This window comes from Mytilus galloprovincialis, chromosome 10 (genome assembly GCF_965363235.1).
Source record: "Mytilus galloprovincialis chromosome 10, xbMytGall1.hap1.1, whole genome shotgun sequence".
NCBI classification, from domain to species: Eukaryota; Metazoa; Mollusca; class Bivalvia; order Mytilida; family Mytilidae; genus Mytilus; species Mytilus galloprovincialis.
In genome coordinates, this window is record NC_134847.1 from 34,205,805 (window position 1) to 34,349,983 (window position 144,179).

General features: G+C 32.6%; 5 protein-coding genes across 8 annotated transcripts; 3 read left to right on the forward strand and 2 right to left on the reverse strand.

Annotated features, from left to right (window-relative positions):
* Positions 1 to 3,646: 3,646 nt before the first annotated feature.
* On the forward strand, positions 3,647 to 80,311 carry LOC143047443 (transient receptor potential cation channel subfamily M member-like 2). Of its 4 annotated transcripts, none has more exons than XM_076220508.1 (35): positions 3,647 to 3,777; positions 9,328 to 9,528; positions 11,077 to 11,388; positions 16,866 to 17,048; positions 17,840 to 18,061; positions 19,280 to 19,487; positions 20,861 to 20,875; positions 23,157 to 23,355; positions 24,024 to 24,171; positions 27,031 to 27,124; positions 27,409 to 27,536; positions 29,304 to 29,498; positions 30,348 to 30,503; positions 32,792 to 32,970; positions 39,645 to 39,897; positions 40,763 to 40,856; positions 42,149 to 42,246; positions 44,522 to 44,650; positions 52,294 to 52,437; positions 53,477 to 53,710; positions 54,547 to 54,721; positions 55,614 to 55,670; positions 56,884 to 56,922; positions 58,129 to 58,249; positions 59,092 to 59,302; positions 61,357 to 61,493; positions 62,330 to 62,469; positions 67,642 to 67,760; positions 68,927 to 69,021; positions 76,584 to 76,787; positions 77,536 to 77,570; positions 77,781 to 77,962; positions 78,500 to 78,619; positions 79,080 to 79,376; positions 80,102 to 80,311. In XM_076220508.1, exons 1-35 carry the CDS (start codon positions 3,724 to 3,726, stop codon positions 80,207 to 80,209), a joined length of 5,286 nt encoding a protein of 1,761 aa, XP_076076623.1. In that variant the 5' UTR covers positions 3,647 to 3,723; the 3' UTR covers positions 80,210 to 80,311. The 4 variants fall into 4 exon arrangements, with proteins under 4 accessions (XP_076076623.1, XP_076076622.1, XP_076076625.1 ...); XM_076220509.1 differs by lacking the exon at positions 77,536 to 77,570 and adding an exon at positions 6,683 to 6,781 and having other exon boundaries at positions 3,660 to 3,777; positions 77,746 to 77,962; XM_076220507.1 differs by lacking the exon at positions 77,536 to 77,570 and having other exon boundaries at positions 77,746 to 77,962.
* A 10,293-nt stretch (positions 80,312 to 90,604) lies between these two features.
* On the reverse strand, positions 90,605 to 94,254 carry LOC143047444 (toll-like receptor 1). The gene has a single exon (XM_076220511.1). It carries the CDS (start codon positions 94,172 to 94,174, stop codon positions 91,640 to 91,642), a length of 2,535 nt encoding a protein of 844 aa, XP_076076626.1. The 5' UTR covers positions 94,175 to 94,254; the 3' UTR covers positions 90,605 to 91,639.
* Positions 94,255 to 109,813: 15,559 nt separating this feature from the next.
* Positions 109,814 to 110,621, forward strand: LOC143047436 (uncharacterized). Its single transcript, XM_076220495.1, has one exon. The coding sequence runs from the start codon at positions 109,875 to 109,877 to the stop codon at positions 110,619 to 110,621; it is 747 nt and encodes a 248-aa protein (XP_076076610.1). The 5' UTR covers positions 109,814 to 109,874.
* Positions 110,622 to 113,240: 2,619 nt separating this feature from the next.
* LOC143047437 (uncharacterized) lies at positions 113,241 to 114,202 on the forward strand. The gene has a single exon (XM_076220496.1). The coding sequence runs from the start codon at positions 113,380 to 113,382 to the stop codon at positions 113,917 to 113,919; it is 540 nt and encodes a 179-aa protein (XP_076076611.1). The 5' UTR covers positions 113,241 to 113,379; the 3' UTR covers positions 113,920 to 114,202.
* Positions 114,203 to 133,514: 19,312 nt separating this feature from the next.
* LOC143049470 (uncharacterized) lies at positions 133,515 to 140,442 on the reverse strand. The gene is made up of 5 exons (XM_076223088.1): positions 140,081 to 140,442; positions 138,684 to 138,910; positions 137,018 to 137,225; positions 134,023 to 135,546; positions 133,515 to 133,549 (listed from the first exon to the last, which is right to left on the reverse strand). The coding sequence occupies exons 1-5, from the start codon at positions 140,349 to 140,351 to the stop codon at positions 133,515 to 133,517; spliced, it is 2,265 nt and encodes a 754-aa protein (XP_076079203.1). The 5' UTR covers positions 140,352 to 140,442.
* Positions 140,443 to 144,179: the final 3,737 nt, after the last annotated feature.

A 144,179-nucleotide genomic window follows, 5' to 3' on the forward strand; every position in this document is an offset into this window, starting at 1 on the left:
AGTTCGATTACTTAGACCACTCGGCCACCGATGCCTAATCATATATAAATAGAAAATCGGTGCAAAGTTTGAATAAAAATATTTTTTGAAACTTTAGAAAACAACACATAAACTGCTATAATATGACAGTTGTGTCTAGCCGGAGTAAAAAAAGCGCGTTATATGTATACTGTTTACAGCATCGGCGGTGACGGCAGCGTCAACAATTTATTAGCTTGTGATCATGTTAGTTTATGGGGAACCTGGCTGACTAGTGGTAGGTCATTGATATTTGGTATGCAGTTGTATTAGCATCTGTACATCTCATTTCCGGCCATGAAGTTTTTCTGGTCCAAACATCTTCGCGTCATATGGTTTATTGACTTTAAATAGTTTACATATTGTGTAAGTCAATAAACTTGCATTTTAAAGAATTGCTATTTTAATTTCAACATTTGCATTTTACTATCAACAGAGACATATAATTTATTGTATTATATGTCTCTGCTATCAAATTCTTGATCAAAATAACAAAAAAGACGATACATATCTTTATGTTCACAGTTTATTTGTAAATATATTGTTTAGATAGACTATTTGAAAAAATCAATAACACTTTTAGATATTTGGATGATATGGTGGCTGTCATTAATGACGACTTCAACTTCAGTGACAGTGTTATAGTAGTCTCAGCTTTGAATGAAACTAATACTTACAACGAGCACTGCCTTTTCCTACTGAGTATTGATATGCATATCTTTAACGGGTAGCTTAATACCATCATTTACGGTAAAAAAAAAAAGAAGACGAGTTTCAGGGGCGGATCCAGGATTTTCCCAAGCTTTGGGGGGGGGGGGAGGGGGGGCGAAAAAAATTTTGGGACTTTTTTTGACTAAAAAACATAAAATATTGCTAAAATGCACTTTTTAAACGGTTCGTGACGTGGGGCATGTATATTTTATAGTTGCTGTTAACATTTTCTGCCCCCGCGGAAATATGACAATGCGTATACATATAGTCACTTTTCCCCCATGCCAATCTTTCCCCCTATATCATATATTTCAATAATTATATATATATAAAAATCTAAAAACTAAACCGAACAGTGTTAGAATTAGATTTGTATAAACAAATGTTTGGTACTTTAACACATGTCTGTCTACAGATTATCAGCCTGTCTAAGTCATTTAATCTGTCTTTGTTTTCACCTGTCTTTCTTTGTGTTCCCTAGACGCAACGTTAGATATTGCTACTACCACGAAAATAGCGTTAAGTAAATATTTGACGGGAAAATTTTTATAGAAATGCTGAAATAAATATTTCAAATTACACATGAAAATAAAGACTGATTCGTAAATTTTCACATTATGATAGAGAAAGAATAAAAATAGAATATTCATAGGCTTAGGAAGACACAGATTATCCGAAAAACGTTTACTTAGCGTTGTCCCATGTAACAAACTCGAAACATAAAACTCGAACAATTCGCGAAATGTTCACGCAACTCTTCGAAATTTTGCATGAACATTGTATGACGTGATATATTTCAGTATGGGTTAACATGGCTGTCTCCATTTAAAATTTGCATACATATTTTCAAAAGAATATGATGTACGGAAATGTCCCATCGGAAATTTAATTTGGAAACTTGAAACATTTTAGTTCAAAAATAAAATTTTGATAGATAATTCATTAAATTGTAAGCACCATCGTTTTGTACTAAGTGTTAGCTCCCGAAATTCGAATTGAAAAATAAATTGAGCTACATATTCAATTCAAAACAATAGATTTACAATGTCTTGCGGAAATGTCCGAGTTAAACTTTCATGCCTTCACAAAACTTTTACGGCCAAAAAAACAGAGATTTGATTTCGAGAAAATTATTTTTCGGTTTTGATAACTATACCAATAAAAAGTACTTTTGAAGTTGAAGTTGGTACACCAAATAGCATTAAGATTACAGGGTTATCTATAAAAAATACGGATTAATGAAAATGTCTTGCAAGTTTGTCCGTTATCATAATTTGACGTCGCCACAAGCGTAATATGCTAGACGGCATGAACTGCATTCGCGTGTTCCTTCCTCCACTAAATATAAATGTCCTGCTTTCAACAAAACCAACTGATGCACACATTACAAAAATACACATCTATAAGACGATCAAAAAGTAAGAAAACTGCAGTATCATAAGTATAAGGATCTATAAGCTATTGTATGTCACTGCTTGAATAAAATCATTCTCGGGTTGAATATATAATGCAGCAATATTCCTCCAAAAACACATAATTACTAGCAGTAAAATTGAATATCCTATGTTAATTATAAAATCATATTGGATTGGATTCTCATGGCATTTATACTTGTGTGTTATAATTTGCATTTACCCAAAAAGGAAAGCAGGAAGAATTAGATAAAGCGTGTTTTCAATTTAACGTCATTTTTCTGTTACACTAAATGGTAGCAATATCTGACGTTGCGTCCTAGTCTTTTTAGGGAGCTACCATTTGATTTTTATGGGGGGGGGGGGGGTTAGGATGAAAAATTTTATCCTGCTTTTTTTTAGTTGTAATCTCTGTCCTGCCTTTTTATTTTTTACTCTATTCGGTCCTGCTTTTTTTTTACTAGCTTATCCTGACTTTTTTTACACAAATTGTCATCCTGCCTTTTTTTTTTTAACAAGTTTCTCATCCTTTTTTTTTAACAAGTTTCTCATCCTGCCTTTTTTTTTTACTCAAAACTCCTGTCCTGCCTATTTTTTTCAAATTTCATCCTAGCCCCCCCCCCCCCCCATAAAAAATCAAATTCACCCGTTTGTTTACATGTTTACCCGTCTGTCTATTTCACTTGTTGGTCTATATTTTCACTGGTTTTTAAGACATGCAGTTGAGAATGTAAGGGAGCTACCATTTGATTTTTATGGGGGGGGGGGGCTAGGATGAAATTTGAAAAAATAGGCAGGACAGGAGTTTTGAGTAAAAAAAAAAGGCAGGATGAGAAACTTGAAATGGATTTTTTCTCATTGTTGGAGGCCGTTCGGTGCTCCGAATGTGCTGCGTGAGTATAGATATAACATGTAAGTATATTATGGTATATATATATATCAAAAGTATATTCAGTATACGATGACGCTTTGGTACCGCTAAACTAATAAAAAAAATGAATATTCTTTTTTAGGATAAAAATTTCTAACTGACGTCGCCGACTTATATGACAAGGGGGAAAAACTAGCTTCTCTTGCCTCAAAGGGGGGAAATTTGGCCTGATCCTCGTTTTCCCCCTATAACGCTGAGGGGGAAAAGTTGGATCATGCCAATTTTTCCGGGGGGAAATATTGGATCGATCCAGTATTGCCGGCGGAAAAATTGGCATGGGGGAAACATGGCTATTGGACACCGGGTCAGCCGGGATTAGCGATAAGGTGTATTCTAGCACATATGCAAAGCAGACCGAATTAAATCAAAAATAGTTTTCCAAGCTACATTGAAAACTAAACAGAAAAATCAAATTATTATGGTACACGTACGACCAAGGAATTGTATATTTAAATATACAATTCCTTGTTACGACTTACGAACTCAGGGGCGCGGTGCGATAACAATTTTTCTTTCTCAACGCTTCTTGTCGCTCAAATCCTTTTTGTCGCTAACTAGTGAGACCGACTGGTTTTCGATGTATAAAAAAAATGTTACCAGTCGAAACTACATCGTCTGCAGGCTGTAGAAATAAAGAAATAACGAGATGAAATGGACGAAAGGAGAAAGAGAAACTTGAAACTGCACGTTTCACATTCGTTTGAGGTAGTTTATTAACCTGAAATTATTACAGAATAGTTGGAATACAGAGTTGTTTTTCTGTTGTATCGGTCCATAGGGAAACTCCGAATGGACTCTGAATAAGTGAATTCTATCATATATGATTTTTTTATGTATAAGTTTTTTGTTTTGTTTTGTGTTGATTTTTAGAGAGTATTCTTTAACATTTTCTTGCTCTTAATCATACAACATTACAATAGTCAAGAAGGCGCCCAAGAAAAAAAATAAAATAGCCTTGCCAGACGTCATTTATTATTTGGACTAACTTAGATATCTAATTACTGCCCTTTGTTTTTATTTGTACATGACTCCAAGAGTTATATGCCTGTCAATGAAGGGGGTCTCATTTGGGGTGGGGGGGTGGGGGTGTTCTGATCCCGAATCCTGCTTACTGTTTTGTCAGATTCCAGTATCCTGCTTGCACTATGTACCTAAGCAATTCTCATTTTTTTTGTAATTTTCTGTGTCCCGCTAGACTTCATTACCTGTTTTCACGGCACAAAAGTTTGACTTTCGTGTGTCACGCTTACAAAAAATTGGCAATCCCCCGTCACGCTTAGACCCCAATGAGACCCACAATGAATAATCAACTGTACTTTAATGTTATTGTGATGTAAAAGAGGGGGCCTGTAATATAATCTGTATTAGTATGATGAACATAAGCATTGTGACATCATCTACATCTACATCGTACAATGATTCATTAGCACATTGATAACTATACGTCAGCTCATCGCAAACAGACACTTATAAAAATTAAAACAGCACAGTTGATGCATTCCCAAGAGATGTTACTTATAATGTCCTAATATTTTGTACATGGAGTGATTTATTTGTTGGCCAATTGATGTGGTACAGTGTACCACTGTCCACAGCTGTCACAGCAAACAGCATCAGTTTTCCATCTGACCATGTGCAGACTACACGAAATACGTCGGACCGTCGGACAAATCCGGTGAATAATGGATCGGTCTGGTAAAATTTTGTTGAATTCCGGTCCGAATGTCCGGTGGTTTTTTTTCATGGATTTTTCTAACATTCTAGCAAAATTGCCAAACAATCTCAAATTCATTTTCAGCTTTATTATTCATCAGAGCGATGTTTATTTTGTTCAACCGCTAGCTTTATGCCGAACATCGCCAACCAGTAATGTGTAAATCCGGGTAAAAACATATCCGACTGTCAAAAACAACAATGGATGCCATCATTGGCACAACCGGAAATGTAAATAAAACCGGATCAGATTCTGGGAACGGATAAGGATAATTCCGGGTTTGCCGATTAAATACAATAAATGAATAAAAATCCAAGCATATCACAAAATTAAGCTATGAAATATAAACACTAGAATTGAAAACCAAAAGATATATGAAAAAGAAAGAAGAAACAGGAAATAATATTTTATACAGAAACTCTAAATTATGTTTAGTTCACAAACATTGTCAAAATCCAATAAAATGGGACATTACTCTTCACTGAAATGCATTGAAGCAATTGTGCACAACTTTCATAACAATATACCCTCTTGTTGCATCATTTTGTTTTAATTTGTGCATTTTGGGGAGGAGTAGGGCACAACAAAGTCATATGTTTGTTGTTTTTTGTCGGATAATATACAATTAGATGTAAAAAAAAATTGGTCTGGTAAAATTTCATTCGATCTGGTAAAGCTAGGATGCTTACCATACTGAATGTCCTGTAAAAATAAAATTCATTCGCGTAGTCTGCATGTGTTTGCATGTTCCACAAAGCCCGGCTTTGACAAAGGTATTTAAACTGTTTTTTTTTACACCAGAAATCAGGAACGTTCCCTGAAAGCAGGGAATACATGTATCCCACATTTCCTGACTTGTGCCAAACCTGTTAGAAGACAAGGTAGATAAATTACAAAGCACGATTCAGACCATTTTTACTCAAAGATTTTATCCTTTAAACAGAAACAGAGGTTAAAGACCAAGCAAATCAAGGTGCACTTAGTGGGTTGAAAGATGCTTTAAATTTTTTATTTTCAAAGATCACCCTTGCACACAACACAAATCGTGTGGCAAGGCATTATGTTTGTTTTCCTTGATTTCGAATCATATACATTTTTGTAGACGCTTCAATGCAAAAATGCCTTGATTTAAAACACTACTTTGACTACAGCATCGGAAAGGTATCAGAAAAAACCAACGCTCGTTGACTACAGCATCGGAAAGATATCTCTAAAACCAACATAGCAAAAAAAAAATTGTTGGACAAAAAAAAAAGAATGGACAATAAAATTTTTCAAGTCGCGCGGATTTTACCGGGTCGTGGGAGGGGAAACAAACAATATTTCATTTTTGGTCTTATAGAATAGAAAATACCATGGATTTGTAAGCCAAACTTTTTGTTTCTTCCTGATTTATTTTTAAGTTTCTTAACAGAAAGCCCAAGATATTATTTGAATTTATGAATTTATTTCAATCGTTCATTATCAATCTCTTCATCTGTTGAACTCTCTTAGATTTCAGATTCTATTTTGTTTTGAAAGGGAAGTATAACTCCTTACTAACCCCATAATATGGTAATTAACCCTATATGGTAACTAACCCTATATAGTAACTTAGCCTATATGGTAACTAACACAATTCTTTTTTAAGCCTATATGGTAACTAACACAATTCTTTTTTAGAACGTACCCTTTATCAAATATATGTAGTCACCACATGTAGTCCCAATCATATCCCCATAAGTCTTTATAGATCACCCTATATCAAACATATGTAAATGTAGTCAATCTGTGTAGTCCTAATTACCCAATCATATCCCGATAAATCTATAGGAAGTGAGATATACATATATACATTTAATATATTAACCTATATTAAATCAAGAGTTATAAAATATCCTTCAAATTCCATTCCAGGACAAACAGTTAGATAATTAAGACCGTTCTCATCACAACTATTTGAAGAACTGGACTATGGACTGGTCAGAACAAGCTGGGACTCATCATTTCAAAAAAGTATAATGGTCACTTCTTTTGTCTTGTGCTGTATATGTACTCTGCTTTGTCGCTGTCACACTTTGTTTTTAACTTCTTGACAGAATTCAACCAAACTTGCACAGAATCTTCAACAGGAAGTGAAATTAGACACCTGCTATTTTAATTTCTGATATACGAGTGACTTTTTAACTTATTAATAGTGTTGTCAAAAAGTTCACTTTTGCCTAACCAGTTACTCAGATAATCGTTGGACCGATTAACCGGTTATCCAATAGTTTTAAGTTGATGATTTAAAGCCTCATCTATAGTACCTACACATAGATATAAGAAGATGTGGTATGAGTGTCAATGTGAAAACCTTCCATCTAAGTCATACATTTACGTTTTTATCATACAATGAATTGAAGTTTGTCCTTTATTATTATAAGGCTTGTCTGTGAAGATTCCTGGCGAAGTTTTACTTTCAATAATCAGATCTATACATTGTACACCATATCAACTACGTCTTTTGTACTAACTTCAGAGTGAAAAATAAAAAAGCCCTTCTTCTTGATCTCGCAGAATTTTATATTTCTGAAATTGATGATTCTTTCTTTTTCTCTTGTTGTCTCCAAAAATAGTGTTAAGTGTTTCAATTTGAAATGATTAAGCCTGTTACTCGTACTATCAAGTATACATTGATTACATTCACATTGTTTTGCATTGCACACAGATTTTGAGTTAGCATTTCATTTAAAGTATGACCAAGCCTTGCACGACGGAGATTCCACATTCAGATGTAGGTCTACACAATATAAGAACAAAAATGAAATAATGAAGTAAATCGTAAAATTTAAATGTATTACTGATTTAAAGTTACTGTTAAAAAAACATTAATTATGTTTCCTTAAGATCTTGCCCTAAGTGGAGAGACAAGTTCAAATTAATTTTACAGTGATATTGTTGGCTTTTTTCAAAATTACCTCTACCCTTTTTTATTGGGAAAATATGCGTAATTTCCATCAAATTGGGAAATTTAGTATAAACCATGAATTTGACTGAAACTTCAAATTACAGACCCCATTATGCCAGTGATGATACATAAATAGACACTCAAATCTGCACATATAGCAATATTAGGTATGAAAAATGTATAAGTGAGTGTTTTTCAGTTTGTGTATTCATGCACAATTACTACTGAGTTTGCACTGTGGGGAAAAAAGTTGTCTTTTTGGGAATAATTTTAAGCCATTTTTTTATTCGAATTGGGATTTTTCTCCAGGGGAAAAGGCCTTTATTCTGCATAAATTTAAGGCAAACAATATCACTGATTTTATTAACAATAGCAATCAGTATACTGGACAATTTTTCTGTCAAATTAATTAACACGACGACAATTTTAAAAGAAAACATAACTATTTAATGATTTCAATACAAATTTATATCAAATCTATCAAAATTGAAAAAAAGTCTGGTTTACCATTTAGCGTTTTTGGTATTTGGTATTCGGTCGTTCAAATAGTAAACCGGTTAACTGGTTAACCATTGACATCACTACTTATTAAACTACAAAATGGACTTACACTTTTTCTGATTTTTTTAATCCAAATTTCTTAAAAACTGCTCAACAGAATTAAATAACACTTGTACAGATTTAAAACAAGACAAGAAGTTATGCATAATATAAAATATAATAGATATAAAATTGTATAATTATTTACATCTAAGTTATAACATGAAGTACATGTATTAAAGACAGTTATAATTTAAATATTGATAGTCATTGATTAGTGAATCAAAAGATGCATAAAGTTAGTAAAATGTTTATCAAATAAGCTCAAATATCATCATTTTATATACAGTCTTCACGATGAACTGCTAAATCTACAGGCCCAAAGCTCAATTTTTATTTTTTTTAAGTTAGATTCTGTTGGCCTGTAGATAGGATCTTTACAGGCCCGAGAGCAATTTTACTAGCCTGGGCTGCCTGGGCTACCACTCAGTGTGAAGACTGTTATAACAAAGTAATTTTAATTTGATATCATTTCCTTGCTGTATTTTGTAATGGAGACTGAAATAATAAATAATATAGCAAGAAATCTTTATTTTCACACGTTTGGACTCACCATGGCAAACAATTACAAGTTCCTGCACTCACTCCAAAAATTCTTAGTGAGAACCCTGATAAGGTTATCAAGAAATTCAATATATTAAAATCCAGTCCCTTTAAGATTATAACACAATACTGACAGTTGTATCCCTATTTTGACATTTTTACTTGATATGTTTGTTTGTTTTGTTAGCACATAATTGTCATTATGATGGAATTTGATGTGACTGTCTGACTGTCATATAAGTAAGAGGTTTAGCTAGGTATAAAACCAGGTTTAATCCACCATTTTCCAAATAAAAAAATGCCTGTACCAAGTCAGGAATATGACAGTTGTTATCCATTCATTTGATGTGTTTGAGATTTTGATTTTGCCATTTGATTAGGGACCTTCTTTTTTGAATTTTCCTCGGAGTTCATTATTTTTGTGATTTTAATTTTCACATATACTGTATATATCATTCTTTTGTTTCAGGATGAGAAAGATGAAGAATTTGAGCTATTACCCAGTACTCCAAACACTCCATTAGTTGGATCACCGTCCAGTAATTCTGGGATCAGCCCTTCACTGCAGACCTTCTCTAAATCAAGTGATAGAAATCCACATTCCATATCTGGAGCATCAAGTCCATCTATAGATAGTAATGTCACAAGTCCACATGTTGCAGCCTTACAGGTATTTTACATTATCAGGCTTTTTGTCAAATTTCGATGAGGAATTTGAGACTTTGAAACATTTCAACAGTCAATTACTGTGGATTCAGTATATTTCGTTGGATACCAATTTTGTTGGGTTTCGTAGATCAAGTGAGCAATAAATGCTAAAGTTCAACGAATAAAGATTTATGTAGGCTCCTATGCAGACTTTTATCGAAACCATGAAATGGCAAGATTCCCTCAGTCCACGGAAATTGGTACCCAAGAAAATAAATGAATCCACAGTATCAATCTATTATAACTGGATTTAGAAATAATAATATTTAAAGAAGTTTTTGCCCTGAAATGACTTTTTTTTATTCCTTTTTATCCTTTTCAGCTATAATCTTTCACTTCATATAATCATTAGATTGAATTGTTATTTGACCTACTTTTATAAACTCACCTGGACTAAATATCCATGTGACTTTTTGCCATCACTTGGTGTTTGTCGTTGTAGATTTTGTCGTCGTCGTCGTCGTTTAGTTTTGGTCTAGGTTAGTTTTTTTGTTACATCATGATCATCTTGATATTTTGAACTTTTGTTCATTTTTATTAGATGAACATTTTTTTATCAAGCTTTTAATCCATATTTCACATTTTTATGAACATGGAAACTGGATATTGGGAGATGGGCATGGTTTCTAAGAAATGAATACTTTTCCTTGTTTTATTTTTATTTTGTAATTTTTAAAATGGGATCAGCAAGACAATACAAGAAAACAAATTTTTGCAATGTGAACAATTCAAATTCCATGGAGCCTGAACTATAAGAAACCAGAAGTTCCTTAATAGACTTCACAAACATGTTTAACCCCGCCACATTTTTTGCGCCTGTCCCAAGTCAGGAGCCTCTGGCCTTTGTTAGTCTTGTATTATTTAAATTTTAGTTTCTTGTGTACAATTTGGAAATTAGTATGGCGTTCATTATCACTGAACTAGTATATATTTGTTTAGGGGCCAGCTGAAGGACGCCTCCGGGTGAGGGAATTTCTCGCTACATTGAAGACCTGTTGGTGACCTTCTGCTGTTGTGTTTTTTTATTTTGGTCGGGTTGTTGTCTCTTTGACACATTCCCCATTTCCATTCTCAATTTTATTGTTTCATATTATCGACTTGACTTCGGAGTTTATATATTTTTTCGGCAGGTAACTTTCTGTCTGGTTGGACAGCCTGGTATTTGTTCAACCAAGAGCAACGTAAAGAAGTAAAATCAAGCTTTTGAAAGTTTTAATCTATACATTTTATGGAGGAAATAATATTTTCATTATACAACAAAATAATCGGAAAACAGTTAACTTTCCCCCCAAAGTGCACAGATTTTATGTTTGATTTTACTTCTTTTTGTTGCTCTTATTTGACCGAGTACCAGGAAGTCTAACCACAGATGAGGTACCGTAACCCGTTGAAAATTTTATAATCTGGAGTCAAAAGTTGGTAATATGTGAAAAAAGTCCATTGAACAAGTAATTCACTGAAAAAACCTTTTGTTTTCAGTTTATTTTTAATACATTTTTCTATTTTTCAGCAATTGTTTAATCAACGTCAAACAAGCGTGGTACATGAAAGACAGTCGTCTCATAACTCTCATTCTTCATCGCAACATACAGGCAATGTCAGCTCAATACATTTTGCTGAGGAAGACAAGCATGATGGGAAATTATCGAACTCATCCTCAAGATCGTCATTTTTCTTGCCTGACCATTACGATGATGTTCAAAGAACTGTTAAATCTATGGGTGAAATTTCTGTTGATACACAAGATAGTGCTACTTACCAGAATACACCATTTCCTTGTGGTAATATCAGATTTGCCGGAAAGCGAGAGGAGGGTGCTGAGGTAAAGAAGATAAATTGAAGAAATTGACAAAAGGTTTTAGAAAAAGTTATAAATTGTTTTCAAATTGAGAAGATAATAGTTCATATATTTCTTAAGTAGCCTAAGGTTTTTTCTTTTCGAAATTGAAAGAATAATTTCAAATCTCAATCATTAACCAGTCTTTTGAGCTGATGTTAAGAATACAATTTTTTAAAGACATCAACATCCCATTAAGATAAAAAAAATAATTTTACTTATACTTTTTTGTCTCCCCTCCCCTTGACGGAGTCAAAAAGCAAGACATAGGTATGCTGTTTCCGTTGGTGGCGACGTTGGCGTCAACAATGTATTAGTTAGTGATTAGGTCTAGTTTATGGTGAACCACAAGCGGTAGGTCAATCATATTTGGTATGCAGTTGTATAAGCATTTGCACATCTCATTTCCATGGAGATTGTTTGGCCCTCCCCCCTCAGTCATGGTCTATTGACTTCAAAACTTTTGCTTGTTTTGCATGTATTAGTTTGTGATTAGGTCAGTTTATGGGGAACCACAAGTGGTAGGTCAATGATATTTGGTATGTAGTTGTGTAAGCATCAGCATATCTCATTTCCATGGAGATAATTTAGCTCCTCCCCCTTAGTCATGGTCTATTGACTTTGAAACTTTTGCTTATTTTAAATGTACAGTCGACTCTCGTTATGTCGAAGTCAGCCGGACCAGAGAAATATTTCGAGATACACGTAGTTCAAATCAAACGAACACCGGAAGTTCTACAATCTAAGGGACACAACTCTTGCTTAGCGTGGGTGAATATGGCAAGGGGATCGATATTCTAGTATTAGATAGATGTATTTGTATGTCACAGTCTTTTATTATTATAATGACATTATTTTTATTATTCAATTGTTTCAATTAAAAAAAAAATCCTATGGCTTTTCCAAGAGAGTAATTTCCAATCGACAGTTTCGTAATTCAGGTCGCTAATAGCTGACAAAACTGTTAATTCTCGGATACAAGAGATTTAAGAAAATTTTGAATTCTATTCATTTCGTTTTATCTCACTCTTTCTTTTCAAAAGAAAATGTAACAAGATTAAAGACGCCGTTTGAGTAGTTTTTAGGTGATCATCAACGGAAGCCATAATCCTCAGATTATACACACCCAAGCTCATTAGTGAAAATCACAAATTAATTGTTTTGTAATAAATTTAAATACTTTTTCATGAACATTAACAATGTATCACTAATTATTTATAAAAATTCTATGAAAGATAATCTCGGGTAAACACTCATGGAAATAGCATGTCATAAATCGATACAGTGGTCAGTGACCGGAAATTTAATTACACGTGTATTGTCAGATTAACTCTTCAATCCATTTAAATCCCGGAGGTCATGTTTTCACATATGGACCATCATTTGGTATTCGGCCTTTGGTTTCTTTTTGTATCCTTTTTTTAAGTTCTAAAACTTTAACTTTTATTCTGTGGGTTGTGTTGGTGTTAGAATAGTATTAATGGAACAATTGAGTTTTTCAAGAAAAAATTAATACATTTTGATTCACCGTTTACGTGACAGGAAACCAAACAGGAAACCAATCTTTATTTTCTTTATTTTGCACATTATATTTCAAAAGACATAAATGAACAACATTACTAGTGTGACTTGCTTCATGTTGATATTTAAAATCTATTTTCAATGTTAAATTAAAGTTTTTTTTAAACGCGACAGGAAACCATAAGAAACCGAAAGCATTTTTTTAGTTTTATTTTATTGCAAAATCTGCTTAAAATAATCTGAACAGTATACTTTTTCTTAAAATCCATCTCAAATGTAACAGTATTATAAAACTCCTAAATATGTGCTTGTTTTGAAAACAATTAGTACAATTTATTCAGAAATTTCCATATTTTCTTCATTGATACAGGATACCATAATCGTTGTATCTTAATGTTTTAGCCAAAAAAATGTATTTATATTTGGTTTTGAAATTCCAGTTATATACAATTTATTCCAAATCATTGGCAATGTAAAATTCTTTAAATCCAGTAAAGAAAAAAACTTTTAACTTGTAATTAAAATCTTTAAAATAGGCACCATGTGATATTTGTGACCTGTACACCATCTACATGGTTTCCACATTTTAACCTACTTTAGTGGGCTAAAATCAATAAAGTACTTCCTTTCAAGTCATGCATGGTAAAAGTTTACTTCTCCTTTGACAAGTTTATTGCGTTTCTGAAAAGTGTTTGCAGAACATGAATAAAAAAAAGTAATTAAAAATTGTGACAAAGATACCAACTTTGTACATTCCAAGTGTTACAGTATGTCAACATGTATTTTTTATCAAATTATCTTTATTCACCTAAAATATCCAGTAATATTTACTGCTGAAGCAAAATCAATCCAACGAGCATCGGCACAATGATAAGAGACGTAATGTCGATTGAATTTTCCAAGGACCCTTTACATCATTATCCGGAAACAAAGTGTGTTATAACGTCTGTCAAATCTGAAATTGATTTTGTCAAGTCATTGGGCATTTATTTTCACACAAGATCGTATGTAACATTATGCACATAGGAAAAATAATAGACCCCCGGCGCAATCTCTTTGAAAATTATATTTTCCTTTTTTAAACAAGACGAAACAAGTCTACAGATTATGTTTGCTAACATCCCGTTGGAAACAAAAACTATGTTTAGACCTAGTATTTCATATATCCGGCCGTAAGGGCGTGATCACATGTTAGTCACATGTTTCACGTATGACCGGAAATGATTAGAACTTAACAACAAAAACAATTTTAATAAAAAAAAAAAGGAAATAACTGGACTTCTGTTTCGTGTGAAATGTAACGCATAACGATAACGTCATTTTCTAACTTAATTATTACGAAGAACAAAACTAGAATGTAAATCATCTCTGATTTACCTGTTTGAACATCTCGCGAGAGTTCATATTTGCATATTGTTATAAAGAATTCTATTACAACAAAGCAGATTACATCATCTAAAATTTGCGTTACGAAATAGGAAACTAAAGTAACGCTAGTGTTCTTACATCTGCTACAGAAATACTTATAGTTCTCGGTATCTTCTTCTGACTATTCTTATTGGTCGATGTTCTTTATTATTTGCAAGCAAAAGTTACGAATTTGCCGGTGACGATTATCTATAAATCAGTCAGCGTTTACTTCGGAAGCGAAAAGTAACGCGAGAAACGACACAAAAATACGGTCGTATAATCTTTGAAATTTGTTAATTTCAATTTTTTTTCTAGGGAAGAGTAGCATACACTTGTATGATGATAAAAATAAAGACATCTTTAGATGTAGTTACAACTTTTCTTACAGTAATACACATTTTTATCACTTTTCTATCGTTATAGGAAACGAGCCCAATAGCAAATTATGGTCCATATGTGTATTAGTTCGAGATAAAAAATGAATTTTGAATGCTTTTGTTGACCTTGGGAACGTAAATTTAGTTCGACTCCACCGAAATTTCGACTCATCTAATTTCGACTTATCAGGAGTCGAATTACATACTTTTGTAATAAAGTTTTGGACCACTTGTAAAGTATGACTCATCCGAAATTTCGAGTCAACCGAGTTCGAGACAACAAGAGTTAACTGTATTAGTTTGTGATTAGGTCAGTTTATGGGGAACTACAAGTGGTAGGTCAATGATATTTGGTATGTAGTTGTGCATCGGCATATCTCATTTCCATGGAGATAATTTGGCTCTGCCCCTTCGTCATGGTCTATTGACTATGAAAATTTTTATGGCCCCGCAAGTTTTACCCTTGTCCGTAATTCCGAAATGAAATTTCGTAATTCTGAAATTCTGTCATTCCGTCATTCCGCAACAAACCATTATACAGAGTTTTTTTCTAAATGCCTTCAGATATTGGGCTGATTTTTTGTATGTGAGTTAACCATGATGAGGTACAGATCAAATTTATGTTTTGTTCCGCTCGGCTAATTTTTGTCGAAATTACGGGCTTTGGACTTTGATAAATTGTTGAAAATCACAGTTATACAGACTTTTTTTCTAAACGCTTTCAGATATTTGGGATGATTTTTGGCATGTGTATTAACCAAGATCAGATACAAATCAAGTTTAAGTTTTTTTCCGCTTGGCTCATTTTTGCCGAAATTATGGGCTTATGGACTTTGATAAATTGTTGAAAATCAGAGTTATACAGTCTTTTTTTCTAAACTCTTTCAGATATTGGGCTGATTTTTGGTATGTGAGTTACTCATGATGAGTTACAGATCATATTTAAGTTTTGTTCTGCTCAGCTGATTTTTGATATGTGAGACTACCATCATTGTTTGTGTCCACATCTGTTATTGAAATTGCAGATTTTTCAATTTTTTGAGACGGGGCCATTTCTGTCGCTTTTACACATCTAGTTCTGTATTAGTTTGTGATTAGGTCAATTCCAGGGGAACCATTAGTGGTAGGCCAATGTTAATTGGTATTCAGTTGTATAATAATTGGCACATCTCATTTCCATGGAGAATATTTGGCCTCACCCCTCAGTCACAGTCTAATGACTTTGAAACTTGTCTTAGTTTACATGTATTAGTTTGTGATTAGATCAGTTTAAAATGAACTGCTAATGTTAAGTCCATGATATTTGGTATGCAAATTTATTGGCATTTGCAAGTATCGTTTCCATTGAGAATATATAGCCCCACCCCCTCTTATTGACTTTGATTAAACTTTTCTATAGTTTACTAGTTAATGTTTGTATTTACATTTGGGAACGACTTATTTTAAGTCAATGGTCATGATGGTATTTGGTATGCAGTTGTATAAGCATTGGCACATCTCATTTACATGGAGATTATTAAGCCATGTAACTCAATCATGGTTCATTACCTTTGAATATTTTCATAAATTGTGTAAGATGTTAAAGTATTGCTATGTTGATTTCAACATTTGCATAATCAAAATTACAAAAAGTCAAGACATATCTCTGTGATAACAGTTTATTTATATATTTTGTGTGTTGTACTTATGATCTCAGTTCTTCATGGGTCTAGATTTAATTTTGACGTAAAAACATTTAACTGTGTAGGGTGGATAAATATTGTGTGGAACCTTGATGCAGTTATTTTATATTATAAATGAGTGAATTAGCATTCTTATGCAATATCGTTTGTCACGTTCATCTTGATTGGATAACGTCACCAATTTTCATGGCATTAATTCACAATTGATGCTTTTAAAACGTAAGCGCAAGCTCAGACAACATATGACAGATTTTAAATGTATGATTTGAAATTGTTTACTGTTAGTGTCATTAGAATATTGATATGAATATTGTATTTTAATCTCTGACTGCATCAGTAGGTGATTTGATGGTTGCAAATACTTGTTTACTAGCTCTACTAACACGTCACTTAAAAATCACTAGTAAACTTAATTTGTGATCATCAAATCACTCTTAAATGTAATGGTAATACTTTCCCTTTTTTATTACAGTTAAAGAAGCATTATGTTTGCGTTCCATGGGACTCTGCTCCATATGACCTGACTTTTTTCATGGATAAGTTTTGGAACATGAGAAGTCCAAAGATTGTTCTATCCATCATCTCAGGTGTACATCATTTCAAAGTTTGGAAGAATCCTCGAATGAAGGACCAATTTAAGAAAGGAATCATAAGGGTAAATAGTAAAATGTAGAATATATAAAAAAGAAGATGTGGTATGATTGCCAATGAGACAACTATCCACAAAAGACAAAAATGACACAGATATTAACAACTATAGGTCACCGTACGGCCTTCAACAATGAGCAATTTTAAATTATAGATCAATCATATGAGATGTTGGGGTTACATCAGTGAAATATCTTCCAAACATGGATACACAAATAGTTACTGTGGATTCATTATTATTCGTTGGATACCAATTTTTGTGGGTATCTTGGGTACAGGTAAACCACGAAATCAAATGTTCAACTGATAACAATTTTTCTATAGGCTTTGTATGCAAAACCATGAAATCAAATATCCACCAAAATGTCAGTTTTCCTCAATCCACCAAATGTGATACCCACGAAAATAAATAAATCCACAATAATACGGGGAATAACATGAATAAAAAACAATTTAAATAGATATTTAACTCATTTTTGGTATTTTAGTTTATATTAACTGTAATGGTGATTCTAAGCTATATTTTAATATAAAAAAAGTAGAAAAGTAATTGTAAATTGATGCAAAGTTTTGAATTGAGTATAACTGGCAAACTAATTAGTATGAAATACTCAAAAGTACAAAATTTGTGCATGAACAACAAGTTCATTATTTTGTTTAGTCAAAATTATGATAATTATACTGAAAAAATTAATTACTTCACAGCCGTGAGTGGATACGGATAATGTATGTTGCTTTAGGTTTATGTACTGATATCATCATGAAAATTTAGTTTCCATTGTCACACAACTTTTTTAGGCAGCCAATAGAACAGAAATGTGGGTAATTACAAATGGAATTGATGATGGAGTTTCAAGTATGATAGGCGAGGCTGTCCAGGAGGAGAATATTCTTAGAGCTAACAGTAGATATAATTTGAGTCAGCTTAGACCTGATGCTGTAAAAAAGTTCCACAAGCTAACAATGATAGGTGTCATGCCAAAACATAAGATTTCTTATCAACATTTACTGGATGGCTCTGTAAGTAACGACACTTTATTATCAGAGGCAGAATGAGGGGAAAGGGGGGGGGGGGGGAAGTTGAAGGGTATCTGGTCCCTCCCCTCCCCCTTTATGGAGATACATTTACAGTTCCTACCATTTACACTCCAAACTTGTCGTTATGGGACCCCCTTTTTCAAAATCATGGATGTGTATCTGATTATGAATTTAAGACTTTTTTTCATTTTCTTTTTGAAGAACTGTATTATTTTTATATACATTATATTTATTCCTCATTTATTTATTTACTCCCTGTTAAAAAATTGCTTGCATTTTAAACACTCCTTAATACCCTAAATCTTTTGTGCTGTTATAGATATTAAAAAAGAAGATGTGGTATGATTGCGAATGAGACAACTCTCCACAAGAGACCAAAATGACACAGAAATTAACAACTACAGGTCACTGTTTACAACTGGTTGGTTGGTCTCCTTGTAGTGCCTCAATTTCGGGATAGATTGTTTGTTGTTTGTTCAGGTTCAACTTGTTCAGAAAGAGATTAAAAAATTGAAAACAACACGTTAAATAATTTCATTCATCCGAAGCACTTTTATGGATTTACCTTTAAAGATTAACAATAAATTTATAAGATAGGTAGCTCCTGCAAAGAGGCTCCCTTGGGAAAGAGGTAGGACTGGATCTTGAAAATGAGGGTATATTGGATTGGGTCAGAAGTTTTACCATGCAACAGGCCACCTATAGACCAATCAAAAAATTGTTGCAACACTAAATCTGCAAAAATTGGTATCTAATATCAGAATAATAAAAAATGTATTTAGAATATATTGTAGAAAACAACACACATCAAAACTATACCTGATAACGCACATGTGAAAAACAACACTGTGTCCAATATTAACGGAAACACTGATCATACTGATTACGGAGTTGATTCCGGAAAAATAAGCACTATGAAAGAAAAAAAAGAAGAAAAAGAAACAATATATGTATGTGTAATCACAATAATTTATCAAATATATTTTGTGAAATGAATTATGTTATGAATAATAATATTATGTTGAAATAATATCTTGCCAAAAAGTGCTTCCCTTAACTATTAGGTAAGCTAACATGAGGGATACTAAGTTAAAGCTGTAAACTTAGTAAGTTGCTACAGCAAATATGCAATAAAGGTATTGTTACGTTGAAAAAAAAAGAAAAAAAAAAGAAAACAGACAGTACTGTTTTATATTTCAGGATTGTATCAATGTTACAAATGAAGGGTGTAAATTTAAGAAAGACATATATGAATTCAATCCTGACCACACCCATTTTGTCATGGTAGAAACTGAGACGCCAGATGACAAAGAAAAGGTGCAATACGTTGAATTCCGCTTTAATTTTGAGAGGCAGTTACAATGTCAGCTGGGAAGACCTAGACGTTATAAACGACTATTAAGTTTTGGTACGTTAGTATGATATACAATTTATTGTTATATAAAGTAATGTCATTCTGACATATGGCACTTAACCTTAACTCTTTTTGGTAAGATTTCACCAATTGTCAAAAAAGCTGTCAGATACTATTTTGAATTTCAGGCAGTTGGAAGAGGGAAGCAGTTGAGGAAAAGCAAATGTTGTAATAAACTCTTCCAACAATTTTCAAAATATAACATTTTTTAGAAAACTGTGCATATTTTGAAGTTGTGCAATTCTTCTCTTATACATTGTACACGGTTGGATAATTTTTTGCAGATTTTCAAAATAGTTACACTTGAATTAACTTTCAGCAAAATTCACAATGAAGGGTAACCATTTCATGTAATCAGTGAAGAGCTGTAAAACTTTCTAGAATGTTTATATATATACCAATTCTTAGAGGATGTAACATAAACTTTATGTTGACATTTAGAAAACAAATCTTGTAAGAATTTAAGGTGAAGTCATGAAATCGAAGGGTTACTCTCATTTGAGGGGTTGTTTCCAACCTTTTGAATAGATTTCTTCATAACAAAAGTTTTCTTTTCTAGGCCATCGTAAATGAAAAAGTTGAGAAGTAAAACTATGCTTGAAACATGTGTGTCACTGAAACGACTTTAAAGCACCCTCTGAAATCAATTATCTATATCAAAGTCAAAGGATAAAGTTTTAAATCAGAGACTTTTCTTGCTTTTGAACATGATTAGTCATAAAAACAGTTTTATTTTCTTACCTAAAGATTAAAAGAAGGAGAGGAGACATCAAAAATTTGCTTCAAACTCGTGCGTCACAAAGTGACAAGTGACGGAAGCCATTTAACCAGACCATTTTGTCAAAAAATACAATCAACACCTTTATAAATTAGTCCTTTGTTGTCGATAGCTATAAAATGCAATCAGCTGATAATTGATTTTCTGTCAAAATCTTAACGAGTTCAAGGTCAATTCCGAGTATTGTCTGACCTGGTAAAGTCCGAGAAACCAGAAAAAAAAGTAAATAAATCTTTATATATATTTCTTTCGCCAAATTCTTTCGCCAATGACAAATTTTAATCACCACAATTATTATTTTTTCACAAATTATGAAAATGGCGACCGCCAGCGGAAACTCTGTCAGAACAAGAAAAATATATGAAGCAACAAAAGAAAATGATTATTATGTGACGTCATTATTTAAAGTGACACAAATTCTAATGTTACTTGTTGTACACAGGCTGAAATATGTACATAAATAATTCCTTCTAGTTACATGTGAACCTGTATTAAGAGACAACTTCTCCCTTGAGTGGTCTTTGAATACAGGTTTGACTGTACAAAGTGAAAGTACCAGTAAAGAATATTATCTGAAAATTCATTCCAGATGCTAGGTCCATGAGTAAGTACATTAAATTGTTATAAAAATGGTGCTACTTTCTTACTAAAAAAACATATATACCACTGGTTGATACTTTAGTTTTTTTAGTATTTTAATTTGATTTTTAGGTGTCGGTATCATGCCACATTTTGTTTTAATGAGTTGCAACTACTAGGCTTAAATTTCATGAAAAGCGACATCCCTGAGGTGAGATGTAGCTGAGATAACAGACTTTATCCATCAAAAATGTTGACAGTACAGAGGCATGTTTTGGGGGAGCCCTGGTGCCCAGGCCCCATCCCCCATCCCCCCTTTTGTGGGAAAAATATGGTTGCTTATTTAGGGAATTACTGAAGTATAAATGGAGCAGGCCCCTAAAAAAAATGTTGCTGTCATTTGATACTTTAAATTAAGCAAAAAAGGTGAAGTTGTTTTATATATATATAATGGAATAGCTAAGGCCATGAAAAATTAATTGGTGGTTTTCCCTAACATGGGAAAATTTTAAAGACCCGGCAGGCAGGCTTTTTTTTTGTAACCATTTTATATCTATATGTTTTGTTTCTATAGCGGAACTATAATCTTGCATATTTTCCACACTTTTTTTTTTTTACGGAAAAATTAAATGACCGTCGGTAAAAAAATGACCTGGTCGGGTTAGGGGAAACCATCAATTATTTTTCCATGGCCTAAGTTTTATTATAAAACATTTGTGCTTAGATTTACTTTAAAAAGAGAACCATAAATCTTAACAATTGTACTGCTACATAATTTTTGTCCCCTGTTCTCTAAATCGCTGACAGCTTTTTTCTATGTATTGTCCTTAACCAAGACACCACTTGTAATAAATTTTGCAATATCATTGCAAGTGCAAAAGAAAAAAACTTAATGAAAGAAAAAGTTGATTTTAGGTTACCGGTATGGGTTTGTTCAAATATTTAATTGATGTTAAATAAACATGCATAGAAAATTAAAAAGTTTTGTACATTTGCATGCATAAGGGTTTCTTAGATTAGTTTATATAGATGCACATATTGGTTCTATAATTTCTGATACACTTAAAATGTCTTTAATCAACAGAAACTATATTCAGTTGACCTCAAATTTACCTACCTTTAATATTGCAGAGTTTTACAACTTTATAGTATTTCCAATTTAGGAAGAAAAAAAACCATAGAGATTAATTATGAATCAAAAAATAACCTGCAATACTAAAGGAACAAATTCACATATTATAGTTTTATAGTGGGTGTTTCAAACTGAATTCCTCCAAGAATGTTCTTTTTACATATAATTGTAAAGAAAATGCAACAACCCATTATTGAGTAACTTAAGTGTCTTCAAATAAATTCTGCAATAGGCTTTATATTAACAAAATTTAATTTTAAGATGTAATATCTAGTTTATACATAGGATTAATACACACAACGTATAAGTGAATTATATATGTAATATATGACTCGTGTATATAACTCTTAAAAAATCATACTAATATTATAAATAATTCATAACAGCAATTATAATTTAAGTAGTTATATATCAATTAAGATAAGTGTTTAATTATACTTGAATAAAAATAAAAACTTACGTGTGTGTCAGGACTTTTTTATTCATTTATTGACTTTGTATTGACCTTTTTCAAATTATGCTTGCCTAGGCTATGGGGAAATGATTTTTCTCCTGAATTAACTGCAACCAATAAGGATTTAAAACAGTTCATTGGTGTTATTTTTTAAGCATTTCATGTATGAATTGTCATTTTCTACCTTTTCAACTACGTTATAAAAAAAAAGTTCTTTAGTTTAATGATTGGTGGTGTCAAACATGTACAACTTACTGGATCTGTCTGCATCATCCTTACAGCCAAATGTAAACAACATAAATGCTTGATCACTGTTTTTTTTACTGCTATGTTAAAACGCACTAATGACTTTGAATACATGTGTAAGAGTTGTCTCCCATATACCAGGTCTACCCCCTTAAATGTTCAAAGCAGTATACACATTTGTTTTTGGGTTGAATGCAGATTTTCACGAAACCACAAAATCAAATATCGATGATGCAAAATTTCAAATTCCACCAAAAATTGGTAGCCACTATTAAAAATAAATGAATCCACTGTATAAAGTACATGTTTGTACATGTGCTATGCAATTTTTTTTAAATAGTTACTCAAGGTAGTGTTTGTTACACGATTTTTGGAGGATGAAAAGTAGGGGGGTGTACTAAAATAACTGCGTACTATATACAGCCGAATACGGTAGTCTTTCTTACATTTAATTCTAGTAATAATTTTGAACAGGTTCTGATGATGAGACCTCAGAAATAATTGAGCCAACAACACAACCAATTCCAGTGATTGGACTCGTCATACAGGGATCACCAAGAGGGATTGATCTAGTTCTCTTTTATCTGAGGAATAAAATGCCAATTGTTGTGGTCAAAGGAAGTGGTGGATGTGCCGACCTCCTGGCGTATGCCATAGAAGAATCACAAGAAAGGTCTGCAGATAGTCCATTCATGTTTTATAAAAGACCTGTTCCAGAATTTAATGCTTATAGGAAGGGCCTGTATTATGTGATTGTCTTTTCTAAGTAGCAATTTTCATAATCAAATCATATGTGCAGATTTGCTCTTAAGCTTTGGAATACAAAGCAAAACATTTTGTAATAATGTGTGTAAAAGTTGGCTTCTATATATGAAAACATTGTTGTCCATCTGGTAATGTAAGTTCTCTCATGTTAACAATTCTTGCCATATTTTTATGTGGGACAATGGTGTAACAGTACAGTATAAGGATGAAATGTAAAAATAAGCACTCTCACACTTACATATTTTTTTATATTTTATAAAGGTTATTTCAAAGGATTTCAAAGGATAATATCAACAAGGTCTTGGAACAATGCAGACCAACTATTTTCTGACCCTTTCTGAAAATTTGTTATTACCCTTGGACAGATTACCGTAAATATATGCAACACGAGGACATTGAAAAGCTGATATTTTTTTGAATTCATTCCTTCTTCCATCTATTCTTGATCTTATTCTTTTTCTAAGTAAGGAACTGAATTCATATATTGAATGAGGATGGTCCAGCGAAAATTTTGTGCAGTGCTGGGCAACACAGCAAGTCTTCTCAAAGTTATTTTGATGTAAATATATTTTCCAGACCAGATGGTGATTACGAAGAACATCATTTAAAACCAGAATTGCTGAAGATGATTGTCCATACATTTCCTAACACCTTCAAAGAAAACGACTTCGCAAAGAATGTACTGAGAGACAAAATACTGGAATGTGTGTCCTTGGCAACTGAAGTAAGTCTGTTAAAGTAACTTTTTGTGTTGCTCTCTAATATGGGTTAATTTATATTTAGTAGGGGTGTGATTTCTTTTAGAGGAAACATACTGACCTCTTAAATAGATTGTTGAACGGCATTCTTTATTAATTCATCCTGTTAAAAGTTTTATATCAAACAGCATCTTTATAGATATAAAAAAATGTGGTATGAGTGCCAATGAGACAACTCTCCATCCAAGTCACAATTTGTAAAAGTAAACCATTAAAGGCAAAAGTATTGTATTCGACATGGAGCCTTGTTAATCTACATGTTAAAAAAAATGCTGGAAATTGTAAAGTTTTTTAAGCAGTTAAGCTGCTTTATGCGAGCACCCTAGATTTATGTTCTACCCAAGAAATGCTGAAATATGTGCCACTTTTATTATCTGGCTGGCTATCATGTTATTTATAACTAATTGGACACTTTTTTCATACTTTTTATTCTGGAATATAAAAAATATTACCATAAAAACGTTAACTGGACGTCGATTTTCCCAAAAGTTTTGAAGTTGCACATAGGAAGTAGTGCTCGATAGAAATCCTTCTATAGTTTATTATCCCCTGTGATGTTGGCTAAGATGTCAAAGATCAATTGTATGAAATATTTGATCGCCGAAAATCTATAAAGATGAGTCGTTTACATTTCCCATATGGCAAAAGTCGTAGGAATATTGTTGGTCATCGATATGTATTACATACGTCAGTAGTCTATTAATCAGCTGATATAAGTTGGCGGCAATTTCAAATTACATAGAAGACGAAATTTACGTACCTTTTAAATTAGGAGAATTCTGATGATACATAGGTACTTTATTATTAATCATTTTATTCGTTTTTTTGTCTGAAATGATTGAAATGATTTAAATCATCTTTATTCAGTAATCTTAAATGTATGCTCATTTGTTTTCTTGTTAATATTATTCCGATTTCTCGCAAATGACCTTCATGCTTGTCAAATTAAGTTGTTGTTATTGTAGTTTTCTGATTGGTCGATGTCAAGGTCATTTTAAGATTGTTTCGCTTTTGTGAACAATGTAACATAATGCTACACGTGCTTTGATTAAGCTCAATGTGCTTCAATAAATATTGTGATTAAAACTTTAACAACTGTTTTCTAAAGGACGGCATTATTTAACTTCAAAGTCGCATATTTTGTAAAATATTAAGTCCGAATCTGTGACGCGTATCACACCGTAATTGTTTTTGATTTACAAGGACTTTTCGATTTCCGGTACAGAAATATACGACTTTTTTAAATGTTTTTTTTTAATAATTTTTCACATTTTAACACTCGTTAAGTGTTATTGAATCAATTCTATGCGGTTCCTTCAGCAACTTTATGCTTGCAAACGATTTCCCCATGAAAATAATATCAAAAGAAATCGCATGATACGATAAAAAGGTAACGACTAACGAGGCTCGAGAAACGTTAATATGTTTTCAACAAGTTGAAGTTACAAACAATTTTTTTTCTTAATTCCTACTATTACAGTTATTAAAAGTTTAAATAAATGTGTTTTTTTTTATTATGATATAAGTAATGGAAGACAGTTAAACCGTAATCAAGATATTTTAATTCAGTTATAATTTGAGACGTAAAAAAAATTGAGAGTGAACATGGTGAAAATGGGGAATGTGTCATAGAGACAATAACCAGATCTTAGAGCAGACAACAGTCGAAGGTTACCAATGGATCTTTACTGCAGGGAGAAACTCCTACACCCAAAGGATTGCTTTTGCTGGCCCCTTAACATAACAAAAATGTAAACTATTTCAACTAGTCACTTGTTCTGTTGGAACTTTTAAACCAGAGGAAGAACAAAGTAACTACAATGTAGTTAATAAGTTCCGGAGAACTTTTCGGCTAGCTAGTTCTTTCCGCCTGGAACTTTCCAACGTCGCAACAAAAGAGCATTTACAATAACTTGGACATCATACTAAAATCAGAAGTATACACAAGAAATTAATAAAATTTAAAAAAATGTACAAAACAATTATGAAAAATAAATATGATATACAGCTACAATCACCACATTAGTGGGTCCCCACTATGGCCAGGTACATACAGAATGTGGCGGCTTAAACATCTTAACTGGCACAAAACTCTCCCCTAACATAGGACAGTGTATGTGTATAATCTCAGACATTGAATCTTTATAAATATAAATTGGAAATAACTTTTGAAAGTGGAAGGATTGCATAACATAAACATTACTGTACAAGCATATTTTGGTACTTTAGAAATAGCTGAGAACAATGCCTGAGATAAATATTTTGACTAATTCTTTACACTATTCATCTGAACGTGGCCAAGTTTGCCTTTGGGTTTTTGATTAACTGCCTATAGCACCCTTTGGTGCTTTGATTATTTCTTGGATACCAATTTATCCTTGATTGATAAGAATTTGTTGTTTCACGGATATTTGATTTTGTAGTTATGCCAAAATCTGAACACAAACCTAAAGTAAAGTTGTACATTTGATATTCAAGGTAAACCTTTACCCAAGAACTCCTTGAAAATTGGTATCCCTCAAATAGTAATGAATCCACAACATGTAAATTACAGTCATTTCCAAGGTCGGTCAGACATGTGGCAATGTCCAGTAATAAGTGGTTTGGTCCAGTAAAATGTCATTTGAAAAAAAGGACAAGTGTCCCTGCCTCCCTGGTAGGTAGATGTAATAATTTTGTAATACTCACAATGTAAAAGACTATTGGACCAGTAATGCTAGAACAATTACTGGACCAAAAGACAATGAGGTCCAAAAAACCTACAGAACCTCTTTGTTAATGTTGTGCAGGATTATATATATAGTAACTACTTATCAATGTTTCAGGATGAGAGAACATTTGTGACAATACTAAATACCCAAGGTTGGGATGCTAACTTAGCAGATCTAGACAAGTATATACTGAAAGCTTTATTCAAAAGTGAGTAGAATATTTGTAATGACTAATGTTTTAATGTTACAACAATGATATCAGTGTTAGCTTTTTCTCTCTAATAAATAGGATACCACTACAGCCGTGTTTCACCATTGCATTTTGAAAAAATAATGCTCAAGTCATTTTTTTGGCAACAATAAAAAAAAATTATCTACAAATCTTACAATTTTTTTAGCAGATTATTTAAGTTACTTAATTTAGTCATTATACTATTTGGAAAATCTTAAAGCATTTCTGTTTGTGAAAGATTATTTGTAATGTACTTATAGGTGAAATAAAGAGTAACTCCAGGTGGAGAGAAAGAGCCTACAAAGACTTGACTCTGTTGCTCGACTGGAACAGACCAGATTTAGCTCAATCAGAGATATTTTCATCCAGAGATTTCTCTAGAATTAAGGTATGAAATTGCTAACAAACATATTAGAATAAGGATTGATATTTAGTATGCAGCCACTGCTTAAGGACCAGTTACCTTTATGAACAAATAACTATCACATGGCATTTTGAGTAGTGGTTCCAATTCTCATAACAGCAGTGTCAGATAAGGGAATCCTTAAAAAACTTTCAAAATCTCTTTGATGTGACTGCACTTCAAGCAGTTTTTGTCTCAGCTGCAGCAAAATGTATTGAAAGTGAGACAAAGGGGTTGCTTTTCATATGACATCATCGTCATCATTGGCATCAGCAATTGTTAACGATATTTTCTATAAAAATTACATCACTGTATGTAGATCTAAATTAATTTTTTAATTTCCAGTCCCTGCCCACTAGTAAAGCAACTTTAGATTAATTAAAAGTTGCTGTCTATCAGGTTGTCTTTTTCTTAATTTTATGCAGACAGACAAGACATATCTCTGTGTCAACTTTTATTGATAACCATACCATTACTTTTTATATCCCTTTCTCTTGGATGGGGATATGCAATGATTTACAATGGTTCTTCTGTCCGTTTGTCACGCTTCAGGTTAAAGTTTTGGTTTAAAGTTTTTGGTCGAAGTAGTTTTTGATGAAGTTGAAGTCCAATCAACTTTTTATGGGCATTATGTTTTCTGGTCTGTGTGTTCGTCTGTCTGTTCGCTCATCTGTTCGTTTGTTTGTCTGTTTGTCGGTTAGGTCAAATTTTGATGCATATTAGCTTCTGTCCATCAGATGTTGTTTAAAAAAAATCCAAAATCTTCTACAAAGCTATGTGTTACTAAACTTTGTCAGAATCCCAGATAGAATTCTTATGCGATTTTTCTCCTAAAACCATTAAATTTTTCTCATGTGAAATGAGATAAAGAAAAAAAACCCAATTAAAAAATGGGAAAAAGTGTGCAAAAGGAAGCGTAAGGTACCAAAGGGATAACCAAACTCTTAAAGCGGAATCTGAATTGACAATATCATGGCAGAACCTAAAGACAAACAACAATATACAAAGTGACAAGTGAGAGGTTTTGCTAGCTGTAAAACCAGGTTCAATCCACCATTTTCTACATTTGAAAATGCCTGTACCAAGTCAGGAATATGACAGTTCTTGTCCATTCGTTTTTGATGCGTTTTGTTATTTGATTTTGCCATGTGATTATGGACTTTCCGAATTGATTTTCCTCTGAGTTCAGTATTTTTGTGATTTTACTTTATACAAAGTACAATATAGAAACTAAGACTTAGCAACATGAACCCAATGAAAACTGGGATTGAATTTATGTACTTTAGAAGGGTAAGCTGATACTGCTCAGCATGTGGCACCTGTTTTAAAATTCACTCTTCAGTATGGTATGTAGAAAATTTTAAATTTCAATCAATAAAGATATTTCAATTAATATAAAAAAAAGATATCGTGGTATATGATTGCCAATGAGGCAATTCTTCACAAGAGACTAAATGACACAGAAATTAACAATTATAGGTCACTGTATGGCCTTCGGCAATGAGCAAAGCCCATACGGCATAGTCAGTTATAAAAGCCCACAAATTGACATATGTAAAACAATTCAAACAAGATAACTAACTGACTAATTAATGTACAAAAAATTAACAAAAAGCAAATATATAACACAGCAACAAACAACCACTGAATTACAGGCTCCTGACTAAGTTCCTTCTTGCACAAGGTTTCCTTATTTTGATAACAATTACTTTTGTGAATGATTTGAAATGACAATGTATTCTTTTGTTTCAGGTCGACAAGACATTATTTGAGAAGTCCCTTATCAGGACTGACAGGGAAGAATTTGTATCTCTATTTTTAGATCAAGGATTCTTAATTCACAAATACTTGAACCACAAGCATCTTAAGTATTTATTTGATAAGGCTGAAGATTCAGAATTCTTTACCACAGTTTGTCTGGAAGGAGTACTTGGAAAGACTCATATTGTAAGAGACTATTACAGCTGATTTATTTTAGTGTATGCAAGAAGGTCTGGATGGATGAGGGCTGTTCCAGAAAGTACGATATCCCCCTCATGGAAGGCACTTTATTAACCCCAACCTCACTCCCTATGCATTTTGGTATTTTAAATACAACCACCGACATAATATTAAAAAAGACTTGCTTTCCCTGAGAAGCTGGGATGTCCTAAATGTTTTTATTTTGAACATTTTTTTTTTTTTACCATAAATCTTTTCATTTTTTTTCCCTCTATTTTGTCTTATTTTTAATAAGGTATTTTTTTTTTTTTTTACCATAAATCTTTTCATTTTTTTTCCCTCTATTTTGTCTTATTTTTAATAAGGTATTGGGACATTTATTGTTGCAATTATTCAAGAATGGACAAAAATTTGAGTTTAATTATTACGAATTTTGCTATTTCGTAAAAATCTGCTTAAAGGTCTTATGTTTCCGTTATCAAAATGTTAGTTATTGAAATAATAACCCAGTCGCATTATTCACTTAATAAAAACCTCACAATAATTTCTAAATTTAAAGTATTGTTTAGAGCTAATTTCCTAATGCATGTAGATTAAGACTTTGGTTTGCCTGCTTTGTTTGTTTCAGGGTTGATTTCTATTATTTGGTAATGTCCAATCAAATCTAAATAAGATGTATACAGGTTTAACTTTGCTTAGCTATATTGTTTTCAGATGCCAATCTTAGTTACAACACTTGGGCAAACCTTTATACAAACAAAGCTAGCAAGTCAACCAAAGCCTTAATCTATATGCATTAGGAAATTAGCCCTTATAGACGGCAGTGTAACACATTGTTTTATTTTTTTTTTATAGATTCCGGATCAGCCTTTACCACAGGATTTTTTAGTGAATGATTTAAACAAACTTGTAGCCAAGTTGTCAGGAATAAAGGACTTTGTTCAGCCTTATGAATTATCTATGAACTCTGTGGAACTTTATATGTTGGACCCAGTAGTTGCTGAAAGAAAGGTTAGATGCATATAATGGCTTTGCTCATTGTTGAATGTTGTACGGTCTATAGTTGTTAATTACTGTTTCATTTAGATCTCTTGTGGAGTGTTGTCTCATTGGCAATCATGTCACATCTTCTTTTTTATATATACATAATAAATAAATTAAGATCGAAAAGTTAAGGTTTAAATACAAAAACAAAAATCTAAAAAGAAATAAAATTCTGAGATTATGATAGAAATATTTATACAGTTTTTATCAATCATAATTAAAGTCATATGAAACGGATTGTGGTGAAAAATAATTGTTATCCAATTCTTGAACCAATGCATGTATATATCGTAAACTTAGTCTTCTGTGCACGATTTTATCATTTTTTACGCAAACATATCGTATAATGGTAAATTTTTTTTTTTCTCTCTGTCTGCTTTGATGTGAAATTATGGTAGCTCATGAATTTTCGTGTTTTGAAGTCCTAGTTCACTGATTGTCACCTTATAGTGAACAATCAACAAAGAAGCATGGATATTGAGCACATGTTTAACATATACAATCAGATAATAGTTCAGTTGACGATCCATTTGTATTGTTATCACCAGGTTTTTACGAGAAGGTTAACGCTAAGGTCAGTTTGCATAGGGAAAATATGTTGGCGAATTGCTTTTGGAAGCAAGCAATTAAAAAAAGTAAACTTCTTCTAATTGTGGACAAATTAAAGAATGTTCTTCAGAAAAAAGTATATGTACATAGGTTTAATTATGAAACTATCCATTTATTTTCGTTGATACCAATTTTTATGGTTTGAGAAAAACTTGCATATTCATGGATTAATTTAGTGGTTTTGGCAAAGTCTGCATACATTTCTTTAGAAATCTTGTAACTAGTTGAACATTTAAATTCAAGGTTCCCCTGTACCCACAAAATCCACACAAATTGGTATCCAACAAATATTAATGAATCCACAGTAATGTTGACGACAAGCGTATGAATTTTGGGAGATAGTTTATATGATTTTGATATGGAGAAATTACAGATATTATACAAATATAACCTTTGTATGAGGTCGATACAAGGATATACTTCTTTGGGTCGATATATTGACCTGATACAAAGGCTATATTTGTTATATTATTAATTTCCGACCACATTTGGAATTTTATAGATATCATATTGTCTCCGAGACAATAACAACATATTAATTGTTATTTCAATTACATTTTTCTTTTTTTTTTTTTACATCTTATGTATTTAAAGATTTTTTTCCTCAAATAATCCATCATAGATATTTTTTTATAAAACTTTACACAATATCATGAAATTCATTACATGAAATCACAAAGTATACCAGTTTTTAGATATTCTAAAAATAAGCGTGCAATATGCTTTTTGCTGTGCAATATGCTTTCTGCTATCCACCGTTTTCTATCTATCTTCGAAAATATAGTTTAACATGTGACTATCCCTAAACGAATCAAATTTGTTAAAATATACGAATTAATAATATTGACCACTAGCAAATTACCTTGTGAACCGGTGAATTGTTGTGGTGTAAACACTCCAACCTATGGAATGTTCCCAAAGACAGTGACTACATTGAGCTTTATTTGCATAATACAAAATGTAATATGAGCTACTGCTTTAGATGAATTCATGTTAATCAAAGGTCAGGTTGGGGCTGTTAAAAAATTTATCAGATTTGAGGATGAGAATTGATGAAATATCAGTGGTTGCATTTTCATTCAAATTTTCGTTACAATTATAAGCCAAATGAATTATTTTGATTTTAATTTTATGAGAGATCAGAGTTAAGAAATAGTGCCTCTCATGCCCCCATGCAGTTAAATCTGGAACAGCCCTTTCCTAACTTAAGCTGTTTCACTCTTAAATATTAATAAATATTATACAGCCAGTGGCAGAAGAAATTTGAAAATAGATTGGTTAACACATACTATTGATTCATTTTATTTCTCGGGTACCAATTTTTGTGTATCAAGGAAATCTAATTTGTTCATGGACAATTTATTTCTTGGTTTTGGCGATGTCTGCATACAGGCATTCAGAAAATTTGTCATTCCTTACAAATTTAATTTCAAATTTAATGAACGACATGGTTCACCCATTGCTGCAAAATTCATGAAAATTGGTATCCAACGAATAATATTGAATCTACAGTATGTGCTTTCTGTTGTAATATATAATGTTACTCCATATTACAGGCTATTTATTAATTGTCTCATCAAATGGGCTGTTTTGTTTAGTCGACATAAACTAGCGAAAGTCCTTTATATTGTAACTTTATTTTACAGGCTATTAATTGTCTCATTATATGGGCTGTTTTGTTTAGTCGACCTAAACTAGCGAAAGTTCTGTGGTATAGATGTGATGAACCAATTCCTGTGGCTCTCATCTGTAGTAATATGTACAGAGAATTGTCCAAATGTTCTATGGAACTGTATCAACGGACTGAAATGGAGGCCTGTGCAAAGTATGTATGAAATACCATAACAACTGATGTATTTTAAATACTTATTATAAATTAGCATAACTTACAAGTGCCATACAAGAAGTATTATCGATTGCATGTTTTATTGTCATGTACTCCTATTTCAATATCCCGAAATCCCTAAAGATTACACCCATATTGAAATTATGTGCCTGATGTTGTTGGATTGAGGATTTTTTTATTTTTAATTCCAGACCTTGACACTTATTTAGTTTTCAGCAAAATGAAAGGCTTATTTTCTGAATTCAACTCCTAAAGTTATCAATCTAGATTGATTAAGGGGGTACCCAACACTATACCCCAAAAAAATCCTGTCGTTTAATTTTTCTTAATTTTTTTTTCATTGATAAACTAGGCCAACCTAAACATCTTGTAAAAATTTTAAAAGATTTGAACCATAGGTTTAAAAGATTTGGCAACTCAAACATGGCATCTTTTACATACAGTATCGGCCAAAATTGGAAGTTTCTGAAATATGGGTATATGGTTAAATATTTTAATTTTTTTTTAAATTAAATCCTAAATTGACAATAGCATAGCTAATAATGATAGCTGAGGTGAATATTAGGTCATTTATACCCTTTTCTTGTAAGTTTTTTATTCCGGATTTAAAATTTTGCCCGAATTTTAAAAGGGAGTATCAGAATCAGCCTCGAAAAGTGAATGCTGTGCTTCTAGTATTTGAAGAAGAAATTTTTTTTTGAAAAAAAATGTGTCGTTTAATTTTTTCAAAAAACTAAGCATTTGGAGTGCTATACTAGTCGGTCGTTCTTGCAAAATCTTTTTAAAATTTATCCGTTAGATTTTTTGGTATTTAAGTTTAAAATACGCCCCACCCTCAAATTGATTCATTAAATCAGAGCAAAATCTATTCAAAAAGTGCATAATGGCCATATTTTTTTTTCGTCTTTTGAACTAGGCCTTATATGTTTTGCATGTGGATGTATCATCACGGGGTTGAGTGTCTTGCATCATGATGACCTTTTTGTGACCTTCAAATGTGACCTCAAGGTCAACTTTATGTTGTTTTTTTTTCGTGAAAAACGCAACCATGTAGGCCATAACTTCTTCTCCTTTTGACCTAGGTCTTACATCTTTGGCATGTGGATGTATCATCATGAGGTGGTGTGCCTTCTTAAAATTGTGACCTTGAACTTTGACCTCGAGGATGATAATTGTGTTTTTTGATAAGAAACACTTGTACGGGCCATGATTTTTATGTAGTTATGAATTCATGTTTATTTAAAAAAAAAATCATATTACACAAGCTTCAATTGACCATACAACAATATAGTCACATTTTATGACATGTCAACCCATTCCATGCACAGGGAATACATAATGGACATGTAGTCACATAAAATTGTTTGAAAAAGGAATAGTTTCTTTTGAAGCGCAATGTACATACTTAACTACTCAACAGACAGCAAAGTGAAACTTCCTAGGAATCAAAAAGAAGAAGGAGTTATGCCGAATAACTATATACCAATAATGGGACGGACGGAAGGACAGACGGACAGGGGTGAAACAATACCCCCCACCCCCCCCCCCCCCCCCCCCCCAAAAAAAAAGGATGTAACTGATTTTTGATTTGAGATACGAGCTGTTGAAATTAAAAGCATGACACGCCAAAAATACATATGATACATAGGGAGAAGCTTTAAAGTTGGCAGTTGCTTTACATGATCAAGATTTTCACTTTATTGGTCCACAGATTCAAAAATATACCACTCAAAATTTAAGAACAAAACTATTCGTGCAAAGAACCACGGTTCATGAGAGATGAAATAGAGCTGACTGTGCAAAATCCTTATACTGTGAAATCTAGTTCGTTAAACATAGAACTTTTTTAGTATTTCTGCAGAGGTTATGAAAATTAAATACAACTGTTTGTAGTAAAAAAAAAAGCACGGCAGTAACAAGTTTCACATTATTTTTTGGGCCCCTTATTATTATAGAGAATAATTACTATATTCAGTAATAATCTTGAACTGAAACTTGAGAAGAAACATTTTCACTTGTCACATTTTTTATATTTATTTCAAAATTGCATTTGATTTAAAAATTCGGAAAGATACACAAACATGACACAAGCACAACAAAAGAAAAATAACAAATTTTGCTATCCCTTCGAAATTTAAATTTGATAAAGCAAAAATAACATGTTCTATTTATATCATACATGTGTAGTTCAGTTTTAACCATGATTCTAAATATAGACTTTACTTTCCCTGAAATTGCGGACGGAATAGAAGACACCCGTCTATGTTCTACACCTGTCAGGATAAAGGTTGAAAAAAGATACTAGAAAGATGTAGTTTTTTTTTTATTCAGATGAAAGTGAGAGTGCATAAAAATGTGTAGTGTTTTGTGGACTGAATCGGATGTTTTTTTCTCTTCTTTTAGTCGTTGTTCCGTGACATGTAATTAATGTACTGGTGGTTGATTATCCCCCTCGGTATCTTCTAACTTTTTACATGAATATAAATCATGTAATACAATATTGAATTGCACTTTTTTTAAAATATGCCAGAAATTTTAAAATTAAAAATTATGCATAACCTACTTTACATTAAGTAAGTGTATTACTAAGCCCAAAGTGTATTTCATTAAAAACTACAGGTATATGGTTAAAAAATAAGTATTGTGGAGTCAATTCAGTTTTGATTTTAATCAATTTGGTACGAAGATCTACGAACAGAAGCATTGTATAATTGTCCATGGTTTATTTATTTATTTTGTTAAAATTGTATTGTCAGCACGGTGGGGGGTAACTTCCTATTATTGGGTATACGGGGATGTGCCAAAAATATGGGTCATAATTTTGCGAGATTTTATATAAAAATGGGCCTCCTTTTTAATGACATCCTATATTAAAATGCATTTACGTTTGATAACTGTATATTGATTTGGGCTATGATCTACATATCATATATAAATATGCTATTGAGAATCTTAATTAATGGTCAGTTATTATGTTGAATTAAATCAATTCATTTGGAAGTTCACCTTTCAAATAAGTTCCCTAATGTGCACCAAACAATGACAATTCATATATAAAAACTTAAGGGTAGCTGGTATATATTTATGAATTATGAGTGATGATGAGTTAGTGCTTATATAAGCATGGGTCATATTTTAAATATTGTATATAAGACATTATAAGTATAGGTCATTCTTTCTTAAATATTTATATAACTAAAGGTACTGAATTTCAGTGAATGTTATATTAAAATGGGTACGTTTTTTGAGGCAAAAATGGCACACCCCTACCAAAAAAATATCGAAGTGTCTGTATATATAGTGTTGTCATGGAAAATTCTAGAACACTCTATAATGGAACATTGTGGAAAATCCTGGAAAGTTACAACGGAAGTTTCTGGAATAACGTAGAAGTTTAAATTACGCATCTTTTATAAGGATCATTCTAGAAAGTTCCAATCATTCTGTGATTGTTCCAGTGATTCCTAAACTGCACAGTTATAAGATTATTTGGTAAACAACTATCAGGCCATACAACACAAATTAGGCCAACATAAATAAACATAATAATTACAATATCATAACACCTCCCCCCTTAAAAGAAGTTTTAGTGTAACAAAAACTTATCATGAATAATATGAACAAAAATACATAATATATGCAAAGTGATTTAATAAGCTCTAGATAAAGCATCAGCTATTACATTATCTTTACCCTTAATATGTTTTACAATTACATCATATTCCTGTAACAATAAACTCCACCTAGTCAACCTCTGATTCTTATTTCTCATTTTATGCATGAAGGTGAGAGGATTATGATCAGTATAAACAAGAATAGGATATACAGTGGGATTCAAATATACATCAAAATGTTGAAGTGCTGACAACATTGCAAAACACTCTTTTTCAATAGTTGAATAATTTTTCTGATGTTTATCTAATTTCTTAGAAAAATATGATATAGGTTTTTCAACATTATCATCTGTCTCTTGATATAAAACAGCTTGGATGAAATTTGAAAAAAGGCAAGACAGCTAGGCTTTTGAGCAAAGACAGGAACAGTAATTTGGCATAACAAGCAGATTACAATTTATGTAAACAATATCAGGATAAACTAATGAAAATTGAAGGTCCCTAAAGAATGAAATATAAAAATGCAGGAAAATGATGTCAAATAAGGGAGGGTAGGAGGGGTCCTGATCCAAAAATCCAGGGCTTAAAAACACAAAATCCCGAGTTTAAATAAATTTAAATCCCGACGTCTTGAAATTCGAAAAAACAATTCCCGGATACCGAAATCCTGAGCTTAAAAAATATCCCGGTCCCATCCTCCCTCCCCAATGATTACAACTAGAAAAATGCAGGACACAATTCTAGCCCCCCCCCGCTTTTCCCCCATACAATCATCCTTAGAGTTATGACTTTTTGTACTTTATTTCATTTTATGTAAGACCTAGGCATTGGCAAGTAAAAAACGAAAACATTTATCATGGTCCTTTGACCTTCTGTTTCCCTCCTTTTCAAACGTCCTGGTTTTCTGTTGGTAAATTTATTTCACTCTGAAATCTCCCTATTATGTCTCTTTAAAGATTCATTCATGGAAAATGAGTAACTTTAAATGGATTAAAAGATTAAATGAATAACAATAGGTGTACAGCTGCTCCTAGCAATAATGTAAACATTCTAATCATGATCTTTTAAAAGCTTGCATATTGCACATAATTTTAAAACGTAGCAATGAATCAGACCATGAGTAAGAGTTATCTTTTCTTAGGTGTTCTGTACCCCCTTAAATGCTGAAGATTTTTTTTAACTTTTTAACTGAATTTTTGTGACAAAAAAGAAAAAGTTAGTTTTTGATTTGGGAATGTATGGTCGGATGGGCAGGCGGCGGCCAAATGTTGTCCGTGCATTTACTCATCAACGCTTCAACCAAAGCTTTTAAAATTTTGATATGTTGTTACTGACAACAAAATGGAGGTCAAGTTCAGTAATGACGATTTTACTTTTACCGTTCCGAAGTTAAAGTTCTTGAAAGATTGAAAAATGGTGTTTCCAGTTGTGTCCTTGCATTTACTCATGAACTATTCAACCAAAGCTTATAAAATTTTAATATGTTGTTCCTGATGACAAAATGGAGGTCAAATTCAATATTGAAGATTTTGACTTTTACTGTTTAGGAGTTATGATTCTTGAGAGATTGAAAAATTGTGTTTTCAGTCATGTTGTTGTATTTTTTACTAATAAACCATTCAACCAAAGGCAAAGCTTTTCAAATTTTAATATGTTATTAATGATGAAAAAATGGAGGTCAGATTTGATATTGACGATTTTCACTTTCATAGTTCAGCAGTTTATATGGTTCTTGTGATATTGAAACATGCCATGACACAAATAAATGTTAAAAAATCCGGTTTGCCGTCACTTTGACAGCTTCTTGTTATATTGTGATATCTGTTGTTTTAGGAACATTCGGTGCAACCTGGTCATTAAATTTGATTTGCAGTAAAATAGATATAAAATTATGTAAAAACTAGCAAAAAAGTGTGCATATATGTAAAGCAAAATTCTAACCGGATGAAATATCCTAGAGCCAAGGAAAGGGTTTAAACCTTTTCGTTAAAAAGTCAGACTGATTGTTCAATTTGATTTTACACTTTTTCAAAAGTGGGGCGAGTCGGTAAACAAGAGTGGGACGATTTTTTTATAAAGTGGCAATATAGTATGGGCCGATTGGCAAGTGGGGCGAGTTGACATTGCTTGATATCTCATCGTGTTCGGGGGTCATAAAGGGTATACATCATATAGTAATATATAAAGTATATTATAACGGTTGTGTGGCGTTCTAAACTAGATTTTATGAATTGACAATTGTTAATTGTTTTTCGTTTTATCTAAAACAGCTGGGATGTAAAATAGTTATCCTCCGGCCATCGGGGTGATCTAACACTGACACACCGCGTCCTTGTGGGATAACTATTAATTAAAGATGAATATTATGAAACATATGAAAAAAAAAACAGAAGTAATTTCGCATATCTTACTTGTGAAAAATATCATGATCAATTTAATATATGAAATAAGGTAAGTGAAATACAGGTAAACATGGTAAAAGTGAGTTGTTTTCAGATCTCAGTACAAATAAAAAAGTAAAGGTAGAACTATAGTTTTTTATAGTATAGGAACGGAAAATATATACTGGTAAATACTATCTGCATAATACAGATAGAATTTCACTCCTCTGGATAAAATCTACCTGTGAAATACCATGTCTGGGAAAAATACTGTAACAAATTATCCCCAGGATAAAATATCACAAAGGAAGAAATAAACTGTTACACATACAGGTACATGTTATCAAAGCGAACAAAATATTGGTAAGGTAACAATTACCACAATGATGAAGTACGATGGAATGAGTCTTGGACGAATAATTAAAGACGACAGGAAACATCATAACACTCCCCCTTCTATAATGGGTATTATAGTGTATGCTGACCTGGATATTTACACCAGGCAAAATGTAGATTGGTTTCTATCATCAATAATGTATCACTTCCAAAGAAAGTAAAAAAAAAAAGATATGAATAATTTAAAAAGAAACATAGACACAAACTGCTGCAAATAACATTAGATATTACATAAGACATAACCTTGTTAATTTGTTTTCAGAGAATTTGGAATGATGGCTCTAGGAGTGTTAGATATAAGCTACAGCGATGTCAGTGCACAAGCATATGCTATGCTTAGTAAACCATTGCCAGATTTCAACAATAAGAGTGCTATAGAAATTGCCTATGATGCTAGCTATGGAAGCTTCATTGCACATCCATGTTGTCAGAAGTGGTTAACAAGAAAATTATTTGGTTCTATCCAAGTGAAAGAATTGGATTGGGGGATTTGTAGACTGCCATACTGGTTCAAGGTATACTGATTAATGCTAACTTGCAGATCATTCAAATATACTTAGAACAAAAACGGTCCTTATAAATTACCTGTGTGTACTTGATCTATACTGGGTCTTTAAGGGGGTAGACCTTGGTTCAGGGAGATAACTCTTTAAATCAGTTATGTGTTTGTAAATGTCAAGTTTCGTCAATGAATTTTAAGCATTTACCTGAAACAGATTGGAAATAATCTATGTATCCAAGAAGCTTAGAACATTTTTTATGAAATTGGCTGACACAAACGTACTGATGATTTTAAGAGTTATTTCCCTTAACCTAGGTCTACCTCCTTAAAGAAGAAGAATCTATCACTTTACCAATTTTCCTGGATGGAGGCAAATATTTTGTACTAACATAACCATTTGATTTCATGGCAAAAGTCGACATACAAGCCTACTGAAGTTTATTGTTTATCTATACCCACAAAATTGGCATGCAGATACCCAATCCACTATGAATAAATATGTTTAAACTAAACAGCAAACTATAAAGGGCCACAAAAATGACTAGTGTAAAACCATTCAAACAGGAAAACCAACAGTTTAATCTATATAAAAAACGAGAAACACTTATGAACCACATCAACAAACCACAGCTATTGAACATCAGATTCCTGACTAAGGACAGGGTTTAAATGTTTTGATAGATACCAACCTTCACCCTTATCTTAAACAAAAGTGTAACATCACAACATAGAAAGAGACACTAAAAATGGCTTAACTCAATCAAAAGACAAATTAACACAAGTCAACATATACTGATCGAATAAAATTGACCTACTATACAATGTAAATACAAAATCAATAAAATAAGGGGTCTAGTAAGGATATTTTTATTTTTCAGATTCTATCCAGTGTTTTTTTCTTCTTCCCAATGTTCTTTTGGATTGTGTTTGGAAGATCAGCTGGATATAAGAACAAAGGACTTACAATGAATGGTAAAATTTTAAGAAGTAAAGCCAGGAAATGCTAAAACTTATACTGTAAACCAACATATTTTTGTGACTTTTATAAGTAGAAAAATAACGTGAATATATATCTTTGTGTGTATATGTAAAACTTTTATCTTTCAATTTGTAAATACACATTTACAAAATAAAAAATCCTGAAAATATATCAGCGCAAAGTTGACTATAAAAGTCTTAATTGCAAAAAAAATATCTACGAAAATAATTTTAAGTAAAATAATGTAAATTCACAATTATTGCACTTTTTCATTAATGCATCCTATAGTATGATTTTTTTTTATGGCAGAATAATGGTACTCAAATTTAGAAAATTCATGCAAATAATCAGTTTAAAAACATTTTAATGTTATGTTTAATGAACGAATTACAACAAATTTTTAGGGCCATTATTGACTATTTCTTTGCCTTGATCTTTAGGTCTTGTTGACAGACATTGAAGATCATATTGGAACAATACAAACCTTTAACCATTGGCCTTTATTATTACAAATTGGATAATAACTAATCATGTGAGAAATGTAAACTCTTTTCCACTTATCATATCAATACATTGTATAGTGTTCTTTCAGCTATTTTCCTAATGCATGTTGTTTAAAGGTTTGTTTGGCTTGCTTGCTTTGTTTGTTTAAATGTTTGCTCAAGCCAATAACATTATACAAGCTGAAGCCTCACCTATCTATTGATTATAATTGTAAAAACTATGATGCTTGAGCAAACAGTTATACAAACAAAGCAAGCACACCAACAAAACCTTTTAGCTACATGCATTAGGAAAATAGCTGTAAAGAAGGAATTCTTGTTCAGAATGATAATGCTTAAAAAAAAAATCTTTACCATTTCTGGATCAAACGATTTCAAATTTGAATTCAATCCTTGAAGCTAATTAAATTGTAAAACATTTGTTATATTTATGAACATTCATTACTTTAAGTGTAAATTTGACAGCTCATGCTTCTTTAAAATGAGGTGGTACCAAAAATCTTGACTAAAATTAATTTATCTGGTTTAATTTCATAAAATTTGGACAAAATGTTTACTTTGACAACTAACAAAAATATCAAAATATCAAAAAACTTGAACCACACATTTTATCGGAAAAATTTCATTGACTATATAGTAGTTTGACAAACACTAATTTGGATCATTGAGAAGTTAATTATTTACTTAATGTTAGAACGTGATTAAAATGTTAAACTGATTTCTACCCGGTTGTGTTATGTACATGTACCATCTTAAGAGGAACATTTGTGTTTCTTTTGAAGATTTGTTCTTGGTAGAAGATGATATCTCAAGCTCGTCATCTGAAGAAGATCCAATTTTACCATTTACTAGATCAGGACTGGTGAAAGAATTAAATGGTGTAAGTGACCATTTTTGAGTCATTTTGAAAATACACAATGGGGATTTTACTGTTTTGTTTTTGTGTTTGTTGTTGTTTTTTTTTGGGGGGGGGGAAGGTGGGGGGTAACTTATTCTGTATTCTTTAAATATTTAGACTATATTTCTCAATGTTTTTGTCGAGCCTGCAACTTTTGTTGCAGAAAGCTCGACATAGGGATAGTGATCCAGCTATGGTGGCGGCGGCGTTAGCTCACTTCTTAAAAGCTTTATATTTTAGAAGGTGGAAGACCTGGATGCTTCATACTTTGTATTTAGATGCTTCATTTTACGAAGTTTCCGTCAGTCACATATCCAATATCCTTGACCTCATTTTCATGGTTCAGTGACCACTTGAAAAAACAGTTCAAATTTTTTGTAATGTTTAATTCTCTCTTATTATAAGTAATAGGATAACTATATTTGATATGTGCGTACCTTGCAAGGTCCTCATGTCTGTCAGACAGTTTTCACTTGACCTCGACCTCATTTCATGGATCAGTGAACAAGGTTAAGTTTTGGTGGTCAAGTCCATATCTCAGATACTATAAGCAATAGGGCTAGTATATTCGGTGTATGGAAGGACTGTAAGGTGTACATGTCCAACTGGCAGGTGTCATCTGACCTTGACCTCATTTTCATGGTTCAGTGGTTATAGTTAAATTTTTGTGTTTTGGTCTGTTTTTCTCATACTATATGCAATAGGTCTACTATATTTGTTGTATGGAATGATTGTAAGGTGTACATGTCTAGCGGGCAGATGTCATGTGACCTTGACCTAATTTTTAGGTTCAGTGGTCGAAGTTAAGTTTTTGAGTTTTGGTCTTTTTATCTAATACTATATGCCATAGGTCAACTGTATTTCGTGTATGGAAATATTTTATGATCTTGATGTCAGTCGTGCAGGTTTTATTTTACCGTGACCTCATTTTTATGGTTCATTGCACAGTGTTAAGTTTTTGTGTTTGGTCTATTTTTCTTAAACTATAAGTAATGGGTCAACTATATATGTTGTATAGAAGCATTGTTAGCTGTACATGTCTGCCTGGCATGGTTCATCTGACCTTGACCTCATTTTCAAGGTTCATTGGTCTTTGTTTAGTTATCTTGGTTAATGTTAAGTTTATGTGACAGTTGTAATAAAGCTTAGCTTTATACTTAGGACTATCAACATTATATCAATGATTAGTATAGAAGGCAAGACATTTCAGTGGTGCACTCTTGTTGTCTAGTTTCATTATTCCTGTATTTGTTTTTTTTATGTTAAGACCCTATTATTCTCTTCTTTATTTGTTTGACACTTTTTTTCTCTTTTTTTTTATGTCATCTTTAATTTTTTGGAACTTTTTCTCCATTTTTTATATTTTAGCCTATTATTCTGTATTATGTTAATCCCATCAAGACCATGATAGTATTAGATAGATGTGATTACTTGTCTGGGTTTGACTATGATGTTTGTACTCTTTGGTGTCATCATGTTCTTCAAACATTTAGACTTGAAACACCACAGAACAGACATTAATTGTTGAAATGTACATCTGGTCACCAATTTTTGTGTTAATGTTATTCTTATTATAACTTAAATTTAGAACCGATTAGCTTTTTTTTTCTTCTTTTATGAAATAAAAAATCAATTGTTTGATTTTACTAGAAACTATAAACAGAATACAAAAATGACAGATGCAAACCAACAATAACTACTGAAATACAGGCACCTGATAAAATATAAAGTAAATTATTTGAGTTCATAAACCAAAATGCTACTGAGTAAAAAATTTCTGGATTCATATTACCAATGTTAGTTCAACTGATCAGGCAGAGCTTACATTTTAATTTGCATAAGGACAGTCTATTTGAAGATGTGTGTGATAAGGATGATTGCCGTTATAAGTATTACTGATTTCTAAGCACCTATCAGTGTCATCAATGGAATTTACAGAACAATGACTGGACACTTCATTGATGAGTTTATCCTAAAACACCTATCTATAGATGAACTGGTTTATTGTGAGCGAAACGGTTATACTCCGCCCAGTTAAGTGAAATAAATTGAGTAATAAATAATGAGTAAATCACAAAACAGAAGTACAACTGAGTAAACTTGAAGGGGTTGGGGAGGGGGGAGGGGGGAAAAGGTTTTTACAGCAATTATTGGAACAGTCCTATCCTTATTTTATGAAGACTATATACTCTTTATGTATCATATCTATCAGTTTAAAAATAAGATGATTATTTGTTCATTGACGACATATTTGCAGATGAAACGAAAGTCATTGAAGCACAAAATTAGTGGTGCTTTAAGAGCAAAGAGGCACAGAAAATTGCCAGTATGGAAACAAATGAATTTATTATGGACTGCACCTATTACCAAATTTTGGATAACACAGGTAAGTTACATTGGAAAAATTATGTTTTTAACAAACATTTAAGACTTTCAAAATGTGTTTTATTTACATAGGATGTTGTACAAAAAATAAAATTTTATAAAAAATAAATTCTATTTCCAAGACAAAAATATCATTTTGAAAAACATTTTTATGCCCCACCTAGAGGCATTATGTTTTTGGTCTTTGTGTCTGTTTGTCCGTCTATACCTTTTCCTACTTTAGGCTTAAGTTTTTAGTCAATGTTATTTTTGTCAGCTAAACTTTTCTTCCTGTCCACATAAAGACATGAAAATGGAAACCAAGGATGCGAGTTCATTTGCAGAATATCTAACTCAAGATTTGTGAAAAAGGTCAATTATTCAGAATATCATAAAGCATTATATAACTGACAGTGATGGACAATTATGTCATCAAACAAAACTGAATAATTGACAACAATTGCAAAGGTGGGGAATAAATACCGCCATGATCCCCAAGTCCATGAGTTGGGGAGACCGCCACCCGAGACATCCTTGGAGACTACTTTTTATGACAAAAGGAAAAATTCAGAAAAATAACATATCTTTCAACTCAAAACATTAGTGTAAATAACAAAATTAGGCAGAGCAAGCCCTGTTGACCTCTACCGTAACTGTTTGGCCAGTAGAAATGCCAATGTAAAGCAAACCCTTTTGACCTTTACATTCCCATGTCATACTGTTTGAAGTTCATCCTATTACAAACATTAAAGTAACTTAAATGTGTAAGGTACGCAGAGTGAAACAATATAATTAAAGACAAAATACATAGTTATATAAAAAATCAAAAAAAAATCAAAAAAAAATACAATACAAATATATTTACATATCATTTTGCAAACAATATTAAACAATGGATTGAGCAAGCCCTGTTGACCTCTATTCATATTGACATAAAAGTCTACTCTAAATAAACGCAATGACGCAATTAAAAGAAAAGAGTAAAAGATAGAGCAAGCCCTGTTGACCTCTACCAGCTTAATTAATACATAATGGAAAAATATAATTTATTTGGCAGAGCAAGCCCTGTTGACCCCTGTCAAATGATACTTAAAAATTATCCATTCGAATATAATTTTGCAATGCATTTGATTTCCATCTACCCATTTGTTGTATAACAGATAAAGATGTGCCTTTAGCTGCTTCACTTGTTGCAGCGCCTATTCTAAAACTATGACCCTTGTAAAGCTCTGGGCTTAAACCTATAAAAATTAATAGGGACTTCAAAGAGGAATTAAAATAAGTGTAAGCTACTGGTGTACCACAAAGAAATTGAAAAAGGGGACCGGACTTGTGTTTTGCTAGCTTTATATAATCCATCATTGTTTTTACAGGGCAAAACATATTACCAAAGTTTCGAGTAATTAAAATAGTCTTGGGACGCAAGTCACTATGTTTGTAAAATGTCATTGTGACGGTCATATTTATTGGGACCTGATTTTTATAACCCACAGAAATGTCTGACAACTGTAAAACTTTGTTATTTTCATTTTTGTTTTTAACAGCAATTTCTCCTATCCTGAGGAAACAATGAAATGCCAAGGACATCATAGCCTTTAAAAGGAACTGATTGAAATGATCCCGTATAACATGGGAAACCGCTAACAATGATTTTGATAATATCTCTTTTGTAATGGGTAATCTGGTCTCACAGGAACTCCTCAAATTTTGTGCACCCTTGATAATCTTTTTTATTAAAAAAGAATTTGTAGGATCAGTCAAACATTTTAACTTGTGAACATAACTTATAGCAGAAACATAAGATGCTATTGTAGATGGTTTATAATTTTGCAAAAACAGAAAGCTAATAAAATGAGACACCATCATGTGCGTAGATGGATAAGCTTGTGATAAAGGAAAATGTTCCTTACAGAACTGTTCATATGCTTTTAACATTCTATTATAAGAAGCTCTTGTTGCCGTTGATAGTGAAGCTTGTAATAATTTTCTCATCATAGATTCAAAAGATGCTGTGGCACTGAAACTTGAGTTGGACTTAACCAAGGAGCTATGTGATGGGCTTTCTGAAAAGAAAAACGAGACAACAAGTCACAGACTACATTTGTCTTACCCGCAATATGCTTTGCTTTAAAATGTATATTAAACTTCAGCGATGCCAAAACTAACCTGCGGACCAATTTCATTAAAATTTTATCTCGTGATGAAGTTTTATTAATAATATCAGCAACCGCCTGATTATCAGTCAAAAACAGTACCTTATGATTTGACAATGAATGCCCCCATATTTCCACAGCAAGAACAATAGGAAACAACTCCTTTATTGTAATGTGTAATTGAAGCATATTTTGAGGCCATTTTCCTGCAAACCAAGTACTGCCAAAAACAGCAGCATATCCCCCATGAACCCCAGCTGCATCTGAATACAATTTTAATGATTCAGAAGACACCCATTTTTGAAACAAAAAACAGGACTTCCCATTGTAATTAGATACAAAATCAAACCATGCCCTCAAATCAGCTCTCGCTTCTGAATTTAGTGTAATTCTATAATGAGGACATGAATGGCCAATTGTTAGATCGAATAACCTTCTCAGAAATGCTCGTCCCAGAACTACAACACTACAGGCAAAATTCAATAAACCTAAAAGAGACTGTAATTCTCGAAGAATAACTTTCTTTTTTACCTTAAATATGTTAAGGAGACCCAAAATTTTTGCTATTTTATCTTTTGGTAATCGAGCTACCATAGCCCTAGAATCAATCTCAATGCCATAGATAGTTATGCATGTTGTAGGTAATTGAGTTTTTTCATCTTTTATAGGAACACCTAAGGTTTTTGATAAAGTTAAAAATGTGTTAAGTGCTACAGAACACTTGTTAGTATTTGCTTCCCCTACAAAAAAGAAATCATCTAACAAATGTGAAACACCTCTTATTTGAAATTTGCTATTCAAAATCCACTGAAGAGCAGAGGAAAAATTTTCAAAAAGTTGGCAAGAAGAAGAGGCCCCCATGGGGAGGGCTGCATCATGATAAAATTTTTCCTCCCATTTAAAGCCCAATAAATGGTATTCTGAAAAATGCACAGGAATTAAAGGAACGCATCTTCAACATCGGCCTTACTCATTTCACAGTTGAAACCGTGTTCTTGAACAAGTTCTATGACAGTTTCAATATTTTGATGTGAAACTGAAGTGTATTCAGGTGGTGTCCAAAAATTGACGGAGTCCCCTTTTGGAAAGGATAGGTCATGAATTAAGCGGAAAGACCCACTTTCTTTTTTAGGTATTAGACCCAAGGGAGAACAGATAAATTTATCAAAGGGTGGTTCATCAAAAGGTCCTTTTATTCTGCCTTTCATAATTTCTTTATTTAATTTGAGGTTGACCGCGTCAGGATTTTCTCTTGCGCTTTTATGGTTGGAAGGAAATTTGTCCACTTTTTTATCAAGCAAAGAATTTATTTTAAAGCCAAATGTAAAACCCTGTATTAAATTTAATTTCATTGCTTTGTCATAGCCTTTGAGGAAAATGTTTAATTTATTTACTTTTATTGGTGTTGGTAGACTTGTGGGTTGTAAGCCACTCTTTACATGAGACTGTGGCATGTTTTTTATCACATTGCACACATTGGTGCTTATGTTTGCAGTTGTCACTGGAGCAGCCACCTGTTCTACAGTAGGTCCAGCAGTAACCAGGTGGGAATTGACTGCTTTGTTGCTGAACCCGCCGTTGAAAGGGAGGACCTCCACTTTGTTTAACGTGTTTATTATTTGATGCATTGTTACCGGTATTAGTATTTGAACGATTGAAATGATCATAAAAGGCAGTGCGCCAAAGATCATCATTTACAACTGCCCAATCAAATTTCATCACTCTGCGTACCTTTCTAAACGTTTCATCATAAGATTTTGCCATGTTAAACCCAAATTGCTTTGACATAGCTCTAACATTATATGCATATTTAATAAGACTTAAAATATGTTCTGGATGGTTCACATAATAAATAGACATATAAATATCAAAAGCTTCAGTCCACTGATGAATTGAAAATAACTGTTTTGGTTTTGCGTATGTAGAAATTTTTACAGCTTTCGATTTGAAAAGAACATCATCATCTTCATCTTCATTAAAATTTGGAGAAAGTGTAACAAAATCCACGTAACTATCGGACATTATGTCTTTCCTAATTTTTTCACTGACATTAAAACCCAAAGGTAAAGTATTTCTAATTAAATAGCTTGCTGTCTGCCCTATAGACGAATTGTCAATACCTAATGTTTGGTCTTCTTGTGTTGTTGGGCTACTGGCTGTGAAGTATCCAGCCACCGATAGGTCTGACGTCACAGGTGGTACCAATGAATAGTGAACTGTGTTTGATGATGACGACGGCAATGTATGCTGACTCTTTGTTAGGTTATCAGTGCCGGAAACTGCTTCCTGTGTTGCACTAGAGCGCATACCACACACACTTGACAATCTGTCATCTGATAGTCTGACTCCACTGCTGTCTGTTAGGTGTAAACCAGCTCCTTTCAACCGTGTGATCATTGCTGCAGATATTTCATCTGCTGTTGGCTGTGCTGTTGTACTTGCAATGTTCATCACAGGAGCTGTTGATGGAGTTGGACCAATGTTTCGAACCCGTTTCCGCCCTCTTGATGTATTACTGGTAGTTGTTTCCACAGTTGGCAAAACTACGGGATCTATGACAAGGTCCCGGTCTGTAAGGTTGGAAGGAGCAGCTCTTCTTTTGGATCTATCTCTTTGTTTAGGCATCTTTAAAGTAAACAAAAATAATTCTTGAATACCTGATTATGTGTTTTGACTATAATATAACATCAGAAAAAATATGCATACATGTATATCACTTATATAATGCTATTCATTGTTAATTGTTCATACAAAAAATTCACGCAAGGAACAATGTGGCACACAAAAATGCAATATTATATGTCAACTACATTGTAACCATACATGATAATAACCATGTAAAGTATGGTACATGTAAAAAAGTATGTAAAGAAAACCAGTGTAATCTGATACATAAATACAAAAATGCACTATGAATATCAGAACCATAACCATAATGATAGTTAACCATATGTATGTATAATGATACAAAATATAACCATATAACCAGTGCAAATTGATACCATTTTACAAAATTGCACTGACATATATGATAACCATAGCCATAATGATGGCAATAAAACCATGTGTATAATGATACATTTGTGTGCCACACTAATTGAATAAATTTAACAAGAGCAGTGGATTGTCTGCAAAAATTTGTATAATTATATACATGTATTCTAGTTAAAGTATCATTAATGACTGATGCATAAGTTTTCATGAATAACAAAACAATGATGTACATGTACAGATAATAGCATACTATAAAATAAGCTTTTTATTTATTATAAGTAAACTATGTAAACGTCCCGTTTATAGATATCTCTTTCTACAGTTTGATTTTATTAATTGAAATTATTTCATACGATTTGAACTACCGACAGCTGCACGAATACTTTTAGCATAGATGTGCATACCTTCACCATTTAAATGAACTTTATCTGACAACAAAGCTTTCGTGTTTTTCCACAGGCCCTGATGTTTCCAAAAAGTAATATTTGTACGTGATTTCAAAGATGAATTTAAAACAGTATCTGATTCACTTTGTTTAGTTTGTTGTTATAATCGGGACCCGACCTTTCGGAATACCTCGGCAGTAATTGCTCAACGATCATGTGACCAACACCATACACTGTGATTATGTAATCACAGAATGACGCGATGTCTCTAGCCAATTTCTCAGGATTCTTCTGGCTTGTCAAGTCATTACCGCCAATTTGAATAAATACGGAATCTGGTTTTAAAGTGTCACAAACTTGCATAAATTCAGGTTTCTGAATGCATTTACGACCCGGACGGAATGTACTACCACCGAAACCGGCAAATTGAACCTGAATTTCGGTACCATCGAATCCTAAATTGTATAGCCCTTCTGCAAAAATGATTCTAATCTATGTACAAATGAATGACCAAATATTAAAACTGGATGAATCATAATAAACAGATTTAGAATTTACAAATTATATAAAAATAATACGAATATTTTTAATATGAAGCGAATATTTTGAATAAAAGAATATTTTAGATGGCTTTTACCTTCTGAACAAGTTCTGTGTAATCCTAACGACGTCTTTTCTGTACTTAATCGTCAGTAATCTTCTGTCCAAAATTGAATAAAGCCTCTTTCAGGAACAAACTTGAAAATTGAAAATCTTTACTTTTCTGGCAAAACAAAAATAGCGTCTAGTAGCATTCAGTGCAATTGCGATAATGCGGGCGCAACTTGACGCTTGTTGAAAGTTAGCATGCACTTTAACCACATTGGTCAATTAAAATATTTGTGGCCAATGATAATTAGTATTGACCCTGATCATGCCATGACCATGCTGACCTTGACTGCCTGTAATCGAAAACTTGCATAATTCCTAGACAAAGACCATGGAAATTTTCGGTTTCTTATTACACCATTGATAAGAAATAAAACCTACACAAGATGAAACAGTAGCCCATAAATTTAGTGTATAAAAATTTACTGCCAAAAATGTTTTTATTATAATAAAACTTATTTTTTGATTAAGTTGTAGTTCAATCAACTTGAAACTTAGTACACTTGTTTTCTATGTTATGATCTTTCTTATTTTAATGCCAAATTAGAGTTTTTACCCCAATTTCATGGTCCACTGAACATAGAAAATGATAGTGCAATTGGGGCATCCATGTACTATGGACACATACATTTTAATGGTTTAGTCATAGAACTTGAACAATGTTAGAAAGATCAAAAGGATAAGTTCAGATAAGTTATAAGAAAATATAAGAATATTTTGAAATCCCAAATAGCTTTAGCCACTTGAATATTTTGAAATCCCAAATACTCACTGGTTGAGATTTGTCTCATTAGCAATTATACCATTTATTCTTGTTTTTTACTGGCCACTGAGGCTTATATGAAATGAAGACAAATTGACATCTGACGAGTAATGGCAGTTTTAAAAGTGTTAAATAGGATTGATGTCTTAGTTAAAAAACACAAAAAACAGATGAGATGAACCAAGAAGCGCAAAGAAACCAAAAGAGGGTTTTGAAAAAGTAAAGTTAAACATGAATCTAGTGGAGTTCAGTGAATAAGTTACTATTAATTTTGTTATTTTCGTGGGTTCCAATTTCAAAACTTACACTTTCGTGGATATTTAACGGTTTTGCTAAGTCTTCCGGTGCAAGGGGTGTATGGCCAGTCAAGGTAGTTAAAAACTTCCATTTGTAAAGTCTCCATACAAGCATATGGACAAATTGTATATCGTTGAACATATAAATTAATGGTCCACTTGTACCTACGAAATCTACCAAAAATTGTTATCCAAGGAAAAATAATAAATATACAATAAAAGTTTAATCATCAAAGTTACCATAGTATTTATATTTTCAATGAAAAACGCACTTTTATATTACAAAAAAAAACTATCATTTTTAAATTATAATCTTTCAAATTAATGGCTAAAAAACAATAAACCATGCCAACTTTTAATGAATAACATTTTAATCAATAAATCATTAAAACAATGTTACGTCTGAAGTCTTTTTTTATTTTCAGTTGTTTTATTTCATATATTTGGGTATATTCAGTCTAGCAGTACTGTGGCCAACCTGTGGAAATCTTTATCTAGATACAGTTGTGTGGGTCTGGACTCTTATTATGCTAACAGAATTAATAAGACATACATATGTCAAGCATCAGGTAACTCATTAGCTGCAGAACCGTAGCTCTTAGGTCCTTATGTTATTTTTTGACTATTTGCGGACCATAGATCTATGGTCCGCAAATAGTCAAAAAATAACATAAAGACGTAAAAGCTACGGTTCCGCAGCTAGTAATTCATAGGCTATTTTCCATATTACTCCCTATTGACTTCTTAGTATATAAATTTTCAACAGGTTATTACTAGATATATTTCACTTGACTGGGCGGAGTTTAAGAAGTTCGCTCATTGAAGACCAGTCCATCTATAGACAAGGAGTTTTGGGATAAGCTCATCAATAAAGTGTCAAATTATTCGTCCCATACGATACACTCAGTTCTTTTGTATATGCCTTTGGTGACCCTGATTAGTGATTAGAATTCAATGATAATTATAACGGCAATCATCCTTATCACACACATTTTCAAATAGACTGTCCTTACGTAAATTAAAACATAAGCTCCGCCCGATCAGTTGAAATAACATTGGTAATACTTACTCTGGTTGGACATTCTAGTACTTGGTCAGGTAAGTGCATCTAAAAGAAGTAAATTCAAGCTTACAACTGGTGCAATTTGAGAGAAAATGATAAGGTTTTCCGATGATTTTGTTGTGTATAGAAAACTATAAACATGTCTTTCTCAAGGTTGCAAATATGAGTACTTAGTTGAGTTTTCTGACAGATGGGATTTAAATCTTTGTACTTTAAAAGAAATAAATGATTTGGAGAATTGTTTACTATATCTAAGATGTTCATAATATTATGCTTAATTAGAAAAAAAAAAATTTTGCAATTGCTTTATAAAACAGTATCAAGAGCAATGCATTATGTATTAAAAAAATTAAAGTCACAAAGAAAAATTTATCCATAGAATGTCTTTCAGAAAATAGAAAAGATCTTTGACAATTTTTATGACATCTTTTTGCAATATGTTTGAAAACTTAACCGAAGTCATCAGCCTCTAAAACTGAAAGTAGTCAGCACACCAACAATTGGATTTTTTATCAGCAATGTCAGAATTTTTTATTTTTTTTCAGAGACATAAAAGCATGTTATCAATGTGGAGCTGTATTGAAATATTACTTATGTTTATTTTTATCGTGTTCTACCTGTTTCTGAGGATTATGCCACAATGGATCAATTATTCCGATATCTACGTTTCCAAGACTGTACTAAGCATGGGCTTGATCTTTTTTTTCTACCGATTACCACATGTATATTTGCCTATGAGTCCAACTCTTGGACCTATGCTTGTTAGGATGAACAGAATGGTAAGAATATCTATTAATAACATATATTTTCCTGAGTCAAGTATATCTTGCAGTTTGTTATGAAATCGCAACAATTTTATTGGCTATTTATTAGGTCAAAGGTGACTTTCAAAGATCACATTTCCCTCATTTTAACAAAGATTTATGATTCTTCAAAAATGTACAAAACCCTCACATGTTTCACTTGGAAAGTATTCTTTTTTTTTTAAATTTGATTTAATACGAAACCTGATAAAAACCTTTAAAAAGTCTGATGTTAAGAGTAGACTGGGTTCCCATCACTTCAAAAATGTTTCATAAGGAAAACAATAATTTCTATATGAGAGAGCTATGTTTTACATTCTCGTGAAAATTGGATATCACTTGTTATCAGCTCTTTTGTATGTGACTGTCATACATGTGAGAGGTTTAGCTAGCTATAAAACCAGGTTAAATCCACCATTTTCTACTACAAAAAATGCCTGTACCAAGTCAGGAATATGACAGTTGTTAAATCCATCCGTTTAATGTGTTTGAGCTTTAGATTTTGGAAATTTGAATACAGACTTTTTGTTTTGAATTTTCCCTGAAGTTTGGTATTTTTATTATTTTACTTTCTCCTGTTTATAGATTTTTAAATTCAATGGTAAAAATAAACTTAAAGATAAATTATCGTTAGTCGTTCATAATTTAAAATGTAAAATATGTATATAAATACAATACAAAAAATTGCTTCAAATTGTTGGTTCAAATTTTGTTTTACATAAAAAAAAGACTCATTGTTATATGTTGAAGTTTTTGTGTGTTATTATTATTTGTGAATATGTTAAAACTATTTTTACACTTTTTATTTTCAGATAAGAGTTGACTTTGTGTCCTTCGTTAGAATGTTCCTGATTTTCATGATATCAGGTGGTGTAACCATACAGGCAATACTGTATCCAAACTTCCCGCTAGGAACTGAATTGATAAAGAGGGTTGTGACCAGACCACTGTTTGCTATGTTTCTGACACAGATTCATGACTTGGATGGTAATAATTTTAAAAAATATCAACATTTATTTCCTTGCTTTATCTAGCTCCAATAAAATTGCAGAGGTGAGTATTATTCCTTCTGTTTCCTGAGGAATTTGCTTAGTAGTTAAAGCACAAAAATCATGCTCGAAACATGAAATCCAACATTTTGATTGGTTGATTTTGGAGTATGAATACCAAAAACTGACTCGAAAGCTTTATGACTGAAGGCCTTGCCTTGAAGTCATAAAACTTTGCTCAGTGCTGGGAGCACAAAAATCATGCTCGAAACATGAAATCAAGCAATTGGTTGATTTTAGAGTATGAGTACAAAAAACTGACTCGAAAGTTTTATGACTTCAAGGCAAGGCCTCAACACAAAATTGTGGAGACAAGACTTTGTCCTTATGTTTAAAAGTCTTTTATTTGTATGAAAATAAGAAGCTATGGTATGATTGCCAATTGGACAACTATCCACCAGTCTGAGAGCCAAATGATGAAGATGTATGCTACTATAGTTCATCTACATAAAAAAATACAGAAGAATTTACAAGCCACAAATTCAGACTGAATATTTTATTTTAAATGTTCAAGAGAGTTGTATTGATAATTATAGAAAACTAGTGTTTTTAGTGTAATATTTCTATTTTCAATACTTTAAATTCAGAAATTATGGCATGTGTTTATTATTGCGATTTTGCCATTTTAGACTTTACATGCGATTTTAATTTTTATGATTTTGAGAAAAATCCTGTTTAATTCATATAAAATATTTCAAAATGCGAGTATAAATTATTACGTTTTCAACTCTGTCGCATTTTTCGCAATAATAAAAACCTCGCAATAATTTCTGAATTTACAGTAATTGAATGTCTTGTCCATATATTTAAAGGTATATATTTATTTTTAGGAGATCCAGATTGTAGTCCACATTATGCCAATTTGACCACTAGCTACTGTGCTACTGGTAAGAGAACTTAAAAGAAATGTTCACATAAATCCTTGTTCTAAATGACATGCTTTATACCAGATATAGAGTTAAATAAGAATGTAAAAGGATGGCAATGAGTACTCGAGTACAGTTTTAGTACTAGGATACTCGTTTGCTTGTCATACATCTTAATATATTTTTCTTCAGATTTCCACTCCCTTTAGTTCCATTGAAATATCCCCTTTATAATACTAAATAAAATTGCTAACAAAATAAATATGTTTATCCTAGGCTACTATTTGTTATAGTAGTATCAACAATGTCCTTTCCTTCCGAGGGAATGTTTTCATTTGCACTTCTTGTAACAAAAAATAGAAAGTTTTTTAATTTTAAATTATATATGTAAACAGGTTTTGATAACCCAGATTGTTTTACAATTTAATATGCATCAACAGAAATACAACATTCGAAAGTTGAGATTAAGGATAATTATCCACTTCTTCTAGAAGGGGTTTAATGTAACAGGAATAAAATGTTCATTGAAAGTCTTGATAAAAAAAAGTTCAAATTTGCTAGACGGATGTCCATCCTTATATTGCAGATATAAATAATGAATCAATAGAAAATGAAAATAAAAAAACCAAAGGAAGTTCAAGAAATATCTGGGTTGTGTTCAATATTGTAGCGGCTACATAGATCTATGTAGATTGTTGACTACTGAACATGTAGCTAGCCTAACTGCTAGATAGATCTAGTTAGCAGCTAGGCTAGCTACACATGAAGTAGTCAACAATCTACGTAGCACTATGTAGCTGCTATGATATTGAATGGAATACTGCAATATAGAGACAAAGAATTGGGTCTACAACTTAGACGCATATACTATATAGGTACAAAAATTCTTTTGATCCCTGACTTTTAACTCCATGAGTTTTTGGCTTTAACTTAACGCTGTTATTCACTAATACTAGATTGAGTTATAGATCATGATAAAAAAAATTGTTGAGCTTGGACATTCACATTAGCAAAGTCAGCCATCAATTTTCTCTAGTTTTCATACTATTGCTTTTCAATTTTGCAGTTTATGATTCAGATATTAGCATTTTTTACAACTTATAATGTTTATAAAATTGATGCTTGATTTAACAGACTAGCTATTTATAGTTTTCATATCAATGAATAGGTTTTCATGATTATGTTGACACAATGTACATATGAAAAAAGAATTGATGATAATTTTGTTTTTCAGATGCTTTCCACTTTAGAGGTTCTCATATGTACAAACCAGGTAACTGTTTATTATATGTTATGATTGATAAACGAAATTGTCAAGATCAAATAATTGAATAGATGTATGCTAGCCATTAGAGAATTTACCTTTCAATTTGAACTTTTACTTAATAAAATAAAATTGAGAAAGGAAATTGGGAATGTGTTAAAGTGACAAACAACCCGACCATAGAGCAGACAACAGCCAAAGGCTGCCAATGGGTTTTCAATATAGCGAGAAACTCCCACACCCGTAAGCGTCCTTCAGCTGGCCCCTTAATAAATGTGTATACTAGTACAGTGATAATGGACATCATACTAATCTCTGAATTATACACAAGAAACTAAAATTAAAAATAATACAAAAATAACAAAGGCCAGAGGCTCCTGACTTGGGACAGGCGCAAAATTGCGGCGGGGTTAAACATGTTTTTGAAATCTCAACCCTCCCCCTATACCTCTAGCCAATGTAGAAAAGTAAGCTCATAACAATACGCACATTAAAATTCAGTTCAAGAGAAGTCTGAGTCCGATGTCAGAAGATGTAATAAAAGAAAATAAAATGACAATAATAAATACATAACAACAGACTACTTGCAGTTAAAGGGCATACATCAACGGGCATTGGAAACTAATTTAGTTAAAAATTGAAAAGGAAAGATATGATGTATCATTTCATGTCAGATACAAATCCAGTATAAACACATGAAAAAAATACAGCAAAGGAACAAATAAAACTTCAAGATTATGTATAAATATAAGTTCTGTCTAAATGAAACTATGTACCAAGTCAGGAATATGACAGTTGTCCATTCTTTTGATGTGTTTGAGCTATAGATTTTGTCATTTGATTAGGGACTTTTCGTTTTGAATTTTCATTGGAGTTCAGTTTTTTTTTTTTGTGATTTTACTTTGTGCCGCAATAGAAAATTTATTGTGAGTTTAAACATACCTGCCAACTGTCACTATTTGCTGTTATCCCAATGGAGGCTCCCAAATGGAAATTTTAAAATAATAATTTTGTGAACAATTTAAACAAAACAATTGATTTTACAATAAAGTCTTGTTAAAGTAAAAGTTTAAGAAACCAAAAAAAACGACATTTAATGTATTTGAAGGCCCCCACTAAGGTTTTGTAGGACTTTAAGAGCCATCTTGTACGTAAAACCCCCATGGGTATTTGAAAAATTGGCAGGTATGGAGTTATGATATAATTTACTTGTAGAACCTTTGGTGGAACCAGTCCAGAAGTGTCCAATGTCAAGTTTGGGGGGTTATATCATTACCATACAGTATTTATTGATTTGTAAACTTGTACTAGTCACACTGCTGTTTGCAATGTTTGCGTAAGTATGACATCAAGTTTTAATCTTATAATTTATTAATTTGTATAAAGAACACAAGGAAATTTATGTTATACACCTTTCAATCAAAATCATTCAGCTATTATATGTCCCTTTTTTCAGGTCATGCATATCCCACTTTTATTCAGTTTTCAACAAAAGAAATAATCTAAAATCTCTTTTTTTAGAGGAAAATTACATATGTTATCTCTGTATCTATTTTTTGCAAACAATTGGACTCTTAACTTACTTTTGTTTGATACCAAAGATTTTATATAAACTAACCCTAAATACCAGACTAAGAATTTTGTATGCCAGACACATGTTTTGTCTACAAAAGACTTATTGGTGATGTTTAAACAAACAAAAACAGGTAAAAAGTCCAAAGAAAGTACCAAGTGGAAGAACATTGAGGACCTAAAGGAGAATTGGTATGTGATTCCATATTATCAATTTATCTAGCGTTGACCTGTAACAAATACATTTTACAGTTTATGAAAACCAATTCTCAAACACTTTTTGTTGTGAAAAGAAAAATGTTTTTATTATAACTGGCAACTACTGCGGGCTCATTCTTTTCAGTGGGTACCAATTTTCATGGAATTTGAATTTCATGGTTTTTGCAAAATTTGCATAAAAGTCTATAGAAAATGTGTACCTTTTTTGAACATTTAATATCGTGGATAACCTATTTCCATGGAACCCATAAAAATTATAGTGTCCCACAAATAATTATAAATTCACAGTATTCCATGTTCATTTAAAACATTGAAATGATATAGTAGGCATGGTTTACTATTGATACACATGCATGATCTATAATGTTTTGTTTTATTCTTTTTCAGTCTTACGATCACCAAGGTAGATCTTGAAGCTGCTGAGATCTGGAAGTTCCAACGATATATGATAATTATGGACTTTGAGGACAGACTATGTTTTCCTCCTCCGTTTACCATCATCAACTACCTTTTTATTTTTCTGACTTTTATACATAGACTTTTAAAAGGCTGCATGAAGAAATGTTCTGACTTTTGTACATGTGATAAACTATATAAGGTAGGATCACAACCATTTTACTGTACATTTTTAAAAGGTTTGGTTCTTACACAATACCAATTTGCCTTTTCAGAATCTGAAGGACTATGGGTAATCTCATTGTTCGTACACCAAAATGTACAAAACGTTACATCATTGGTTTAATTCACGTTTTAAACAGTTCACAACATTTGGTGTATGCTTTTCAAAATATTACCCAGAATGCATTAGATTTTGAAACGGTGAATTGCCTAAAAGTTTTACCCAATTGCAGTTTAAATTTACCTCCACAAACTGATCAACTGGTAATTGGCACCCATGGAAATTTTTTTTTTCATTGGTGCCAATTATAGTGGAAATAAATATTTCCGATGATTTCGTGGTTTTGCAAAATTTTAAGTTCGTTGCTCAGTTTCAAAATAAATAGCTTTCCATAAATCTAGTATATATTGATAAGGGATTTATTGAGGTATCTAAAAAGCCAAAAAAATATAGGGTCAATGTGCTTGTTTTTAAGATATTAACCATTGGAATTTGGGCGGGAAAATGTTCTCTTGATTTTTTAATGGCTTTATCATTGACAAGTTAAATTTCTCAAAAACTATTGAAAAATAAATAAGATTTTATAAGACTTTTACAAAAGGCTTATAATCATACATGTAAAAGAATTATGAAAAGAAAAATGGGGGTCCATGGGCAATTTTTTTTAAGACATTCAAATGGATAAAACCAGAGGATTTAGAAAATCTGACAAAAATTTCAAAACATGACAAGCAGACATCCTTAAGACAACTCTACACCAGAGACCAAATGACTAGGAAATTTACAACTATAGGTCATTTATGGCCTACAACAATGAGGTAAACCACATAGTCAGCTATAAAAGGCCTCATAGTGACAAATGTAAAAACAATTTAAATGAAAAAAATCCTGGCCAGATTTGTGTAAAAACTAATGAAGGAAAATCAAATATGATAAACAACAGTAAACGACAACCACTAAATTACAGGCACATACAGAAAGTGGCAGGTTAAACATGTTACTTCTATGATTACGACTTTTTATAAGTTATTAGATTTATTTGCAAATAAATATTTGCTGTGTTTTCTTCTGTTTTGAAAGTTATTGTTAACTTGTAATTGGGATATTTTTATAGTTCAGACATATTAATTAATTGAGGTTTACAGCCAATCTCAATGAGTGTGTAGCTAAAAGTATTCTTTGGTTACCTTGTATGCTAGCTGAACCGTGAAGTCATTGTTAGGTAAGGTAAAATACCCTCCTTCCAGAGTAGCCTTGTCCTACAGACAGATAGATTGGTTATCTGTCAGAATAGTCTACTCTTAAAGGAGGGTAGTTTATCTAACCTTACGATAAATTCACTGTTCAGCTAGCAGGCAAATTAAGCTAACCAAAGATATTACCTTTGCATACACTGAGTTTTGACTAAATAAAACTTCCAAACCCTCAGGTGAGGTCTGATTTAATTTAAAAAGGATAAAACTTAAAAGTTATTTAAAATCAGTAAAAGTAAAAATGAGGCAGCTGGAAGTCATTTTGCCTTTGACTGAGATATTTTTGTGTCAAAATTCATAGGTAATGGTGTAAAGCTCCACAATATACAATGTAAATTTTTCCTCCATTTTCTTTTTTCACAAAGTGCACATAACATTGCTAATAGGCTGACTAATTGTTATGCCCCATTTATAGGCATTCTGTTTTCTGGTCTGTGATTCATTTCATTTGTTTGTCCATCCGTCTGACCTTCCAACCGTCTGACCATTCATTGGTCCTTTTGTCCTGCTTCACGTTAAAGTTTTTGGTCAAGGTAGTTTTTGATGAAGTTGAAGTCCTATCAACTTGAAACTTTGTACACATGTTCCTTATAAAATGATCTTTCTTATTTAAATGCCAAATTAGATTTTTGACCCAAATTTCACAGTCCATTAAACATAGAAAATGATAGTGTGAGTGGGGCATCTGTGTACTAAGGACACATTGTTGTTTTTTTTTTACAAAGTGCACATAACATACTGTTTGCTAATAGGCTTACTAATTTTCATAATTTATTTCAGACGAAGAAATCAGAGAGTCATAAAAAGACCAAAAGGTCAGAGGATTATAATTACTGGAAGAAATGCTCCCATGATTATGTTAATGCAAAGGAGGAAAAACTTCAAATGGAAGATATACCAAAGGTACAAGCTGAAATGTAAGTACATTATTATATACTGTAAATTATGAAATTATTGCAAGGTTTTTACTAATGCGAATAATGCGACAAGGCGAGTATCCTAATAATAAGAACTCTCATTTTGATAACAAAAACATAGATTTGTATGTAGATTTTTCTAAAATCACAATAATTTAACTCGCATTCTTGTCCATTTATGAAAAATCGCTATAATAAATGCATGCAATAATTTCTGAATTGACAGTAGAAAGTTTGTGGAAATACCGATTAAAAGAAAGTCAGGAATATGATTCAGGGAATTTGTCTATTCTTATATAGGACTTTAAAACAGGGTCTGGGTGTTTGTCCTAACCAAGACAGAACTTCAAGAAAGAAGTCGGGGAAACAGTCATGGAATTTGTCCCTACCAAGACAGGACTATTACAGTCAATTGTTGACATGAGGAGATTACTGTAAATTTAGAAATTATTGCGTTGTTTTTATGTCCCATTTATAGACATTATGCTTTCTGGTCTGTGTGTTCGTCCGTCCTTTTGTCCGTCTGTCCTGCTTCAGGTTAAAAAATTTGGTCGAGGTAGTTTTTGATGGAAGTTGAAGTCCAATCAACTTGAAACTTAGTACACATGTTCCCTATGATATGATCTTCTAATTTTAATGACTAATTCTAAAATTTCCCCCATTTCACAGTCCATTGAAAATAGAAAATGATAGTGCGGATGGGGCAGGTCATCCATGTACTTGGGACTCATTCTTGTTATTTAATTGCCAAAACTGCAACATGATATGTTTTGCAAAAAACAAATTATATCTGCCAGTTTATAAATAGCTTACTTGTTTCCTTCATTTGTTGACAGATTACAGAATATGCAGGATGATTTGAGATTCCAAAAGAAGACTATCAAGAGAATGACAGATAGAATATTTGAATTAGAGAGAATGATTCAATCCAGTAGGATGTATCTAGAGAATATCTCGCATAAATTGGACAAGTCAGGTAAAAAAAAGGGGGTAATATAATATAAGTTATTCAAAGAAAGAACAAAAGTCAAAGGAAATAAAACCACGATGGCGAAAAGAAAAAGAAATGAACAGACAAACAAGTTGAAACTGCTGTTCACCAAACATTATATAGAAAACAGGAGTCAGGTTTTTGTTGACGAATAAAAAAAATGACATTTATTAAAATTTCTTGTTCATAGCAGATCTTTTAAAGTTTCTTAAAGTTGTTACGGTAAACTTGTATATTATTAAAAATTGTACATCAACATCCAAATGCCTGTTTTGTGTTCTTAGGTTTCTGTCACATTGACCTATACCCTACACCTTCTTTAACAGGCAATCAAAGTACACTACAAGTGTTCTAAACTTGTATATCCAATACTGATATACAAATCAAGATAAAAACTGTATCTCATGATGTCATCTATGTATGAGTGAATCCAAATTCAGTTAAAAAGTCACAATAGGAAATTAAGAAATAATTCTTTCATGCCATGCTCTATGCTCATTTTAACATGGGAAGGCATTATATTTGTCAGTATCTTTTTTACCTGGTGTTAGCAAGGTTTCAATTGTATATTTTAGGTAGTCGAAACATTGTAGAAAATAAAAAAATGAGAAGATAAAAGTAAACTTACTTTAAGAAAGATTTTATTTTATTTCCTGGCTAGAAACCAACACAAATGTCCATACACCTTATCACTATTTGTCCGCCATTACTGGATATCACACAGGTTTCTGTAAAATTTTGAAGTCATAAAACAAAATATCTGACTCCACAATGGAAAAGTGATTGTTGTATGCGTCAAAAGTTCAAGTGGCCAGGTCAGCCGGATTAGCGATAAGGTGTAATTTGACATTGAGTGTTGTTCAAAATACAACTGAGGTAGCATTTCCGATTGTGATGTCAATCCCATGCAGCCCATGTTTTATTGGATTACAAAATGGCTTTTCCGTTAGCAGTCCCCCGCCCCCTTAAAAAAAATGGTCATATTAGAACAGGACACAATCTGAAATTATAGATCTAATGACTATTGTGGTATCAATTTTTAGACACTATGAAATATGTCACTTATAGTTTAGAAACACATACATTTTATCAGTTTATGTGTATTTTATTATGCCCCATTTATTGGCATTATGTATTCTATTCTGTGCATCCTTTCATCCGTCTGTCTGTTCGTTCGTTCATTTGTCCCGCTTCAGGTTAAGTTTTTTTTGGTCAAGGTAGTTTTTGATGAAGTTGAAGTCCTATCAACTTGAAACTTAGTACACATGTTCCCCTGATATGATCTTTCAAATGTTAATGCCAAATTAGAGTTTTGACCCCAATTTCATGGTCCACTGAACATAGAAAATGAAAGTGCGATTGGGGCATCCATGTACTATGCACACGTTCTTGTTTCAACAGATGTACTTGGAGTGTCTACAGTTTATGTGTATTTTATTTCAACAGATGTACTTGGAGTGTTTACAGTAAAAGGTCTACTTGTCCATGTGTTTATGTGTATTTTATTTCAACAGATGTACTTGGAGTGTCTACAGTAAAAGGTCTACTTGTCCATGTGTTTATGTGTATTTTATTTTAACAGATGTACTTGGAGTGTTTACAGTAAAAGGTCTACTTGTCCATGTGTTTATGTGTATTTTATTTCAACAGATGTACTTGGAGTGTCTACAGTAAAAGGTCTACTTGTCCATGTGTTTATGTGTATTGTCCATGTGTTTATGTGTATTTTATTTCAACAGATGTACTTGGAGTGTTTACAGTAAAAGGTCTACTTGTCCATGTGTTTATGTGTATTTTATTTCAACAGATGTACTTGGAGTGTCTACAGTAAAAGGTCTACTTGTCCATGTGTTTATGTGTATTTTATTTTAACAGATGTACTTGGAGTGTTTACAGTAAAAGGTCTACTTGTCCATGTGTTTATGTGTATTTTATTTCAACAGATGTACTTGGAGTGTTTACAGTAAAAGGTCTACTTGTCCATGTGTTTATATGTATTTTATTTCAACAGATGTACTTGGAGTGTCTACAGTAAAAGGTCTACTTGTCCATGTGTTTATGTGTATTTTATTTTAACAGATGTACTTGGAGTGTTTACAGTAAAAGGTCTACTTGTCCATGTGTTTATGTGTATTTTATTTCAACAGATGTACTTGGAGTGTCTACAGTAAAAGGTCTACTTGTCCATGTGTTTATGTGTATTTTATTTTAACAGATGTACTTGGAGTGTCTACAGTAAAAGGTCTACTTGTCCATGTGTTTATGTGTATTGTCCATGTGTTTATGTGTATTTTATTTCAACAGATGTACTTGGAGTGTCTACAGTAAAAGGTCTACTTGTCCATGTGTTTATGTGTATTTTATTTCAACAGATGTACTTGGAGTGTCTACAGTAAAAGGTCTACTTGTCCATGTGTTTATGTGTATTTTATTTTAACAGATGTACTTGGAGTGTTTACAGTAAAAGGTCTACTTGTCCATGTGTTTATGTGTATTTTATTTCAACAGATGTACTTGGAGTGTCTACAGTAAAAGGTCTACTTGTCCATGTGTTTATGTGTATTTTATTTTAACAGATGTACTTGGAGTGTTTACAGTTAAAGGTCTACTTGTCCATGTGTTTATATGTATTTTATTTCAACAGATGTACTTGGAGTGTCTACAGTAAAAGGTCTACTTGTCCATGTGTTTATGTGTATTTTATTTTAACAGATGTACTTGGAGTGTTTACAGTTAAAGGTCTACTTGTCCATGTGTTTATGTGTATTTTATTTCAACAGATGTACTTGGAGTGTCTACAGTAAAAGCTCTACTTGTCCATGTGTTTATGTGTATTTTATTTCAACAGATGTACTTGGAGTGTCTACAGTAAAAGGTCTACTTGTCCATGTGTTTATGTGTATTTTATTTTAACAGATGTACTTGGAGTGTCTACAGTAAAAGGTCTACTTGTCCATGTGTTTATTAAGTCTCCCAAACAAAGTTTGGAGACTTATTGTTTTTGCTCAGTTCTTATTATTTTTATTATTCTTCTTCTTTTTCTTTTTCTTTTTCTTCCGCCACTTTAAAAAATGAACTTGTCCGCAGCGTTTCTCCAAAACCACTTGTCAGATTTACTTAGGGTTTCATAAAATGGTAGACTAATATGTCTAGGTGAGCCATCAATCTTTCGTTTGTGCATTGGGGTCTATTAAGGGGTATTTTGGGGGGTAGAAAGCAGGGAGGGTTTTACTATAGAACCCTATGGGATTTTATTTTCAAAATTTTTTAAATGAATATAACTTGAAAACTATAAGTGATAGATACATACAGTCTTCAGAAATGATAATAGGACAATAAAATAATTCACATGAAATATAGGGGGATGCCCTGGGGGGTCATCCCCACCCCCTTCAATTTGAGAATGTGCTATTATCTTGTAAACAGTCCAGATCCCCACCCCTAAACCATATATATTCTTGTGGGGGACAATAAAACAAATCAAATGAAATAAAAAAGAAGTCCCTGGGGGGTCACCCCACCCCCTCTTGTTGGAAAACTTTTAAACGGTCCAGATCCCCACCCCTAAACCATATATATTCTTGTAGGGGACAATAAGACAAATCAAATGAAATAACAAGGAAGTCCCTAGGGGGTCACCCCACCCCTTCTTGTTTGAAAACTTGTAAACGGTCCAGATCCCCACCCCTAAACCATATATATTCTTGTAGGGGACAATGAAACAAATCACATGTAATTAGATGGAAGTTCCTGGGGGTCACCCCTACCCCGTTCAATTTGAGAATGTACTATTATCTTGTAAACAGTCCAGATCCCCACCCCTAAACCATATATATTCTTGTAGGGGACAATAAAACAAATCAAATGAAATAAAAGGGAAGTCCCTAGGGGGTCACCCCACCCCCTCTAGGTTGAAAACTTGTAAACGGTCCAGATCCCCACCCCTAAACCATATATATTCTTGTAGGGGACAATAAAACAAATCAAATGAAATAAAAGGGAAGTCCATAGGGGGTCACCCCACCCCCTCTTGTTTGAAAACTTGAAAACGGTCCAGATCCCCACCCCTAAACCATATATATTCTTGTATGGGACAATAAAACAAATCACATGAAATTAGATGGAAGTTCCTGGGGGTCACCCCCACCCTGTTCAATTTGAAAATGTACTTTTATCTTGTAAACGGTCCAGATCCCCACCCCTAAACCATATATTATCTTGTAGGGGACAATAAAACAAATCAAATGAAATGTAGGTAAAGTCCCTGGGGGTCACCACCACCCCCTTCTGTTTGAAAACTTGTAAATGGTTGAGATCCCTACTCGTAAGCCATATATATTCTTGTATGGGACAAAAAATCAAATCAAATGAACATGGGACCATATGAATGGGGAGTTATCGGAGCTTTGTTTGGGAGACTTCGTAACAGCATCCTGTTACAATTACTTCTTGTGTGTATTTTATTTTAACAGATGTACTTGGAGTGTATACAGTTAAAGGTCTACTTGTCCTTGTGTTTATGTGTATTGTCCATGTGGTTATGTGTATTTTATTTCAACAGATGTACTTGGAGTGTCTACAGTAAAAGGTCTACTTGTCCATGTGTTTATGTGTATTTTATTTCAACAGATGTACTTGGAGTGTCTACAGTAAAAGGTCTACTTGTCCATGTGTTTATGTGTATTTTATTTCAACAGATGTACTTGGAGTGTCTACAGTAAAAGGTCTACTTGTCCATGTGTTTATGTGTATTGTCCATGTGTTTATGTGTATTTTATTTCAACAGATGTACTTGGAGTGTCTACAGTAAAAGGTCTACTTGTCCATGTGTTTATGTGTATTTTATTTCAACAGATGTACTTGGAGTGTCTACAGTAAAAGGTCTACTTGTCCATGTGTTTATTTATATTATATTATAACAGATCGTCACAGATGTACTTGGAGTGTCTACAGTTAAAGGTCTACTTGTCCATGTGTTTATGTGTATTGTCCATGTGGTTATGTGTATTTTATTTCAACAGATGTACTTGGAGTGTCTACAGTAAAAGGTATACTTGTCCATGTGTTTATGTGTATTTTATTTCAACAGATGTACTTGGAGTGTCTACAGTTAAAGGTCTACTTGTCCATGTCTTTATGTGTATTCTATTTTAACAGATGTACTTGGAGTGTCTACAGTAAAAGGTCTACTTGTCCATGTGGCTGCTAGGCAATCACCTTACCCAGGAACCACTGTTACCAGATTCCCTGTCTTTGATAAATATGTTCCTTGGGAGGTAAGATTTGTAAGGTTACCAGTGCAACCTAAAAACAAGATTTTTGCTGAAGATGGTTTGATAATAGAAATCAAAGAAAATTAAAAATCAGGGAGTACTGTACTGTAGCAGATTCATTATTTTGTGTTGAATACCATTTTTTGTGGATTTTGTGGGTACAGGTGAACCACGAAATAAAATTTTCAACGAATTTCAAATATTCTATAGGATTGTATGCAGACATCCACAAAACCACGAAATTAGATATCCATGAACATGTAAGATTTCTATAATCCACAAAAATTGGTACCCACGAAAATAAATGAATCCACCGTAGTTCATAACTTCAAGACAAATAACTATGAAGCAGTGCCATAAACATGATAATTATGCCCCACCTACCATAGTAGAGGGGCATTATGTTTTCTGGTCTGTGGCTCCGTTTGTGCGTCCATTCATGCGTTCGTCTGTGCGTCTGTACGTCCGTTCAGGTTAAAGTTTTTGGTCAAGGTAGTTTTTGATGAAGCTGAAGTCCAATCAACAACTTGAAACTTAGTACACTTGTTGCTTATGATATGATCTTTCTAATTTGAAGCCAAATTAGACTTTTGACCCCAATTTGACCCCAATTTCACAGTCTACTGAACATAGAAAATGAAAGTGGGAGTTTCAGGTTAAAGTTTTTGGATTATTACCCAATTTCACGGTCCATGAAACATGGAAAAGGATAGTGCGAGTGGGGCATCCGTGTACTTTGGACACATTCTTGTTTTTACTCTGACACATGTTGGTAATTGGCAGTTGTTACAAAAAATGTTTGTGTTCAATCAGATTTCATTCTGTAGCAGTAACTGCCTATGGTGTAAAAGTCAAGACACCTTCATCACAACAAAAATTTTCTGTTTTTCATTTGGTTGTCTCCTAATAATCAAGCAGGCACTACCTAACTTTTTTAATCCATTTTTCTTATGTATTATACCTTTTAACCGTAAAAGATTATTTATATATATTTTAATATTTTAAAGTTTTGAACAAAAGGTACATGTAGATGACCAGGAAAATCATACAAGTGTTACAAAACCAAATTTGTTGCTTTAGAAATATTGAATTACTGAAGAAACAAAGAACAGATTTTTTTTTATTCATATGACATTTAAATGTGTGAGTATTACTGTTTCAAATTACAGCAACCATATGAAGTTTATGATGCCAAAATATATACAAAGTCACGAGATTCGTTCAGTGAAGATGAGAGACTGTATGTTGATGAAGATATTATACTGTAAGTATTATAAATATAAAAAAGAAGATGTGGTATGATTGTCAATGAGACACCTCTTTTGTGGGAACAATTTGGTTGATTATAGATAGATAGATATTTTTATTATTAAAGTACAACTTGGTACATATACATGAAAATGATGAAATACAATATATTGCAGTTTTAAACATAAACATTCAATAAACATGTATAATTATACCAACCAGCCTTTAGAGGCTCATGATGCACTGTCATTTATGTACGAATAATTATATGAATAAATTTCAAATCTATTAATCAGTTTTATATCGGAGGCTTAATTCTTATTTGATACAATGTAGTTTCAATATATCAGTTGTGTTTAATAATTAAAAGAGAAAATAAGAATGAAAGTAACTTAATAACTTTTGTTTGATAATGTAAGGGTTGAACATGGAAATTTAGGAAGATAAGAGTTGTCTCTCTTTGTATGTATCCACATCATATTATGAAAACCTAGAATTTGTAATTATAAAAGATAAGAAAAAGAAATTATCACCTAGATTTGACAAAATTCTGACAGTTGATGTATATAATGATAATTTATCCTATTTGCTGGATAGAAAAATAGCATGTAGACACTATGGCTAATATTTAAAAATGTAAACAGGTACATTTAAATGCATACAAGTAAAAAAGTAAATAAAAAAATATGACACTATTTATTACAATAAGTATATAACAAACATGTGTAACTATGAACAGACTAGATCTTTCTTTCTTCAATGCAGACATTATAAAGTATGTATACATGTAGAGTTTGGCTTTTCATCTTGGTGTTACTTTGGGTTATCTCCCTTTATCAAAATTGAAAATTTGACATTTGCTTCTCTTAGCTTTTTTTTTTGTATTTTTGACATGGTAAAAAGTAGTTCTATTGTGTTGAATTGAGTTTGTAGTATTATGTATAGCATTGTCTCATGTGTGCCTGCACCAGTGATCATACATGTTCAACAAAGTGTTTTATCTTGCGTTACTTTGAAACATAGTAATAATTCCAGTTTGTATCAACAGAAGACTGATTCACATTACATATTATATTATATACAAATTGTATGCACTATAAATGATGAAATGTAACTTCTCTTACTTATACATTTATACCACATAAAAATGAAGCGTTCATGTACACTTTTCTCAAAATTTCTTAGGGGGTCCAAGTATAGATTTTCAAACTTTCTGGTGTGAATAGAATTGTACAGATACATGTGAGGAAATTCATATTACTGACTGATAAAATTTTGACTAATAAAAATGAGCTGTCATTGAAAGTAAATATTTATATATTGATCAGCTTTAAACTATTGATATAATTATTATGATCGTGTAGAATAATTATCTTAGGTAGAGGTAGAAAAAAAAAATTGAGACTTTGATGTAAATAAAGTAACCTTCAAATTGCTTTTAAACATTAAGCAGTTAAAAATGCATTGAAGCTAGTATAAAATAGCGAACAGCCAGAATTATAAAAAAAAACTTATATATTCACAGGTATAATTTCACTCAATGCTTTTATAATCGTAATTTTATAGCAGTGAACGTTAGCAAGACACTTCAAAGTACTGTTCTAATTATGTTAATCTGTATCTTTTGTCCAAAGCTTCCATTAGAAAGTTGGCCACATCGTAAATTGTGTCTGGTGTTATTAACAGTAATTTCAACAGTTCTTCATTGTCAAGTTCCTGTGTGTGTATGTTCAGCTTGCATTCTACTGTGGATAACAATGTTTGTCTCTCTGTGGAATAGGCAGGACACTGAATCAAAAAATGCATCTCGTCCTCAACAGCTCGATTATTGCATATTTTGCAGAGTCTTTCAGATATAGGTTTTTGTAGATAGCGACCTATTTCTATTTCTATAGGAAACGTACCACTTCTAATCTTTGAAATGACAGATCGTTGCTTTGATGACATTGTTTTTTTAATAATTGGTTCTTGACAGTAATTTTCTTTAATTTTGATATATGTTCTTAGTTTAGGCATCCCGTTCACACTGGTTTTCCATTTCTCGGACCCTATGTATGTTAGTCTTTCCTTAACAATGCCTAAAAAAGCTTTCACTCCTAGTCCAAGTGTACTTTTTTCTTGAAAGTTTTGTGATAGATTACATTTGTTCAAAATTGACTTCACTTCAAATGACCAGCTATTCCTGTTACTATTTTGTTTGTCCCATAAAAATATCTTTTTCGGCAATCGGTCATCTGGCATTCTTACAATTCTCAACCATAATCGTATGATGTTTATTTGACGCCTTAGTTGCACATCCAGCCAACATGTTTCCCCTGTAAGATAAGGTAACGGTGCCCTTTTCCCGACTCCCAAGAATGTTCTAATTGCTCTTTGTTGTAATTTGTCAGTAAGGTCTATATTTTTATATCCCCACACTTCTGATGCATAGTCTGTTACTGGAACTACAGTATTGAAATAAAGTTTTTCAAAAACTGGAAAGCTGAGACCTTTCATACTAAAATGCTTTGCAATTATTGCACCTAGTGCTCTACTTTCTGCTTCATGGAGTACTTTAATGCCCTCTTCAAAGTTGCCTGAATCGCTCACATTAAAGCCTAGATATCGATATAAGCTACAAAGACTGAGGTTTTGCTCCCCAAGTTTAAAGATTCTGTCAGTTGTGTTTGTTGATGGTTTTCTACAGTGCATTATCTTAGTTTTGTCATGATTCTCATCCAGACGCCACAGTTTTGTCCAGTGGTTCAAAGTGACCAGTATTTTTTGTAGGTCATCTTCAGATTCTGCAAGAAAGATAATATCATCAGCATACATAAATAAGCTTAACTGTTCATTATTATTAATTTGAATTCCAAGATTTAAGCTTTTGATATCATGTGCAAGGTCATTTATAAAAACAGCAAACAAGAGAGGTGCTATGCTATCACCTTGTCTCACACCACGTTCAACAGAGAACCAATCAGTAGCTTGTTCATTTATTTTCACACAACTTTTAAGGCTTTTGTACATCGATTTTACAACTTTGTAGATTTTCCCTGTAACACCGATACTCAGAAGTTTTGAAAAGAGTAGGTCATGGTTAACAGAATCAAATGCCTTCGCAAAGTCAACAAAGCATAAAAATGTAGGCAAATTTTTAGATTTTCTTTTCCGTAGAACTGTGTAGAGTGTATAAATGTGTTCTATACACGAGCGTAACTTTCTAAACCCATTCTGCTCTTCACAGAGAAGTTCGTTTTCATCTAAATACTCTGATATTCTTGTGGATATTATGCTGTTAGACATTAGACTAATAGAACGATAACTTAAAGGGACTCGGTAGTCTTTCCCTTTCTTAAGTATTGGGTGTATAATGCTTAGATTCCACATACTAGGGAGAGTGCCATGGTCAAAACATTTCTGAAATAGTTTCAAAAGTAATTCCTTTATCCTCTCACATTTCAAAATTTCATTTGGAATGTTATCTATTCCTGTTGATATGTTTGATTTTGCTGATTTTAGAGCATTGTTTAGTTCCTCCAGTTTAATTTCTGTGTTTAAAGTGCAATTAGATTGTTCGTCAACAGTATTATGTGGCAACTCATTGTCAGTAGGCGTATGTATATTTTCTAGTTGATTTTTCCATTCTTTTATAAGCTTGCGTGTATTTTCAAGGAAGGTATCACTGACTTGATTTGACTGTGTATTGTCTTTAAATAAATTGGAAAAGTCATTTTTCCATTTTCTTAATATCTCTTCAGTGTCATGTGATATGAATCCATTGTCTAGTTTTACACAATCTATGTCTTGTTTTTCTGCAGTTGGGCCAAGTTTGTTCATTTCGTTCCAAAATTTCTTGGCATCACTTGTTTTGAGTTGTGTAACATAGTTTCTCTAATTCTATGGAAATTTATCCCTTTCCGAACCCATTGTACAAAAAAATTTTAATCAGCGTGTGGTTGCTGGTGATCTCAAAAGATCATTGGATGATTTTAAGGTTCATGAACTTTTTAGCTAACTGGATAAATCAAAATATGCTAACAGGTGTTAATGAAATTGACAACTTCGTGCAATGTGAAAGGCACTCGAAGGGGATTTTCGGTTAACAAAAAAAGAAAATGTATTTTTAATCATTAGAGAAACAGATACTTACAACGTTACTCATGGATTATCGGATTTATCCAATCTCGATAGTTAAATTATAAATTTTAAAGTTCTCGTCGAGACGGCTCGGACTTCAAAATTGATAATTTAACTATCTCGATTGGATAAATCCGATAATCCACTGGTATCAATGTAAGAATCTATATTTCTTTGACTTGCCTTGTATTGTCGTTCTGCTTGTCTTACATTTTTATCAAATTTTTTCCTGCTTTCTTTAAATTGCTGTCTATAAACGTTCTTTTCTCTAGCATTGTCTTTACACTGTAAATATAAAAGTTCATTTTTCTTTACATTTTGCCAAAGTTTTGTAAGTTCATCATTCCACCAGTGTTTCCTATTACGCCTGCCATTTCTTCTGTTTGATTTTGATGTTCTTACTCTATAATTAAGTTTTTCATTCATTTCATCAGTAACCAAGTCTATAAAATTATCATATATATTATCAACCTCCTCTTGGCAGTTTTGTACATGCTCAAGTCTTTCAATAACTCTAACAATTGCTCTTTTTGATCTTTCATTTGCATACATGTCTATAGGTATTGTATTTGTTATGTATTTACGATTTGGCAGTGTGTTATTACTATTTTTTTCAATTTGATTTTGCCTTTTTTCGGCGCATGGAATCGTTTCTATATCTTGAAACACTAAGTTTACATTGCAATACTGAGTGGTCTGGTTGTGTTGCAGAACTCATATGTAATTTGTACTTTTCTATGCAGTCAGATACTAGCATTGTTTCAAAATCATACATTTGTTCATACTGAGAATGCGGCACAATAATGTAGTTAACAACTGATCTGCCACGTGGTGAGACACTTGTATAGTTATTTGGTTTGATCAAATCGTCCGTTCAAAACACATGTTTTTGAATCTGATAAAAATTCTAGTAAGTAGTCACCATACCTGTTGACGTTGTTATTGATGACACATTGTTTTGGAATGCCTCCAACATCTATCAGAGGGTTAAAGTCCTGTTTACCTCCTATCCTTCTGTTCAGATCACCCATAATAACCATCGGATTCTCATCATAGAGTAAATATACCTGTGAAAGAAGCATATCATAAAATTCTTGTGCTATGTTCCCCCTGCTGGAGCCTTCTGGGGTGAGATATGCTATACAAATGTTTATATAATAACTCTGGTCACTTTTTGCAGTAAGTCTAAGCCACAGAATGCCCTCGAAGGAGCAATCCAAAATTGAAGCATCAAATTCAGTTAAAAGTTCATTTTTAAGCAAAATTCCTACCCCTCCTGATCCTCGCACAGCTCGGCATGATAACTTTTGTCTATTTTGACCAAACCATGTGTATCCCGGTAAATTGATTTCACTATTGTCCTTTAAGTGAGTTTCGCAAAGTCCAAAAATATCAGAGTCTATATTTTCAATTATCTCTTTCCTTAAAAGCTAAATTACTGTCAGATTTGTTTTCATACCATCCATTTAAATGCCACATATTAACATTTATTGTCGAGCAATTGCTGTCAGGGTGGCATGGTAATTGCTATGATGAGCCATTGTTTTGATTTTCAGTTTTGTCGGTGTTTTGGATTTGATCAGGGACATTCACAACTCGACCCCCTCTCATCTTGAGTGATGGGACAGGTTTTACTAACTTACCAGGGGCGGATCCAGCCATTTTAAAAAGGGGGGGTTCCCAACCCAGAGTAAAGGGGGGGTTCCAGCTATATGCTCCCATTCAAATGCATTGATCGGTCAAAAAAAGGGGGGGTTCCAACCCCCGGAACCCCCCCTCTGGATCCGCGCCTGCTTACGTAGGTTTGCTTCAGTTTGTCTTTCATGCTTTGTTTTGTCTATTTCTACGTAAATGTGGGAGAAACTTCCAATATGTCTCAGCTTCTTTTTATTTAGCAACACGTTTCATTTGTCATCAGTATTCCGGAAGTAAACAGCAATACCTAGTCTTGGTTGTTTACGGTCCGAACCCGTTTCGTTTCCAGCTTGGTCTTCTCCTTTGTTTACATTCAAGACTTCTATCTTTTCTATATCAGTCTCTAGTTCAATTTCTCTGAGGATTTTCTCTACATATAATCTGATATATAATGGGTCTTCTGTGTTCTCGATGTCACATGCCTTTATATTTTTAAATATCAATTTATTGTGTGTGGATTTTTTTTCTGGTTGATTTCTGACAGTCATCTCTACTTGGTCTACTCGACTATTTATTTTTTTCAGTTCTTCATTAGTGACTTTAGATTCTTTTTCAATCTCTTTTCTCACAACGTTTAATTCACTTTTGAATTGCTGATGGATAAGGTCTAGTTTATTTTCTAGTTTTTCTTCAAGTGATGAGATACAATCTTTCACAATGGTTTGGAACGAGTCCTGGTCCTTTTTTAGTTGATCTTGGGAGGACTTCATATCGACTAGGATAGTGTATAAGTTTTGCAGATTGTCTTCTTTTATTGTTAGTTCTGCCATGTTCTCAATGTTTTCTGTGTATTATTTTTTTCGAAGAGGGGTATCTGAATCTGACCCTGACGATGACACATGGGAACGTCTATGTGGGATTGGTGTATGCTTCATTCAATGTGTTATATTACCCGTTTCTTTCAAAATATGATTCTAGTAGCTTCTTTTTAACAGCTGAATGTCTGAATACTATCTATAGTTTTTCTAAGATATCAAGTTAGCTATTTGACTATTAATTCTCAAAATTATCGGACAGAAAAATAAACACAAATGGTCACCATTAGCCTCTATTTCGTCGTTATATATTGGGAATCACTGAAGCATGACTGTAGCGGTCCCCCTCTTATGTCAGTCAGTGCTCCCCATCCCCCTCTTTATAAAAAGTTCTGGATCCGCCACTGCGTTATTTCACTCACAGAATTCATCATTATAATAGAATGTGTATAACTTCAATCAGGATATTCTGTTAAATGAATGTAGTCTTTCATCTAAGATTGGTTTATATATTTAATGTCTTTCCTTTTCCTTATTCTACAATTCTCAGCATATATTTTGTTTAATGCCCTATTTATCGGCATTATGTTTTCTGGTCTGTGTGACTGGCCGTCAGTCCGTCTGTCCCGCTTCAGGTAAAAGGTTTTTGGTCAAGGCAGTTTTTGATGAAGTTGAAGTCCAATCAACTTGAAACTTAGTAAACATGTTCTTTATGATTTGATCTTTCTAATTTTAATGCCAAATTAGAGTTTTTACCCCATTTTCACAGTGCACTGAACATAGAAAATGATTGTTTTATTACTGAAAACTAAAAACCTGTTGCCATATCATAAATAATATTACACAAAAAAAGTAAATGTTTAAAAAAAAAAATATTTTGCAGTTGGGAAAGTTGCATTCAATTCTTAACTTCAATTGTAGGTTTATATTACTTTTTGAAAATAAATATCTTTCCTAGCTGATCACTTACTTATGCATCACAACAGTGTTTATTATTTATCTTTTGTAGTATCAAACAACAACGACAAAAACGTAACCTGTTGTCCGAGGAAGAAAGAGCAGAATTACCTCCCTTACCTTCCATTAATATTGTATGGAACAAGATTGTGACATCGAAACTAGACGTAGGAACACAGATGTATGATAGAAGGTCTTGGGTGATGCTAGATAATCAGATCTGTAGATACAAAATTGATCCTCTTGGAGTTCCTCTGTAAGTATTAAAGGGGAGATAATTTACAGAATTAAATTAAAAAAAAAAATTATATCTGAATATGAATATGTGCACACTTTCAAATAATATTTAATAAGAAAATGTTGTTATTGATTCCCTCAGTTTAAGATTTTATTACCTCCCCTACCCTCCCTATTAAAACGTTTTATTTGCTGAAAATACTTGACTCAATTATTGTGATGTGATGGATCTTACTTAACCTTTTATACTTTTTCACACCTTTATTATTGACTCTGAATGACTAACGGCTACTTTTGTAGGTGGTGTGCTATCTCACCACATGTCCTACATTCCATTTGTATGCCCCATTTATGGGCATTATGTTTTCTGGTCTGTATGTCCGTCCTTTCGTCCGTCTGTCACGCTTCAGGTTAAAATTTTTGGTCGAGGTAGTTTTTGATGAAGAACTTGCAACTTAATTCACATGTTCCCTACGATATGATCTTTCTAATTTTAATGCCAAATTTTTTACCCCATTTTCACGGTCCACTGAACATAGAAAATGATGGGGTATCCATGTATTAGGGACACATTCTTGTTTCACTTTAACATTACTTCATTTATTCCACTAAGTTAGATAAGTGTTTCTTCCAAAACTTTATGAATAAAAAATGTTTAAAATCAAATAAAATAAAATTAAATGTCCCTAAAATACCACATTCCTAACAGCTAGTTAACAATTCATAAATAAAAGGTCTTGTCTTTATATTTCTGCTTGATATTATAGGAATCCAATGGGAAGAACTGGTCTGAGAGGAAAAGGTGTGTTATGGTGTTGTAAACAGTCCATAAATAAAAGGTCTTGTCTTCATATTTCTGCTTGATATTATAGGAATCCAATGGGAAGAACTGGTCTGAGAGGAAAAGGTGTGTTATGGTGTTGTAAACAGTCCATAAATAAAAGGTCTTGTCTTTATATTTCTGCTTGATATTATAGGAATCCAATGGGAAGAACTGGTCTGAGAGGGAAAGGTGTGTTATGGCGTTGGGGTCCAAACCATGAGATCTTGGCTGTGTGTACACGATGGAGGAGGATTGATACACTTGAAGGTCAACCTCAGGGGTATCTGTATGTAGAAGGAAAGAAAGTATTGGAATTTATAGCTGTCAGGAAGGACGATGAAAGTGAAGACAGCTGTTTTGGTTTACCTGGGGTATGGTTTAATTGATAGGAATATCTTTTTATTTTTATTTAGAAGATTAATTAAGGGAAAAAAATGTTCCAGTTTGGAATCCTCAGGAACTTCATTTATACATTTTAAAAGTTGATTAATAAATGATGCGTTAAGACCATATTTTTATTTTTTGAAAGCTGAACTAAGGACTTGTATTTAGTACATGTACTGCTCAATGTTTTTTGTTGGATACCAATTTTCAAGTAGTTACAGGTGAACCAATAATTCAAATGTTCAACATATAACAAATTTTTTATCAGTTTATATCCACAAAAATGCAAGTTTTATTCAATCCTGAACGATTGGTACAAGGGAAAACATATGATGCCACAGTATCCCACTTTTCAGTGATCCAATACAACTTCACTATGATATGAGTTTTTTTTAGTTTTTTTTTTTATCATAGCTAGCTTTAAGACATAAAATATACCAGTCTAGTTAAATGAATTAGATTTAAATCCTTTTGTTTGTTTTAATTGTGCCTGTATTGTAAACTAAAATTTTGTTTTATTTCAGGGAGCTCTGCATGGTTTAATTTCCCCATACAGTACTTTAGTGGAAGCCTTTGCTGTAGAAGTGTTGGATGAACACATATTTGAAGGTAAACCAAACTTGGACCAAGGAGATCTTATTCAGGTAAGGATAGTTGCTAAATCACTGTATACTCTTTTATAATCATTTTCATGCATTCTTAGAACTCGCGAGGCTCAATTTTCTGGGACATTATGCCCTTTTGGTTGAGGCAATATTAATCCTAAAACACATTCCCCATTTATTTATTTTTGGTACATATGAATGTTTTTAGGTTTATTGTGGCATCCATTATACTCAACTAGTATACATTATTGGTTTACGGTCAGCTGAAAGCAAACCCCTGGGTGTTGGAATTTCTCATGGCATTGCAGATCCATTAGTGGCTTTGGGCTGTTTTCTGAACTATGGTCAGGTTGTCTCTTTGAAATATTCACTGTTTCAATTTTCCATTCTATCATCTTTCATTGATAACAATCCTAGTCTTTTGTAAATGAATCATGTATGCACAATTTTAAGCCTGGTATCTATGATTATTTTTAATGTATGTTTTCTTTCCTTTTAGTACTTTTCCCAGTTTGCTGCCCCTAATTTAGGCAGTATAGGAAATATAGCATCTAGAACTTCAATTAATTTCCCCATAAGATCTCTATCCCAGCCATGTGTAGCAAGTTATGCCACTTCACGTGCTGGATCAAAGACAAGCTTACGGACAGATATTGATTCTTCTGGATTTAGTGCTACTATGTTGTACAAAGGATATATTGATGACCCGAGAAACACAGACAGTGCCTGGGTAGAAGCTGAAGTTTGGAATTTTCACTACGATTCATCTGATACATTTGATGTTAAATTACCTGAGGTAATAATTCAGTAATTGTTTCCATTTTTCATTAATATAATTGGTTATATTGGTTATTGAATGTGAATCAATAGAGTTTAAAATTACTTTCTTTTATTTAAAGTAGTTTGTGATTTTATTTCTTGAATTTTTTCTTGATTGTAGTCTATAAGGGACGACATCAAAAGTTTAATGAAGGATAAAAAACTTAATTCACATAATTTTTTCACTGCCCCCCCCCCCCCCCCTCCCTCCCGCCTCCCCCTCTTAACTTTATTTGGGAAACATTGATTGACCCATATAGATATATGTAAAAATCAATGTCGGATAACCACATCTTGCAGCAGTTCAACCTCCCACCCCCAAACTATTTGAATTAAGTTTTTTTTATCTTACATTGATCTTTTGATGTCGTCCCTAACTAATCAGTCATCAGCCTTCATTGTTGAAGGACGTATGGTTGCCTATAATTGCTTGCATCCACTTTATTTGAACTTCGGTACAAATAGTTGTCTCATTGGCATTCACACCACATCTCTATATGGTTATTTTGATATTATTTGATAAATTAGGTCTTATAAGGACTCTGCACATTAATCAGTGTAAAAGGTTTGGAAGAGACATATCCAAGTTCTAAAACTTGTGAGTACTCACACACACAAAAAATCTGCAATATGGGAGGAAAAGTGTCTTTGCATTAAAAACAACAGTCCTTATAATGAAAAATGTTTTACTTCTCTTGACAGGAAACTTTCAAAGTAACATGGAAAGAAGTATCACCCAATGTGAAGATATTTGGAAATGAAGGTGTCATTGTTCAGGAAGCTGCTAAAATTCAAGATGCTTATTATTAATGAATCATGACTTCTATGTGCTTAAATGATTATTGCTGTCTCAATTTTTTTAAATATTTAAGTTCAAGGGGATTTTGTATGAAAGATGATTGCATTAGTGTATCAATATCACTATCCAAGAAAATGGAGGATATGAGTTCCAACGACTGCAACGTCTCCATTCTTCTAATTGCTTTTAAATCTGAAAGAAATTGATAATATCAAAGCTGAAACTCCTCCCCCTTTTCCTCATTGTCATTGTTATCATTTCATTTTATTGTTTTCTATTTATTTTATAATTTAAAAAGGCCCACGTTCAAAATTCTGAATTGCTAATGTTAAGTCAGTCGCCATATCATGAAAAGAAAGTGATTTATGTTTCTTGCCAGTAATTCATCAAAATCTTTATGCTACAACTGTACAGAGGTAGGAATTGAGATGTTTTAGCATAATATTTTATAAAATATTTGTTTTAAGCATAATTCTTAGATTTTCTTCAATATTGATATTTTAATGTTTTTATGCCTATTTTGTTTAGTTTTTATTTTTTTGTGCATAATTTGTTAGTTTTTTTTTTTTTGCACAATTTCATACCTGGTCCGAGACCACAATTGTCGTCCCTTGATTTTCGTTGTTCACGAATATAGTCCCTAGTGTTAACAGTGGGTTACTTGCCAATAATTTTTATACCTCTTCCAAATTTATTTCTCCATGTTTAATGCCTCAAATTGTAAGTAGGGGGGTGAAATTACACTGTAAAAAAATTTGGGTCCAGAATTTTACAGAAAAGTAGTGATTTGGTCCAGCTGAAAAAGGTTAAAAATTAGCACTTCGGAAGCTGTCAAAAGATTTCAAGACACCCTAAACACAAAATTGTCCATATTTTGAGTTAGAGGCGATGAAGTTTTCTATAATTTTGATATAATTTGTCCCAAAAGTAGTACAACACACTGTAAAAATTTCATTGAGAAAGCGCAGGTGGGAATTTTTTAATTTTCATTTATGTTCTAAAAGAAATGCACTACGAATTAATTGTGTTCTCGGACCTAAGAGGTGAAGTCTGTAAATATAGAATCTGTACTTTGGCATCTTCCCTAAATGATTTGGTGGTGTCAATTTGTCAAATAGCATGAAACTAAAGGATTTAAACTTTTATTTAATAGAATATCTGCAAAAATGACCAATTTTGGCATTTTATGGTCAAAATAGGCATTTCAAGGCTTTTTCAATACTGATGCATACATGGCATCCTGACTTTCTATCTGACAGGCTTTCATGTGTCAATACTTGTGTTTCTATGCCTTTATCTAGTTCTTTTACTTGTTTTTGAACTCAGAATCTACAGAAAAGAAGATTATCTCAGACAATATGTACAAAATGTGTTGTATAAATGACCCTTGTCTAACGCCCTGTTTGGATGAAGTCAAAAGTGGGGTTCTTGGTACATAAAATTTGAAGTCCACAATAAAGACCTCACTAAATTTGTATCAAAAGCACTTTACAATGTCTATTGTACCTGTTCCATCTCACATAATATCTTTCTTTTCTTCTGTAGGATAGCAAGTGGTTTAAATATAAGCCTGTTGAGACTAAAATTACAATCAAGTTTTTCATTAAAAAGGCAAAAATCTTTGTATCAGACCATACTGTCTGTAAGAAAAGTTAATTGCAAGAGCCTTTTTGTGCTCAGATTTGTTGTATCATATCACATGAGTATAGAAATGATAAAAAAGACACAATTTTTTATTTCTTATAGCCTCAATATGCATTTTTTAATGTAAATATGTGGCACGGCCTAAATTGACCCTTATTTTTTTCCAGTCTTACTTGGCTTAAGACCCTTTTAAACTAATATAATATGTTATTTGTGACTTTTCTTTCCATTTAAAGTACATTCAATACATATGTAAGGATTATTTATAACCAAAAAGCTTCACAAATTTAAAATTGCTGGAAAATATTACATCTTCATGTAAGGCCCCCTTTCATTGAAAAACCTCAATTTTTAGGCCCAGGCTGATATAAATTTGACTTTTGAATAATTATGCTAACTCTGATAAATCAAATGAGTACTCTATTGCTTTTAGTACATAATAAATGATATATTAGGGCATTTAAAAAGTATTTTTTTGCAATATTTTAATTTTCAAAGCCCAAAATGTTGATAGTTGAAATTATTCAATTTTAACGTCAAAATTTAACACGCAAAGATGAGTATAGAATTTAACATATTGTCTATAATATATATCCTATTGTTACGAAACTTTGCAAGTAGTGTTATAATTTATTAAGCTTTGGTCATACCAAGTTTTTTTAAGATTTGTCAACTCTTTCTATCCTATTAGGTCCGAGACCACAATTGTCGTCCCTTGATTTTCGTTGTTCACGAATATAGTCCCTAGTGTTAACAGTGGGTTACTTGCCAATAATTTTTATACCTCTTCCAAATTTATTTCTTCATGTTTAATGCCTCAAATTGTAAGTAGGGGGGTGAAATTACACTGTAAAAAAATTTGGGTCCAGAATTTTACAGAAAAGTAGTGATTTGGTCCAGCTGAAAAAGGTTAAAAATTAGCACTTCGGAAGCTGTCAAAAGATTTCAAGACACCCTAAACACAAAATTGTCCATATTTTGAGTTAGAGGCGATGAAGTTTTCTATAATTTTGATATAATTTGTCCCAAAAGTAGTACAACACACTGTAAAAATTTCATTGAGAAAGCGCAGGTGGGAATTTTTTAATTTTCATTTATGTTCTAAAAGAAATGCACTACGAATTAATTGTGTTCTCGGACCACCTGCCAACTTTTCAAAATGCCCATGGGGGTTCTTTGTGCAAGAAGGCTCTTACAGTCCTAAAAAAAAACATCAAAGGGGGCTTCAAATGTATCTAAGTTTTGTTTTTGGCTTCTTCATACTTTTTAAAGCCTGTAGCCTTTGTAAAATGAACTATTTTGTTTAAAATTGTGGGCAAATTGCTCTTTCAAAATTTCCATTTGGGAGCTTCCATGGGGAAAATCCCCCTCAAATATTGACAGTTGGCAGGTATGCAATTTGTTAGTTTTTTTTTTGCATAATTCGTTGTTAATACATTTTTTTATGCCATACTGTTAATTATGTTGTTAAAGATTATGTAAATGATTCTTAGTTGATTGATGATTGCTTACTACTTAATAATCAAGGTGTTGGTATGAAATTAGTGTAGTCTGAAATACAGTTGTAAAAGCATAAAAATATAGTATATATACCAATACACATAATTAACAGTGCCTGGTGATGTTTCATAGCCTGACTGGTTTCATGTGTATCATTAATCGTGAAACACAGTTGTAGTTTATTAGCAGGATCTTTTAGTTTTAGACATTATATATTTTTCACGACCAATTTTGTTTAGCCCAGACTATGAAACAAGACACTTCAAAATAATTTTCTCAGACACAGATGTTGTGTTTTTGAAGTTGTTACCCCTTGTGTATTTTCTTAATACAACGGGATTTATTTATTTATTTATTTTAGTGGGTACCAATTTTCATGGATAAAGGAAAACTTGTGTTCATGGATATTTAATTTCGTGGTTTTGCTGAGGTCTGCAAACAAGCCTATAGAGAATTTGTCATTTGTTGAACATTTTATTTTGTGGTTTACCTGAAGCCACGAAATCCACTAAAATTGGTATTCAACAAATAATAATAATGAATCCACAATATGCTGATCGATTATTGCTTGTGTAATGTCTTTGTGAAGTATATAGCCTGCATTTTGTTTCTGATGAACTATGTAAAATTGACCATAAAAATTTTTTTAATATCATTTTTTTACAAATTTTGAACCATAGTTTTGAAGGGCTAAAAATTTGATATAGTTGCAATTGTAAAGCTAATGTATCACAAAAATTGGAATTCTTTCACTTTGCCTGTATTATTAAATGTTATCATTAATTGTGAATGAGATCTCCAGACATAGCTAAAGGTAAAGGTAACTTATGTGCTTTTCTTTTCCCTTTTGAAACCACCAATATATACAACCTCAGATACAATGTAATACCTAGACAGTTATGCTTGTGAAAATGTAACCTAGTACATTTGTAACAAGAAAGAATAAAAGTAGAAGAAATGAGAAAAAGGTGTGTTTTTATGATAATTATTGATTTACCATTGTCTTGACTGATTATAAAAATAATTTCAATTTATTTAGGAAAAAAATATATAAAATATTGTTTATGACATGTGTTCAAAAACTGTTACTAAGTAGTGTTCAAAAATAGTAACAAACTAGTGTTCAAAAGTAGTAACAAAAACACTAATAGTAATAAATTGATTCTTTAAGTCCAAATGTCAAATTAGGGTTGATCTCATTTTTATGCCCCACCTACTGCCCCACCTACTGCCCCACCTACGATAGTAGAGGGGCATTATGTTTTCTGGTCTGTGGCTCCGTTCGTCTGTCCGTTCATCCGTTCATTCGTCCGTCTGTGCGTCCGTTCAGGTTAAAGTTTTTGGTCAAGGTAGTTTTTGATGAAGCTGAAGTCCAATCAACTTCAAACTTAGTACACTTGTTTCTTATGATATGATCTTTCTTTTTTTTAAAGCCAAATTACACTTTTGACCCCAATTTCACGGTCCACTGAACATAGAAAATGAAAGTGGGAATTTCAGGTTAAAGTTTTTGGTCAAGGTAGTTTTTGATAAAATTGAAGTCCAATCAACTTGAAACTTAGTACATATGTTCCCTATAGTATAATCTTTCTAATTTTAATGCCAAATTAGATTATTACCCAATTTCACGGTCCATGGAACATGGAAAAGGATAGTGCGAGTGGGGCATCCATGTACTTTGGACACATTCTTGTTTTGTGTTGCCTATGATCCATATTAAATATACAGACATCTTGAGTTTGGGTGTCTGTTTGTTATTTTTCCATTGTTCTTGAACTGAGTTTTAGTGGTTGACAAATAACCAGCTTATTACAATTTTTTTAATTTATTTTTTTAATCATCAGGATTTATCTAGCTTTATATTTATTAGTAATAGGACAATTTTATTTCGTTAATAGTTTATAGACCTTGATCTTAATAACTTTCAAAAATAAAAAAAAACAAACCTATTTCAGTAAAACAGGCAAACTTTTATCTGTGTCCACTCTTGTTTATGATTTGTTTTTATGATGGTATTTCATTATCCAGCTTCATTGATACCTTTCCTAATACATATTTTGTTTATCATTCTAACATTCAATATCATAAGTCCTTGGACTATAAATAACTGTACAAAAAGTGCACCAAGTTTTTTGTTTTTTTATATTTCCATTCATATATAACTATTTTAAGAGCATTTTAATGTAAGTATGACTCAGTGTCATACCTGCCAACTTTTCTTAATCTCCATGTTTTTTTTACTAACATAAGTACTATAATTTCAGAAATTAGTGCCAGGTATTTATTGATGCAAATAATAATGTAACTGGGTGAGAATAGCAATAATAAGAACTTGCAATCTGTTACCTGATAGATACATCTGTTTGGAGATCTTCCTTTTAATCGCTATAATTAATCTCACATTTTTGTCCACTTTTCAAAAAATGCAAAAATGAATGCATGCAATAATTTCTGAATTTACAGAATATGTATATATACTTATATGCCTTATTAATGGTTTGGATATCTGTTTTGAGGTAAATAGTTTATATAATTAGGGATCGCAAAAGTACAGTCAATACCTGTCATTTTTAGCTCACCTGGCCCAAAGGGCCAAGTGAGCTTTTCCCATCACTTGGCGTCCGTCGTCCGTCGTCTGTCGTCCGTCGTCCGGCGTCGTTAACTTTTACAAAAATCTTCTCCTCTGAAACTACTGGGCCAAATTACACCAAACTTGGCCAAAATCATCATTGGGGTATCTAGTTTAAAAAATGTGTCCGGTGACCCGGCCAACCATCCAAGATGGCCGCCAGGGCTAAAAATAGAACATAGGGGTAAAATGCAGTTTTTGGCTTATAACTCAAAAACCAAAGCATTTAGAGCAAATCTGACAGGGGTAAAATTGTTTATCAGGTCAAGATCTATCTGCCCAGAAATTTTCAGATGAATCGGAAAACCCGTTGATGGGTTGCTGCCCCTGAATTGGTAATTTTATGGAAATTTTGCTGTTTTTGGTTATTATCTTGAATATTATTATAGATAGAGATAAACTGTAAACAGCAATAATGTTCAGCAAAGTAAGATTTACAAATAAGTCAACATGACCGAAATGGTCAGTTGACCCCTTAAGGAGTTATTGCCCTTTATAGTCAATTTTTAACCATTTTTCGTAAATCTTAGTGATCTTTTACAAAAATCTTCTCCTCTGAAACTACTGGGCTAAATTAATCCAAACTTGGCCACAATCATCTTTGGGGTATGTAGTTTAAAAAATGTGTCCGGTGACCCGGCCATCCAACCAAGATGGCTGCCACGGCTAAATATAGGACATAGGGGTAAAATGCAGTTTTTGGCTTATAACTCAAAAATCAAAGCATTTAGAGCAAATCTGACGGAGTGAAATTGTTTATCATGTCAAGATCTATCTGCCCTGAAATTTTCAGATGGATCCGACAACCGGTTGTTGGGTTGCTGCCCCATAATTGGTAATTTTAAGAAAATTTTGACGTTTTTTGTTATTATCTTGAATATTATTATAGATAGAGATAAACTGTAAACAGCAATAATGTACAGCAAAGTAAGACCTAAAGATAAGTCAAACATGACAAAAATGGTCAGTTGACCCCCTAAGGAGGCCACAGACCACAATTAATTCCTCTATCAGTTCTTTATAACCTTTTGCATCATTAAAAAAATTGCACCATGCACTTTTGTCCAATTTTTTGTGTGTGTAATGTATTGTCCTAGTCCAAATATATATCCAAAATTCAGAAAGATTAAAGCAATCACTTTTACAAATTTAGCCAATACACATCCATACCCCTATTGACAAGTCAAGAGATGTTCCGAAAACTGTAAATATCACCTTTTTGCACTTGACCTAATCACTCATTCCATATCAAAATCAGTTAAAATACAACCTCCAAAAATTTATTTGACCTCTCTTCTTTCATTTCCACCCAAAAAGATTTAAGGAATGAGTGAGGAAAGGAAAGAAAAAAAATTAAGGAAAAATACACTCTAATTAAAAGGAACTATATTCGTGGACAACGAAAAGCGGGGTCATTAATTGTGGTCTTGGGCCTATTAGGGGCCTAAAACTTGACCAATTCTAATAAAACTTGGCATGATTCAAGCTTAGTATATTATAAAACAGGTTACAAAGTTTCAAAGCCATATGATACCAAATAAAAAAAATGTGGCATTTTTTATATCTGAATTTTGGGTGCTGAATTGTGGCGTTGAATTAGAACAATTAAAACTATCAAATTTGAGCTTCTAAAAACCAAAAGATACCAAAACTAACACTTTTTAATGTCTCTATGTATAAGTTAACATCTATTTAAAGCAACAGAAAGCATATTTCATGTATCAGACTTATGCAAAATGGCCAGAAGTTAATTTTATATGAGCCTGTGCCAAAAAATAGAGGTTTTCAATTAGGGTGAGGCCTTATATCAAATGTAATATTTTTCACTTACCACAATTTTCTGAAGTTGTTAAGTTATCAAACAAACTTTAACAGGTTATAAATGTACTTTTGATGGAAATATAAGTTTCAAATAGCATAACGCATGTGGATAAAATGGTCTTTAGCAATGTTATGCTTAAAAAAACAGATTGCCAGTTTAGGCCGTTCCCCACATTTGCATATTTAAAAGCATATAAATGATATGGGAGATGGAGATATACTTCTTTTTGCTAAAATCTGTGCTCAGATATGATAAAACATGGAGCCTGGATGTAACAAGACTGTCACTTTCAACTATATATGCAGACAGTATGGTCTGATGCAAAGTTTATTAACTTTACTGTTTAAAAACTGAATGAAATGTCAGCCTCAAAAGGCCAATATTTAAACCACTAGCTATCCAACAGAAGAAAGTAAAGGTAGTCTGTGAAACAGAAATGGTTAAGCAACCAGTAATAAGTGTTTTTGATGTAGGTTCAGTGCAATCTGTTTTGGAATACAACTTTTAAGTGCATAGAACTTCACATTTCACCTGCTGCGTATACTGACCGTTAGACTTAGACTATTAAAACAGCACATTTTGCACTCTTTTTATGTTTTTATCTACTTTTTTTTGTGTTCAGAGTTCACAAATAAGTTAAACAACTGAAATAAATACCACAAACACAAATAGATATCAGAAAAAAACTGTCAGAGAGAAATTAAGCATGCTGTTTTTGAAAAAATAGTGAAAAAAGTGAAAAAGCTACATTTTAGGCATTTAACCTGAAAAGTGACTTTTTCACAAAATTTCTATCAAATGAAAGTGAAAATCATTTCTTCTCATATAGTTTGACAAATCAATACCAATAGATCATTCAGAAAAGATGCCAAAGTAAAAATTCTAAATTTGCTGAAATGCACCTCTTAGGCCACAGACCACAATTAATTCCTCTATCAGTTCTTTATAACCTTTTGCATCATTAAAAAAATTGCACCATGCACTTTTGTCCAATTTTTTGTGTGTGTAATGTATTGTCCTAGTCCAAATATATATCCAAAATTCAGAAAGATTAAAGCAATCACTTTTACAAATTTAGCCAATACACATCCATACCCCTATTGACAAGTCAAGAGATGTTCCGAAAACTGTAAATATCACCTTTTTGCACTTGACCTAATCACTCATTCCATATCAAAATCAGTTAAAATACAACCTCCAAAAATTTATTTGACCTCTCTTCTTTCATTTCCACCCAAAAAGATTTAAGGAATGAGTGAGGAAAGGAAAGAAAAAAAATTAAGGAAAAATACACTCTAATTAAAAGGAACTATATTCGTGGACAACGAAAAGCGGGGTCATTAATTGTGGTCTTGGGCCAGGAGTTATTGTCCTTTATAGTCAATTTTTAACAATTTTCATAAAATTTGTAAATTTTTACTAACATTTTCCACTGAAACTACTAGGCCAAGATCATTATAGATAGAGATAATTGTAAGGAGCAAGAATGTTCAGTAAAGTAAGATGTACAAACACATCACCATCACCTAAACACAATTTTGTCATGAATCCATCTGCTTCCTTTGTTTAATATTCACATATACCAAGGTGAGCGACACAGGCTCTTTAGAGCCTCTAGTTTAAATCCCCAATGCGTTACAGCTTATTTCCTAATGCATGTAGAGTAAAACTTTGGTATGCTTGCTTGCTCTGTTTGTATAAATGGTAATTCTAGCTTTGTAATTAAGATTGACATCTTCAAACAATATATAAAGGCATATTTTAACCCATTAATATTATATTCAAATTTGATTGCACGTTATCCCAATTACAATTGTACAATAAACAAATAAGCAAGCAAGCTAATCAAAGTCTTGGCAAGCCTGATGTCTCCTGTTAGTACAGCTATACCATATTTTTTTATTTTTTTTATCATTTTCTTTTAGCTTATTTTAGTCTTGTTTAGAGTTTGTTTTGTTGATGTATTTTATTGTTTGATAAGATGATTTATATCATGTCCTATTATAAACAGCATTTTTTAAGAGTTAGTGATCTCCCTAAAGTTTTAAGATGTTTGACTTTTACTTGATAGATACATTGCTTGAAAATGAATGAACAAATGTAATGCTTTATGTGATTGAATTCAAAATCATGGATATAATTTTATATTATATATGTTATTTGTTATCCTTGCTATTTTTATATAGAAATAAAACCATCACCATTGTTTATTACATGAAGAACTTATTTTGTTATAATTGAACTGTCAAAAAAAGGGGAAAAGAGGGGGAGCAATTACACAAAACAAAATTTGAAGAAAGAAATTCAACACCTTGGATAATTGAAGACAAAATGAACAGACAACCAACAATCAACTAAACACTTCATAGGAAAATATCCAATGGCTAATTTCTTGTCAATATCTGCAAAGTGCTAGATATCATTATTTTGTGGATTAAAGATTCATGGTTTATTATCCAAACTTTTTTGTCTTTACTTAATTTATATAAAAAAAACAATGAAATAAAAAAATACCAGAGAAGACAACTTATTGTCAATATTTGTCTACACCATACTGGTTTCTTCAAAACACAAAAAATACTTAAGGAACATTCAAACTAACCGTACACTAACAAGTGTGCACACACTGAAATGTCTCACCTTCTTTACTAAGCATTGAAATTATTAACCAAGAAAACTAAACATTGACCAATGAACCATGAAAATGAGGTTATGTCAGATGAACCATGCCATTGAATGTTGAATGTAAAATATGGAAATCGAATTTTGAATGTTTAAAATGGATGCAAGAAAAAAAATTGAAGTTGAATGTTGAAATTGAATGTTTAATGTTGAAATCGAATGTTGAATGTTGAAAATCGATGCAAGAAAAAAAAAAAATTTGAATGTTAAATGTTGAATATTAAACCAACTTGACATCCGTTCTAAAGTTTAGCTAACCAACAGCTTTTCCAACAGCTGTATTATCACAAATCTCTCAAAAATTTGTAATTTCTCCTGTCTGGTTGACCAGTATGTGTGGGGAAGGAACCTAAAATAGTGCGAATGCTTTATTATTTGGCTTATGGGGCAATGATATTATTTTGCGTTTTACAAACTTTGTTGGTTAAAGGTCAAGTTACAGTAAATGGGCTATGTCACAAAATTTTATAGTAAAACTTGGCATAGAATTACCTTTGGCTCAAAGAATTACAACTGAAAATTGAAAAAATAATGCATTTATCTCTTTTATCATTTGAAAAATTACTAAATTCTTTCAAAATGGATGAACATTTGTATACAAAGCACATAAAATCGGCTAAAAACCTTCGAAAATGTGTCTTGAAATATCAAATTAATAATCTGCTCCATAGATTTTTCTTAAAAACTATATGTTGTTGATACACAAAGGACAAGGTACAATAAGGCCTTTTTTGGCCCCCTATTTTCTCATTTTGCAAATTCTTTTTTGGAAAGCTACTGATCAGGTTAAAATATTCCCAGATGCTTGAAGTTTGTTTGGATGAACTTAAAACAGCTTATTTTAGCAAGTGGGTGAGGTGAAGGTTAAACATTCTGTTTATATATTGACTTTAAAAAAACCTACTGTATAAATTTTTTTAAAAACCACCAGTGTCAGCATTTGTTAGACCTGAGACAATTTTGGAAACTATATTCAATAATTACACAAGTTTCAAAGCTTTTGATAAAATAGCAATTTACGATGAAAAACTGAAAAAAAGTCTCTACAATAATTAATAATTCTGTTAGTTATTATCTCTTGATGCTAAATTTTAGTTGTCAGAAGAGGGAATGAACTGTATCCAACCACATCGAAGGAAGTTACTCTGATGTACCCACAGTTTATCAGCTAATTTGTAATTTTAAGTCATACCAAACGTTTTCAGTACTAATATTTTCATCCGGCCAATTGATAAGAGTTACGTCTTTCCAAATTAAACTGAATTCGAATGGCACTTCTTCTATCTTTGTTCCGTTTTTCATAATTACGATTATTTTCTTCTGTCTTCGCTGTTTTGCAAACATTTCATATTTAGCCATTTCTATTTCAAACCTTCCCCACTGTCGTTTTGAAAAAGCAGGTGTTATGATAAAAATCACGGATTTGCTATTTCGTATGCCACTTATGACTGTATCGGTTCTATCTGCACCTGCTGGGAAATCTCTATCTTTGACACAGACGCAAAGTCCCCATTCCTTTTCTAGTTTCGGTACGAGTGTTGTTATAAGCCACTTTTCAGAATCAAATGCATACGCGATGAAAACGTCATACTTAAAGTCCTCTTTTTGATAATTATTCAGATACTTGGCTTTGAGTTTTCGATAGCAAAAATACGCCATTCTCCATCTAAACTGATAAACAATGGCTGATGATCCGATAAGAAGAAACGACGACATGATACAAATTACACCGACACGCATCCACACAATGGCATCACAGTGTGAATAAAGGTCATGGTATCTCGAATATACCCAAGTTGTACTTGTACGTGATTGGTCGTCCAGATAGCATGAATAATTTCTATTTCCATCTAAAATCACTTTTGTTGTAAAAATCCACTTTATGAAAAATCTGTTTGAACAAGTGCATGAAAACTCATTCTCTTTTAGGAAGAGAAAAAGTTGTCTCTTTTCAGCAAGGAAATCAAGCCAAGTTCTAGTTTCATCGTCCAGCGTAAAAAGCTTATTATAGCTGATATCAATAACTGAAAGACTTTCAATAAGAACCAAAGCCTTTGGGAAATGTCGGAATGAGTTACGAGACATGTTCATACGTGCTAAATTTGATACCAATCTGAATGTTAGTGGCAGGTTAGCAAGGTGGTTTCTTGAAACGTCTAAATCCTTCGTATAGTTTCTTAGGTAGACAAATACATTTTTCCCAAACTGAAGTGAGGTATCCAAATTTGCGTCTCGTATTACAATTGTTTCAACTTTTCTAAAATGTTTTATAAAGTTTTTACCAGCATATAAATTTGAGTCAATCCCGGAGATATCGAGGTATTCGATCTCAGGTTCCTCTGTTAAAAATATGTTTGGAAAAGTTGCAATTTGAAAATAGGACAAATCCACAAATTTCAACTGTCCTGTATTTTTCAATACAATAGTATAAAGTAAAACTTGTGTCATTACATGGCTGAGTCTGAGACTTTCAAGATTTTGTGGAAGGAAAAACGTAAAATTCAGGGCGGCTGGTTCTCTTTCAATAGAACTCCTACCAGAATTTTCTACAGTAGGAATTTCAAGTTTTGGTGGCAAGATGAATCTCTTGTTGAGAAAGTTACCCGGAACATAAGAATAATCAAACAATTTCAAGTTTTTCACAGCAACAGAAAACTGTATGATTTCCATTAATTGCTCACTGAACTGAAATGACATGCTATTCGCAGACAATATCACATTCTCAAAACATTCAGGATGATCGTATACAAATAGAGAGTTCGGGTTGGCATCAACAATTCCATTGTATGACAGAATTAATGTTTTAACACAAATCGTTTTTAAGTACTTCATCATGTCTTTGGTAACTGTTATTTTAAAAGAATTTTTATCAATTCCATATATTCCTATACTTACTCGATGTAGATTTATTAGTTCCATACTTTTGTTCTGAAATGGACGTAAAAGATTCAGCGCATTCTTCAGAGTAAAATAGGAAAATGACAAATCAAGCCATTTAAGGTTTGGAAACGGTTGTAAAATTCTAGTATCTATTGTTGATTCTGCTTTGTATTGCCAACATCTGCTCAAACTCAAATCCGTTATGTTTGAATTTCGAAAATTATAAAACGTTTCGTTACTTAATGTACATGCTAGGCAGAAATCAAACGTTAGTTTTTGTAGAATGGTCAAGTTTAAAAATCCTATTCCGAAATCCGACTTAGCACACAGGTCCATTGAGAGTACTTTGAGATTTTGTAACAAACTGAATGAAGTGTCAGGGTACTTGCAAATACTTTCTGAACAGAGAGGTATACGAAAATCCGGGCTGTGCAGATTTCTCTGTAAATATAATTCTTCCAAGTTTTGGAGATAACTAAATATCTTTTCTGAATAAATCATCGGCTTTAGATTGTTCTCTGCTAATGATAATATCTTTAAGCTTTCTAAACCAATAAAAGCATCGTCCTGAATAATGTTTATATAATTCTTCCTCAAATATAGCATTTCCAAATTATTTTGATTAACGAATGCATTATCTCTTATCTCTGTAATTCTGTTATCTGACAAATCTAAAACTATGATGTTTCCAGGTAATGTTTCCGGAATTTCCGTTAAATTTCTATTCGTACAATTTGCATAGGTTACATTTACTTCACAGCCATGGTATGCCACAGCCGTATGAATTACTAAAAACAACAGTACCCAGTGTCCTGTCATAGTGAATACTAAATTTACAACTGATGATAATACATCTCTTAAACATTTATGCAGACAATATATACTTAATCACGTGAAAGACAACGGAAAATAGTCGTTTATAAAAATAAAAATTATTCAAATTTTGACGGAAATGAGACTTAAATTTAATTTGTAAATTGTCATCTTAGTTTATCTCTTCATTGCCAAATCACCGGAAATATATGTTATAATTACTTGAACTGACTGGATATTTTTTAAATTCATTGTTACATTATTTGTTGATATTCAAAGTTCTCATTTCCGCAGAATAAACAAAAATAAACTATACTTTATATATATATATATATATAGTCTATAAGAATCTACCAACCAGTAAACTCAATAGGTATTGGATCATCAAAATTGACAATACTGCACAAACAGGAAAAATTATATGAGTCTAAAAGATTGTGTAACAATAATATATTATATATATATATATAAAAAGTAAATAAAATTGAGAATGGAAATGGGGAATGTGCCAAAGAGACAACAACCCGACCATAGAAAAAAACAACAGCAGAAGGTCACCAACAGGTCTTCAATGTAGCGAGAGATTCCCGCACCCGGAGGCGTCCTTCAACTGGCCCCTAAACAAATATATACTAGTTCAGTGATAATGAACGCCATACTAATTTCCAAATTGTACACAAGAAACTAAAATTAAAATAATACAAGACTAACAAAGGCCACAGGCTCCTGACTTGGGACAGGCGCAAAAATGCGGCGGGGTTAAACATGTTTGTGAGATCTCAACCCTCCCCCTATACCTCTAGCCAATGTAGAAAAGTAAACGCATAACAATACGCACATTAAAATTCAGTTCAATAGAAGTCCGAGTCTGATGTCAGAAGATGTAACCAAAGAAAATAAACAAAATGACAATAATACATAAATAACAACAGACTACTAGCAGTTAACTGACATGCCAGCTCCAGACTTCAATTAAACTGACTGAAAGATTATGATTTCATCATATGAACATCAGACACAATCCTTCCCGTTAGGGGTTTAGTATCATACCATCATAACATATAAACATATAAATCTGCATATTTTTCTTTTCACATTTTGATATTTTGACTTTTTCTCCTTAAAGTATCGTATGTTTGAGTTTTATCAATTATCAGCTTTACACGAATTTCCGATGTCGTCTTCGTGCTATCAAATATTCAATATTGAAATTATCCTAATAACAGGTATGATACTTTTGTCACAAAAAAAGAGATAAACAAAGGCAGAAAAAAACATATTAACAGAAAATTATTTTGGGTAATGAATTTGGATAGGAAAGAGGTTATCGAAATAAAAAAAAGTAGTTTGCATCATAATTCATTCGTCTCAACTCGGCCGATTCCGTACCCTCATTTAAGAAGGAAAGTAGCGGATTCTACCGAGGATTGCCGAATGCATCATAATTAACAACGAAAATTTCCAAATAAAGTGATAAATATGGAAATGAATCCTTTTAGTTTTGCGTTAAAAATTAAGTAAAACATTATATGCACCGCGTAAAGTTAAATTTACGACCTTTGGTTATATTTAATTTCATTTGATCAGTTGAATGTAATTCATTTCATGATATAGTGATTTTTTAATACATAATATGAAATGATAGTTGTTGTACATTCGGTTGGTTTGTTTGAGCTTTTGATTTTGCTATTTGATTCGGGACTTTCCTTTGGCTATTGGTACTTTACGGAACGGAACGGAACGGAACGGAACGGAAAAGAATTTCATTTAAGGTATCCAAAGGGGGCATTTATCAAAATTTCGAAAAATCTTTAAAACAAAACAAACTTTAAAATTTCTGTGTTTTACGGTTTTCCATATACAAATAACACAAATGTATACTAAATCTCATCTTCACAGGTGAAATGTGTAATAATGTATAACATCGGGAAATATACTCTGTAGATGAATATGTCGGATTGTCCTGATAAATTATCATGAAATTAACGCATTTGCAAGTCATGCATTATGATATCTAGACTGACCTCACGTCGTCCTTGATTAGAGACAGTGATCAAGTTGAATCTGATTTAAACTTATTAATTTATTTTTCCGTTCCGTTCCGTTCCGCAAAGTACCAATTGCTCTGAGGAATTGGTATTTAACGGAAAAAACGGAAACAGACATCTTTAATGTAATTAAAGCTGTATGATAACAAAAATTGTCTGACACCTCTTTTTGCATGAGTGGTATGTGTTTTAGATAGCATTTTCGACTTGATCAATAATAAAAAATTTAACACAAAGGCAGGTTACACAAAAAGTCTTTCGCCTTCCATCGGTAATTATATTTTAAAAAAGAGGCCTTCAACAGCCCGTTCCGACGATGATTAGAGACAGTGATCAAGTTGAATCTTTATTAAATCTTTTAATTTATTTTTCCGTTCCGTTCCGTTCCGCAAAGTACCAATTGCTCTGAGGAATTGGTATTTAACGGAAAAAACGGAAACAGACATCTTTAATGTAATAAAAGCAGTATGATAACAAAAATTGTCTGACACTCTTTTTGCATGAGTGGTATGTGTTTTAGTGGCATTTTCGACTTGATCAATAATAAAAAATTTAACACAGAGGCAGGTTACACAAAAGTCTTTCTCCTTCCATCGGTAATTATATTTTAAAAAAGAGGCCTTCAACAGCCCGTTCCGACGATGATTAGAGACAGTGATCAAGTTGAATCTGATTTAAACTTTTTAATTTATTTTTCCGTTCCGTTCCGTTCCGCAAAGTACCAATTGCTCTGAGGAATTGGTATTTAACGGAAAAAACGGAAACAGACATCTTTAATGTAATTAAAGCAGTATGATAACAAAAATTGTCTGACACCTCTTTTTGCATGAGTGGTATGTGTTTTAGATAGCATTTTCGACTTGATCAATAATACAAAATTTAACACAAAGGCAGGTTACACAAAAAGTCTTTCTCCTTCCATCGGTAATTATATTTTAAAAAAGAGGCCTTCAACAGCCCGTTCCGACGATGATTAGAGACAGTGATCAAGTTGAATCTGATTTAAACTTTTTAATTTATTTTTCCGTTCCGTTCCGTTCCGCAAAGTACCAATTGCTCTGAGGAATTGGTATTTAACGGAAAAAACGGAAACAGACATCTTTAATGTAATTAAAGCAGTATGATAACAAAAATTGTCTGACACCTCTTTTTGCATGAGTGGTATGTGTTTTAGATAGCATTTTCGACTTGATCAATAATACAAAATTTAACACAAAGGCAGGTTACACAAAAAGTCTTCCTCCTTCCATCGGTAATTATATTTTAAAAAAGAGGCCTTCAACAGCCCGTTCCGACGATGATTAGAGACAGTGATCAAGTTGAATCTGATTTAAACTTTTTAATTTATTTTTCCGTTCCGTTCCGTTCCGCAAAGTACCAATTGCTCTGAGGAATTGGTATTTAACGGAAAAAACGGAAACAGACATCTTTAATGTAATTAAAGCAGTATGATAACAAAAATTGTCTGACACCTCTTTTTGCATGAGTGGTATGTGTTTTAGATAGCATTTTCGACTTGATCAATAATACAAAATTTAACACAAAGGCAGGTTACACAAAAAGTCTTTCTCCTTCCATCGGTAATTATATTTTAAAAAAGAGGCCTTCAACAGCCCGTTCCGACGATGATTAGAGACAGTGATCAAGTTGAATCTGATTTAAACTTTTTAATTTATTTTTCCGTTCCGTTCCGTTCCGCAAAGTACCAATTGCTCTGAGGAATTGGTATTTAACGGAAAAAACGGAAACAGACATCTTTAATGTAATAAAAGCAGTATGATAACAAAAATTGTCTGACACTCTTTTTGCATGAGTGGTATGTGTTTTAGATAGCATTTTCGACTTGATCAATAATAAAAAATTTAACACAGAGGCAGGTTACACAAAAAGTCTTTCTCCTTCCATCGGTAATTATATTTTAAAAAAGAGGCCTTCAACAGCCCGTTCCGACGATGATTAGAGACAGTGATCAAGTTGAATCTGATTTAAACTTTTTAATTTATTTTTCCGTTCCGTTCCGTTCCGCAAAGTACCAATTGCTCTGAGGAATTGGTATTTAACGGAAAAAACGGAAACAGACATCTTTAATGTAATTAAAGCAGTATGATAACAAAAATTGTCTGACACCTCTTTTTGCATGAGTGGTATGTGTTTTAGATAGCATTTTCGACTTGATCAATAATACAAAATTTAACACAAAGGCAGGTTACACAAAAAGTCTTTCTCCTTCCATCGGTAATTATATTTTAAAAAAGAGGCCTTCAACAGCCCGTTCCGACGATGATTAGAGACAGTGATCAAGTTGAATCTGATTTAAACTTTTTAATTTATTTTTCCGTTCCGTTCCGTTCCGCAAAGTACCAATTGCTCTGAGGAATTGGTATTTAACGGAAAAAACGGAAACAGACATCTTTAATGTAATAAAAGCAGTATGATAACAAAAATTGTCTGACACTCTTTTTGCATGAGTGGTATGTGTTTTAGATAGCATTTTCGACTTGATCAATAATAAAAAATTTAACACAGAGGCAGGTTACACAAAAAGTCTTTCTCCTTCCATCGGTAATTATATTTTAAAAAAGAGGCCTTCAACAGCCCGTTCCGACGATGATTAGAGACAGTGATCAAGTTGAATCTGATTTAAACTTTTTAATTTATTTTTCCGTTCCGTTCCGTTCCGCAAAGTACCAATTGCTCTGAGGAATTGGTATTTAACGGAAAAAACGGAAACAGACATCTTTAATGTAATTAAAGCAGTATGATAACAAAAATTGTCTGACACCTCTTTTTGCATGAGTGGTATGTGTTTTAGATAGCATTTTCGACTTGATCAATAATACAAAATTTAACACAAAGGCAGGTTACACAAAAAGTCTTTCTCCTTCCATCGGTAATCATATTTTAAAAAAGAGGCATTCAACAGCCCGTTCCGACGATGATTAGAGACAGTGATCAAGTTGAATCTGATTTAAACTTTTAAATTTATTTTTCCGTTCCGTTCCGTTCCGCAAAGTACCAATTGCTCTGAGGAATTGGTATTTAACGGAATCAACGGAAACAGACATCTATAATGTAATAAAAGCAGTATGATAAAAACAAGTCAGACCCTTCTTTTTTGAATGAGTGGTAAGTGTTTTAGATAGCATTTCGACTGGATCAATATTTAAATAAACAGCTGCGCCATGAGCGCATGATAAGCCCGTCGTCTTGTGAAAAAACATAAATCTTTTTTGAATAACACAGGGTCGTACAGGATGTCATGCTTAGTATATCCTGACTCATTCCTTATTCCCGCTCAATAGGAAGATTGTACAAGATGTATTTGGAAACCCGACGCAACATTAGCCTGTTAAGTTTTAAGCAATAGAGATACAGCGCAACATGTGAAAAAAACCTCTTTTTTTACAAAATCTCAATAACTCGAAAATATAAAAATGAATCATCACCAAAAAGTATACAGATCTTTAGATTAATATAACAAAGAAGTGTGTAAAGTTTTAAGCAATAATCATAAACCGTTTTTGAGATATGGTGCGACATGTAAACCCCCCTTTTTTTTTTACAAAATACTCAATAACTCAAAAATGACATTTTGAATCATCACCAAAAAGTATACAGATATATTAAGATTAATATAACTAAGAAGCCTTTGAAGTTTTAAGCCATAATCAAGAATCGTTTTTGAGATACGGTGCGACATGTGAAAAAAACACACCCCTGTTTTAGTTACAAAGTGCCATAACTCAAAAAGTTGTAATCTTATTTTCACAAAAAAGTATACAGATCATTTGACCATCATAAGAAACAACTATGTTAAGTTTCAAAAAATTTGGATAAGTCGTTCTCAAGTTACGGTGCGACATGTTTACACCAGACAGACGGACGGACGGACGGACACTGGACATTTGTATACCATAATACGTCCCGTCAAAATTGACGGACGTATAAAAAATAACACAAAGACAGGTTAGACAAAAGGTCTTTCTACTTCCATTGGTAATTATAAATTAAAAAAGGGGCCTTCCGAAGATGATAAGAAACAGTGATCCCCATTTCCATTCTCAATTTTATATTAGAAACAAGGTCTCATAAATATTAAAACATATGTTTAAAATATATCTTCATAAAAATATGAGCACTAAACACTGGTTTACACTATAATAAAAAAATGTTTGCAAATTGTTAAAACATTTTCGGATTTATCAAAGCACTATAAAAAATGGTAACTCCTTAAAAGTCATAAAACCACAATAATAACTGCTGTTAATCAAAGTATTTATAAAAACTAAAAGTCTGTTCTGTTACAAAACCTATAGGCAAAGGTCTTACTATAATATTAGCGGGAAATTTCGGTTCTAGAGGTGCATTCCGTATTTAACCTGCAGGGGCGGATGCAGGAATTTTCGAAAGAGGGGGTGCTAACCCAGGTAACCCAGGGCAAAGGGGGGGGGGGGGGGGGGGTGCAAAACATATGTCCCGATACAAATGCATTGATCGGCAAAAATAAAGGGGGGGTGCAAACCCCCGGAACCCCCACCCCCCTGGATCCGCCACTGAATCTGGTTTTTTTTTCTCCTATCTCCTGATGACAGCTGGTGTGTCCGTAGATATTGTTTAAATTTTCTATATTTTCACTTTTTAATTAGTTTACCTGCACAATGGCGCAGAAGCAATATTTATTTTTTGGCGCAAATGAAAAACTACAACTTTTAAGAATTGGCGCAAAAGCAATGCGTACTTAAATATCAATCAAATTTGACCGTGCCCACAAAACGATTGTTCAAATTACGAATAGTTTCAGCTTAAAATCCATGGCACTCTAAAATGTAGATTTTTTAAATCACATAAATTCCATATCGATATACGTATATTTGGATCTATGCAATATGTTTATCTGGACATCAGCATGCTAGCTGTAATGACTCCCATCTATTCTTTGCGGGCATTAAATAATGGACTTCATTAAAGATAACCGTTTTATTTATTGTCATATAATCCACTCTATTAACACAATGTAGCATGAATAACAAAGGTATGCTGGTGTTCAATGAATGATTACAAATGATGACAGGTAAGTATAACTCCAAACTGAACGTGAACATCAAACGGTAAAAAGCTGAAAGAACAAATAAAAACTCAATATAAAACCTATCAATCAAAAAGATTTGCCAAAACATACAAAAATACAAAGTTGGCTTATGACACTAATTGTGTTCCATACATTCACATAAAAAATACAAGTATTAACAATATATCAAGTTTGTAACATAACTGTGAGTCAAAACTGGTGTGTTCAGCTTTTAATGTGTTGAAAACTCGACAAGTATCAAACATTATGTTTGCAAATTATGACACGAATTGCTTTCCATACTTTAAAAATAACGAAATGAGTGGGGTGCTATGAATCATACAAAAATTACCAAAAAGGGTATTTGAATGTTTATAGAACATTTTTATAGTGTAAATGTTGTATCTGTGTGTTATCAAGTAATAACAAACGGTTGTGAAACAATAAAACAAATAATCTGGTGAAGTGGCATATTTGTCATCATTGTCATTTATCCAACGTTTTATACGTCATCAAAACACAATACATGTTATATATGTTTACAATAAACAGTTCTTCAAATTGTCAATATGCTATAAACGTACACTATGCCGGAATCTGGCAGATATATCAATAAATGATGCTGAATCATCAACGTGAGCATGTAAATAAGGGGAAATTACAAAAGAGGGGAAAGTAACAAAGAAGATAGTAAATGTAAGTCAACTTTCGGAAACATCATGAAATAATTACGGACGAGTCAGTACACTAGCTTAGTTCCGTCATTTCAATAACATGGATGGCAATATGTTTGATTGATCTAACCATACGTTAACCAGTGTCCTTTGAATACAGTGATCATGCATGATGTGAACATTTTTTTCTATAGACATAGGTAGATTTGATTAATCCAAATAATATAGGTATAAAGCATACCGGTGTCCATGCAATTCATAATGCAATACAACAATATATAGAAATAAATTATGTTTTTTTTATGAAATGTATGTGCTTATGCAACATTATCAAACTGCTGTAATGCATTAGTTATAAACTTTGAAAGAACCGATGACTTTTCATTCGTTTTTAAACTCAAATGTACTTAAATAGCACATTTTAAACCGTAAGAAATTGGTTTATCTCTCGAAAAAACCTGAACTGTTCTCGAAAAAACCCGAACTGCTCTCGAAAAAACTTGAACAGATGGAAATGAATATACCCTTAAAATTGCCTTTTAATTACAATAACTAAAACTTTTGTTATATAGCATATGTAAATGTAAGGATATAAAGACATCATGTGTGCATGCTCTTTGAAATTTGCATTGGTTATGTGTATAGAAATTGCTTTTTTCTATATTTTGGCATAAAAGCATTATTAGGCCAAATCAAACTTTTTTAACTGCAAAGTATGTATGGTTGGCAACATCCTTTCATCACAAATACTTACTTAACTTGTTTGATTTTGTAAATTTAGTTTAAGCATTTATTTTACGTGTTACAGGAAAACATGTCTGTTTGTTTACATTTTTAGTCATAATCTCTCGAAAAAAACTGGACGCTCTCGAAAAAACCCGATCTCAACCGGACACTATACCTACGGTGGTAATACTGATACGTATTATTACATATCAGTAAAAAAAATCTACAAACAGTATGTTAATAAAGAGTTATGAAGTAAAATGTACATGGGACAAAATCACAAAAAATACATAGAATAATACAAATTATCAATGAACAGGTGTTATATATATGTCAGTTTGGTATGGTCAAGACGTTTGGTAAAGATAACATCCTTTTAAGAGAGTTATCTCGCCTTAACCAGTTATGGGGTTTTTCGTATTGCGGATTGCATTCCGTATTTGTATGATATGTTAGTTGATTTGTTCTCTTAATTTATTGTTACCATTCCATGTAGATGTGTTTTTGAAGAATAGAATTTATTAACTTGAATATTCGTTTATTATCTATGCCAGAAAGGAGCATTAAACAGGGCTTTACTTGACAGTGGATGTAGAGTCTGCAACAAAAAACGAATCATAGTATATTTTTAGCATTCTTTTAAACACATACAGTAGACGACTTTAGTTTTAATACCGATTTTGCCGCAAATACTAATATTCTCTTAGAAATCAAAGACGGTTACTTCGAAGTCGATAATAGGGCTATCTTAACTAGTTATCGTAAGTGTATACTAAGATTTAAGGGTCCTTTTAAGAGTGTATCAAAAAGCATTCTATTTTCGTTCTTTTCTTTCCCATAACTTCGTTTGATAAAACCCTTAAAACATTCTTAGTCTAAGCGCACTTATTAATTTTCGGACTTATCCGACAACGTTTTCTTTGAAATTCTTTGATTTACATGTTAGTTTGTCCCGAAAAAATCTAGTGAAATGTTTGTATCGTAGGGCTATCATGACTAGCAGTGACACGGACAGTGAATTAAATGTATGCAATTACTTTTGCAAATAATCTTACATGTTTTCAATTTGTTTCTTAATCCGTTATAAATCAAGAGGACTTGAGCGGCCAAGCAATACACGTACAGTTTCATTCCCTGACATTACTCATGTGTAAAATAAAGGTCATTTTCATTCTAAGATAGGTTGATGTGTGGGTAGAACCGCACTTACATCAAAATGTTTTTTCACAAGACGACGGGCGTATCATGCGCTCATGGCGCAGCTGTTTATTTAAATATTGATCCAGTCGAAATGCTATCTAAAACACTTACCACTCATTCAAAAAAGAAGGGTCTGACTTGTTTTTATCATACTGCTTTTATTACATTATAGATGTCTGTTTCCGTTGATTCCGTTAAATACCAATTCCTCAGAGCAATTGGTACTTTGCGGAACGGAACGGAACGGAAAAATAAATTTAAAAGTTTAAATCAGATTCAACTTGATCACTGTCTCTAATCATCGTCGGAACGGGCTGTTGAATGCCTCTTTTTTAAAATATGATTACCGATGGAAGGAGAAAGACTTTTTGTGTAACCTGCCTTTGTGTTAATTTTTTTATTATTGATCAAGTCGAAAATGCTATCTAAAACACATACCACTCATGCAAAAAGAGTGTCAGACAATTTTTGTTATCATACTGCTTTAATTACATTAAAGATGTCTGTTTCCGTTTTTTCCGTTAAATACCAATTCCTCAGAGCAATTGGTACTTTGCGGAACGGAACGGAACGGAAAAATAAATTTAAAAGTTTAAATCAGATTCAACTTGATCACTGTCTCTAATCATCGTCGGAACGGGCTGTTGAATGCCTCTTTTTTAAAATATGATTACCGATGGAAGGAGAAAGACTTTTTGTGTAACCTGCCTTTGTGTTAAATTTTGTATTATTGATCAAGTCGAAAATGCTATCTAAAACACATACCACTCATGCAAAAAGAGGTGTCAGACAATTTTTGTTATCATACTGCTTTAATTACATTAAAGATGTCTGTTTCCGTTTTTTCCGTTAAATACCAATTCCTCAGAGCAATTGGTACTTTGCGGAACGGAACGGAACGGAAAAATAAATTTAAAAGTTTAAATCAGATTCAACTTGATCACTGTCTCTAATCATCGTCGGAACGGGCTGTTGAAGGCCTCTTTTTTAAAATATAATTACCGATGGAAGGAGAAAGACTTTTTGTGTAACCTGCCTTTGTGTTAATTTTTTTATTATTGATCAAGTCGAAAATGCTATCTAAAACACATACCACTCATGCAAAAAGAGGTGTCAGACAATTTTTGTTATCATACTGCTTTAATTACATTAAAGATGTCTGTTTCCGTTTTTTCCGTTAAATACCAATTCCTCAGAGCAATTGGTACTTTGCGGAACGGAACGGAAAAATAAATTAAAAAGTTTAAATCAGATTCAACTTGATCACTGTCTCTAATCATCGTCGGAACGGGCTGTTGAAGGCCTCTTTTTTAAAATATAATTACCGATGGAAGGAGAAAGACTTTTTGTGTAACCTGCCTCTGTGTTAAATTTTTTATTATTGATCAAGTCGAAAATGCTATCTAAAACACATACCACTCATGCAAAAAGAGTGTCAGACAATTTTTGTTATCATACTGCTTTTATTACATTAAAGATGTCTGTTTCCGTTTTTTCCGTTAAATACCAATTCCTCAGAGCAATTGGTACTTTGCGGAACGGAACGGAACGGAAAAATAAATTAAAAGATTTAATAAAGATTCAACTTGATCACTGTCTCTAATCATCGTCGGAACAGGCTGTTGAAGGCCTCTTTTTTAAAATATAATTACCGATGGAAGGCGAAAGACTTTTTGTGTAACCTGCCTTTGTGTTAAATTTTTTATTATTGATCAAGTCGAAAATGCTATCTAAAACACATACCACTCATGCAAAAAGAGGTGTCAGACAATTTTTGTTATCATACAGCTTTAATTACATTAAAGATGTCCGTTTCCGTTTTTTCCGTTAAATACCAATTCCTCAGAGCAATTGGTACTTTGCGGAACGGAACGGAACGGAAAAATAAATTAATAAGTTTAAATCAGATTCAACTTGATCACTGTCTCTAATCAAGGACGACGTGAGGTCAGTCTAGATATCATAATGCATGACTTGCAAATGCGTTAATTTCATGATAATTTATCAGGACAATCCGACATATTCATCTACAGAGTATATTTCCCGATGTTATACATTATTACACATTTCACCTGTGAAGATGAGATTTAGTATACATTTGTGTTATTTGTATATGGAAAACCGTAAAACACAGAAATTTTAAAGTTTGTTTTGTTTTAAAGATTTTTCGAAATTTTGATAAATGCCCCCTTTGGATACCTTAAATGAAATTCTTTTCCGTTCCGTTCCGTTCCGTTCCGTTCCGTAAAGTACCAATAGCCGGATTTTTACTTTTTCATGATCCATTTATCATTTGATTGCTTTCCTCATAAGATCAACTTTAAATTGGGAATGTCATTAATTGAACTAGACGTTTTAACATTGTGTGGTTAGGTGTGAGGGGAGATTTAGGAGGGATAATTCATTAGTATTTGTTGTTTTAACTCTTCGATACTTTGTTTCTGTATATAACTTGTTCCCCTCCCTCTTCTTCCTCTTCGATTTCTGCCCTTGACTGCTTTGTGTGTTACCCATTTGACTACAAAACCAAATATATTTTTCTAATTGCCTCGATAAAATTTCACACGAAATTAAGAGAGAAAACAAAATTAGAAACTAAACAACATTTAGATTGATAAAATTTAAATCTACGCTTGATATATCAATTGTGAAATACAAACTCATTATGTACGCCAGGTTTGGATTAAATGAATGAATTCTTTTCAAAAGCATACACCTACTAATGTCTTTTTTCTCTCTCCAGCAATCTTAAAATTCATTTTATAATTGCTCATCATTAATTTTCTTAATACATTCCCCATGGTTTTTTTTTATGTTTTGTTAGCTGAGATGTAGTTTTGGTTTCCAATGTGATAAATATCCACTTTAGTCCTTATTCTGTTCCTGCTTTCTGTAAAACATTGTTGAACCGGGAGTTTTAAACGTATTTCTGCCGCCTCACTTCTACAAGAATTTAACTTAGAGAAGTCGATATCAATCTAAAAGAACAATTTGTAAAAGAAATTATAATATTTAAAACAACGACACATCTTACCTTCTCCACCTCAGGAAGTTGACTGCAGCAGGGCTTCCTAATCTATCACCTTGCAATACAACTTGTCGGCCAATATTAAGTTTTTGGCACATACCACATAATGAAAATAATATGGGGTTCTTAGGTTTCGGTTACTTATTTGTTTTCTTATGGAAGGAAGCAAATATCATTTGGTGAAAATTCTGAACAGAAAAGTTGCAACTTTGACATTGGCAAGTAAATAATGAAACACGTACAGAGAGTACAATGAGTTCTTATTTTCTTTCTTCATTTCTTTATTTATTTATTCATGAACGAACGAACAAACTAAAGAAAAGAAAATTAACGAAACGAGCGAACGAACGTAACAAACAAGCGAACGAAAAAATGAATGGATGAACGAAAGAACGAAATAATGATACTTTTCCTGACAGCAATATATCAAATAATATTCATTGGAAAAACTCCAATCAAAGCCCTTGATATGTATATTATCATCATCTCAATAGCTGGATGATCCTGGATGAATAAGTATTACCCATAAGGAATCACCCCTCAGAAACAATGACACAACCGAAACATAGATAGAATTGAGAATGGAAACGGTAAAAGTGTCAAAGAGACAACAACCTGATCAAAGACTAATGAGTCTGTTACACAGCGAGAAAATGGGACATCCGAAGGCGGGCGGCAGCTGGCCCCTAAACAATTATATATACTAGTTCAACGTCATGGACGCCACACGGTATCCGGTCGTTCCGGCCCCAAACTGATCCGGCGCCATGTCAATCCGGCCCAAAGTCGATCCGGCCCATGTCGATTCGGCCCCACGTCGATCCGGCCCGATAATAAAATAAGGAATAAACTACAATTTTTAATTGATTATCATGAAAAGCCATATTGTATAAAAAAAAATATGTTTTGATTGCATATCAATCATTTAGAATTAATTAGACCAACCGGTTTTGACAGGTAATAATTGATGTAGTTAGGAGTATCGGACTGCATCATGAGGCCGGAATTCGGAATACACAGGGTGCGGTTTACAAGGGGTATTTTAACAAAGACTTTGAACGGGAAAAAACGGGACTTTAATTTTCGGCCGGAATGGACAGGAAACCGGTTTATTCAGGGTCCGGTTTACTTAGGTTTGACTGTATATAGACTTTTAATCAGTATAAATGGAATTTGTAAAAAGTATCGATGATGGATGACAACAGGTAAGTGAAGTATGAATATATTGGAGAACCAGTAAGATGAAATATTTTCAGTCGATACGAAAATGGTTGTGAGTGTGTCTGTAGATTGTGCAGCAGCTTCAGCATATTAATATTAAGTTATTTTCCATGATAACTTTGAATGTCATGGCGAATTTTTCTTTTATTTAAATCACATTTAGAAGAAATAAATATTTACAGTCCAAGGAAACCTATAAAATTTAATTCATCATAATGACTTGTTTAATCAACTCATTAGTCTATAATTGGTTTGGGTATTCAACAATTGTCAAATGATTGTGGACTAAGATAATGCCACTCATAATCACTTATCATTCAATCAAATCCTGATGATTAAAGTTACTTTATCAACAAGTTTTTTTTTTAATTTATTTAAGTAAACTGATATTTCTATATGAAGATAACATCAAAAGCAAAATATTCTTAGCGTAAAAACTTGTTTCTATGAAAAAAATCATCAGAAAAGTTAGTGTAAAGGCTATTTTAAATTCACAGACATTTCAAAGGCGTAATTAAAGATCTGAAATTTAGGCATTCATTCAAAAAATTATTAAGAGATACTTCTTTGAAAAACTTGTTTTTCATTCAGGCAATTGGCCGAAAATCGTTGTCCGGCATATATCCATTTCAGCCATCATTTGAAGTTTTTAAACCTCAAAATCACTCAAAATCACTGATAAAACGGAGAAATTGTGTCCACGGCAAATATGTCAGTTTGGGGAAGGGCTTGTATAACTATTTGTTATTACACAAGATGATAGGATTGTTAAGATCACAGTCAATATTGATGTCTGTTGGTTGTACTAAATTCGGTTATATATATTTTTATTGTAACAAGTGGCATATCTAGATCTTTGGGAGGGAGGTTTAGTGGTTGGAATCCCCCTTTTTTAGACGATCAAAATGCAATACAAATATTTGGATGAAACATATGATTGGAACCCCTTCCCCTTTCTCCTGCCCTTGCACCCCTTCGCCGGTATTTGTATCATACATTGCAATGTGATATATCTTATCTTATCTGTATGTATCATAAGAAATACTTCGACTTTTTAGAAGCAAAATGCTAAACACAAAACATGAATGAAATAGATACAACAGCGACATATTAACATATTTATTAATAACCACTAATACAGCAAACAGCTATGTAGACTGATCTGACGTGTAATATCATGAATATATCTTCGATCGGGCGGATTGTCTCAAAATATACTGACTGGTGTAATTAATGGTGAAGTGATATTCAGAAAAAATGCAAAAATCATAATTACAATAAATGAAATGAAAACATAATTAATGTAATTTAAGAGTGTATTTCTTTCAAAAAAAAAAAAGTAAACGTTGTGTGGCGTTTGTTGTTGTTTTCATATCGCTACAAAAGTAGAAACAAATACATCGTTACTGACTCTGTTTGAACTTTCAATAATGCATGCACATATTTTTGGTAAACACAATTTTTACAAATATATTTATTAATAGTATCGGAAGCACATGACTTGTTTGTGTTTGTTTATGTTCAACACGTGTTGATGAGCACATGGTTGCATACCTGGTTTGTTATTGTATGATTTGATTGGCTATTGTATGTCGCAATGCAGGTATTCTACCCGTTTGTACGAGGGTAGGATCGTGATTCTCGTGCAATATCTCATTATAAATATAAGATATTTTTATAACCAGTTATTCGAAGTTCTGCCTTTACAGAGTAGCATACCTTCCGTTTCGTTATACACATAATGACCGAAAACCACTCAGACGACGAGGACACTTTGCTTTTGCACGAGCCACCAGTACATTCAGGTGCCAAGTCTAGTTCTGTACCACAGATAAGTGATCAAACTTTTGAACTTTTTACATCTTATTTTGATAGTAAGATTTCTTCTCTGAAGAACGAGTTAGTCTCCGGGAACGACTCCCTAGCTAAGAAGCTCAAGAAAGAGGTGTCTGTTAAGCTTAAGGGGGAAGGGAATCAGATTCAATACTCCTTCAACTCAGATATAGTTTCCGAATTGCAGAAACTTCAGAAGCGTACATCCGCGGAAGATTCCGTTAGCACCAATTTGATATCGGGCCTTATTCTTAAAATCAACAGGAGGAATAAATTAATTCGAATTGCCGACAAGTCGCCAGCAGGCTGGTCCACAGTCAGAGAATACGAAAGTGATGACCTGGCATCAGATTCAGAAGATGAAAAACGCTTACGGCAAGCAGAAAGCAGGGCCCTCAAGACAATCAAAGAAAAGAAAACCCGTGGAAAACCTTACTCAAAACCGTCCGCCACCGTTTCTAGACCTGCCAACCCTACTGATACTAGTAACAGTTACTATCAGCCTTACAACGCTACTCAGCAGCCCTTTCCGAGGTTCCGTCGCCGCGAGGCGACCCCATACGACACCTGTTACGAGTGTCACCAAACTGGCCACTTCAAGAGGAACTGCCCAAAAGCAACAAACAAACCAACCTTTGGAAACTTGTCAAAGTGAAAAGATACAAGATGAGTATATTTCTTTTGTTGACAATTTAATGCTATTTGGTCATAGTAATGTTCTCTTTCAACATGTTAAATATTTTGATAATATAGATTTTTCAAAAATCGCCAAAGGAGTAAAATCAAGCTTATTTAAACATATAGAGTTTTGGAAACACATTGGGGCCAACAAATTTGTGTTGGACACCATTGAAAAGGGTTATATAATTCCATTTATGAAACAACCCCCTCCAATGAAATTTCGGAATAATAAATCTGCTTTAAAAAATAGTTTGTTTGTAAATGAAGCGATAACTGAGTTAATTAGCAATGGCTGTATTCTAGAAGTACCATTTCAACCATTCGTCGTTAATCCTCTCAGTGTTGCTACACAAAAGACTGGTAAAAAGCGTTTGATTTTAGATTTAAGTGAATTGAATTTCTATGTTTTGAAAAACAAGGTAAAATTTAAAGATTGGAAAATTGCAATGGAATTCTTCCAAAAAGATCATTTTCTAATTAAATTTGATTTAAAATCTGGATATTTTCATTTGGACATCTGTAAAGAACAACAAACATATTTAGGTTTTTCCTGGAATAACAAGTTTTACTGCTTTTCTGTATTAGCTTTTGGTTTGAGTAGCGCCCCCTATATATTCACTAAATGTTTGAGACCAATGGTAAAGTATTGGCGAGAAAATGGTGTTAATATTGTTCTTTATCTGGACGATGGATTAGGCATGGATGAAGGTTATAAAAATTGTAAAGATACTTCTGAATTTGTAAAGTCATCACTTAAACTGGCTGGATTTATTGTCAATGAAGAAAAATCAATTTTTGAACCGGTTCAGTGTTTAGAATGGTTAGGATTGATTTGGGATTCTAAAGATTTTACTTTAAAGGTGCCAGAGCGCAGAATTAAAGACACTAAAAATTCTCTTGATATTATACTAAAATCATTTTCAAATTTGAACGCACGTATGCTGGCTCAATTTGCCGGAAGAATTATATCAATGTCACCAGTTATGGGTAATGTCGCAAATTTAATGACGAGGCATATATATTTCGCGATAGAAAACAGAAAAACGTGGGATTCAAAACTATATTTAGTATATGAAAAATGTGTATTAGCTGAATTGAAATTTTGGCAGGAAAACTTGTTGGAGCTTAATGAGAAGCGTTTATTGAATGATTCTTTACCGAGAATTATGATATATTCAGATGCAAGTTAATGTAGCTTTAGGTGCATATACTGTTGAATCAAATGAAAAGATTTTTCATTGTATGTTGAATGAAAATGAGAAAAAATTGAGTTCCACTTGGCGTGAACTCAGGGCTATTCAGTTATCGTTGAATTCGTTTGAACACGATCTGAAATGTAAAATAGTTAAATGGCATACAGACAACCAAAATTGTGTAAATATAATCAATAAAGGCAGTACAAAGTTGCATTTACAACATTTAGCTTATGATATTTTTAGAACATGTACAAGGTCGGGTATCACGTTGTGTCCTACTTGGATACCTCGGTGTGAAAATTTTCAAAGCTGACTTCATATCTAAAATGGTTGATATTGATGACTGGCAAACCTCGTTTCAGTTTTTTACTTTCATGAATGAAATTTGGGGTCCTTACACAATCGATAGATTTGCCAATTTTCATAATACTAAACTGAAAAGGTTCAACTCAAAATTTTGGAATCCAGGAAGCACTGCTATTGACGCTTTTGCTCAAAATTGGACAATGGAAAATAATTGGATGGTTCCTCCGATAAGTTTAGTGGCTAAAAGTATTAAACATCTCATTCTCTGTAGAGCTGAGGGAACATTGATCGTTCCAAAATGGCCTTCATCGGCATTTTGGTCTTTGATTTTTAATAGAAGATTGGAATTTCAACCTTACGTTATAGAAGTTCTTGATTTTTCATCAGGTCAGAATATATTTGTTCAAGGACAGAATAAAAACTCCATTTTTGGTACCAAGCATTTTAAGTCTGATATACTGGCAATTAAGATGAAAGCGACTTAATGATGTTCGAGTTTATTTGTACATATTGTTAATTGTTTACAATATGTGAAATTTGCATTGTATTGCAAATTTGGTTCTGACACGGCTATGTATGTTGATATAGCAAGAATACATGTAGTAAGATGTATGACACGGCTATATATGTTGATATAGCAAGGTCTAGTGAATAGTACGATGTATATGAGATATATAAAAAAAAAAAAAAAAAAAAAAAAAAAAAAAAAAAGTTTTATAATATTATTATTTGTTTATTTTATTTATACGTTTTGCAGATGTTTTTAGTACTGGTCGTTGGTCTAAGGATAAAATACCACAGAATGAAGCTCTTAGCAATCTTGCAAAATGTCTTCCAGATTATTGTTTAAATTCTAGAGCTGATAATACTAGAAAGAAATACAGGTATGCATTTAATAGCTTTTGTAAATGGTGTAATTTATTTAATATAAAGCCTTTACCGGCATCAGATTACAATGTCTCATTATATTTGATTCACTTACGAAAAAATTATAATTCTTCTGCAAAGATAGATGAAGCATATTATGCCATTCAATGGACACACAAATTAGCTGGATATGTAAATCCTTGTGATTCTTTTCTTTGTACTTCCGTAAAAGAAGGTACACAAAGGTCAATCGGTCATCACATTGTAAACAAGAAGGAACCAATAACTCCTCATATTCTTAATCAACTGGTTTTGAAATACGGCAATACAAATAGTACTTTAAATCATAGAAGAATAGCATGTATGTGTCTCGTTAGCTATGCCGGATTTTTAAGATTTTCAGAATTAGTTAATTTAAAAAGGTCAGATGTTTCATTTCATTCATTATATATGTCTTTATTCATCGAAAAAAGCAAAACGGACCAACAAAGAGCAGGAACTCATGTTTTTATTTCCAAAACATATTCGGTTACCTGTCCAGTCCAAATGTTAGAGACATACTTGAACCAAGCGAACATTAAACACGATTCTGTAGAATTCATATTTAGATCAGTTTTATATCGTAAAAAGACTAACACGTACGTGCTAAGGGGTCATGCGCCTTTGTCTTATACAAGAGCCAGAGAAGTACTGTTAGAGGCTTTAGAATCTTTGGGATTAGACAAATCAAAATTTGGTTTGCATAGTTTAAGAGCAGGTGGAGCAACAGCTGCGGCTGCTGCTGGTATTCAAGATAGAATATTTAAGAAACACGGTAGATGGTCTTCAGATACAGCAAAAGACGGATATGTGCGTGAAAATATTTCTGAAAAACTACTCGTTACTAAGAATCTTGGCTTGTAATTTTCATACCAGTTTTTTCTTATCTACTTTGTCATTTCGAAAGTGTGCTACTCACAAGGAGAGCTCATTCCTATTGTATACATGTGTTGAGTTTTATTGACTAAATAATTTATGTTCGGTTAAGCTTGGCGAATTAGAACATAAATATATTTATTAATAGTATCGGAAGCACATGACTTGTTTGTGTTTGTTTATGTTCAACACGTGTTGATGAGCACATGGTTGCATACCTGGTTTGTTATTGTATGATTTGATTGGCTATTGTATGTCGCAATGCAGGTATTCTACCCGTTTGTACGAGGGTAGGATCGTGATTCTCGTGCAATATCTCATTATAAATATAAGATATTTTTATAACCAGTTATTCGAAGTTCTGCCTTTACAGAGTAGCATACCTTCCGTTTCGTTATACACATCCCCCACCCACCCCACCCATTTTGATAGATTTAAGTTAGACAGTAATGATGTGACAAGATATATTGTAATAATAATGTATTTATTGTGTTTTGTAGATTGTTGTTGATTTTGATTTTTAGTGGGATGGAGTCCCGATACGGTGTTTTGTTATATTGAGAAAATTGTGTGATTTACTAGGAGTAAATTGATGCAGATGGATGTTTGAATGACAATTGAAATATGAATATATATGAAATGGTTTGTTGTTTGAAGAAAAATAAAGTTTAAGTGTGCTACTCACAAGGAGAGCTCATTCCTATTGTATACATGTGTTGAGTTTTATTGACTAAATAATTTATGTTCGGTTAAGCTTGGCGAATTAGAACATAAACGTAGAAACACATACATCGTTTAATCAAGGTGAAGTTAGCAACAAATGTAGAATTTGTAATGTGTGCAAATCATGTCGTTGGCATACAGTTCTGGATACTTAATGATAAAAAAAATATCCATCTGGAAAGCTTAGTCGATTCGCAGATAGAGGCGGTGTTTCGAATCGTCTGCTACAGGTAACGAAAAGTTTTGGGAAAATTTCTTTTGTTACTATTGATGTTAATTATACCAAATAATCTTGAAAACTTGTAATGAAAGATCATGAAAGCATAATCAACATAGTTGTTTTATGCTCATCGGAAGAAAGTATTTGTCAAAGGTCAACTTTTTTTACTGCACACCTTTTACATTATCATAAACATTTATGAATTACAATTAATATAAATTTTTATTCGTTATAAATATATTTTTATTGGGGCCGGATCGACTTTAAATATGGGGCCGGATCGACGTGGGACGAATCGACTTCGGCCGGATCGACGTGGGGCCGGATCGACACGAAAGCACGCCACACCTCACCCTGAAACATACAAATGAACCAAAATTTAAAAAAAAAACACAAGACTAACTAAAATAAGTAACCATGCCGGTCAAATTGTGGACGTTGAATTCGGTGTCTGATATATATTGAGAGTGCAGTTAAACAACCCCACATCAGCCCTTTGAGGGATTCGTACTTGGCCTGTTGCAAAAATTTCCGTCCCTAACCAAAATATCATTGTATTCCATTGGCGGTTGAAATTTCTCGCCCTACACTCCTACCGTCCTTACTTGCAGAGCCTAGACCTATTGTATTTATAGTTGAAAATAGTTTCTGGTACTGAATATGCATGATATGATTGACACTGGATCTAAAACAGAAAGCAACAGTCAAGTGCAATCAATCAAAAATCAAGTTTCTAACACAAAGTAAAATCACAAAAATACTGAACTTAGAGGAAAATCAATTCGGAAAGTCCATAATCACATGGCAAAATCAAATATGCTCATTTCATGTGTTTATTACTTCAGATGTAGAATGTATGGAATGGAAAAAAGGTAAAAGAGGGACGAAAGATACCAGAGGTACAGTCAACGTATGCATGATTTGTTGTTCATCAAAGGATATGTATTTGTTACAAAGGATTATAAAGACGATGTGAGAGTGATGTGGCCTCATTTGTCAATGCTACAGTGTGACACACTCCAATAAGGGATCTAGTTTTTTCGCACATATATTTTTCTGACGAACAAACTTCAAAGGACCAAACAAAGGTAAATGGACAGTGTAAGAAAAGTTTAAATTGCATTGGTCATTTACAATCCCGCTTACAACAACATGTAAATACATGGAACATGCTGTGTTGACATGCATTATCATTGATATTTATATGATCATACTTATGATTTAATGGTTTTGAATTTTTTGAAATACGAGGATACCTGTCCTTAATGCACAAAAACAAATCGTAATTATAGGGATACTAGCTATGAGATATAAAAAAATATTCGAATATGATTTTGTTTGGTTCAATCATTAATAAAAATGAAATAATGAAATAATGAAATAAGAATTCGCTTTTAGCAGCCAAGTTGGTTCCATTTTGTCAAAATAAGCAGAGAAATATCGCTGATGAATTATTCACTTGCAAGTGAATAATTCGACCTGATTGAATCCGGTAAACGTTACCTTCAATTTAACCATTTAGCTAGAGATTGGTTACGCATGAACAAATCATACTCACCCATTAAAAGGAAAAAAATGTCAACATGGAAAGTGAAAATCAGGTGAATCATTTGGATGACTGATTCGTTCCACAAAAAAATTCTTATATAGATAAAAACGATAATGAACTTAAATTTTTAATCTATATTATGAAATGAAACAGACCTAAAAAAATCAATTGCATGAGGTCGCTACCTATTTGTATTTATTTTTATGTGTATATCGGATTATGTGACCGTCGGCATTCTTCAGAGGTCATTTCGATAGTTCATTAGATGGCGTCTAATACTAAGATATACACGAAATTCTGATATGTATTTTTGAGTAATGCATTGTAACATGTTTATTGCAGACTTATTGTGATTTGGATATACGTTTTAGTATATTTAAATCAAAAATGAGAATGTGAGTCAAATCGGTGAACATGGATTTGACAGTTTATGCCCCTTTAACTGGCTTTTAATATTTCTTTTTATTCGAGCGTCACTGCCGAGTCTTTTGTAGACGAACCACGCATCTGGTTTACAAATTTTTAAGCCTGGTGTGTGTATTTAAGGAGTCTATTCATTGACATTCTTAATTATAACAAAGTTGTGAAAAAAGATGATATTTCATTAGGATATATCTGGTAACATGAAGTTTATATATATTTTGCGCGCCTTTCAGTGTGCACTTTAATGAAAGATATTAACCTAGCAGAATTGGGAATTTTAAATCTAAGTGAGAAACTATTGGTCATTATATATTATACCCTGATATATTATATCCTGATATACTATATATAACAACAGCTGTTTTTACAGGGAAGACCTCGGTATGATATTTCATACAAATGTAACAAAAAAGTAATAAAGCATCAAGTGACACTGTATATCTTCCCTGTTGATTATATTTTAACAGTTTTAACAGTGTAGTTAGTGTCCTTAGTGACTTTGATAAAATACAAGATTTGTTAAGAATTAAGAATTATTTTGTAAATATGTACGGACGTGATACAAATATAGAAACATATTTTTAAAGGTAGACAAAACAGTGACTGAGAAGTACAAGTACAAATACAATGAAATAACAATATTTAATTAACATACACTATAACAATATATATCATTTTACCAGACCATGGTTTGCGGAAGTAGTCAAGAAGACAATATTATGTTTTTCAGGGGTTGACAGGATACACGTGATCGTTGTTAGTTTCAACTTCAATATTATTATGCAAGCAGATGTAATAAACAATGATTTCATACACTATTTTTTTTGGTTTACACTTTATATAGGGCTTTATTTATGATCTTATTCCGGAGTGCACAATTCTTATTCTACATATTTCACCTTTATCAAAATTGGGAAATCTGTTTGGTCGTCCTATTTTGTTGTAGGGATGCTTAGATTAAGTGTCGAGTTAATATGTATACTATTTTGTGTTGTCTGCGAGAAACAAATCATTTTTCTGATTTATTAACTAAATTCAAAACCAATATAGATAATGTTAACATATATATTTTATTGAACTGTGTAAATTAATCGGAATGCGAATGATAACATGCACCTACAATTCTTTTGTGTGTTTCCGGGAGCGTCTTTTTACCACAGAACACCACAGAATACCACAGAACACCACAGAATACCACAGAACACTAAAAATATACCACAGAACACTTAAAATATGCCACAGAACTCCCAAATAGTAACAATTCAGACATTGTAGTTGTTTTTATTGCTAATTATGTCTATAATATGACTTTTATTATTCAAATTAATTAAAAATTTCAATCTAGTGTCGACTCATTATCATTACGCCCGCAATTGACTTGGCCTTTAATTGGGTCCAGACTAAAAATTAATGCAAGACCAATCATTGAGAAAACCACATAGAATTCTACCAATATAATGTTTTGGATAACCTATACATTATAGTTTACATGTATTTGTATTTAATTGTTGAAAATTGAAGGTCGAAGACAAATTTCCGTTTGTGTGTGTGTGTGTGTATCTTCCTCAAACTTCAAGTGAAAAATTCAAAGTTTAGATAAGCTTTGTCTGTGGTCAAATTTCAATAATAATAAAGAGATATAAAAATAAAGTTGAAAATTTTAATTTGATAACATCAATAACAAAACAATTCAATAAATACAAGGTCAAGGTGATTAATGTCTTTTTTCGGCTCTTTCTGTTCTTGGTCTCTTTCTTTGCATAGGTTTCCTGGCTATTGACTTAGCCTTGTTGACAACAGAATAGAGTCCATCTGATGAAGTTATGATATTTTCATGCTTTCTTTTCTTATTGTCCTGTAGGAAATTATTAAAGAGCCGTTGTTTTTCCTCATCTGATTTTGTTTTCCATATGGCATCAGCTATAGTGTACTGTTTGTATGAGTTGACAAGCATGTAGTCCCCAGAATGATGAAGGGCTGATCGAAGATTGATGAACTGGAAGTCCACCATGTCAAATAGTTTATCAACCAAATCTGGGGCATGTTGGGGCTTCCAGTTGACCGCCACTTTCATCACCCGGTTCATAGATTCTGCGTTGTTGTTCGTCCACATTTGTTTGGTGCCCAAACGTCTATTGGGTGCATTAACGAATTCTTGGACTCTTGGTTTAAAACTTTGTTCATAATATTTCAGGAACTGAGGGTAATTTGCACACAAGTCCTTGAGCTCTGAATCTGCCCTTGCAAATTGCAATGTGTCGTCTGCGCTTGCAATTCCTTGATCTCCAAAAATGGTGTTGATGATGGTTTTTCTTTCTTGGGTGCTAACACCGACACGATCTTGAAGGTAATGTTGTACATTGTCCTTTAAATGTTTTGTGCACAATCTTCGTTAGAATTGAAGAGATTGTCAGAAGAAACCTATGTTCTTAGTGACCAGTATAGAAAATTAAAGGTGGTTGACGAAATTGACCAATTGGAGGACAGTCAAATGGACGACGCCCTCGACAACCTACCAGAATTGAGCAGCGATGAGGATGAAGAAAAATTAGAGTAATACATCAATTTGATGGATTTTACAAAGGTCCTTTTAAGGACCATCAATATTTTCAAAAAGATCTATCATTGTTGTTCACTTAATTACCCTAATTTCATCCCCCATCCCCCACAATTAATATTGAGTTCCGAAAGGTTTTGCCAAAGACAAGTAATGATATCAGATTGATAGTATAGAAAACAAATTCAATGTCAAAATTTAAAATATAAAGTTACCAAATTGTAAATTTCCTAAACACATTATATTCCGTAACTTAATAAGAAAAATGAATTAACAAAGCTTGACACGCGTCGTTGATAAATATGTTAAATGGTCCGTGTTAAATGTGATAATCCATGATTAATCGCAATTAACAATTACTAATGTGCTATATACATTTTGAATTAATAAATTAATAAATAAATGCCACGCCTCGGTGTTCAATAGAAAACAAATTCAATGTCAAAATTTAAAATATAAAATTACCAAATTGTAAATTTTATAAACATATTGTGTATTCCGTAACTTAATAAGAATGATGAATTAACAACTTTTAAGCTTGACACGCGTCGTTGATAAATATGTTAAATGTGATAATCCATCACTTATCATAAATCGCAATTAACAATTAATTATGTGCTATAAACATTTTGAATTAACAAAGCCTGACACGCGTAGGTAATAAATAGATTTAACCGATTCAACAGATTAAGAAATTCAGCGCCTTATGTACGAAACAAAAGTTTACAAAAATTGTGCAAAGATGAAATATTTTTTTTAATATTAAAACATAAAATTACCAAATTAAGACGAAGTAAGCCAGATGAATAAGAGTAGGTAGACCCTACTTCTTCTTTCAAACAGGTCAAACAACAGAACGTGGAACAGCTGGATGTTACCAAGAAATCGATGTGTTGTAATGATAACTGTTGACAGTCATAGTGGTACCATGAATTGCAAGAGTCACACTGTACTGAGTTCTTGGAGCAGTTCTGTCTGCAGTCACCACAGGGCCAGAAAATCGACCTTTTTAGGTACGAGATTTTGCGTTTTGGCATTTTGACTTTACTGATTAACTTTGAAACTTTATAATAGATTTAGAAAGATTTTTGGAAATTATTTCTTGTTCTATCAATATATACCCTTTGATCAATATCTTTCAATTTTGGAGCCAATCGAAAATTTGACCAATGATATTAACAGGAAATAAAATATTGTCCAATTATTTTTATCGGAGGTAAAAGATGATCCAATAACATTTACAGGAAGAAATTGTGATTCCAGTACTTTATGGTTTCACGTTTCCATTGTCTAACCCAAGATTTGAGACGTCGCTAACAGAACCAAAATGTGAAATGACTTCATTGGGGACATTGCTAAAAAAACAAAAAGTTATGTAGGACTTCTTTTAAATTTCCATTTCTTTTGACAGCGTGGTTGAATTATAGAAGCCATCCGTTCTTTTCAATTTTTGACAACCTCATTAGTGGGGTTGTGTTTGTTAAATTACTCTTAATAATGACCATACTATAGACTTTTGTTTTACTAGTATTATTCAAAACAAAAATGAATTGTATAAGTATGTAAAAAACATGACCCATTCAAAGATATTGCATGATAATTGATTAAAATCGTGCTAAAGGAACTTTATGCATTTTAAATAAAATTTAGATATATTCACAATAAGTAATCAGTCAAAGTCGTCGATCTCTTTCCGTCGGTTAGATTTTGATATTTGTCTCTTGTCTTATTTTTGGTATAACTATTTATATATAATAACAGAGACATATATATATATATATATATATATATGTCTCTGATAATAATAAGAAGAAAATGAATAAAAAATATATATGAGGTGTTGATGACGGTGGTTTGTGGAGTTGTCATCTTATAGACTTTCCTTTTCTGTTCGGTGTGTTCAATGTAGATATATTTGATATTTTAAACTTTAATTTGATATAATTTTTGGCATTAATAACTAAAAAAATATATTAAGGTCACAATTAATTCGATAAATAAAAAAAAAATAAAACAAATTGCGCTGTTCAGCGATATGCGGTTTGCGATCGGTAATGAAATTTAGATTTACCGTCTAATTAATATTCGTTCATGCATTTTGTTGAGTTATTTTAATGTTATGTTGCATATTTAAGTTGTTTTGCTGTTTGTTCTTATGTTCTGTGGTATATTTTAAGTGTTCTGTGGTATATTTTTAGTGTTCTGTGGTATTCTGTGGTGTTCTGTGGTATTCTGCGGTGTTCTGTGGTAAAAAGACGCTCCGGTGTGTTTCCCGTTTCGGTAACACATGACATTTGCGCGGGAACTTCTTACATAAACATCGTTTTTGGATTATTGAAACATGTGAAATGTACTGTAACAGTTATTGATTTTTGGAGGTAATGTAATATTATTTATTATTCAATAGTACATAATTTTACGTCAGGTTTGTATACATTAAGTCTCTGGTCAGTGGCGGATCTAGGGGAGGGGGATTCCGGAGGTTGAACCTCCCTTTTTTGTTGACGATCAATTCATTGGATAGGGATATCAGTTGGAACTGACCCTTTATCCTGGGTTAGGATTCCCTTTTAAAAATGGCTGAATCTGTCTTAGCTAGTCAAGTCAGAACCGAAACACATCAGTGGCAGATCTAGCCATTTTGAAAGGGAGGTCCAACCATGTCCCCATTCAAATGCATTGATCACCCCACAAAAGGGGCGATTCCAACCGGGAACCCTCCTGCTGGATCCGCCACTGCACACTACTCGGACCTATGTTATTTAGTGAGTGATGCGAAAAACTCAATTTACATTAGGTCCCCCTTTTTGAAAATTACTAAATCCGCCTCTGCTTATCCTGGGTGAGGTCCCCCTTTTAAAAAATGGTTGGATCTGTCTCAGTTACTCTAATCTAAACTGAAACACATCAGGGGCGGATCCAGCCATTTTGTGAATAGGGGGGTCCAACCATGTACCCATTCAATGCATTGATCACCCCAAAAAAGGGGCAGTTCCAACTGAAAACCCTCCCCTGGATCAGCCACTGCACATTACTTGGACCTATGCTAGTTCGTTGCATGTAATTATTTAAGTGATGTGAAAACAACTCAATTTACTAATAAACTCCCTTATTAAAGCAACTTTATATAAAAGTAAACATGTTCATTATATTTTGCTGTGTGAAATTGCTTATGCGGGAAAGACCCATTACAACCCGACCATAGAGGAGACTACAGCTGAAGGCCACCAATGGGTCTTCAATGCAGCGAGAAGCTCCCACACCCGGAGGCGTCACAACAAACCCGTTCTAGAAATAATTTGTGAATGAAATTGGTAAATACAGTTATTCTTGATCTTCATACAATTTATGGGCATTTCCAAATAGTCCTAAATATAATGCTTTATGCATCTGAAAAGGGTTGAAAATAACACTGAAAACTCATCGTTTTTCCTCTAGCATAGTTTGTACGTGCAGTATAGGTGTATTTTAAAGGCACAACAGTGAAGCCGCCGTATAATACTTCAATCGAACCGATTTACTTTTTGAAGTTTAATTACTATACTATATATAAAAATATTAATTTTCGTGAACCATTTAGGTCACGGAAATTCCAAAATATGGCATCAGTAAGGAGAGTTGTACAAATAATGTGAATACACAGAACCCCCATCCAATTCATCTTTAACTAAAAGTATTCATCATTTTCTATTGTATATGTACTAACAATATTCCATTTTTCTATAATTTGGATTAAAATGTGCAAAAATCTGAGTTAGAATAGGTTGAATGCCCCCAAAAAAGATTCCCTGATTGGTTGAAGCACTGTGGCGTCGATGTAAAGCATAGCAAGCCTCGATGTAAAGCACACGCTTCACAGGAATAATTAAGGAGAGTTTTACAAATAATGTGAATACACAGACCCTCAATTCAATTTATGTATTGCTAAAAATAATCAAGTGTTCATCATTTTCTGTTTTGATTCTGCTAACAACATTCTATTTTTTCTATAACTCCATTTGAAATATGTGAACCCAAAAAATTTCCGTTAATATGTTAACATCTTGAACTTCGACCCTGGGTTCAAAGGGTTAATAAACCGATTCACAAATAGAGATATCCTTTCGCTCAAGTGAAGTATACAGGCAACTTCGTTTACAGAAATATATACAGACTTTATCAGTAATATATTGTCATGCTTCTGCATATCCACGTTTTTTTGTATGCTGAACTTCAGTCAAATTCAATTCTATACAAACTTTATTACGTAAAGCAATAGGAGTAAGAATATTTTTTGCGCCAATTTAACCGTGACCAGCATCATCGTCAGTATCAAAATTGTTTATCGTAATCATTGTGAAATTTCACTGACATATATCATGTATATAGGGTTTATTAATATAGAGTAATTTTGGTAAGTATGGCTTATTTATGTTAAAGTTCTCCAGATGTGCTTCTCTAGACATCTTTGACGGTCAGTTTAATCCCATTTATCTCAATATTATCCCCGATGACAGAAATGTCAACCCGACCTATTCGTGTCAAAAGTGAAAATCTAATCTATTTGATGAACTAATTTCTTCTAAAACTGTACATGCATTATTTCTGTATTATTTGATAACCAATCCAGGGGCGGATCCAGCCATTTTAAAAAGGGGGGGTTCCTAACCAAGGACAAAGGGGGTTCCAATTACATGTCCCCATTCAAATGCATTGATCGTCCAAAAAAAAAGGGGGGTTCCAACCCCCGGAACCCCCCCTCTGGATCCGCGCTTGCAATCACATTTGCTTTGCATGATAATGGGTACTGTTTGAGCGAACTGTCTAGTGTACTGCAAAGATCGATGCAAATTGTGACATCAGTGAGTGATCACGTGACATTATTATTTGTAAACAAACCAGCTCTTCATGTAACACGTGTCTCAGTCTGAACTATACATTCAAAGTGCAATCAATCTTTCAATCGCTATTTTATGATATTTTTGTGTCTGTTTTTTGGTTTGCATATCGGTAGTTGAAGTAAACTCAAGGTTATTATATAAAATTATTTGTCTCTTTTCGTCTGTAGTACATGCGTTTGAGGTCCGGTTTAATTTGTACGCATGAAATCTCTAATCTAAAAAAAGCTAGTGATAGAACCTTAACCAGATAAGCAACTGTCTAGGGCCAAGTAAGGAAGGTGAAAAAAAACAGTATTGGTACTATTACGCAGAACCATAAACAGATGCATAGACAGACCCAGGGGGTGGCAGTGGCAGATCCAGAACTTTTCATAAGGTGGGGCCCGCTCCAGTCATGCTTCAGTGATTCCCTATATAATCAACAAAATTTTTCCAACGAAAAGGGGGGGAGGGGTCTGCCCCCTAGATCCTCCTATTGGTGGGAAATTATATAGTTGATTATATAGGAAATCACCAAAGCTTGACAGGAGTGGGCAGCCCTTTGGAAAGTCAGAGGCCACCCCTTTATGAAAAGTGCTGAATTGCCACTGAGATTTGCAGGTTTTCTTTGTAAAGATACCATAAAATATCAACAATTTTGAAAATGACTTGGGCAATGAAGATGTAGTAAAGACCGAATATCAGTTTTGGTCTTATATATGTAGTACTTTAACATTTTAGTCTTACATGTATATATGTGTAAAAATATATCACTGTTTCAGTGGCAATGGTAAATAGACACTGAAAAGTCTTGGATAACATTTTATAGTTTTGAATGTTTCTTCATCAGTTGACTTAAATTAGGTGTAGCCAGGAGGTGTGTTCTTATTTCCAACAGAGGAGCGCTCAACCTATATCAATTTGTGCATGAAGCAAATTGATAGTTGCTAGATACTGAATGATTATACCACAAGAAAGTTTTAACCTGTGCATACTTAAAATACGATAAAAAAAAACATGTCTTTTTCAGGACTTCTGATCCAACCATGTAGTATTGGATTTTATTGAGATATGGTTTTGGTCAATGGATGTTCATGAAGAACCTGCAGTACAAAGTATATCACTGGATTTAGCTCTTTGTCTAAGTGTATTATTAAAGTACTTTGCTTTGAGCTCAGTTCATTGTTATGCAATTCATTCTTTGTGAAATAAAGATTTGACAGACAACTCTCATGTACAAGGATTTGTCAAAGTAGTATCACCTCTTTCTTCAATGTAAGTAATAGGGAGATAAAAATCATATATCGATTTGAACCAAACATTATATGTCCTTTGACCAAATTTTATAAAAAGAACAAATTTACCCGACAATGCTACTCCCGCTACTAGCAATATGATGCTAGGTTGTTTTAATACATCTGTACTGCCAACTGATGACTTGGTCCTGAGTGTAAATGGTCATTCGATTATGTTTAAAAAAAAATATAAGGCCTATCTGGCCTAATTGATTTCTAAAACTGTTTCATTGTACATGTTCAACATTTTTCATTCAATTGTTTATTTCTAATAAATTTGTGTGAATTAACATTGTAACAGTAAATGTTAATTACTACACTTTCATACCACAACAAATACTGTATTTGTGGTACATGTATCACTTATATTGGTATCTATATAACAAACAAAAATGAAAAGAGAATAATTTTGCAATACCTTTTGAATACTATAACTTTTTAGATATTTAGACATATTAAAACTAATTAAGAAGATGTTGATAATATCCACTTAACATGCTTGAAATTCTTTTAGATTACTTTTGGAGCAGTTTTGAGTCTTTGAAGCATGCTCAAAAAAGTTCTTTTGGTGAAATAATTTTCATATTTGTCAATTTTTTTTTGCTTCGACCAGCTTTGGAGGAAATATTATCAAAGAATTGATAAAAATCAGCACAGAAGTTTACTTCCTAGCTCATCTAGCCCCTAGCATCTTGTCAGGCATTGTCATTACTAAATACCAATAAATGTATTCTAATCCGAGGAACAATTCGACCTTTTAACATTTTTTTTTACTAATGATACTGACGATCCTCCACAAAGTAATATAAATAGAACCATACAAATAGTAAGCAAATACATATAAAAAAAAGATATGGTATTATTGCCAATGAGATAATTCTCCACAAGAGACCAAAATGACACAGAAATTAACAACTACAGGTCACCGTAAGGCCATCAACAATGAGCAAAGCCAATTCCGCATAATCATCTATAAAAGGCCCTGAAATGACATAAAAACTAAATAATAAATAAACAACACTCCTAATGCTCAGATTGTTTGTCATCGTGCAACACAACAAATAACACCATATAGGAAAAACATAGAACTCCTTTTGTCATAAGACACTGTCAAACATCCAAACATACTATCCACACTCATATGTGTCCACACTTGTAAGAAGAAAAAAAAGGATAATTCGAAAAAGGAGTTAAACATACGCCTTAAGAATTTAATTAAAAGATTTAAAAGTACAAAATATTGCTATTCCTGTTCCGCATCGAGAGTCCACAAGGAGTTTCAAAATCCATCAAACAACTGTAACATGATCAACTAGTTCGACGGTTATATTAAAAAAGACAGAATAATATATTTTTTCTTTCACGAAAATGGAGTTCCTACAAAAAGACACTGGACATTCATTGTTCATATTTACTATCGGCACATTGAAGGCTTCTCATCAGCTATTTGTAACTTCTGAGAAAAAATAAATCGTAACATATACAAATTTGCCTGTTGTCTATCAATGAGAATTTGGCTAAATGTTTCATTTAAATAATATTTCAATAAAAAAACACTTAGAAGCAGCATATATAGTTTTCCTCGTTATTTTTATGTTATCCAAATGGGGGATATAAGAATCACTCATCATGATGTCTTGTTCATCTGTTTGTCTGTCTGCATAATTGACTGTCTGTGCAAGTTCATACCGATTGAATGTCTTTTTGGATATTAATGGCAATTGTTTTATATGGAACAAAAATGACAGTTGCCATTTCAGGTGAATTTAAAAAAAGATTACTTTGTTTTGATGTGAGAAAATCACTTTTTGATATGCTAAAGTGGTGTCTTACCGATTGTAAAACAAGCACTTGAAAGATTAATCTTAAATGCTTTGTTCATTTACTTCGGATTGACTCCAAAAGATCGTAGGAAGACTAGTACTAAGTATATGAATGTGCAGAAAACATTCTAGTTTACAAATGCCGCAGTCTATGGATTGACAATTAATGTCAAGATTGGTTTGATCCATTTATGCGGAGACACCTTAATCTGTTAACAGGAACTTCAGAATCCATGAGTCTGTCTAGGGCAACCTATGTTAACCATACTATTGTAAATTTGTTTTTCCCAAGGTGGTTGATCGATATGAATTTAGTGCTTCTGATATCTGGAATGTAGACGAAACAGGTGTAACCACTGTACAAAATGGCGATCTAAACTGTCGGAACTATAGGAGTTAAACAATTCGGAGTAATAACTTCTGCTAAGAGATGTCTTGTTACAGTATGTAGATCCGTAAACGCCATTTAGAACAGTGTACCACCAATGATGTTTCTCATAGAACGCATTTTAAAGACAATTTAATTAGATATGGACCTCAAAATGTTTGACGTGGAGCACATCTATCAGGTTGGATGACATCTGATAATTTCTCATCTTTCTACAACACTTTGTGAAGCACATCAATCATAGTCTTTTATTAGATATAAACCACCATTTTCGTCTTTCTGTATCAATACTTGCCTTTGCATAACTCAATGGGATTATAATGCTTTCATTGCCTCTCCACTGTTCCCACAAGCTTCAACTATTGGACAGGAAGATGTATGGTCCTTTAAAAATAAACACGTTGCAACAGTGCCATTTTTGATAGCTTTTTTCCTGATATTTTATAGCATGTTAGTTGCCATAAAAATATGATCACTTTGTTCTTCTTCCGACAGGCAGTAAAATCCATGCCAAAATGGGGCGTTCATTTGACTGTTCGAGATGTATTGTATACATTAGCAGCCATGTCTATTAAGAATGGGGGTGTTTAATCCGATGCCTCGTGCAGAGAGAATACCATGCTCTATGCTTGTAAAGATCCTTTGCAACAACTCTTCGAGGGGTCAGTGGGTGACCTGTTCAAGTCAAAATTTCTGTCCCTATCTAATATGCCCTCATTTTCCAGTGACAGTCCAAATTTTTCCGACCTTCATCTCGGACGGACTCTATTACAGTACTTACCTATTGTATTTATTGTTCTCTTCATGAACATGTTTGACACATTTGCCACTGGATATAAAGCAAACAGCATACAAAAGGGTCTAAATGGGGTTTACAGAATAGAGAATAATGGGCAAACAATATAAAGATTTATATTAAAAGAAAAATTGGCTAAAATGTGAAAGAAAACAGATATGAAGGTCCTCCATCCAAAACCTGATACAATCAACATTAGATGTTACAGTATTGTCACTGAATAATCAGTCAACACATTTAAACCATCGCGACATCTATCGACAATCATTAAAATTATCAATCTGAGTTATCTTATTTTGCAAAATGAACATTTGATGAGTTAGGGAGATAAGAAACCCAGTTCAAAAGAATCTTATTTCTTTATTTGAGTTATCTCCCTTAAAACTATGCAAACTTTTTGTTAATGGCAATAAAAGCGCTGTTCCTCTGCTTTTTTCATGTGATTTTTTGTCAAGAATTGACACACCATACCTTTCTCTACATATAAGCAATCAATCCATATACCAAATATTGTTGACCTGTTATATCCATGGTGACCCCACGATATAAACCTAACCTGACCACTTGGGCATGAAAATGCCATACGACAAATGTCAGACTGACAAATACTCCTCCAAACCAATTTAAACACCAAAATGATATTGATCAATAATTTATTTATACAGTAACTGACAACAAGATATCATCCAGTTATCAATTGTGGCAACTGGAGCTTAAAAATGAGACCGCACGGTGATATTTATTGGTTAACTTCTAAGAATACGTATATCGCTTCGTGTTATCAGTACACCTGTATTAGTATAGTAGAAAGGTCGATTGCAGGATAAAAATTGTAAATTACGTAATAAAAGTATGTGGGAGTAGAATTCAAACTGCAATTTGGTAAACTGTTTTAGCCAGTGCTATTGTGACACCTCAAAGCCCACTGAATAAGCACATTAAAGTAAATACAAATGATTGATATCATTACAGACTTTCAAAAGATTCTCAATTTATCTTAATCGTACTATATGAACGTTCTCTCCAATATTTTCAAATAGCACTGTTTCCTTAAAAAATATAGCACACCATTTATTCAGATAGCAACATGGTCAATAAAACTGAGCCAAAATTATTATTCTAAATGTGTTCATACATAGCTAAGAATACAAACAACATGTATGCACATTATAAAATTATAAAAATATATACAGAATTAACATGATTAAGTTACTAAATTTAAATTAAATACTACCTGTGTTATAAAACAACATTAAACACTGCTTACAAAAAATAATAAAAATTATTAAGTTGGTATTATTCGGGAGAATTACGCTATTTAAAACATTGTGCATAATTTAGCATTACATGTCAAACAGACCCTCATAGATAATAATTGACTTATCTTTATTTAATCAAACTAATATTTAATGGAATGATACATAGAGAATTGGAACAATAACTTTACTTTTTTAGCTCACCTGGCCCGAAGGGCCAAGTGAGCTTTTCTCATCACTTGGCGTCCGGCGTCCGTCGTCGTCCGTCGTCGTCGTCCGTCGTCGTCCGTCGTCGTCCTGCGTTAACTTTTACAAAAATCTTCTCCTCTGAAACTACTAGGCCAAATTTAACCAAACTTGGCCACAATCATCATTGGGGTATCTAGTTTAAAAATTGTGTCCGGTGATCCCGCCAACTAACCAAGATGGCCGCCATGGCTATAAATAGAACATAGGGGTAAAATGCAGTTTTTGGCTTATAACTCAAAAACCAAAGCATTTAGGGCAAATCTGACAAAGGGTAATATTGTTAATCAGGTTAAGATCTATCTGCTCTGAAATTTTCAGATGAATCTGACATTCCGTTGTTAGGTTGCTGCCCCTGAATTGGTAATTTTAAGGAAATTTTGTTGTTTTTGGTTATTATCTTGAATATTATTTTAGATAGAGATAAACTGTAAAAAGCAATAATGTTCAGCAAAGAAAGATCTACAAATAAGTCAACATGACCAAAATGATCAGTTGACCACTTTAGGAGTTATTGCCCTTTATAGTCAATTTTTAACCATTTTTCGTAAATCTTAGTAATCTTTTAGAAAAATCTTCTCCTCTGAAACTGCTGGACCAAATTATTTGAAACTTGGCCATAATCATCATTGGGGTATCTAGTTTAAAAATTGTGTCCGGTGACCCCGCCAACTAACCAAGATGACCGCCATGGCTATAAATAGAACATAGGGGTAAAATGCAGTTTTTGGCTTATAACTCAAAAACCAAAGCATTTAGAGCTAATCTGACATGGATAAAGTTGTTAATCAGGCGAAGATCTATCTGCCCTGAAATTTTCAGATGAATTGGACAACCTGTTTTTGGGTTGCGGCCCCTGAATTGTTAATTTTAAGGAAATTTTGCTGTTTTTGGTTATTATATTGAATATTATTATAGATATAGGTAAACTGTAAACAGCAATAATGTTCAGCAAGGTCAGAGTTACAAATAAGTCAACATGACCAAAATGGTCAGTTGACCTCTTTAGGAGTTATTGCCCTTTGAAGTCAATTTTTAACCATTTTTCGTAAATTTTATATATCTTTTACTAAAATCTTCTTCTCTGAAACTGCTGTGCCAAATTGATCCAAACTTGGCCACAATCATCTTTGGGGTTTCTTGTTTAAAAAATGTGTCCGGTGACCTGGCCATCAAACCAAGATGGCCGCCACTGCTAAAAATAGAACATAGGGGTTAAATGTAGTTTTTGGCTTATAACTCAAAAACCAAATAATTTAGAGAAAATCTGACATGAAGTAAAATTGTTAATCAGGTCAAGATCTATCTGCCCTGAAATTTTCAGATGAATTGGACAACCTGTTTTTGGGTTACGGCCCCTGAATTGGTAATTTTAAGGACATTTTGCTGTTTTTGGTTATTATATTGAATATTATTATAGATATAGGTAAACTATAAACAGCAATAATTTTCAGCAAAGTAAGATCTACAAATAAGTCAACATGAACGAAATGGTCAATTGACCCCTGTAGGAGTTATTGAACTTTGTAGTCAATTTTCAATCTGCTTCCTTTGTTTAATATTCACATAGACCAAGGTGAGCGACACAGGCTCTTTAGAGCCTCTAGTTTTAAACCTCCATGAATTACGTGTTTTTTTAGTTTGTGATGTAGAGTATAATTGAGTATTGTCATTTCGGTAAAACTCTACTGGTATGTATACTTTTATCATGTAACCCGTTTAGGGTACATCTGTTGTCTCTTTTCCAGATCGGAAACCTGTTTATTTATAGATTGATTTAGTAACGCAGCTTTTACATTATTCTTTCCTCGTTTATTTATTTGGTACTATTTTTAGTAATATTTAAAACATTCATTATCTGAAAATTAAAATCCACTACTTATTCATTGAAAAATATACACAACCTGCAATGAAAAATGATATATTGATGTGACTACATATTGCCACTCCATTTAAAAACAGTACTGGTTTTTTAAAAATCCCTCTGAACATTTTTTGGACAAAAATGAATATACAGTGGAGAAAACAATAGGAAAATATTGCATGTAAACAATAATTCAGACAAAATAAGAATATAAAGCCTTTTTCTGAGTCTGTATAACCTGAGTTCACTGTAAGTGTACCATTAAAACTTGAAATATTTGGATCAGTACGACATTGTACAGAGAAATCTATACCATTTGTATAAGTATTATTATATGATGAACTCATATGCATACATGTGATATTTTTCGAATTAAATTCAGTACAATTTGAAGCTGTAATGTTCAGGATATTAATATTTCGGATGGTATAAAACTGACTGTAGAAAAGAGATTCACTAGAATTTACAATAATATCAACATACAGAAAAACTTCTACAATTAATGAACTTATCAGGGGTAAATATCCAAAACCAATCAGTCCTGTCCAAGATGGCCTATGAATTGATACTACAGTATTTAAATTTGACGTTCCTTGTATAAGCAGGATAAATATAATAGCATAGAAAAAAGCCTTATACATGAACTTATAAATAAATTGTATGTAGAAAAATTCACCTATTAATATGAAACCGCACCATCCTATTAATACTAAAATTTGAAAGAAACGCCTTACGAAAACCGAAAATGTCGTTTTGAACATAATTGATGATGACAAAACAAGTACAATAGTAAACCATATAACATAGCTGACACTCTTCACCGGCACCCAGATAATATTACCAAATTCTGCGATTTGGCCAATGCAATAAACTGCATTTTGGCTTTCTTGACTAATCATAATGGAAAGATATATTGGTAAACCAATAGTCGGTGCAATTAAGATTAACATGACAAAAGCAAATACGACATGAGTCTTTTCTATTGATTGTATATAAGTTTCACTGTAGTTTAAGTATTTGACTGAATCAGAACTTAAATCGATGAACTCAAATGCTGAAAGGCCACTTTCATTACATAAATAAGGATCAGCCCCATTATTTAGCAATTCTTCTATACAATGACTGCTCTCCTTTTTTGAAAGGCATCTCTTTATTACAAATTGTAAGGGTGTATTACCCTCCTTGTCTGGCGTGTTTACAAAGTCCCGACATATAACTCCAAGACCAGTGTGTAGAGTAATATTAGAAAATACGGTCCTGAAAGCTGACAGAGGTTTTCTGTTATACCAATTCCCATCTTCTGTGCTTCGATTATTGCCAAAACAGTTGTTTTGAGATCCACGTGAAAGCAATAATTTCGTTGCACGATCACTCTTCGTGTAATGTAAAGGGGTTCTATCGAAATCATCACGAACCACTACTTTAGCTTTATTACGAAGCAGAAGGGATAGTATTTTGATATTATTGTTTATAACTGCTAGATGGACAGCAGTAAGTCCGTTATTGTCAACTTTGTTTACTTTTGGTGACGGCTTTCTGTACATTATTTGATTTTCTCCTGCGGCATCTTGAACAAAGTTAGAGTCAAAATGAGAATCCTCGTTTTGGGACAATACTTCCTGGAATAAAGTCCTCACAGCTTCTACGTTATTCAATATTACAGCATAATGGAGAGCTGTCCATCCACTCTTTGTTCTAGAATTGATATTCTCTGATGTAATATTTGATCTCAACTTTTTTAAGTCGTTTTGTCGGACTGCAATATGAAGTTCGGTCTGGTTTAAATCATATTGAAGTAGCAAACTAGTAAATCTGTCTTTGCTTCCTGTTACCAAAATTGCAGTCTTCATTGCATACCATCCTCTCAGGTTTACCTTTGCTCCATTTCTCACCAGTAAGAGAGCCATATCATATTGACCCGTCCTAACTGCTATATATAAAGATGTTTCCCAAAATTCCGAAAAGCAGTTAACATCTGCACCAGAAGAAAGTAATTCTGTAACAATATCTATACTACCACCTAGAACAGCTAGGGGAAAGAAGGATTTCACGGAAAATTGGTGTACAATATCTCTAGTCAGAAAACATTTACGTTCTAAAGTTGTAATCTTGTTCCATGCATAATGAAAGAACTCATAGCAGCCAAATGCTACAATCCAGTACATAAATGTACTTCTGGACCATATTGCCTCTAAAACTCGACTAATTGCATCACTGTTATCTTGAAATTCTTTATTGGATGAAAATATTTCTTCTACCTTTTTTCCTACAGCTGACTGGTCCCTATAACTGGAAAAACACTCTATAGCCTTTTCGAAGATTGACTGGTCTCTTTGTAATCTCTCGGAACATACCTTTATCAACAAAGTATGTACAAGCATACTTCCATTATTATCAATAGTGGTTCCAAATATACGGATGAAGTTTCTATTCTTAAAAAGGTGGCTCATCAACAGACTTGAAAATCTTCCACTTTTCAATTCTTTAAACAGTCTATTATATAATGGTTTAATATGATCCTTATCCAGGTCATCTTCCTGAATAATCACAATATTTTGATCCTTATTTTCATTTCCATTTTCATTGGAATGAACTCGGACTCGATCTCTAATAAACAAGATATCACACTCTGAAAACATTACTTTTGGATTAAACGAACAGAAATGATGACCAACAGTCTCTTCTAGAGCATCGTGAATAAACCGGATACTGTGACTGTCTTGAGTGAAATAAGATCCTATAGCAGAAAGAACGCTTTCCCAAAGTTCTTTCTTAGATGTGTTTCTTTGGAGCCCGCAATGTTGCATTATTTTGTAGATTTTCTCATCACATTTACGCGGGTCAAAGTCAAATATACTTCTACTTAATGTACCATTATACAACATGCATAGCACCAATGAGCAATACAGACTATTATTTTCGTTACTCATTTTATTAAGTTCCTTATTCAAGAGGGATATAGGTTGCCTAAAGAATGCGATTCTGTTTCTGAATCTTTCCTCATTAATTGAAACTAATTTGCAAAGAAGCGGAAATGCATATTTTGTTTGACACATAATTTCAAGTTCTTCTGGTTTCATTTCCTTCTCTTTGTTACTTCGGTTTAGGTGTTTTAATAATATTCTTCGTTTTTCCTCCTTTGAAAGTGAACTAGACCTTTCCTCTAAATTAACGATTACCTGGTTTAAAATTGTCGAAGCATTCGTAAATCTTGTGTTGAGGGCTATTTGTAATCTCATTGTACATAAAACTTTGTTTGAACCTAATTCAGACCCTAAGCATCCAGTCAGCTTTTCGTTTATCCTTTCCCATTTTTCCAACATTGTCAAACTTAAATCGTATTTTCCAAGGACATCATCAATAAGGAAAACTTGTTTTTGTTTTGTTTTGTATTTGATAATATCCTCAGGGGACTCTACGGGAACAATTTCAAATCCTTCTGAATGCAGTTTCAATGCGATGTGACGGATGATGGCCGTCTTGCCTAATCCTGAATTTGATGTCACCAAAATACAACCAAAATCCTTAACTTTGGCATACACAAGTTTTGATCCCTTTGTTTCGTAAAAGATGCTGTCCTCTTTCCGCCATGCATCTAACAAAGTTACATTCGTTTCTGTAAATAGTTATATATCATCAGTAAATAAAAGAAAAAAAAGAAACTAACTCTAACTGATTGAGTAGATCCAACTTGTAATTCATTGTATAGATGGTTTTTTTTGCAGATAAAATCAAACAACCTTTTTTTTATCTACTTATTTGAAGATTTATAATTTCCTTGTCTTTAAGTATCGTCTTAAATTAATACATTATCTTTCTTTTGTATATTCAGAGACGAAATAAAAAATATTTCAACTAACGTTTTTTTTATCGTTGATCTTGCGTTCTACATTTATCCAGATTATAGAAGAACAAATGTACCAAGATAGTTTATCATATACAACCTATAATCGACAGAGAAACGTAAGATATCAAAGAGATAGTAGGGCTTATTATTCAAAGAAAAATTGACAATGCTATTGTAAAAAACGATACACTACGAAAAGACAATCAACAATTTACAAAACACAACATATAAAACTAACGATGGAGCAACCAACCAGGTATAAGTACATTTAAGACAATGATGATCCCTTTCTTCATGATTAAGTACAAGCGTTAGCGAGTACTTATCACGAAGAAGGGATTGTCATTCTTTTACAAACTTAGAATATTGTTAAGTGCTCAAGGCTCAGATGATCTCTTGATTGGTTGTATTTAAGAATTAGTTTCATTGTCAGTGCAATGTTTTTAATTAGTGCATAACTTCCTTGTTTTGAATTTCATTTATGGAGGTGTAAATGTTTTAGTGATATAAGGACTTTCTTATAATTTTGAAAAAAATAAAAGATTTTGTTTTATACATTAGGTGACAGTACAATGAAATAGTAAGAAATGTTTCCTGATTGTGAGTATGATTGTAAAGCATGTAATACTTTTGCGAGGAAGTATAATTTTGTTTATTTCCAGTTCAAATCAATAAATTCAAAACTTTAGTTACAACTAAATTTTATTTTACAGCCAATATTTTAGTCCAGTCCTTAACATTAAATACTACTTCATAATGTCATGGAAATGTTCAAATACAATGACTTTGAAAGCTTAGAATGTACTCAAAAGCTAAACTTAATTCCTTGGTTTTTTTTTAATTATATCAGTTTTTGAAAGAGTATAAGTTAAAGATTTAGGTTTTATTCAATTTTTAAAACAGTTGTTTCTTTCTAGAATTGTTTTCATTTTTTGTTTGTTTTAGTATTTTGAAGTTATTTTATATTCTCATAATAACGTTCACGGTACCAATGTTATTGCACCAATAAAGTTCATCTTTTTTTTTTTTTTTGTTTGTTTCAAAATTTAACTTTGAGTCAGTTTTAATCACAAATTCTTTCCAGCTGATAAATGTGCTTCGGGGCATTTGTAACTCATTTATAGAAATATAGTGATCAAGGCTCAAATTATCTCTTGGTTGGTTGTATTTATGAATTAGTTTCATTGTCAGTGCAATGTTTTTAAATAATGCATGAAAATTCATTAAAAATTGCACAAACCTGCGATGTTTTTAGGAAGATTCCCTTCTCTGTAAAAGGAGAAATCACTTTCTATCTGTTCCTTTTCTTTTTCACAATCAAGGTATTCCTTTTTAATCTGTTTCAGTTCTGCATTTGCAACTGTTTTTGCTATTTCTCCGTCAAGATCAAGATCTAAGATATCGGTCACTTCATGTGGTCTTTGACCGTTATTTAAAGATGTCAATGCCTTCAATGAGAGGATTATTTAAGTAATAAATGATACGTTAATAAGCAAAGGGGCATACAGTTTTAAACATTTTATCAGTGTTTTTGTGTATTCATTTGAAAATATTTAATACATTTAAAACTAGAGTCTATTCAAAAGCCCTTATAAGTTTAGGTTTGCATTCTGTCCGTCTGTCTGTCCGTCTGTCCGTCTGTCTGTCCGTCCGTCCGTCTGCCCGTCTGTCCATCCGTCAGACCGGCAAATCAGTTTTCCAGACTTTTTTTATTCATGCTTGAAGATATTGATTTGATATTTGGTTTATTGTTTTTTCATGACAAGTTACAGGTCAAATTCGATTTTCACGATTTTAGCTTCTCTCCTTGTTCAGTTAAAGCCCTTTTCCCTTGAATTAAATTTTTGATGAAATACTTATTAATTACTAGATTTCTGTTCAAAGGGAAATAACTCATTTTTTAAAAAGATTTGTAAAAGACATTGTATTAAGATAAATGACATTTTGGATTTTTTTCCTTTTCTTTAGTAAATTGTTTAAAGAATTTAGTGGTAGGTTTTTAACCGGTAGGGGACTATGTATTGCCATGCAATACTCACAGAATGCTTGTTCTATTTGCATCTTCAACAATGACCACTATTTTACATTATACACTACAATATAATGCATTGTCAAAATATTTTTAATTGTTGACCTTGTATTGTTGATAATTGTTTCTGTTTCTTCTTAGGTAAATTAACGTAGAAAGAGCATACAAATTTTAAAGACAATACTTATATATTTTTTTAGTTTTCATGTTGCATTATCCATATTTTTTTCATAATGGTGATGTGAAAATCAGAGCCGCCACTGTGGACGGGTTATTTGTTAACGAAATGGCAACTCTATTGAGAAGCATTCTCTATGTTTGTTGTTGTCTAAAGCAACAGCAGTGTTCATACCGATGTTCAAATCTCTTAATCGATTAAGAAGACCAATCAAGTTAGAACACAAGAACTAGGGGAACTAAATCTTGTTATACATGCATTACCACCTGCCATGCAAATCTACACTCAGTCAAAATGTCACAATAGGGAATAGCACATCCCTAAACATGAACCCCGTACACACACGCGCGTAAAGTTCAATTGAGATATATAAACGTCATACGATTGGGCAGTGGAAATGCTCACTACTAAGAAATGGGTTGACGATAGGAAAGTTGAAATAATCACGTTTGTCATAGATTTTAGAGATCCATCTCCATATCTCTGCCAACAATGAGGAAAAGATCAAGACATGAAACAGATCTTTTAGTTTGGGTAATGTCCTTAATCTCAGTTGGATATGCGAGATCCAAAAACTCAGTGAAAGTAGGGTTTTGAATGACTGTACATCATTAATATATCAGAAAGTGAATAAAAGAACTTTGTAAAATATTTGTTTTTCTCTTTGTGTTGTATGATTTCTGCTTATAAATAAAATACCTTTTCCACACAAACCCATTTGTCTGTAAATTCATGTGTATCCATAGAAGTAACTGTTGCATGAGCCAACTGATTTCTGTACCACTTCAGTGTTGCCAAGTGAGCTCCAGGTAACATATCGTTAGGATGTGGAAGGTGATCCCAACCATTGGAGGGTGTTAATAAACCTCCTAGATTACGCAGCAGACATACCATCAGTGAAATATCAAAATCCTTGGAAGATGTAGCTGTAAAAGAAAAGCAAACAAATACGAAAAGACTTAAAGGTAGGGTCATTGATCCAAAACTTTATTTGACATTAGTGTCATTTTATAAAATTCTACAATCTTCACTGAAGTATACGGTATCATAACTTCATGTGACTACTTTGGGGTTAAAACAGTATTGTGTAGTATTTTGGAAAATGTAGGCCTGATCATTAAACGACTTGAGCGCTAATTTTGAGAAGTTATTATAATGGAATGAGTACATTTTGAACCAAAACCAGAATTCTTTCGGAAGTTAAGCCAATACGCGTCTTAAAGATACATACATTTTGGTTCTGTAAGCAGATAGTTCATAAATGTCTAAGACTCCCACAACTGATGCCCTAATTATTCTAAACTGTCGATTTATAACTTTTGTATATTTTATATAAAATGCGTTAACAAAACAACAAAAATATATATAACCATTTGGTCTTCTGGTCAAACAAAACTAGTGATGTCCTTTAATCGACTCCATAATCGTATACTAAGGGGGATATTAAAGCAACAGTAGTTTACCGATCCTTATATCTCGTAAATCGCAAGAAGAGACAGCTAAAGGTATTGATCTAAAGGTGAGTAAATCGCATGAACTCTAAAAACAGGGTATGCATCACCTGCTATGCATGCATCACCGACAGTCCGAATCAACATTCAGTCAAAATGTTACAATCGGGAATAGAACACAATCGTTAAAATGTTACAATCGGGAATAGAACACAATCGTTAAAATGTTAAAATCGGGAATAGAACACAATCGTTAAAATGTTAAAATCGGGAATAGAACACAATCGTTAAAATGTTACAATCGGGAATAGAACACAATCGTTAAAATGTTACAATCGGGAATAGAACACAAATCGTTAAAATGTTAAAATCGGGAATAGAACACAATCGTTAAAATGTTAAAATCGGTAATAGAACACAATCGGTATATGTCGCTAGTTAGACACCGGCAATCGTATCGGTCATTAAATTCGTGACGGTGTCCGTACACATTATGACCTACTGTTTTTATTTCACAATTTACTCCCTCAGTCAAAATCGCCTCGGACTCAAGCAATTTATAATGTGTTGAATTCATTTTCAAATACCTTTCAGAAAACTAAAAGTTATTGTTGTAGAACAACTAACTCTATTATAAGTATTAACCTTTTGTTCCCATGGGCATCGGAGGAAGATATGATGGCCATACCGTCCCAGGAACATCTCTAAGTATTTTCAACTGAGTCACATTAATTCGTTTTGATTTTTGTAAATTGATGATTGCATGTATATTACTATTGACAATTTTAGCCAATTGTGTTGGCCGAATTACTCCGTCAAAGAATCGTCTGGCAATATCAGGTGATACTTTAAAGTTCAGCAAGACGAATTTGGTGAAGTTTCTTTCTTCTTCTGTAAGTTGTGAAATCGAGGTCATGATTATTTAGGATAATTTTGAAATTCTGTGGAATATATTTGATCCACTGTATTCAGTCACAAACTCCGTTTTTCATATTTGCCAACACCAGTAAGTCACCTGTTAGAAGTGTAATAAAAATAATTTGTACAATATTATCTAAGTATATGCTTCAATTAAAATGAATTAATTTCAGCATTTAATTCGACATAAAATAATATACGTAATGAATGAATGGATTAATCTATATGTATCTATGTAGTTTAATAATAAAAATAATAATAAAACTATTAGTAATAATAATAACAAAAGAACAGATTTCCATGGTCCTCTGTGTAACACATACTTTATCTATCCAAGGAAATTGCTTATATAAACCTATGATTTAAGTTTGATATAAAATCGGACAAGAGTTGTACGCGTGAGAGCAATTACAATGCACTTTGTATACAATTAATATTTCCTAGTGGCATAACTATTACAAAAATAAATGATCGTCACTGATTTTCAAACTTATCCGACTTTGCTAATGTTAACCTATATTATAAGTTTCATAAAAATCTGGCAAGAATTGTACACGTGAGTGCACTTACAATGCAATTAATTCAGCTCCAGTTAGTTGAGGCCTTTGTCATGAATTTTAAACAAAATAATGACTTACTTTAATTTGAGTCACTGATTTAGAAGGTCTAAAATCTTCTATCATAAATAGATTTTATAAATAAATAGTTCAAAACATTGTTTTTTAAGTCTGTTTTCCAACAGCAAGTTAGAGCGAAATTGTAATTTGGATATATTTTTTTCTAAAACAAATACGAATCTGCTACTATTAAAGGGAAATAATATACACTACCATAAAATCAGCAAAACTTTGTTCTGTCTGACAAATTTATATCAACTTCCTGCATTTTATAAGTAATTTGTTTGTAACATTATTTCCATGATTATTTATTAACTATTTTCCTCTGTTCCGAAAAGAACACTGAAATTTATTTTTAAGATGATTAAAATTTTGAAATAAAAGTTGTTAAAAACCTATTTATATGGAACACATCTAAGATCTATAAATCATACAAATTCCTCTGTGAATTAAGAAGGTATCACCAGCCTAGTAGTCAGCAATTCTATTTTGACATGAATTTTTATTGATATGGTTAAATTAAAAATTAACTGTTTTGCAAAACTTTGAATGGTTCAAAGTTCTAATGATTTTCTACAACCGAGGATAAGATAACTAATGAGCAGTTTTGGGCAAAATCTTTCGTAATTTTGTGTCCTCAATGCTCTCCAACTTCGTACTAGTTTGGCATTTCAATTTTTTCATTCAAGTCATATTGATGAATCTTTTGTAGGCAAAATCATAACCTGGTATCATTTATTAAAATTTTAATATGCAATAACTCAATAAAAATCATTTCCCTTTAATGCCAGCAGATCAGCAATTATTATAGAAAATAGTATCCAAATCACAATTACATCGTAACTTCCTCTTAGAAAACAAAGCTATAAAAAACTGACCAACAAAGCAATGTTTGAACTATTTATAAAATCTATTTATAATAGAAGTTTTCATGTCAAAAATAGACCTTCTAAATCAGTGAATCATATTATAGTAAGTCATTATTTTGTTTGAAATTCATGACAAAGAAATCAACTAACTGGAGCAGGATAGTAAATAATACATTTTATTTCACAGCACTCACTTCATACTTACAACCTTTCACTTGAGTAATTTGTTAAAATAATTTACCAGTTGATCAGTTTGTGGGAGAAGAATTTAAACTGTAATATGATAAACTGTTTAAGCCATTGCTATTGTGATACCCTAAAGGTTACTAGATAAGCACGGTAATATGAAAATTGTTTGTACTTCATTTTCTGATCGGCGATGCATCGATCGTCAGTATAGCAATTCTAGTTAGAGATAGTTTTTAACACAAATGCATATAAATCATTTGTTATAACGTTTTCACAATAAAGTCAAAAATTTGCTGAAATCCATTCATTCATTTGTCAATATAGATGACAATGTATTCATTGGTTTAAGTATTTGACAAGATAAACTCATCACAGATACCAGGATTCAAGGCCAAATAAAGTTCGAAGTTAAAGAGCATTGAGGACCCAATTCCAAAAGTTTTTACCAAATACAGCTACGGTTATCTTTTCTTGAGGTAGAAACTCCTTAGTATTTAAAAAAAAATCAAAGTTTTGTAAACAGCTAATTTATGATTATGACCATATTAATTATGATATGTCTTTTTAATTGATTTATAAGATTTGCAAGTCGGTAAACTAATGTTGCCTTAATTTATAGAAATCATGATTTGGAATAACAGGACTAGAAAGAAATCATCAATGTGATAAAGTATCAATTTCGATGACCAGTAAACTGTCTTTGATACCTATTTTAATGGCGTACTTTTGAAGAAACGAAACGTACATTTTTGAAACAATATCAAATTGATGATCACTTTGGGAGTAAGTAAGATTATACATGGCCGAAAATGTATCCGTAATTGTTTGATTTGACGAGCCATCAAGACTAAACACCCTTGTTATTATAATTGCTTTTGACTAAGAATACCTTCAGTACTTTGAAAGTAACTCATGCGATGCTTAAATAACTCGAAGACCCCTAAGTGGTGCAAATACAGTTTTTGAAAATATTTTCATTTGATTATTGAATAAACTCAGTATTAAATTTTCAAAACTTATTTGTGGATTGAAGTTATATTAGAATATTATCCAGATATTTCATGTATATGTTAAGTAAATGTTTCCTTACCTATAATGTATATAAATAAGTAGCGTTTGGCAGACAATACGTCGGTATGAATGTTAAATTAATCTGCAGTCACATTTTATCCTTCTGACGCAATTTCATGATGTCTTGAATATTTATTGTTGTATTTGTTATCTCTGTACCTATGTAATGTATATATACATATATAATAAAAAAAAATAATGCAAAGAAAGAATACAAGTTGAAAGTCAATATTTTGTAAAACTATTTTAGAATTTTAAATATTTAAATTTCCATTTCTTATTATATCATCATGAAATCATTGAAATACTAGAGTCATTAAAAATCCCAACTGTAGCCTGTCTTTCATAACTTAAAGATTGTAATATAACACTTAAAACATAAATCTTACTGTTGTTGCATATAGATTTGGTAACCAATGTTTAACAAAATGTTTTCAAACAAAAATGAAAAGCTGCACGCAATGACTACGAAGTATATTCCCACTGCTATACACGGTTCAACTCAATTCTACCCTCATTTTGTGTAATATTCAGACCAAATTTTAAATAAATTAGTTTACAGACGGTTAGATACAAAATGTATATGTAACGAAAGTTCCGAATAGGCGGATTGACGGACAAACAAGGTAATGAAGTGTATCCTCAATTATCTTACTGCATATTTCTAATAAATCGCTCTCTTCATTGCCGACTTGGTTAGACAAATACAAAAAATGCGAAAACTTTGATTACATTTTTGAATACTTAAAATTTCATCTTGGAGTTGTAACTTTTTGCTTATTGGTAATATTTAGTGTTCATTTGATGTCATCGAATTGATACATGGCTACCAATTCATATATTCGCTAAGAAAAACCAACAAAATATATGTACAGTTCATTATTTTGCAGTTGTTCAACTGCAGCAGAAGACAGATGCAGTAAGAGTCTTAGTTTGATATGTGTTCGACCTCTCCATTATCCTGCAAAAATTGCATGGTAATTATTTATCAAGTCATTGATTCAAAGTAATCCGATTTTTGCTGCAGAAGACACGTGTAACTTTAGCTCCAAATCAAGACGTTAAAATTCAGAACCTTTA

Coding starts and splice junctions, on each gene's coding strand:
- LOC143047443 (XM_076220508.1), top strand. CDS start 3,724: ATGGACGAAAGGAGAAAGAGAAACTTGAAACTGCACGTTTCACATTCG. Junction 59,303..61,356: donor CATGTGATAAACTATATAAG/GTAGGATCACAA, acceptor AATTTATTTCAG/ACGAAGAAATCAGAGAGTCA. Junction 77,963..78,499: donor GCTGTTTTGGTTTACCTGGG/GTATGGTTTAAT, acceptor GTTTTATTTCAG/GGAGCTCTGCATGGTTTAAT.
- LOC143047444 (XM_076220511.1), bottom strand. CDS start 94,174: ATGACAGGACACTGGGTACTGTTGTTTTTAGTAATTCATACGGCTGTG.
- LOC143047436 (XM_076220495.1), top strand. CDS start 109,875: ATGACCGAAAACCACTCAGACGACGAGGACACTTTGCTTTTGCACGAG.
- LOC143047437 (XM_076220496.1), top strand. CDS start 113,380: ATGTGTCTCGTTAGCTATGCCGGATTTTTAAGATTTTCAGAATTAGTT.
- LOC143049470 (XM_076223088.1), bottom strand. CDS start 140,351: ATGACCTCGATTTCACAACTTACAGAAGAAGAAAGAAACTTCACCAAA. Junction 137,226..138,683: donor AATGGGTTTGTGTGGAAAAG/GTATTTTATTTA, acceptor CTCTCATTGAAG/GCATTGACATCTTTAAATAA. Junction 135,547..137,017: donor TCTTCCTAAAAACATCGCAG/GTTTGTGCAATT, acceptor AACTATTTACAG/AAACGAATGTAACTTTGTTA.